At 44.6% G+C, this 144,179-nt stretch overlaps 1 protein-coding gene across 1 annotated transcript; it reads right to left on the bottom strand.

Moving 5' to 3' along the window:
* Window positions 1–50,184: 50,184 nt before the first annotated feature.
* On the bottom strand, window positions 50,185–137,154 carry LOC119164618 (adipokinetic hormone/corazonin-related peptide receptor variant I). The gene is made up of 4 exons (XM_075868495.1): window positions 136,606–137,154; window positions 59,599–59,803; window positions 51,887–52,182; window positions 50,185–50,583 (listed from the first exon to the last, which is right to left on the bottom strand). Exons 1-4 carry the CDS (start codon window positions 137,152–137,154, stop codon window positions 50,185–50,187), a joined length of 1,449 nt encoding a protein of 482 aa, XP_075724610.1.
* Window positions 137,155–144,179: the final 7,025 nt, after the last annotated feature.

Genomic DNA, 144,179 nt, shown 5'->3' with positions numbered 1-144,179 from the left:
TTGCACCAACGAAAGCGCCGCCTAGATGAGAAGTAGCAAAGCAATGTCAAGTGATTCTGAAATTACCGTGCAGAGGCCTCTGCTTCTCCAATTACCATCGCCTTGTGGTGGCGCTTCAACAAACTGCCGCGGCATAGTTTTGACACAAATTCTCCAGGCGGCGCTACATGTTCAAAGCAGGTTATTTGCACAATTATTGATTTACGCACTTGACCTCGCGAGAGTACGCCCATATTGTACGCTTACTCCACAATTAGCGCTCTCATAAGTTTTAACTCTTTGCAATAATGTTAAAATAGAAGTAGAATGCCAGCCAGGAGCGCAGGTAGACTTCTTTTTTTTGTGGGTGAGGGTTCAGTGAGCATTAGTGTATGTTCTTGTGGGCGAATATCAATTCATGATTACTGAATTAGACAAGGAGAGCAGAAAGGTGGGTCTTAAAATTAATCTGCAGAAAAGGAAAGTAATGTACAACGACTTCAGAAAAGAACAACGCTTCGAGATAGGTAGCAGTGCACTTGAAGCTGTAAAAGAGTACGCTTACATAGGACAGGTAGCAACCACGGATCCGACCCACAAGATTGAAGTAACTAGAAGAATAAGGATGTAATGGATCGAATTCAGCAAGCATTCTCGAGTCATGAATGGTTATCTGCCACTAACCCTCAAGAGAAGGGTCCATAACAGCGGCATCTTGCCAGTACTTACTTAGGGAGCAGAAGCATGGAGGCTTAAAAAACGGGTTCAGCCTGAATTGAAGACGACGCAGTGAGTGATGGAAAGGAAAGGATAGGTGTAACCTTAAGAGACAAGAATAAAGCAGAGTGGGCGAGGAAAAAAACTCCGAATAAAGGACTTCATAGTTCAAATCAAGAAGAAGAAGTTGACATTGGCCGGGCACGTACACGTAGGTAGATTAACCACTGGCCATTAAGGGTAACTGACTGGCATACTGGAGAAGGCAAATGCACGAAGGGGAGACAGAAAATTAGGTGGGCATGTGAGATGCGGAAGTTTGCGGTAATAACGGGGCAGCAGCAAGCACAGCACCGATTGGGCTGGCAGAACATGGAAGTGGCCTTTGTCCTACAATGGGCGTAGGCAGGCTGATGGTTATGATGATGTTAGTGTGCGCATTTTCATGTGTGAGTGGCGATATATAGCATGGAAAACACAAAGATGCCGTTGGGAGAGGAGTTAAGCCGCACAACTCCCCTCCCCCTATCAGTTATGACAGTAACATCCACCGACATGCTGAAGGACAGGACATTCATGCATTATGTCGTGAAGCCGGCTATCCTAAATTAAAAAAAATCCCAATTCGGAAGAATCATATATTTCACCATCTTTTATAATACAATAAGAAATCACGCCGTTGGCTTTAAAAAAGTGGTAATACATGTTAGACTTACTTTTTTTACTCGGTAGAATGAAGTCCTTTGACTCATGTGTACGGTGCGTGACATTCGTCTTTCAAAGGGTTTTACACACCACAGCCGGCTTGCAGTGTCTTCGTGTGTGTGGTTTGGTATGTGTACTTGTACACGCAAAACAAAATATTTCGACCCGGTTACATAAAAATATAAATAAATTAAATAATGTATTGTTGCGATTTTGTGTGATGATGCGACCAAAATCACAATATGGTTTACGAACTTATGAGGCATGTCGCAATGTGGTTCTTTAACCTCACATACATATGAGTTTTCGAGTTTTCTTTGCATTTTACCCTCACTGAAATGTGGCCGCTAGGTTCTGTAATCGAACCCGCACCTTCGAGCTTAGTGATGTGGCTCTCTACGTGTAATGCTACCTAGGCGAGTATAATCATACTTATTAGATATAAACATATTTTGGCAAATATATTATTTGTTGATATTTTACCCCAATTTAGTTATATGCTCACAGTATACCACATGGTGATATGGTGAACTCAGCGATTTTATGAAGGCAGGTTAAAAAGAGCTTTTAAACGATGCGAGCCGGGTATTCTGAAGACGCTGAACGCTAAAACTGCCCACAGATTACTCTATTTTCAATTTCACATTCAATAAAGTTCGGCAGATCTCACGCACTATGTAAATCAATGTCATGCGTAGCATACAGAGAGAAGGTGCCTGTGGTGTAATTTTTATGTTGAGTGAAGCTTGTGAAACAGCTCTAAATATACGTAAATATGGTATACGCACAGACATGTGTGTTTAACAGCCGCTTATGCTTTATATAGCCAGTTTCCTGCAGTTATGTAATGGTGCCAATAGCAGCATGAATATTACCAACACCGGAAGCAACGAGCAGAAATGTAGCGACTGTGCTTACGAGGATGGCATCGCTGTATAGTGAAGCGTAGACCACTTTATGTAGATGTCGCTAAACTACAGTTGTGCCACTGGACAACAGAGTTGATGTTTATGAAATTATATGGGCAGCACTGCGACACCAATTGACGTTTTACAATCATGCTTGTATGGGGCTTGACATCGTACGCAACGGAATTTTCCCGTTATTGATCGCATGACCAGATAGTCATAAATATAAATTCCTCTTACTCTCTCATACAAACTTTGGTCTGCCCCAAGTTAAAGGTGATCATGAAAGCACCCACACATAGGTACATGGATAGATAGATAGATAGCTAGATAGATAGATAGATAGATAGATAGATAGATAGATAGATAGATAGATAGATAGATAGATAGATAGATAGATAGATAGATAGATAGATAGATAGATAGATAGATTCACTCAAAATGCCTGTACGCAACAAAATGCATCGTCTCTAAAATTAAGGAATCTTCGCACTTGTGTTGCTAAGACTGAAGAAAGTGCAGAGCTGGCCAGCTGTTATTTTTCGCCTCCTGTTTTCTATTGCTTCACTCCTCGCTTTCTATGTTGCTTTCTTTTCCCTTTTTTGTATATATTTCTTTCTCTTTGTTACAACTTCGTGTTTGCTTCCTCTTTTCTTTTCTATTTTTGAACACGTTTTTTTTTACGTTAGGTGAAGCGACGACAGCATGGCCCAGGTCCTTAAAGTGCGTCGCACTTCATACCATCACCAATTTGCTCAAAGATTAAGACAAAGAAGCCTTTTTCTTGGCGTGGGCGCACGCTCAAAAGCTACAGATGGCTATTTTTTCTTTGCCAGCCTTACTGCAAGCTTCATGAGACAATAAGAGCATATGACACCGGGTCTCTAGAGTGCTCCGCTCTCAAGAAAATATATATTTTCGAAGACGACATGTAGGCGGTGAATTTCCCGCGACGTCGTCTCTATAGGCGCAAAAAACTCCACTGAAGTTCTTGCTAAACATCATCGAGAAAACATGGTGAAAGCTGCGGGCATGTTTAATGAAGACATGCATATGCGCTCCATCAATCGACAACTATAATGGCAGAGCCCACATTCTGATTCATATCGCTAAAATGAAAAAGAGACAAAAAGAAGAAAAACAGAACAAAAAAAAGCTTGCCTCGTGCAAGAACCACCATTGTTGTCGTCATTACTTGCGTGCCCCTTAAACAAGTATGAGACAAAGGAATATTGTATGCACCTAAGAAAAAAAATATTCGCGAGTCTCTGAACCGTATTCTTAACAAAATACAAAAATACAACTACCTCCTTAAGTGCCAAAATACAGCTTTAAAAATAGCTCCCAGGGTTCTTCTCCTTTTACCTAAATGACTGGAAGGCGGGAGCCATCTTCTTATGTTCTCAGTGAATGTATACTTGATACTCACCCTCTGAAATTTTTCTGATCCAAGCGTAATGTTTCCCTTCTTCCAGGATTGTAAACATAGCAAGCGATTATAATTAATATTAACATTTGGGTTTTAACGTCCTAAAACCACGACATCAATACGAATGACACCATGTTGTACGGCTCCAGAAATTTCGGCAATTTTGTGGTTCTTTCTCGTACACCTAAATTTATTCAACATACCGTGTGGTGAAGTGGCGCACTTTTTGCAGACACAAAGGGGACAAGAAGGACAAGGAACTTTCTCCCCTTTGTCCCAGTAAAAAATGCACTGCTTCACTAATGGTGTATTGATCAGCCACCATATTAACCTAGCTTTCAACCTTATCGACCTAAATCCAAGTAGGGGGCCTCAAACATTTTCGCCTCCATCGAAAATGCAGCCGCCACAGCCGGGATTTGATCCCGCGACCTTTGTGTTAGCAGTCGTGTGTCATAACCACTAGAACACATGAGTGGGGCGCATTGCAAGCGTTCTGCGCATAACTTCGGCCCACATCAAACCAAACGATGATGCCACGTGGCAATTCAATCATGTGACGTCAGATTATTTCATGCGGAAGCGATGTCATACTGGGGTCATGATGTCGCAAATTTGTGCCTATGTGGCGTCATGATGACGTCCATGAGAACATCACGCGACGATGTTTAGCACCACCCGTGTCGACACCGACACCACGGGATGCTGGTGGGAACCGACAGACACTTTTCGCCATTGACGGTGCACTTAAGGTTTTCGTATTACGAAAGTGAGCCTTTTGTTCGAACCAGTGCGTCGAACTGTTCCGTTAATTTTCTGCCATGGTGAAACTCGATCTAGTTGTTCGGTTGTGTTAACCTGCGTCCTCCACTCCTTGTTCTTCGCTTCTAAATTTTTACGTAGGAAAAAGAATGACCCATAGACTGGAGCCGAGGTTGCTTGCTCAATTACTCCTTTCTGGGACTGAAAAATAATCGGGTGCATTTGTACAGAGACAAGTGGCTCCCGAAGGCCCCATGCGGCTTCCTTGAGAGACTAAAAAAAAAGGCAGCATATCCACGGAGTGAATGATGGACAGTGGGGCGAAGAATTTGTCCGTCCATTCATGCGTCCGTCCATCCATGCGTCCGTCAGTGTGGCCGTCCATGCGTCCATCAGCCCATCCGTGCGTGCGTCTGTTCGTGCGTCCGTCCCTGCGTCCGTTCATGCGTCCATCCATGCATCTGTCTATGTGTCCGTTCGTCCATCTATTCAACACTCCAAGTACCACCATCTCGCATCTTATCATCATATATTCCCCATATAGAAGCACTGCCATCCAGCGGACATTCCAAGGACTAAACGAGAGGTGGCACACGCACACTTTCCTATGGCTTGCGCTTCGGGTCCACTTCCCACCTTTAACCACCTCGAGTTCATGGTATATACTAGTTCACTGTATTCATGACACTGCGGCCGAACGCTCCCTAAACCTTTCGAAAACCAAGAAGGTTACGCCCAGCGAGTATGACGTAGCAAATTTTCTCAGTCAGATAGTGCTCAATGTACATGCCAATGGCTGCTAATGGGAAATGAGAGGCGGAGAATTCGGCTTTTACTTTCTTACGGCTTGCGCTTCGTATGTACTTCCCATTTTTAACCGTCTAGAGTTCATTCATGGTATATGCAAGTTCATTGTATTCATGGCACTGCGGCTCAACGCTGGCTAAACCTTTCTAAAGCTAAGGAGGTTACACCCAGCGAGTATAACGTAGCAACCCTTTCTTGTCAGATAGTGCTCAATGTACATGCCAATGGCTGCTAATGGTGATCGCAGCCTGCGCGTTAACTAAAAGCCGAATGATCCTGTCTCTCATTCCCCATTAGCAGTCATTGACATGTACATTGAGCGCTATTTTTTATTGTTCAACAACGCACAGAAGAAGTCTCTCACCGGCACCACCTTGGAGGTCACCATCTTGGAGGTCCTTGAGCGCAGACGACATTGACCTCGTACTAACTGGTTGCAGTAAGGTCTGCTTCTAAGTCCTCGTTGGGAAGGTTAGCCTGTATCATCCTATGGATGTTGTTTAGGTGGGTGTTTTTTGCCACAATGATGGCGAGGACCTCCTGGAGCCTGTGAGCTGGGACCGCTGAGTCAGTCAGTAGGGCGTTGAGCATCGAGATGAACTTTGTGATAGCGGTTTAGTAGAAACAGTGCTGTATCCGTAGTTCGTCATGGTCCATTGGCGAAAGTTGATGGTCAGGCGACTGGGTGGCTTTCGGCACCATAACGAAGGGTGGAAAACGAAGAGGAGACCCGGACTTGAACGTGTGGCTGCATCGAAGGTGAACAGAACAGTTGCGTGAGCCAGCGCCCGTCACTGTTGCTCGTGCCCACCCCCTCCTTTTTTTCTTTATTTGCAACAGAATAAATGTCAGTGTGGCATACTGAGCAAAGGGTGTTGTCGTCAGATAAAGGGGAGCGTGACAAGGCGTCGGCTTGAGTATACTGGTATCCGTTGAGGTACAGCAGATCGATGTGTTAGTCTTGCCGGCGAAGTACCCAGCAGGCGAGATGGCCTGAGGGATCCTCCAGTGTCGAGAACCTGCACTACTTGTGCATGATGGTCGGTGATGACATCAGATGGGCGACCATGCAAGCAAGGTCGGTACTTTGTAAGCACACAGATAATGGCCAGGCGGTATTTATCTTTGATGGTGTTAATGCTATCCGCTCTAGTAGGCGTACGACTTACTTATGCCACGACATATTCGGAGAACCCTGCTTTGAGCTGCTCAAGGACAGTGCTGAGGCCTGCACGAATGGCATTCTTGTGTACCACTGTTAGGGCCGTACGGTCGTAGCGGCGAAGTATGGAAGGGAACGTCATCAGACGGGGGAACTTAGCGAATGTGTCGTTGCACTCAGACTACCATGAATTCAGGGGCTGTTGCTTCTAAGGAGATTCGTCAGTGATGATATGAAGGTGGCGAAGCTTCGAATGAACTGTCCAAAGTAAGAACACAGTCCTACGATATCACGCTCTTCCTTGACGGACGTATATGTTTGGAAATTTTGGCCATTTCCCGAAGCTTGCTTGCATCGCAAAAAAATTCCGCCCTTGAACATGATGTATCATAAGATAGTCAGCTGCCACGCTGCAAATCAGTGCCTCTTCAGATTTACTTGGAGGCCTGCGTTGCTCAAACGCATGAAAACATGCCGCAGATATTGGATATACATAGAGAAGCCATGAGGTAGACAAGGACGTGTATCATTTGTGCAGAACGTTATCCATTATGAAATCGAAAGTCACGAGTGCATTGCACAGTTCAAACAACATGACGTTGAACTCGTACAAGCCGTCTGGCGCGAAAAAAAGTGGTAGATCCCACGTACGGGGGGAAACGATGGTATGCGAAGCACTAATGAGAAAGGTTGATAGGTCACTTCAAATCACCACAACGTTATGAGGCGCATGAATGCAGTAGAAATAAATGCAAGCGGCATTGTTATACGCACTTAGGCGTCTGAATAAGATGCAAGTATGTTGTTTCTAGTAGCGTAACAATGGCACTACTAACGTTTGTGATACCTGCCCTAGCAGTGGTAGGCGTGTAAATCATGCCGTACATGACTTCAATGTCCTGATTATCATGTTTGCGCCTGGCGTTTGTGCTCGTCGTTAATTCACGTCACGCAATGCCAAGTTTGTTATATGTAAAGCTAGCAAAACGGCCGCGAGCACGCTATGAGCGTAGCATGTAGTGATGGTTTACATGACACGCATATCATGATTATCACGTTTGAACGTAGCATTCACTTCGTCGTCCATTGACGTCACGTAATACCAAACTTTGTATATGTGAAGCTAGCATAACGTCCACGACCGCATCATTAGCGTGGTATGTAGCCATCTTCTTACATGATACATATGTCAAGATTATCATGTTTGCACCAGTCATTCACCTTTGCCATTCATTCAGGTTACGTATTACCAAATTTGGTAAAGGTGAAGCAAGCCAGACGACTGCAGGCGCATCATGAGCGTATGGCGTGTAGTCATGACTTACATGACATGCATGTCAAAACTTCCATGTTAGGCCTTACGACTTATGTTCGCCATGCAGTCATGAGTCATACCGTGCTAGTTCTGCAATATGACATGTGAACAAAACCATCACCAGAGCAGCAAGGCTATGAGATGTAAATCATGACATTCATGACATACATGACATGAGATTCATGTTATGACCAGTAACTTACGCTCGTCATATAGTCATGTTATGCCATAAATGTTTTTGTATAGATCCGATTATCGAAACGGGTAGAAGAGCTAAAAGTCGCACGTGACTAGATAGATAGACTGATATGCTCAAAGTCACTGAAGTTCGCTGAGAAATTCTTCGAATTTAAAAAGTTTGTCTTTGTCCGAGCGTCACTCATCAGCTATGGGTGCTTGGCACTATATACCCAAAGCGCAAACCAATGGAAGAAAATATTGTTTATGTTTTTTTTTTGCAGGCTGTGAATTGCGTCGTCGATTTGCTACAGTGGATAGACATCTTTGCGAGTGATTTTTTGAGTCGTTGGTGGTAGTCCGCGCAGGACACTTTTTCTTCGCAACGAGAACAGCAGGAGGCGCTCATGGTCTGTCTGAGGGCCGAATAACACCACATCAATGAATATCGTCGACAAACCCATTAATTCCCTGTTGTTCTGCGAAAGATAAGTGATATAGACGTTGCTGGAGTTGTAGTTGGGCGCCAATGTCGATGCAACATTGGACGAGCTGCCGGGAGAAGGTTGCTTGAGATCGAAAGAAGAACGAAATTTTTTGAACAGGCACAGGAGACGTGAAGGCTGTAAAAGGACTGAAAGCTGGGCCTGTTGGTGACAGTACTTGAACATTTTGAAATTCAGCGCACGACTACGTGGACACAAGAGAGGAAGGGACAAACCGCAGTGCTGACTCGCAACGTTTTATTGGAAAACATGAACGAAAACCGGAACACTTCAACCTTCACGCTCATGTGACCACGCTAAACAAGACAATGGCAGGCCAGCTGACATCTTGAACAATGAAAAAGAGCCTGATACACCCCACGTGTACGCTACAACAACGTTAAAGATAATACATCGTGCTATCTAAGAACGTAACCTCCCTATCAGGTCGTGCTATAGAAGACACGCTAATGCATTGTCGCCCCCTTTTTGATATTATATGCTTCAATTATTTCTCGTGTGGTTTGATCTCTGTGTGTCGACAGAACATTAGCTTCAGGAAAAATAGGTGCACAATGGCAATACGCAACATGTTGGAACACATGTGAGTATACATTTCTTCATTGCAAAGAACACCTGTTTTCCAACAACGTAATGTTAATTCATCCAATTACGTGACCGATGTACACACGGCTACAGGAAAACGGCAAAAGATAAACGATAGCCTTCGTATACACAAACAAAAGTAGTTACGTGCCTGAGCCTGCAGTCTTCTTTAGATTGTCAGTTTCTCCTGTCATGGCAGTCGGTCATGTAGTCAGAGTGAATTAAAAATAACAAACTATCAAGCATGAACAAAGAAAGAAGCTGGGTAGGGGCGAAGCATGTAGTATATAGAAAGAAACTTTTTGATCATACAGACATTAGGGGTTTCACAAAACATAATTTCGGCGAGATGGTGCATAGCTAGCTGAAAATTTTAAGCACAAAAAAAAAAACAAGACATTCACAGAAAGAGGAGACAGCACGGGCGCTACTGTCATCTAACTGTATTCGATGCTCCGCCCACCAATAAATTCAGAAAAACACTCATGAGCACAAACGTCAAATGCATTGTAAAGCACGTTTTCCATTCACAAAATACTTTCAAGATACACAGTTTCTGTCTTGCGATGCTTCACCGATGTGTCACTGACGCATATACCTTTATCCCTGATATGATACGCTCCTAGCAACTCCCTTGCGATCTTATCCCTACTTTACTCACAATTTTATTTCGCCCAGTTTCGGCTCAAATGCCCCGTAACTAGCGCAATGCTTTGTCAACTAGTACTTGCTCTTTATAGCTCGTGAATGCTGCACCAGCTGGTCATTAATGCAATGATTCGTGTGGCAAATATACGCCTTGCCGCAGGTCAACCTAATTTCACAAAGAAATCTGGAGCAACAGTTAACCAACTCTCTACCATGTTGTTTCTGGCAACCACTTTTTTTTTCGCCCCCACGAAGAGCCCGCCAGCAAAACTAGGCAATATACCGGGTGTTCAAAATTAAGCTTTATGATTTTTTTAAAATTAGGCGCTCGAAGGCACGTGAGAACCACTTGTGCAAATAAGTTAAGCGGCCAGGGGGACAGAAAGTTAGATGATAATTATCGCTGTCAGCAGCCCAATTAACTAAAATTTAATAATTAACTTTTTACTGGCTGCGGTAAGTTGGCATGTTTATATTGAAAAAATGTAGGCAGTGGTGTTTGTACACAGTTTCAGTTGGAAGATTTTTTCTAGCACGCCTGTGTTCCGAGATATCCGGCTCCAAAGTTTAATTGTCTTTCGCACGATTACGCATGCAAGAGGGTGAGGGTCCGCGCAAAGCTCCTCCCTAAAGTGACGCATCTGTTGCGTGTGGTGTTTAGTGTGTGAAGAGGGTGGAAGCGTAGGCATAGGTGATAGCAATTACCCTTGCCCTCTTCGGCCGGCGAAATCAAAATGTGACAGCGCGGTGCGCCATGAGCCTTACGCATGATCCTGATGAACGCGATAACAGGAGACCATTTTTCGCGACGTTTTTTCGTGACTTTAGATCACACTGAGACATCTTCTTGTGAACGCGTTAGCAGGACCGTCCTGCACTAGGGTGCCTCCGGTTAGAGCACAGCGTCTCTGCATTGAAGGTCTACCAAGGAAATCCACGTGGAGTCCTTTCGAGCTAATATGGCTGCTTCTGGCGTGAGGTATTCTACCAAAGTAAAAGTAGACGTGGTGCTTGCAATGGCTGAAATGAATGGCAACGCTTCGTTAGCAATGGAGCTTTACGCGTCTCGCCACCCACACCGTCCCCTTCCAACAAGGCCCACTTTCACAAACCTGTTTCGACGCTTCTGCACAACAGGCTCTGTCCACCTTCCGAGACGGACCAGGAAGGCAATCGTCGATGAAGACTTTGAAATCGACGTTGTCGCGTGCGTAACCTCGATGCCAGAGCTCAGCATCCGACAGATTGCCGATCAGTGCGGTCGCAGCATCGGAACAGTCACAAATGTTTTAAGAAAGCACAAGTTCCATCCATATCACGTTTACCTTCATCAGGACCTAAATGAGGCGGACTTTGAAAGGCGAGTTGACTTCTGCAATTGGGGCCTCATCAAAACTGATCAAGAAAATGACTTTTTGCACAGAATAATTTGGACTGATGAAGCTCGGTTTTGCCGAAATGGAAGTGTTAATCTTCACAACGCCCATTATTGGGCACAAGAAAACCCACACTGGCTGAGGCAGCACAAGCATCAAGTTCGCTGGAGTGTGAATGTGTGGTGCGGCATACTCGGGGACAGGATCATCGGACCTCACTTTTTTGAGGACAACTTGAACGGAAAGATGTACACAGAAGAAATATTAGGTGTTGTCATTGATGATCTTGTCTGCAGTCTTTCCCTGAATGACCTGCGCCAAGTATGGTTTCAGCACGATGGAGCACCACCACATTTTTCTACCAGGGCGAAGAACTGGTTGGACAGACGTTTTCCACAACAGTGGATTGGGCGCGCAGGAGCGATGTTTTGGCCACCAAGATCACCTGACCTTTCTCCGCTCGACTTTTTCCTTTGGGGCTACGTTAAAGATCGAGTTTACGTAACAGAGCCCAGCGATGTTAATGACATGAAGGACAGGATAACATCTGCCTGTGCGAGTATTCCTGCAGAAGTACTGCGCCGAGTCATCGAGTCGACGCGACAGCGGTTCATGCTTTGCGTTGCTGCCGAAGGCAGGCATTTTGAACACTTTTTGGGGCATTGACGTCTTGAGAGGTGAAGAGTTTCGATGAGATTTGTGCATGACCGAAATATGCTTATGTAGCAGCAGGAAATATGCGTTAGCAAGGATAAAACTGTTTCAGTTATTATTGGTGGAGTTGTTGCTCTTGTTTCAATAAAAGTTACAGTACTCGGACATCAGCAGTCACGCTATTCGCGTAGCCCAGGCAACGACCACGCATGCTTCTCTAGTGATTATTACGCACGCGCACTGGCATCCAGATTCTCCGCTCGCACCATTATCTCGGCATGGTATCTGCCACTATCGTTAGAGGCTCTGCAGTTGCGTGTTACGACACTGGTTGCAAGCGTTCTTCGATTTTTGATTTCGACGGCCGAAGAGGGCAAGGGTAATTGCTATCACCTATGCCTACGCTTCCACCCTCTTCACACACTAAACACCACACGCAACAGATGCGTCACTTTAGGGAGGAGCTTTGCGCGGACCCTCACCCTCTTGCATGCGTAATCGTGCGAAAGACAATTAAACTTTGGAGCCGGATATCTCGGAACACAGGCGTGCTAGAAAAAATCTTCCAACTGAAACTGTGTACAAACACCACTGCCTACATTTTTTCAATATAAACATGCCAACTTACCGCAGCCAGTAAAAAGTTAATTATTAAATTTTAGTTAATTGGGCTGCTGACAGCGATAATTATCATCTAACTTTCTGTCCCCCTGGCCGCTTAACTTATTTGCACAAGTGGTTCTCACGTGCCTTCGAGCGCCTAATTTTAAAAAAATCATAAAGCTTAATTTTGAACACCCGGTATTTTGGAGTGCAGAACACAACCGACGACCTATGTCGGTTTGCCATCTTTTTCACATGCTGTGCAGCTTTATGTACGCGTGGCCCCGCAACAGACTTGAAAAAGTCTTTGTGTGGGTGGCTTACATTACTGGTCATAGGCTGTTTAGTTTTTTTTTTTTTTTTGCAGCAAGGCTTCAGCCACAGAAATAAATTCCTGTGCATGGAAAATGAGCTGACAACAACCCGTGCACTTGTTTGTTTAGGTTCGACTTCATTGAGTGTTGACGTGACTTCACTAACGTGGACCCCAAACAAAGCTAAGCTACCGCAAAGTCACACCAGTGCTTGAAACAAATTTTAAAGAAAGCCTACACCGGTGTCTTGTCAGGCAAATATTTGCGTCAACCTATGTGTATAGCATGGCAAAAGAGCAAAATAACGCTCATTTGACTGATTTGATTTGTGGGGTTTAACGTCCCAAAACCACCATTTCATTATGAGAGACGCCCTAGTGGAGGTCTCCGAAAATTTTGACCACCTGGGGTTCTTTAACGTGCACCCAAATCTGAGTACACGGGCCTACAGCATTTCCGCCTCCATCGGAAATGCAGCTGCCACAGCCGGGATTTGATCCGCGACCTGCGGGTCAGCAGCCGAGTACCTTAGCCACTAAACCACCGTAGCGGGGCGAAATCATTAGCAATCGCAATGAGGGTGTGGCATATTGCCAGTTGCCCTCTGCAACGTGTTCACCGTCATCATTCTTCATCGTCATCCGACACATTCAGCATCAACAAAGCGCACACAATACATTAGAGATTTGTCACGGCTTCATCACTTATCCACAGGAAGAAGAATGATGGCGTAGTGAGTGCGGTTATACTTCACAAAAATCATGATTTACGACGAATTGATACTGTGCGAAAACCAAAACATCAAATACTCTAGGTGTTGCCCCAGCACGAAGCTGCTTTAAGAAATTGCATTAGGTAGTGTCGCAATCATCAGTGAATATTTGCCCCAATGATACTTGTAAAATCCTGGACTGTCGGCTAATTTCTTCCTAAACAATTGAACACTCTGAAAGCCCAACTTTGTTATAGTGAGTAAAGAAACAGTGAAATAGCTCGGCTGAAAATGTGCTTTACTCAATTTTGTAATCCGGCTATAACGTATTTGGGTGCTGCGGTGTAATCAATGAATAAAAGATAAGGCAGTAAGGAAGGAGGTTGAACGCAGGATACTGTGAAAAAGGAGTGAGCAGAACTTTATCCACTATTTCTGTACGTCCCCGCCTCTATCCTATTTCTTCGGGATACGAAACCATTTTGACTGTTGTCTATCAGGACGAGAGTGCGGACTCTGGGTGAAGTGGCGCACTCGAAGACCTCTGTTCAATTGATTATGACTTTTCTTCAAACAACGCCATTCATTGGTGCCTTTTTGTTTGCGTGCGTGAGAACAGCACGCATTTAAATGACCCCGCGCAAAGAAAAGCATGGTTAGCTTGATTACCGTGCCTCTCGCCATGCACGTGATCGCCTGAGCAGCCATTCTGATGATGCGCCTTCCAGGCCTTTTCTCTCCGCTGAAAACCAGGACGCATGCGCATTATGACCTTGCAAGAGCACCGCGCTTTCAACAAAATGCCAGTTCGGCCCACCACTTTATCATCAATGGACTCGCGTATCAAATCTGCTATCAAAACGCTGGCCCATGGTCATGCAAGGTGTGTCTTGCGCGCAACATTCCTGCCAGCTACCACTGATTGAGAGTGGACGGAGACACCGCAGCCGGCGCCTACGATCTTCCATTCACCTTGGCAGACACCGTTGACAGCTATAGTATTCAAAACGCCGGCTTTCAAACCACCTTACTCTTCTGTGTGCATCTGTAGGCTCACTGGGTGTGCCACCAAACAGACGCCTGACCAGCTTCCTCTCACCATGCAGGTCAGTGAACCATGCAGCCCTCTTGTTGAGAAAATGAATAACAACTCTCCCAACTTGCTGCCAAGCCCACACTGTTTGTGATGATTGCTTGGGATTGTATTTTGGTTGCCCGCTTTTTTGCTGCTGGCTGGATATATTTTGACAAATCCTGGTACCCACATTACTGCCGTCTATAGGTGCAACTAAAAAAAGCTGTCGGCAGGGCAGTCGAAGTTACTTGTAGAACGTGATACACTTACAAACTCGGCTGAAAGAAACAACTAACACCCTTTGGTAACTACACAACAGACTACCTACTATAGTAAACACTTGTCAGCACCTTGAACCTATGCGACAAAGCTGTAGAGCGTGCAAGCCGACTCTGATCAAACCGTTCATCGGGTAAATATTCTAGAAAATAGAAAAGATGCAGGAAGCCACTTAAGGCGTGGTAACATCTTGTTTTCTGGCATACCAGATACTTGCCAATGAATCTCGCGTGATCTCGTGAAGCAATTATTCGCCACTGCTCCGAATATCTAAATTCCAATGTTAAAACGGGAGACATCGAATAAAGACGCAATAGCAGACAACGTCTGAAAGTTGAAGGAAACTGCTTTGAGCAGTGACGAAGGTTTTTTAAAGCAAACACAGGCTCCGCGCAAGCATATTATCACGTTTATGCAAAACAAATCAACACCTTTTACACTACGGTATAGTACCTGCCATATCGGTCCCAACTCCCACGCGATACTTCATTGACAAATCATACCAACAACTCAAGAAACTACAACTGCTACGTAACAACCGATGCCCAGGTAAACTTCCTACACGTAACCATAAACCACCCCTTTCTTTAACACCTACGAAGCCGACGACTTCAATGTAAGCAATAATGACACTATGATCTAGCTTTGTCGTCGACTTTTTATATGATTTTATATCACTCAATTATCCTTAAACGAGGCAACGTATGGTTAAGGCCATTTATCATGTCGTGATTGCAGTGAAAAAAAAATTATTCTGTTCGCTCCATTCGCAACCGTCGCTAATGGCGGTTTCTTTTCACATGCATGGTCTACAAAAGTTCTGCTATTTTAACTCTGCAGTTGAACATGTCTTGCCACCGTTCTTTGCGGCAGAAATTCGGAAGTTTTCAAATGTAATGTAATGACCTGCGCGTTATGATATTTTGAAGTTCTCATGAATGGAAACAAAGAACGCGCGCAGTGTTTCGCCATTTAGCAACACCTTCCAATATAAATTCATTTGAAAATGCTCAACAGTGGTCATTACCTAAACAAACAAGTCGGCAAAATTTCGATGGCTTCGCCAGTCAGGCCCTATTTTGATGGGTGCCGATCTAAAATCGCTCCGCCACTGCGATCAGAGCGAAAAATTTCAAACATGGTGGTAGCTCGTCGCAAACCGCTGCGGCAGTGAACTGCCCTTTATTTCAATGCGAGTAAATTCGCAGCTGGAAAATCGGTACTTTTTGTGCCATGTAAAACGAGCTTTACTCACCCATGCGTGACTTACTGTTTGCCTACTCGTCATAATTGACATCATAGGGATGAACTGATTTGGTTGCTTCTGGCAGAAAAGCCTTTAGCCCACCCTACAGCACTCTCGCCCCTCCTCTGCTTCCGGAGCCTTGTTCATCCCTAGCCTTACATGTGACGTTGGGACATTACGCGACTTTTCATGTGATGGCGTCCTCTTGTGGTTGTTGACGGAACCAAGTTATGTCACGTCAAATGTGCTGTAGCCAGTGTGTCACGTGATTTTAGGGCCGAAGTACTTTAGGACCGTGGCTTGTCCGTCCACGTCCGTGGTGTCTGTTGTCACAGGGAGAGGCGCGGATCTAATACATAAAACAAGTTTATTAATAGACTATAGAATATCTATCATATTTGAGACAGAACAGTATAATACACCTACAAGCCGAAACCCTTTGTACTAGTTGTAGGTAGACTTTAACCATGGCCTACGAGAAGGTGGGCGTGCGACGAGTTTCGGTCCGGCCGTCTCAATTGCCACGCTCCCCAGCAAAACCAATAAGAATCCCCTCGCACGCCTGGCTACCGCGAGAGGGTGCATTCACTGTGAATTAGTGCGGCAGTGGCGACTGCGGCAGTCAGCAGAGCGTAAGGGATTCCAACGTGCACATTTTTTTTTTCTTTTCCGCCTACGAGCAAGAACCATTGCCAGAATCTACTGGCTGCACTGAGGACAAGTATTTTTTTTTTGTTATTGCATTTACTTTACCCCAAACTACGAAGAAATGAATGACAACTATTAAATTTTCCTGATATTGATCATTATAAGTAGGTATCAATTCGTCTGTGGCCGTATTACCTTAGTTAGGGGCGAAGCTCATGAAAGTTTAGGCTCGTCTGCCTAGTTGTCTATCGTAGCCATCCCTAGTATGTGTGTGTATGTGAAGTGTTCACTACATGGCGCTCGCACCAAGATGTTTCGATAAAAAGACAAAGACACAGACGCTTCGCCCCCCTCATCATCATTCACTCCGGCGAAATGCAAATTTTTTTTATTACGGTCCGTTTTTTTATCGGTGCTTAACACCTCAATCTGAAATTTACGCGTAGATGCTTTCTAGCATTCCTCCTTTCTGAAGACACGCATGGGTGAAAACTGGACTAATTATCGTTGTTAAACCATTTTGCCTTGCCTATAATTGATTGATTTGTGGGGTTTAACGTCCCAAAACCACCATATGATTATGAGAGACGCCGTAATGGAGGGCTCCGGAAATTTCGACCACCTGGGGTTCTTAAACGTGCACCCAAATCTGAGCACACGGGCCTACAACATTTTCGCCTCCATCGAAAATGCAGTTGCCGCATCCGGGATTCGATCCCACGACGTGCCGGTCAGCGGCCGAGTACCTTAGCCACTAGATCACGACGACGGGGCCGTCCTGCTTATGTGACACTTTGTTTCACTATTTTATCGTGCACGTTTATCGTGCACGGATATTCATGAAGTAGTCAACCTGAGCGCAGTGACGCTCTAGATAAGTGAGTGCCATGATGATGTCACTGAAGTAAAGTGATAAGTATTTTGCCGGAATATTGTAGAAGGCTTCTATTATCGACCTACATCTACTGCCCACGTCTTTCAGAGTGAAAGTTCCTAAATTGTTATCGTCTCTTTTTTTGTGATCTGTTGTTTGTTTTGATAGCGCAATGGTAATATGACTGTCACGTCCGTTTACAGTACCCCCGACTGCATCCAAATCACAGGGCCGCACGAGCAGCAGAACGGCGCCTTTCTGGAAAAAAAAGTTTTTAAGTATTCATCGGGGTAGACTACCGAAGAAAAAGAAGTGCAAATTGGCACTGCTATGTAACACGCAGTGTTTCATACCAGGTATACCAAAGTCTGAAGAAGTATTACGTTCTTCTTGAATAAGCAAAATATTTCAATGTTCGTTCTTACAACGTCTAACGTATCCACTGAACACCGTAAAACTGACAGCAAAATGGGTGACCATAAGTGACCAAACGCGTCTGTAACCATGACCAGGCCGCGGTCACCGGAGAACCGGTGACGTTCAGTCTAAATGAATTCTAGACGTATTGCGACCGTTTGCACCCTGATTCAACGTTACAAGAATAAACAAATGAACCATCTCCCCAAATGGAACCCTGATGAAATGGGAAGCAGCCGGGGTGGAAAGGTGTCGACCCGGTTCAAACGGGCATCGACGTGGGTGCTAGAAGAACGGTTTGAAACGAAACTCAGTGTAGCGTTTACTCGAGTAAACGTTTGTTTAAAACGCCATGATATTGGAGACGGCTTAGGTTTTGTGTAAGCTTCATCGCAGATAAACAAGCCGAAACAGTGCTTCCACTCTACGTGTGGCTGAACGTTGCGGGTGGTGAAGAGGGTGAAGCGAAAGAGAAGTGTATTGCAAGCGGGTGGAGGAGCCGGCAGCTGTGGGTGCCACGGCGAACGTGCTGCGGGTGAGGGAGAGAGGGATGTTAGCACGCACCTGCGAAGGAAGCATGCGAAGAGAGCGTGACGTCAACGCGAGGCTGCGACGTGACCTACTTGGCACTGCTCCAGCACCTGTGGTGACGGGAACGCGTTGCGATGCGTCGTACGGACACACGTACGTTCGGCGTTACACACGTGCATCGAAGATCTGATTCGCATGGAATAACTCTGTCTGAAAGCTCTGCTTCAGAGGCGGACTGGGCGGCAGTCGCGAGAACTAGGGGCGCTGCATTCAGTCGCTCCCGGGGCACGCGTGTTGTGATCGGCGAAGGTGAGAGCAAGCGCTTACCGCGAATGGTGCGCTGTGTGTACACGTCACTTCACGGGCTGTTCTTACACGGCGTAGTTTTTGCATACGAAAACATGTTTGTCATGTATGAAGCGTACCGAGGATGAGCAGATTTATCTACAGTGAGGTACAGCAGGGCTTTTGCTGGTGTTTTGAGCCGTTTTTTCACTATAGGCAAGACGGCTCTGGTAAAAATGGTAGTTGCTGCCATAAAAACTGCGCTAAAAATGCTCATTCACGCAGAACCCCCAGTATTGTTTAGGTTAAACGCAACCCCCGCAGGGGCGCCTGCGCAAGTAGGCGTTTGGTGTGTAGCGACACCACGGACCCGAGCTAACAGGGGAGTTTCTACTCCCTCCCACGCCTAGCCGTGCGTGGCTTTGCCGTGTCCGGGGAAAAGGGGATCCTGGGGGTTGAGCCGACGCTGGGTGGTGGACCGTCAAGGCCCCCCGGCAGAGGCAACACACCCCTTTTGCCCCTGCTTCACGTAGACGGCACCCCTGGGCTGACCCACCCAGGGGAAATCGGCAGTCGCCTTTTCCTATCTCTCTCTCCCTACATCTTCGTCTTTATCTCTTACTATTTATCTGTCCTGTCTTCTACTCTCTTCCGTTTACTTCCAAACTTCCTGGCGGCTAGGGTTAACGCTGTGCAAATAGCCTACCTTGGTCTAGGCGCATTGGGTTATAGTAGCGTTGTACGGCTGGCGTCTGCAAGTTTTAACATCCACAAACTTGTAGCGTCCTTTTGTTGAGCTCCGTGGTGGGTGGCCGCCAACGCTTCCGAAGAAAATTAAACTGGAATGCATAGACCGTTTCCCTTACTAAGTGATCGTACCGCCTTAAAGCGTGTACGCACCGAAGACTTAAGCTTTTTCAACCGATCAAGTGAAAACTTCCCCCATTTTCATGTTATACATAGTGAGATAAGCAACAAGCAAGCCAGAACAGTATCCTCCTTTGTAGTAGCCATATGTCTCACAGAAACTCTTGGAGCCGGGTACAAAGTTACCAAAATGGCCAGCGGAGACCTCGTCCTTGAAGTTCGAGAAAACGAACAGTTTGAAAAGTTACAGAATCTTTTAACTTTTGGTGACACTCCCATCACTGTAACGCCACACAGATCTATGAACACAACCCGTGAAGTAGTGTTTGATGCTTATTTGCTCGGCTTGACCGAAGAGGAACTTCTGGAGGGGTGGAAGAGTCAGAATGTGACCAATGTTCAAAGGATCATCATTAGACGAGACAACAAGGTAACACCAACGAAACACCTAATACTCACGTTCGCTTCCAGTAATCTGCCAGAAAGTATTCAAACAGGGTACACGAAGACGTCAATCAGACCATACATACCTAACCCACGTCGTTGTTTTAAATGCCAGAGGTATGATCACGGCTCACAAAGCTGTCGTGGTCACCAAACTTGTGCACAATGTGGAATGTGAGGCCACGATTCTGACAATTGCGAAGAACCATCACACTGTGTGAACCGTGGCGGAAATCATGCCGCATACTCACGGTCTTGCTCATTCTGGAAAAAAGAAAAAGAAATCATCACATTGAAAATTAAAGAAAATATCACATTCAAGGAAGAAAGACGGAGAGTGTCGCCATTTTATGGCGCAACATATGCAGATGCGGCGCGTCAGGGGGCAACGCCGCACCAGCCCTCGCCACTCCTTCGGCCAGCGCAGAGCGAGCCGTCGGCTGTGGCGCCTGCCCCCAAGGCGGCAGTAGTTCAGTCTACTCCGCCTCCTAGCGAATTGAGGCCGGAGACTCCAGGGTCCTCTGGTCTCAAGGCCTCCCCTCACCAGGCGAGGCCTAAAATCCGAACCACCAGCTCGAATGTGCGGGCACCCAGTGCCTCTGAGGAGGCAATGGATACAACGGTACCCTTGGTACCAAAAGCGCGGCGCGGCTCCTTGGAGCGCGCCAAGAAAAATAAAAAACCAATAACGGGGCCGGACGACCGTCCTGCAACCTGAATTAACGAGCTCACTCCAACACAAGATACTCTTTGTACACACAGCAGCACCTCTCTTGTTTAAATATGCAGACAGAAATATTACAGTGGAACATCCGAGGCCTTCTTCGAAACCTCGATGACTTACAAGAACTCCTCCATGAACACAATCCAAGAGTGCTGTGTGTACAAGAGACACATTTAAAACGAACAAACACAAACTTTTTACGTAACTACGTAATCTTCCGAAAGGATAGAGATGATGCCATGCCACCATCCGGTGGTCTAGCGGTTATAGTTAGTCAAGGTATAGCATGCACACAATTACCCCTTAAAACTTCCCTCGAGGCGGTGGCTGTCCGAGCAGTTTCTCTAAACAAACTTGTCACTGTCTGCTCTTTGTACATACCTCCGCACCACCGTCTTGAAAAACTTCGATTCCAGTCTTTAATAGACGAACTACCTGAACCTTATCTGGCCCTTGGGGACCTGAACGCACATAATGATCTGTGGGGTGACTCTCGCTGTGATTCACGAGGTCGTCTCATTGAACGATTCCTCACTTCATCAGGTGCTTGTCTGTTGAATAGGAAAGAGGCAACATACTATAACCTTGCCAACAAAACTTACTCTTCCATAGACCTTAGTATCACTTCTCCTTCACTTGTACCATTACTTCAGTGGAAAGTCATAAATAACCCATACGAAAGTGACCATTTTCCTTTAGCTTTGAGTGCACCAATAATATATGAATGTCCTCCACATGTTCCCAAATGGCTGGTAAACAAAGCCGACTGGGAACAATTTCAAAAGCTTACTCACTTAAATTGGACTGACATATGCGGATTAGGCATAGATAAAGCTGTGCAGTACTTCACGGCCTTTCTTACTGACGCAGCAGCCAAGTGCATTCCACAAACATCTGGACTGCCCGGCAAAAGACACGTCCCGTGGTGGAACACTGAGTGTCAGAATGCGCGAAAGGAACAGAACAGGGCATGGAGGTTGCTGTGGAACTCGCCGACAGCAGAAAACCTTGAGAGCTTTAAGAAAATAAAATCTCGTTTCAGGAGAACGCGTCGGCAGGCCAGAAGAGAAAGCTGGCAGAAGTTTTTGTCAGAGATCAATCCATACACACTGGAGGCTAAAGTCTGGAACATGGTTCGTAGGGTAGCAGGAAGAAAAGTACACTTACTCCCACTCGTAAACACTCAGGGCGATACCTTGGAAGATCAGGCAAACTTCCTCAGTGCACTCTTTGAACGGGTATCTAGCGCGTCCCACTATACTGACACTTTCCAAAAATACAGAACAAGAATAGAAAAGCAGAAACTCGAACACAAATCCACTAGATACGAGGCATATAACCAAACCTTCAGTCTAGCTGAGCTCCGAACATCTCTAAACTCCTGCAGTACTTCTGCCCCAGGTTCTGACCATGTGGTGTATGAAATGTTAAAAACCTACCAGCAGAAACCCGAAAAACCTTACTTTGTTTGTACAATGCTATCTGGTTTTCTGGCACTATTCCTACCTCCTGGAAAGAGGCTATTATTATTCCCATTTTGAAAGAGGGCAAGGGCCCTTCTTTAGCTTCTAGTTATAGACCTATTGCACTTACAAGCTGCTTGTGAAGTCTTCGAAAAAATGATAAACTGCCGACTTGTACATATCCTTGAAACAAAGAATTTGCTCGACCCATTTCAGTGAGGGTTTCAAGAAAGTAGATTCACCACAGACCACCTTGTTCGTATCGAGGCACAGATCAGGACGCCTTCGTCCATAAACAATATTTTTTCTCTGTGTTCCTCGATATCGAAAAGGCTTATGATACAACATGGCGTTTTGGAATTCTAAGAGACCTGTCCCACCTTGGTGTGCGCGGAAGAATGTTTCACATAATCGAAAGTTACCTTTCAAACCGGACATACCGTGTCCGTGTGGGCAGTGTTCTCTCCCAAACATTTGTCCAGGAAAGAGGCGTGCCACAAGGTGGTGTACTTAGTTGCACACTTTTTATTATCAAAATGAATTCCTTGCACTTGTCCATCCCCCGCAATATGTTCTATTGTACATATGTCGACGACGTTCAGCTTGGCTTCAAGTCATGCAACTTGGCAATGTGTGAGCGGCAGGTTCAGCTGAGTTTAAACAAGGTCTCCAAATGGGCAGATGAAAACGGGTTTCGACTTAACCCACAAAAAAGCACGTGTGTCTTGTTCTCTCGAAAGAGAGGCATGCGCTCCAAACCTGACATTCGACTGAATGGGCAACGTCTGTCTGTCAAAGCCGAGCATAAATTCTTGGGCTTAATCTTGGACAACAAGTTGACCTTCGTACCGCACATCAAGCATTTAAAAACAAAATGTTTAAAAGCCATGAATGTTTTAAAAGTGTTGTCACGTACTACGTGGGGTAGTGACAGGCAATGTCTTATGAATTTGTATAGGAGCCTCATTCGCACACGCTTAGATTATGGGGCCGTTGTTTATCAGTCTGCGACTCAAAGTGCTTTGAAGATGCTGGACCCCGTGCGCCATTTGGGCATCCGCCTTTCTACGGGTGCTTTTCGCACCAGCCCCGTAGAAAGCCTTTACGTTGAGTCAAATGAGTGGTCGCTTCATCTGCAGAGAACTTACATGCCCTTTGTTTATTTTCTTAAGGTGAAAGCAGACAAGAAGCACCCCTCATACTCTACAATTATTAATTTGTTGAGCTACATTCTGTTTCAAAACAGGCCTTCGATGAGGCTGCCCTTCTCAGTTCGCCTGAAGGGTCTAGCTGAGGACCCCCGAGTGTCACTTGAACACAGCTTAATAGCTCCTGTAGCATACCCGCCACCGTGGCAGTGGCAGACTATAGATTGCGAGGTATCTTTCCTAGAAGTTACAAAACATGCGCCTATTGCCCATGTTCGAACATACTTCCAGGAATTCAACACAAATACACACGTCCTGTGTTCTTTAGAGATGCCTCTAAGTCCAACTCCTTTGTGTCCTACGCTGCTGTTGGTCCTTCCTTCTCAGATGCTGGCCCTCTACATCCAGGCACAAGTATCTTCACAGCGGAAGCTTATGCGATATTTGTGGCAGCTAATTACATCAAACAATTACAAATACAAAAAGCAGTAATTTATACAGACTCCCTCAGTGTGGTAACGGCTCTGCACAGTCTTAAAAAACAACAAAACCCTGTCCTCGTCTCACTTTACTCCATTTTATGCACACTCTGCACACTCAACCAACATGTTGTAGTGTGCTGGGTGCCAGAGCACCGTGAGATTCAAGGCAACGTGATGGCGGATCAGCTTGCTGCATCCGTCCACGAAATCAGTGCCACTACACCCATATCGATCCCGCCTCTTGATCTTAAGCCGTCTCTCAAACGAAAGCTCAGGGACAACTGGCAGAGCAAGTGGGATAGACACACACAAAACAAGCTACACGTTATCAAGCCACACCTTGGCCATTGACCACCAGTATCAAAATCACGTCTAACAGAGGTAACACTAACAAGACTCAGGATAGGACACACATACACGACACACACACATCTTTTTTCCGCTGGCGATCCACCAATGTGTGACAAATGTGGTGAGGCATTAACAGTTCTTCAAGTTTTAATCCAATGTAAACAATTAGACACTCTAAGAAGACAACACTTTCCATTACCCTACCGGCAACATTACCATTACACCCCGCAATGTTTGTCGGTAGGGAGCACTCTTTAGTCATAAATCATTGTTAGCATTTTTAAAAGATATTAATAATTTTCATATCATATACCCGGGAATCCCGTAGCACGACCTCTCCAGGGAGGTTTTTGCTGCGGTGGCTACAGAGGAAAGCACCTGCCTCACGGCCCTTGGACGCAAGGGTATGAACGAGTGAGGTACTAGTGCTAATGCGATACATGTCCACCATAGTTTTACATTATCACCAACTTTTGTCACCTATTCACTCCACACACACCTTTCACGGCATGGTCATGATTTTATTACTTGTATGTTTTTACCCACCTTACTGCGAGGAATTTTATGACCCTTATACAGCCGCTAATCACAATCATTACCCACATTCCTTGTCCCATGAACTGGCGCTCTTTGAGCATCAAATGGCCCTTTCGCCAAAAAAATACCATATATCATCATCAGGTTAAACGCAAAGCATACAGCTCGAACATAGGCAGGACATCAATTCACAGCCAACTTGCAATGAGCAACGCATACGGGTCAATTTATGCAGGCGTCCTTGTGCGTATCCACGTAAGCAGTTGACAAATGCGACACGAGAATGTCGACTGGAAGCACAATGAATGATTAAATTTGATAATAGTACTTGAAGAAAACCGCCGCGAGTATCAGTGCGGCAAACCACCACGGTACGCTGCAAAGCAGACTGTAGCGCCGCTTGGCCCACTCTCTTCCGCTGGAGGAGATACGGGGTTTTAAAACTGAGTTCATTTTAGTAACGTTGCCCTCATCCCTGTCACCTGTTTTTGCGGTGTGGCGGGAGGTAGCTGGAAAGGGGAACTGGGGAAGCCTCGTGTTTCAGTGCGAAACATTGTGCGCTGTGCGAGCGTGGCTTTCACGTCATATTTGATGGCGTCGGTGACCTGGCGAGGAGAAAGCATGACGTTTCCTGATGCTGAGGGCCGAATTCGGGTGGCCTGGCAAACGGATCTCTTGCAGAGGCGTCAATGACATAGTCACCATCATTGATAATAAACTTTTTCGAAAGCCTATAGCTAACATTGTTTCACTTGGAATTCATGGCACCTTATTTTTGTTGTAAAGTTGTATAAACAGGAATAACGTCATGTTACTTTGTTTCTTTTTAATATTTTTGCAAAGCATTTCCTTGCTACATTGAATGTACTGATATTTCTAGTCTGTTTTAGTGCACTGTTGTATAACGTTCTTGTTCTGTTATTTACTACCCAAATTTGTATAATTTTCCGTTCACCACTCCCCTCTTTAATGCCCTCGGGCCTTGAGGGTACAATAAATAAAAAAAAATCACGATTTGCGTGCCGCGAATTCACAGCAAAATAACAAGCTTGTTTCAGAATATATACACACCCGCATCGAGTTTGCTTCTCATACACCTTGACCACACATTTCCGCCTGACCGTGAGGTTGTATAAAGGAGCAAAACCATTTTTTTCTCGCCACATGCAAGCTGCGCAAACAGATTGGTAGCCTTTTTGATCCTCTGTTGGAGCACCGTGGTGCGGACAAAAGAGTGGGTCACTACTACTTCTGAAAACATGCTCTCTCTGTGCGATTGGGACTGCCATAGAGAAACACGCCTCGCGCCCACCATGTCGGAGGCCACGCTTCAACGTTCACGTTATGCAACTAAGGAGCTAGCTTTCTCTTACTGTCCACTCTCATAATATTTGCAAAGCCGTTGCTATATGTAGGCGAAACATATGTATATTTGAATAAAAAATGTTTGTAATAGATGGACACGAATCCGAATTGGAACAGGTCGATAAGAAACACTTACGAGCACAAAAGCTTTATACTAAACGGCCGCTTCAACTTAGAACAGCATGGACCTTTACGTCACTCAATTTACACTATTCCACTATATGGGGCAACGCTTGGGTGATGTATAGTTACTACCCCATATAATACCCTGACCTTGGCCCACTCGTCATGATTCCCTTCTTCGAGATTCGAGGATATTTTTCGTGATATCGGACATTAGCACCGAAGTTTTCAATTTATGGGTGCTATATTACAGTTATTGAAAGTAATACCCCACCCCCTTAGCAGTTGTGCTAGCCTTTTTTTTTACGCATTTGTGAGATCCCGATTTTTTCGAGGTCGAAATGTTGAGTAAGTTGGGCTGAGTAGAACACGACTGCGGAAGATATCGAGATGAAAAATGAGCGTGGGAGGGATTCTGTAATAGACTGTAATATCGCGCTGTTTGGGTGTGGGAGAGCGTCAATCAATAATGGCACGTTAAGCTTTGAAGTTTCCGCATAAGGACAGAATTCAAGGTCGTTATTATGAGCCTGCTGATTCGCAATGCGCTAATAAAACGCGTCACTGCACGTGGCTGTTTATACTTTTTATACAGTAAAGCCCTTCCTCTCTCACGATTACAAGCAAGCAGCTTCAACGCCCGCTTGTCTCTGTCAATGTTTTCCAGTCACAATGCCAGAACCACCACGCCATCTGCTCACAAGATCGCGAAAGAGGTGGAAACTCGCAATTATGTACCCCTGAATTTAAGCGCAAGAGTGGCAGTTAAAGTGGTTGGGGGATACGTATTAAAAAAATGGCAGCATATCCACGGAGTGAATGACGGAGAGTGGGGCGAAGCATTCGTACGTCCACTCGGTCTTGCTTCCATCCGTCCATACGTCCGTCTGTGTGACCGTTCATGCGTCCATCCGTCCGTCCGTGCGTGCGTCTGTTCGTGCGTCCGTCCCTGCTTTCGTGGAGGCATCCGCCCTTGCGTCCGTTCATGTGACCATCCATGCATCTGTCTGTGTGCCCGTTCGTCCATCTATTCAACACTCCAAGTACCACCATATCGCATCTTTTCATCATATATTCCCCATATAGAAGCGCCGCCATCCAGCGGACATTCCAAGGACTAAACGAGAGGTGGCACACGCACACTTTCTTACGACTTGCGTTTCGGGTCTACTTCCCACCTTTGACCACCTCGAGTTTATGGTATAAACTAGTTCACTGTAATCATGGCACTGCGGCCCAATGCTCGCTAAACCTTTCTAAAACCAAGGAGGTTACGCCCAGCGAGTAAAACGTAGCAACCTTTTCCTGTCAGATAGTGCTCAATGTACATGTTAATAGCTGCTAATGGGAAATGAGAGACAGGAGAATTCGGCTTTTACTTTCTGACGGCTTGCGCTTCGTATCTACTTCCCACCTTTAACCACCTCGAATTCATTCATGGTATATGCTAGTTCATTGTATTCATGGCACTGCGGCTCAACGCTCACTAAAACTTTCTAAAACTAAGGAGGTTACACTCAGCGAGTATATCGTAGCAACCCTTTCTTGTCAGATAGTGCTCAATGTACATATCAATGGCTGTTAATGGGGATCGCAGCGTGCGATGCTCCTGTCTCTTATTCCCCATTAGCAGGCATTGGCATGTACATTGAACATTAATTTTTATTGTTCAACAACGCACACAAGAAATCTCTCGCCGGCACCACCTTTTAAGGTCAAAATGTTATGGTTGTTTCATACTACAACGGCTACGAAGGACGAACGGGTGCCGCTATAAGGAGCTTCACTCCTAAAGAAATCACGTGATAGGGTCTCACGCAGAATGAAGTCCCTGACATTTCTCAAGCTGAGTGAATTACTACAGAAAGAGGCAAGCCGTTCATAAAGAGCGCTTACGCTGGATTCACACTACTGACAGAATTCTGTGGGTGAGCGTGATATGACTGAGCTTTGGCGGATTGCGCCGGCAGAAGTTTATCTAGCTGCTTCGTCTTCATGTGTTGCTTTGTCCCGCGGCACTGATCCGGGCAATCCTCGCCCGCTGCCTTTTGTGCCGTCGTATAAATCCAGCTTTACGGAACAAAGCTTTCCGTATTGGATTGCCTGGTTTAGATTGATAGCGTGGGAGAGCTGTGACATGGCTTCAATGGAGGCGGAAATGCTGTAGGCCTGTGTGCTCAGACTTGGGTGCACGTTAAAGAACCCCAGGTGGTCGAAATTTCCGGAGCCCTCCACTACGGCGTCTCTCATAATCATGTGGTGGTTTTGGGACGTTAAACCCCGCAATTCAATCAATCAATAACATTACCGTATGACGACCATAACTGACTAGTCATAACATGAAAATTATGACATGTATTTCATAGATGTCATGATTTATATTTCATGTTCTTGCTGCTCTTGCGGTGGTTTCATTCACATGATATGTTGCAAAACTGGTATATGGTATGACATGACTGCAGGGCGAACACAAGCGACACTCGACCATCAAAATCATGACATGCGTATCATGTAGCAACAAGACTGCAGCCTGACACACTCATGATGTGCTCGTGGCGTTTCGCTAGCTTTGCATTTACCAAATTTGGTATTACGGGACGTGAATGGATGGAAGGCGCCAATGCACTTCAACTTTAACTGGTGGGCGTGCACGCCGCCGTTTGTTTCATCGCGTCCCACAGGCGATGCCACTCCAGGCGCAGATATCCCTCTAGTAGAGATTAGTGGATCTGCCCACTGGCCTTCCTTGTGGATCTGCGTGTCATATACAAGCAGGCGCGCGCCGCGCTGTGTTGCTTTGACGTATGCGCGTTTGAGCGCAGATGGCGTCCCTCCGTCACGAAGAGAGGCAGACGCGGTGCTGTCTTAGTAACGCTGTCGGCGCAAAATGCATCATGTCACATTTCGCGCCGGTTGCCACTGGGCCGCACCGACAGACGCTGGTAGCGCCGGTCGCGCCTGGCATCACACTGTTCGCGTTTCGCGTGTCGCTAGCGTGGCGTCGCTGCGCCCAACCTGCGCGTGCACCAACGTTGCGTCGGAGTATATTGGCCGCTTCATGACGTGCTCACTGCCATTGCGTTAACTCCACATGTACCAAATTTAGTGTCACGGGAAGTGAGTAGACTACGATGCTAAACACGTCCAAACCGATAATCACAGTATGCGTTTCATGTTAAACATGACTGCATGCTACGCTCATAGCGTTCTCGCGGCCATTTCACTAGTTCCACATCTACCATGATATGTGACGTGAATGGACGATGAATGTAAATGACACACCCAAATATCTTAATATAAAATATGGATTTCATGTAAAATATGACTATATGCTACGCTCGTAGCATGCTCGCTGCCGTTTCACTAGCTCCATATATATCAGGTGACGTTAATAGATAACCAAGGTAAACGAAACGTCCAAACGTGATAATTATGACATGGAAGTAATGTATGGCATAATTTACCTCCGCCTCTTAACGTTGTGCTGATTTTAGAGTGACCTATCAATCACCCTTCCTGAATCGTGCTTCGCGTATCATTGATTCCCACTGTACATGGGATCTGCCAATTTTCTTTCTTTCTTTCTTTCTTTTTTTCTTTCTTTCTTTCTTTCTTTCTTTCCTTCTTTCTTTCATAACGAAGTGCACTCGATGACCGTGAAAGAGGGATCCGGGAGCAAGCCTGTTTTATAGCTCTTGGAGCGCCGCAGAGAAAGAAACAGCGTGCCACGAGCGCACCCGCTATCATCGTTCCCCTCTTCTACGTAAACGATCAGCGCTCGCGGCCAGCGCTCCGAGCACGCGAAAGTAAGCCCAAGGGACATCGAACGGTGAAGGCTCGACCATAGTATAAGGGGCTCCATTCCTAAAGAAAGCAGAGGTCAAATTATGCATTTTACAAGAGCGTCAGGGTTTAATGCAGCATTGTTTTGTTTACGTCTACCAACTACGCAATTATGTTGCCCCTAGAGTTCTTACATAGTAAAGCAGCAATTGATTTACATAATATAAAACAGTGCAGCAATACATAGTTGCATCGTATTTTCTAACAAACAAAAAAACGGACATCGTGAACACCACAGATTCTCTTCACCATCTATTCCCAAATGGAGTTCCTCTTTCTGCAGCGGAAATGTAACTCCAGCTAGAGTAGCTACGCAGCAACGAACAATATGTTCATCGCTTTTGTAGTCATTAGCATTAAACTTTTCGGTAATGGAATCATAGTTCAACTGGCTGTTGGTGTTGGTGCCAGCACTGTATTGATTTCTATATCTGCATGGTTTAACACACAGCGGGCAACGCTGTATGTATTGACTGAGTTTGCTGATTAACTTCGTCTGTTCAAGCTTCTCGGCTCATCCTTGAATAGAAGGCCGTCTCGAATAGAGCAGCTTGCGCATTGAACAGTCCTCGTCTCCAGCAGGGCCATAACGTTGTTTACGTAGGGTGTATTGTTCCTTTCACGCTGATCATATTCCATACCCACGACATTGATCGGGACAGTTTTATTGCCAGTATAAGTACCAACGCCCCTTGTCCATGGCACACATAACAGCAATGCTCGATTTATATTACGCTCACATCAGCGATTAAAGTCGTCATTATTCAGTGTGGAAGCCGGATAGGAGCATAGATCATCGTCCGCGTTACGGCAGTGCTCTGGGAGCTCGTGCAGAAAGGTCGGTTTAATGGAAAAGGCGCGTTCTTGAAACCGGGCGGAAGACTAGACATTCATAGCCCACCGAAAATACGCTCACGTAAAACTTTTCATTCTTGAAATATGTGATAGAGGGGTAGACATAAACAAGCGAGAAGCGCAGATACCTAAAATTTAATCCAACTCAACGTCAGGCGCTGTTGCTTTCTTTTGTTTGTTTCCTTGTACACATGTCACCGATGGAACAGCGGGTATTCGGAAGATTTACATCGAGAGTCGAAATATCTATGTGCACCAAAGAAATGGCTGCGAGGGGTAGAGTGCACAATAAAGATAGTTTTATGCATTCGCAGGGCTGACGCTTTTGTGTTGCACAACAGAATTTTTTTTCTACAGGTCTACTTTTATAGGCACGTTTTTTTTTGTGTGAAGAAAAAGTAGCAAAGTGTTTTGACATGTGGGAATATGCGCAGTGAGTAAAGTCGATACATCATATTTATCCTTTATACCCCTTAAAGTATTTGCCGATCACCCGTCTGACCTCAATGAAACTAAGCTTTTCTTCCTAATCCTCAACTGTTTACAGTTATTGCCCCATATTATGTACTGGCACAGCCAAGTGGTACAATGCAGAGTAAATGCATGCATCACGTTTTCTATTCGCAACACCACTGCTTTGGCTGAGCTGCACCGAACCTTCGCAATCGACCTGTGCACAATGCAGACATCAGTATTACGGCGAGTCTCTTCAATGAGAGCAATGTATCAACCGACACGCTTCACCAATTTCCACGCAGTTGACAGCTTCTCATCGGCAATAAAATGCCTTAAGCTGATGCATTTTTGATGATGCGACATATCTGTCAACGCCAAAACTTTGACAGAAAAATGCTGGAATCAGAACACTTTATTCCACTACCGCGATATTTCTCTTGAGTTGTTGGAAGTAGTAAAAATCTCGGAGCAAGCGCGTCGCTACGAACTAGTCCAGCTCTCGTCTATATTTTTTTATTTTTTGTAACTTTGCATAGTCTGTGTCCTGCCTGTCATTCTGTTGCCTCACTTGTTATTAAAAAATTCCGCCATATCCACGAAGTGAATGATGATGAGTGGGCGAAGCTCCGGAGGTAAACCTGGTAAACCATGAATCCTCTGTACATTTTGCCCACTCGATTTTATTACATCGCTCCCCCTAGCGTACGTCGCCGCACTAAATCGAACGATTGCCTTCAACCAATGACACGCGCCATATGTGACATCATTCCTACTTTATAAGATCTCGCGTCTTTCATCAACTACAAGTACCGCTTTCTAGTTTATAACATCTTGCATCTTTTCATCATCAGCTACAAGTACCAACGTCTAGTAAACACTACAAGAACTAAACGAGAGGTGGCTACATACAGGAGACGGTACCGCCATCTAGTGAACACTGCAAGAACTAAACTAGAGGTGGCTACATACAGGGGACGGTACCGCCATCTAGTGAACACTGCAAGAACTAAACTAGAGGTGGCTACATACAGGCTACAGGGGACGCACAGCCCACGCCCTAAGGAGCTTCGCCCCTAAAAAAAGGGGAATTTGCCGGGTTCCTTGTTTTTTTTCTTTGAACTATTGTCATTGGAGTTATTGTCCATCAGTTTTCACTCGTTATTGCAACTTAGTGGCTAAGAAGTTTGAACGCTAAGTTGAAGGACTGGTGTTCGATTTCCAGTGAGGTGGTTGCCTTTCTATAAAGTCGATATGCATGAACACCAGCGTAAGTGGATTTTAAATATCGGGTGTTATACGTTCCGAAACTACTATATTATTATGAGAGACGACGTAAGATAGAGCTGCGAAAATTTTCACCATCTGGAGCTTTTCACTGACGTCGCATTGTGCACATCCCTCTACTGTGCCCACTGACGCCACACTGTGCACACTGACGTCACACTGTGCACATCCCTCTACTGTGCACACTGACGTCACACTAACGTCACACTGTGCACACTGACGTCACACTGTGCACACTGACGTCACACTGTGCACATCCCTCTACTGTGCACACTGACGTCACACTAACGGCACACTGTGCCCACTGACGTCGCACTAACGTCACACTGTGCACACTGACGTCACACTGTGCACACTGATGTCACACTGTGCACATCCCTCTCACTGTGCACACTGACGTCACACTAACGGCACACTGTGCCCACTGACGTCGCACTAACGTCACACTGTGCACACTGACGTCACACTGTGCACACTGATGTCACACTATGCACATACCTCGCACTGTACACAGTGACGTCACACTAACGTCACACTGTGCACACTGACGTCACACTGTGCACATCCCTCGCACTGTGCACACTGACGTCGCATTGTGCACACTGACGTCACTTTGTACACACTGACGTCACACTGTGCACATCCCTCGCACTGTGCACACCACCTATTAAAAAATGCAACCACCACGGCTGGTATCGAATCCGTGAGTTTCGGGTCAACCCTCGAACACCATAACCACTATTCCATCGAAAGCGTACGTAGAAATTTTGGTGCCCATTAAATACTCGTCGTTTATCAAAACTAATTTGGTGTCTCCTCGCTACGGCATGCCTAATAGTCACATCGTGGTTTGTGGCATAGAGTTTCCCACAATACTTACTAGAGGGAACTCTGGCGCTAGTGTCTAAGGGAGTTGCACCACATGGCGCTTCAGCGAGCATGGGAATGATGGGTAGTACACACATTTGTCTAATATTCGTACTTCTGGCCTGCTTCTGGCTCCGTGTGTGTTCGTGTGGCTTGGAGCTGTTTTTTCACGAAAACATAAATTAGCGAATGCTCGCTGTTTGCGCTTCACAACCTTATTCTTTTAAGCTTACTTTTTTTAATCAAGTCCCTAAGTTTAAAAAGTTCATTCTTTCTTTCAAAACGAAACCGTAACCAGTAATAAACAAAGCCGCAAGTACGATTCGCCGCCCGCAAGTACGAAGACTAGGCAAATGTGTGTACTACCCATCATTCCCATGGTCGCTGAACGATCGCAGCGCCAGAGTGCCCTCTAGTTAATTTTGGAAAACTGTATGGTTTGTGGTAAATAAAAAGCCAGAAGGTGATGAAGTGTAAGTTACAAGACCTATATTGCTTGAGCGCACTTACATCTGATCTACTAAACTGTAACTTCTCGAAAATTGCACAAATATTTCCAACAAATGTGTAGCATATACGACATTTCTCCATAAAAAAGAAAATGACGCAAGATAGTGAATGCACGCCTACTACAGAAAATTTATGATTACTTACGGCGTAGCTGGTACCCAGCAGTGTGTTTGTAGCATCCCAAAGAGTGTTTAGGAAAGGCTCTGAAAGGCCACTCTTCTGGCTTTCGCTGTGACTGTGCTGCGCGTTCCGCGCAGGCCTGGCGTTTTTTATGCCTTCATGGTTGCCTATATACAACATGTTTCTTCAATTAAACTTTAACTTGCTGGACAGCGCTTGTGCCGTGTACGTTCTTGCGTTCTTAGTGCTTCTTTGGGCGCTGATATTGATGAGTACGTTCCAATTAGCCCAATTTGCTATTTTACCATGTCTCTCAGTCCTGCAGTGTCTGCCCCACCCCCACCCCCCCTCCTGAGCATGGCATCCTCTTCTCCTCACTCTCCTCTTCTACGCTCCTCCCTCTCTCACCTTGCAACGCCGACGCAGGCAGTGGCTGCTGGTTGGAGTCTTGATTGAAAAAAAAAACCGCTTGCTCGCACTGCAGAACCATTCATTGGTCACCCCTATATACAGGCACTGGATCTCGGCCTCTAAGGCAATGCCAGTGGGAGATTTCTCCTGTGCCTTGTTGAACAAAGAAAATTCGCTGTGCGTGAACTAAAAGCGAACTGCGGGTCTCAGTGTCCAGTAAGCGCCTTCTGCCTCCCATATTGCCAATTAGCAGCGATTGGCACGTTCTAATAGAAAAAACCAGTCCATCACTGCGTGCTTTGCGCCTTAGCAGGTTTATCTCCTGTGCAACACCACGGTGAGTGTCATCGTCCACGCCACCGGCAGTGTCAGTGTTAGCGCCAGCACACCACCTCCCTCTCAAGCGAACCATCTACCTGCTGCTTCGCATCCACACTCCCTTTAGCGGCAGATAGTGTTAATAGGTAAGTGTTTCATGCCGGAGTCTATCAGCACGTCAGCAATGTATTTTCGTCACGGAAATGACGTTGAAAAAATGTGTGGACTAAGAAAAAAAAAGATTGAGAGATGCCACGTACGTGTACATCGATGATATGCGAAGCACGTATTAGAGGGTTGATATGCCACATTAAAATGAGCCCACCGTCAAGAGGTGGGCGTAAATTATGCCTTACATGACTTTTATGTCATGATTAGCATGTTTGGATGCGTCATTTACCTTCGCCGTCTATCATGTCATGTAACGCCAAATTTAGTATCACGGGACGTCATTTGTGGAGCTGGAGAAATAGCCGCGAGCACGCTATAATTGTAGCATGTAGTAAAGTTTTACATGTAACGCATGTCATGATTATCATGTTTGGATGTGTCATTTACACTCGTCGTCTATTCACGTCATGTGATACCATATTTGGTATATGTGGAGCTAGCGAAACGACCACAGGTGCACTATGAGCATAGCATGTACTCATGTTTTACATGACACGCACATCAAGATTATCATGTTTCGACGTGTCATTCATTCACTTTCGTCTTCAATTAACTGCACGTGATAACGAATTTGGTATATGTGGAGCTAGCGAAACGACTGCAAGCGCGCTACGAGCGTCACATGTAGTCATGCTTGACACGACACGCATATCATGATTATCATGTGTGTACGTGCCATTTACCTTTGTCAACCATTCACTTCACCTGATACCGACTTTCGTATATGTGGAGCTAGCGAAATGGCCGCGAGCACGCTATGAACGTTGCATGTAATCGTGTTTCACATGACGCGCATATGAAAATTGTAATGTTTGGACGTGTCATTTACCTTCGTCGTTCATTCACGTCACGTAATACAGAATTTGGTATGTGTGAAGCTAGCGAGACAACCGTGAGCGCACCATGAGCTTGGCGTGTAGTCATGACCAGTCATAATATAAAAATCATGACATTCATGTCAGGATTTCCACGTTAAGGTCTGTCACTTATGTTCGCCATGCAGTAATGTCATACTATACCAGTTTTGTAAAACGCCATGTGAACAAAACCACCACAAGAGCAGCAAAACCATGAAATGTAAATAATGACATTCATGACATTAATGTCATGGTTTTCATAATATTACTAGTCAAATATGTTCTTCATACAGTCATGCAATGCCATACCAAGTTTGGTATCGATACCAACATCGAAACGGCCAGGAGGAGGAGGAATAAATGAGGAAGGACAGGGAGGTTAGCCAGTTCTAAGACCGGCTGGCTACCCTGTACTGGGGAAGGGGGTAATGGGGATAAAGGATGAGTGAAAAGAGACATTGTAAAAAAGGAGAGAGAAGGTCATCAGACGATCCACGATGCTGTTTACAGTTTGTCTCTAAGACCACTTGCCCGCAGAAGGCGCAACAACGCTCTCAATGCCTTGCGTGCAGAGGACGGTCTCGGCCAGTGTCCTAATACCCTTTCTTCCGACAATTGGCGATTGTCTATTCTATCTAAAGCTTTCGACAGTTCTTTTCTTGGCACGCTGAAGCGAGGACACTCGCAGAGAAGATGGGAGAAAGTCTCTGCGCAGCCACAGTTGTCACATGTCGGGCTGCTGGTCATTCCGATTCGAAACGAATAAGCATTCGTAAAGGCCACCCCAATCCACAGACGGCACAAAAGTGTCTCCTCTGCTCTGGTTATTCCTGATGGAAGACGAAGCTGTAGGTGTGGGTCCAAATTTTGAAGGCGGACGTTGGTGAATGCCGGTGAATTCCACTGAGCGAGTGTCAGTTCTCGTGCAAGTGATCGAAGCCTTGCAGCGGCGTCCGTTCTTGATAATGGTATAGCTACACAAGGGGCATCATCATGAGCAGTTCGGGCTGCTTCATCTGCACGGTCGTTTCCATCAATGCTGCAGTGGCCTGGTATCCATTGATACGCTATGTCATGTTGTTTCCCTATAGCCCGGTGATGAAGCAGTGGTATTTCAGCAATTAGCTGTTCGTTTGGTCCATGACGATATGGCGAGGCAATGCACTGGAGAGCTGCTTTGGAGTCGCAGAATATTGACCATGTCTGTTGCGGTTCTTCAACTAGGAACTCCAGAGCGGCACGAATGGCGGCGAGTTCTGCCGCCGTGGATGATGTCAGATGCGAGGTCCTGAACTTTATTGTAATGGATTTCTCCGGAATTACCACTGCGCCTGTTGAACTTGTTGAAGTGACCGACCCATCCGTGTAAATGTGAATGTGTCCACTGTGTTTCTCATGCAGAAACAGTAATGTTGTTTGATTTAGAGCCAAATTTGACAAATTTTTCTTCTTTTGCGTTTCGGGGATGGTTAACAGGGCTTCCAGTGGATGTAGACACAACAATGGTAACGACGGTGTCGCTGCGTGCGGGAAGTTAGTGGGAATCACCGTGCGATGTGGGGCAATAATAAGCAGAACGCAGAGCGTGGCCTGGAAGTTGGAAGGGAGGCGAGGTGATGCGATTGGATCCGGGTGGCATGTCTTATGTGCGTTCTTAAAGCATCGACACGAATGTAGGTTGTGATAGGGTGTTCATGAGCGATTGCGACAGTCGCTGCTGAGGATGCGCATCTCAGCAGCCCGAGGCATATTCTCAGTGCTTGAGCTTGTAATGACTTGAGGACGTGTACGTTTGTTATGCGGGCCTTGCCAAGCACAGGTAGGCTGTAGCGCATGAAGCCAAGAAAAATTGCAGCATACAGTTGAAGCATGGCTCGTACCGATGCACCCCATGATTTTCCCGCAAGAAACCTTAGGACGTGGGTGATCAAGGTCAGTTTCTTCTTTATGTAAGCGATATGAGGGCTCCAAGACAAATCACGATTTATTATTACTCCCGGGAAACGGTGAGTCTTTTGATAGCTGATTGTGTGTCCATTAATTGTGATGCGGTATGGTGTCATTGTCTTGCGCGTAAACACAACCAGTGAGCATTTCTCAGATGACAGCTCCAGTCCTCGTCCTTGAAGGTAGTTTGACGTCAGTGTAGCCGCTGTCTGAAGCCTGGCTCGTACGTGTAGACGCCTGACCCCTGATGCCCAGATGCAGATGTCGTCCGCTTATATCGACAGATGTACGGAGTGTGGCAGGACGTCAACGAGGACGATGAGTGCAAGGTTGAAAAGTATGGGGCTTAGAACCCCACCTTGAGGTACGCCGCAATAAGTATGATGTTGCCTTGTTGCGCCATCTTATGTCTGAACGAAGTAGGTTCTGTCCTTCAAATAGCTGTTGATCCATTGGTAAACGCGGGCTCCAAATCCAATGCTGCCCAAGGTGTCCAAGATAGTTTCATGTGGTACATTGTCGTATGCAGCCTTAATATCCAAGAAAAGTGCCGCTGATAATCTCTTTAGGCTTTTCTGCTGTTGTACAGACGTGACAAGATCAACAACATTGTCTACGGAAGACCATCCACGTCGAAAGCCGGTCAAAGCATCGGGGTATATATTGGTATGTTCCAAGTACCACTCCAGGCAAGTCAGCACCATTCTCTCCATCACCTTTCCAAAACAGCTGGAAAGTGCGATGGGGCGATAGGAGGCCATGTCCAGAGGCGATTTGCCTGGTTTGAGCAGGGGCACAAGGCGGCTGCACTTCCACGAAGGAGGAACCAAACCGTTGCTCCATGAGTCATTGTATACAGCTAGAAGGGCACGCCGAGCTGTTCGTCCTAGGTTAGCAAGGGCCATGTAAGTGACTCCATCGGGCCCAGGCGATGACGAGCGCTTGCATGCTGCCAATGCTGCCTGAAGCTTCTCTAAAGAAAACATATTGTCCATCCGAGTGTCTCTGGACACCGGCGCGTTTCGTAGGTTACTCAGGTTGATCACGGACCCCTTGTTTGCAACCCTGGCACAGAAGTCTTCCGCTACATCGATTTCACGCCGGCCTTGGCTTGGTGGAGAGCAAGGCATTTGAATGGACGATGCTGTTGTGGCAATGTTCGTAGGCCGCGGATCATTCTCCATATTTGCGAAAGAGGTTTGTGGGGATCAAGCGACTCGCATAGTGACTTCCATCGTAGCGACTGTAGTGCATTGATTCGACGTTGAATCTTCTTTCCTCAAGTCGTAAATGGATTTCGTGCGCCTATAACGTCTTTCGGTGCGATGACGAATTGCGCGAAGTCGCTCCAACTCCACCTCATATTTGCAGAAATCCGGCAAAGGTCCACAATTAAACGTTGCCTCTTGGATAGCGGCCTCCATTACACCTTCTAGGCTTTCAAGAAAACCTTCTTGGTTTCTCTCGCATTGCTTCTCTGTGGATGATCTGTACTTTGACCAGTCTATTCGTGAAGCGGGCGCGATTTGCGACTTGCTTAGCCCCTTGATCTTTATATAGGTTGGGATGTGGTCACTGCCATGCGTTTCATTGTCCGCAAACCACTGCACCTTGGTACTTAGGCTACTTGACACAAAAGTTAGGTCGAGACAGCTACTATATGTCAGGCCCCGTAAAAACGTGGGAGTGCCGTCATTTAAAATATATAGTGGGTGGTCAGATGCAAAGGAGGACACATTTCTTCCCCGACGGTCCATCTTCTGGCTCCCTTCAGGGGGTGATGAGCGTTAAAATCACCGGTAATTATCCATGGCCCAGGTGTCACTGATATAATGGCGCTTATTCTTGCTGGGTTGAAGCGGCCTGAAGGCGAAATATATACTGCCACTAGCGTGAAGTTCACGTTGTTCCAGGCACACGTATAGGTTGCTGTCGTCCGGTGTTACTGGATGCTCAATATACGTGAGTTCGCACCTGATGTAAACAATGACCTTACTGGTTTCGTTACGGGTTGCAGATCTGAAAGCCTCGTATTTAGAAAGTCGTATAGCATTGTGAATACGTGGTTCACAAATTACGATAATTGGAAACTGATTCTTGAAAACTTATGGTCGAAAATTCGAAATGCGGGGTTTAAGACTTCGGGAATTCCATTGGAAAATTGATGCCTCTTTCACTTGTTTACGGAAGGGTTGCAGAGAAAGAGCCATGGTGCTTCTCTAGATTCGATAGCACCGCATTTAAAGTGTCCGATATTTGAAGAGCGCTGTGGGCAGCCAAAGTCTGAATATTATTCAGGTGTATTCGAATAGTCTTCATGAGGGCCTTAATCACGTCTATTATTTCGTTATCTTGACTTTCATGACTTACTCACTCTGAAGTAGTTTTCAGCGGGCGATGCTGCGGCTCTACTGGCGGTGTCACTGACGGCCGCGCTGGCCACGCGTCAGGGTCAATGTTTCTTGCGTGTTTCTGAGGATGCTTGTTGTTGGCACTTGTTGATGCTTGTGGTGGTGAGTGCGTGTATGGGGTAGCGGTGTATCCCTGGCCTTGGCAGAGGATGCCCTAGGAGTTTTCCTATGGCGCGAACGCCGAAGTCGCACTTTGGCAGCAGCCTCCCTGTGGGTGGAACTGTCTCTGGCCATCTGCTTCAGCACTTGCATCTCCTTCTTCACATTTGGGCACTGCTTTGATGACGCCTCGTGAGGACCTTGGCAATCGCCGAGGACCTTGGCAATTGTTTTGCCTGGCAGATTTTTGTGTTGTTCGACTCCGAGCATCTGGAGCACACAGCAGAACTTGTGCAAACAGCACTCACATGTCCTATTTTACAGCACTTCCGACACTGAAGCGGTTTCGGCACGAACGGCCGTACTGTGTCTCGAAAATGACCAACTCTTACTTGAGTTGGGAGGCTGTCACCCTTGAAAACTAGTTTCACGCATCGTGAGTTCCCGAGACGGCGGGCTTGCAAGATTATAGTACCTTCCGTCACTGGTTTGATTAGAATGGGAAAATCAATATCATTGATAGAAGTGTCGACGTCGTAGATAACACCTGCCCTAGAGTCCTTGCCATCTGGTATGAAAGAACGTACGTTGATGTTTCCCAGCACATTCACCTTGGTCAATACGTCGAGAGCAGTACGTTGCGTAACGTCTATCGCCAGAACGTTCTTGCGGCCATTGATTCTCACGTCTGTTATTTGTCCCGGAGCGAGCGCCTCAAGTGACATAGACGTGACCTGGCGATCAAGTCGGTTCATGCTGTCAGCGGCATTCAGCAGGACAAACAAAATAGTGTGAACCGGTGGCTCTTGAATATTCGTGGTGGCCTTACTTTGGGAAGGAGATGTCGTAACCAGCCTCCTATTCGCCTTGTGTCTTGCCACGGGCACAAAGTCACTTTCATCGGAGCTCTCATCACTGGCCGTAGAGTATATCAGCGTGTCCTCACTGTCGACGTCACTTGGATCGCCCGAACGCTTTCTTAGAGTGGCCACAGACGACGTGGAACGTATGGGTCGAGGCCCTGGTGATTCTACGTCCATTTCCGCCGGCAGAAGAGCGGTGTCTTCCACAAGCACCAAAGAAAACGAGAAAAAATAACAGAGACTGAAACCAGCGTTCCACTCAGGAAAAACTTCGTCTTCCTTCCTATCGAAACGGCCAGGAGCGCTAAAAGTCGTAGGCGGCTAGATAGATAGATAGATAAATAGATAGATAGATAGATGGATAGATAGATAGATAGATAGACAGATAGATAGATAGATAGATAGATAGATAGATAGATAGATAGATAGATAGATAGATAGATAGATAGATAAATAGATAGATAGATAGATAGATAGATAGATAGATAGATAGATAGATAGATAGATAGATAGATAGATAGATAGATAGATAGATAGATAGATAGATAGATAGATAGATAGATAGATAGATACGCTCAAAGTCGCTGAAGTTCGCTAGGAAATGCATCGCATTTAAAAAGTTCTGTCAACGGGTGCCCTACCCATTGCCACTTGTTTCGCAACAGATGGCGGGCGCTCAATGCAGTTAGCCACTGCCACTTTTTTTTATTTATGTTTTCAGGCATTACGTACACCAAAAAAAGACGTATGGGTCACAACAATAAATAGTGTCAGTCCTATAGCACAGGCACGAATTTTATTATTCCTTGAGCGCTTTCAAGAGTTTCACGCTCGACAACCACTCAGGCACAGACTCCCGTGCTTGCTCACGTTCAACAAGTTTCGACATGCACTCTCGGAAGTGCATCCTTGCGGGTCTTGCATGTGGATCGTTGTGAAATCCTGCCATACGGGACCGCCATAAACTGTTGAGGCCGGACAACATTATCAAGTGAAACGGCAAATTATTCTGTCTATTGGGACAAATGTGATTCTATAAGGACACAACGGGAATTACTTCTTTATTGTCATCTGCAATGCATCCAAAAAATACACTCCCTCGATGCAACGTGAAAAAACGTGGTCAATAGTTCCTGGCTTATTACAAGTTCATGATGAAACAAGCGCAAAAATACACACACTTAGAGAAGACACAGAAAAGCGCTTACTAGCAACTGAAAATTTTATTTTGAAGCGAACACTTATAAATATATCACATGCATGTACGTCATTCCCGACTTCCCCTGTCATCATCAACATTGTGATATAACAAAATATGCACGCGCCCGCAACCGGAAACAAACATGTGTCAAGAACTAAGAAAAATATGTAAAAAAACAAAAAACCGAAAAACCAAAGAAACAAAAAAAACAAAAAACGTAACACAGAGAAAAACACTGGGATATGTGACGTCCAAAAAAGCAAATTCCGCATCTGTTCGTAGAACTGACGCTTGGCTGACGCAACTGTCCCCTCCTTTCCTTATTCTATACGCTTCCATTATTTCTCTCGTCGTCCGCTTGTTGTGCCTGTCAATCATTCGTGTGTCGGAAAATTTAGGTTGGCAGGTGCACTCCTTGCAGTGCATCGCTAATTGTGAGTAAGGGGCCCCCTTTAGTGAACTCTCATGTTCACGAAGGCGCACATTTATGCAGTGACCCGTCTGACCAACGTATTCCTTTCCACATGTGAAAGGAGTGACGTATACAACATCTTTTTTGCACTCAACGTACCTCCTGCCATGCTTTATGCTACATCTGTTCGATTCTCCAGTTCCTTTCTTGTTGACTAGCCTTTCTACTGCGGGGCGAATCTTTGATAATTTGATTTCAGCTGAAAAAACAACCCGCACGCCGTACCTTAATGTAACTTTTTTCAACCTATATGAAATATTGTGCAAATGCGAGATGACCACTGTCCGCTCTCTTTCACCCTCAACTTGTGTCCTCTCTTCGCTTGTGCTAATTATTGCATTTTTTACTTCCCGACGATTCTTCTCACATGCCAAAAGGATGCATTCATCCTGGTAACCAGCTCCCCTCAAGCGCTTGATCTGCGCGGAAACACTCTCATTCATTGAGTGTACGCACGATTTCATGAGGGCAGCTTTGGTGCAAGAAGTTGCAATCCCATTCTTTACTATCTTCGAATGAATGTATGTTTTTTGTTTCTTTAGTTTTTTATTTTTTGTTTTTTTTTACATTTTTTTCGTAGTTCTTGACACGTGTTTGTTTCCAGTTGTGGGCGCGTGCATATTTTGTTATATCACTTTGTTGGTGGTGACAGAGGAAGTCGGGGAAGACGTACATGCGTGTGATGTATTTATTAGTGTTCACTTCGAAATAAAATTTTCAGTTGCTAGTAAGCGCTTGTCTGTGTCCTAAGTGAGTGTGTGTATTTTTGCGCTTGTTTCATCATGAACCTTTACCAACACGCCCAACTGGCAGTCATGCTAAATGTTATTACAAGTGCCACAGACTGTGCCCACGGTATCGGGAGGAAAGCGCTTTTATTCAAAGGCCGGCGAGTAGCGAGGTGGGGCCAATGACCGCGCCTAAGTTACGGCCAGAAGTCCTTGAATCCTGGCGGTTTCCTCGGCAGCACTACATCAACCACTAAAATGGAGTCGTGTTTTCTTCCTTTTTTTTTGCTGTTTGCTGAAACCCAAGGCAATTTCGTCTTCAAATATATCCTTATTCGCAGTGGAGGTGTGCTTCCAGTCTGTCTTGTTATAGCAGCGAATTGAAGCGGCATGCCTTGGCTGTACTGTACGATTCAATTCCAAAAGTTGTATGAGAGGAGAAGGAAAGAAGTAGGATAAACTGGGAGGTTATGAAGAAACCACGGTATGTGCGGGGGTCAACTGTTGCATTGTTGAAGCTCTTACAAAGAAAATATTGATCTTACTTCAAATGAATGTATCTTTACAATGGGCAGCGAAAAAAACAAGGACACAAGAAGTACAACACAAGTGCATCCCGCGATGCGGGTGCGCCGTTATCAGCTACGTTGTCTCTTTCGGCGATCACACAAAGTAACTATTCCTTGTATCAGGATCATGACAATATTTTGTCTACCGAAGAAAAACGAGCCTTTAAACTTCCTTTTTTTTCGAGAGAGGGCCCGATTCATGTATAAAGGGAAGTAATGAGCGGCACTGAGGTCCATGAACCCAGCGGTGAAGGTTCGGTGATCAGCCAGGCTCGAAGCCTGTTGCATGGAGGTGACAACGACCGCTTAATGGCGAACCCGTACAATGCCCCTTCACTTTTTTTTTTGCCATGTCTGCCCTCGCCGTTCTTCAGTAGAAGTAAATAGTCAGCCAACTGTGGTGCATACCTGCATACCGTGGTATACGGACATGTGCCACGCGTGTCTGGAAGAAATTGTTTCACAATATACACGATAGGATATTTGCGCAAGTCGTGTCATCATCAGACAGTCATATTAGATGCGAAGCATCTCTTTGTGTACTAAAAGCACTCTTGGTATCTATCTATCTATCTATCTATCTATCTATCTATCTATCTATCTATCTATCTATCTATCTATCTATCTATCTATCTATCTATCTATCTATCTATCTATCTATCTATCTATCTATCTATCTATCTATCTATCTATCTATCTATCTATCTATCTATCTATCTATCTATCTATCTATCTATCTATCTATCTATCTATCTATCTATCTATCTATCTATCTATCTATCTATCTATCTATCTATCTATCTATCTATCTATCTATCTATCTAGCAGCGTCTAGGGCTACTATCTTAGCGAGCACCAGCGCTCCATATCAGCTCATCGCTAAGCGTCTGTTGTTGCTAATACTAAAGTTCTGATTACCATCGTTGCACAAATGCACACAACTGGCTATATAAACATGTGCAGCTGTTCAACATACGTCGGTGCGTGCAACATTTGCACACAGCTTTAGCGTCATTTCATAACTGTGCCCCTGAAAAATATTACGTGGCCCTGTTCTCTCCGCATGTTTCGCATAATGTCAATTCTAGTTGAGATCTGCCGAATTTATTGTTGATTCTTCTTGCCCTCTAATGCCAATTGCGCTTCCCAGCAAGTCCAGGGGGTGATCACGAGGGCACCCAGATGTGGGCGGCTTGATAGATACGTAAATAGCTACGAAGACAAAAATGCTCAAACAGTGTTTGTTTGCTAAACAACGCTTCGCACCTAATATTTGTAAAAGCCTGTTATCGGCGTTCCCAGTTTGATGAAAACTGCTAATTACCTGTGCCCGCATGTAACAGAATATGTTTTATGACGTGCGAAACAATTTTCTCGCGATATTGATGCAATCACCTGCGCATCGTGTTGGTCGTACACAAACGCGTTTGGACAAAACGTTTGGCGTGTGTCAAGTAAAAGAGACGACTACGAGATCAGCCATACGTGGCCGGTTGGATAAGTCGATGTATAAACTACCAAATTGCTTTCAGTTCGCTAAAAGCTGCTTCGCGTTATAGAGGAAAAAAATAAATTATTTAAGCCCCAAATTACAGCTGTACGAACTGCAGGGCATTGACGGACCTATGTTTGTATTTTGTTTACCAGTTATTTTTTGTTTTTCTTTCTGCTTATCAACTTTTGGTGATCTTTTGTGTTGTTTTTGTTAAGTTATGCGACATATTTTCAGCTTTTCTGCAAACTTTTTTGGTGATTACTGAATTTACTCTGTGATTTGTTCTACTGTTTTCTGTTTGCTTCCCCGAGTACGGCCTGTATAACACTCGGCACTGGCATTTCGCCCTAGCTTACCTTGGTCTCTAGGTTACCTGTACCTCGTCATTTTATTGATGCAGGCAACGGTTCTCTAAGAGCTCATTGATGCCTTCGCATGCGCTTTTTTCTCGCGCTGAACTTGATGATGATATGTGTGGTTTAACGTCTCAAAACCACCATATGATTATGAGAGACGACGTAGTGGATGACTCGGGAAATTCCGACCACCTGGGTTTATTAAATGTGCACTTAATTCTGAGCACTTGGGCCTACAGCATTTTCGCCTCCATCGAAAGTGCAGCCGCCGAAGCCATGATGCATTTCCGTGGCCTGCAGGTCAACAGCCGAGTACCTTAGCTATACTATACCACCGCGGTGGGGCTCAGGCTGAACTTGCTTAGGTGTCGCCAATGTGCAGTTGGAGTGCTTCTTGAAGTCACTAACCACCAGTTGGGTCTGCCAACTGGACTCTTTCAGAGGAGTAGGGCACTCTCAAGCACTTCACAATTTTTTTTCAATGCAGCTTTATTTCCGACATGCTACCTTTTCGATGAGCTGGACATGTACGCATACATATTTTTTGTCAAAAAAAGTTACAGGAATTGCGAGAAAATTCGCGTGGGACCTTAGTGGCATAATGGAAATATTCACACATGACGCAATGTTGAAAACTTACAAATGTTCAATATAGACGAAATGCTTAACTGCACAATGGTGTTGGAGAAATTTCCTTCTTTATTTTCTGTGCCCTTATTGACACACAAGCAAACCTGCCTCGCAGAGGCATGACGCCAATATGGGTTTTACATCTATGTACACTAATTACTAAGCTCATCCTACAAACAGCATGAAAAAGTCCTCTGTCGTTTAATCAGTGCATATTACAATGTCTACAACTAAATGGGAAGATTATTTTTTTCGGGGGAAGAAAACAATATCTGAAACATTTAAGCGCACTAGGCTCGCAAACAACACTAACTTGGGGAGAGCTTAAGGACCAGAATGATGAGGTCGAAGCTACGGCAATCATGCGTGTATTCAATAAATGTCAATTTTTGAGGATATCCCGCATAAATTTTGTCTACTGCTGTTTAGAATAAAAATAGAAGCATTCTTAATTATATTTATGAGCTTAGCAAAGTAACTAGAGCCAAATGCGGCGCCGTCGCATTGCGCATACACACATGCACTCAAATCGCACATGCATGATCGATCGATTGCGTGTGTGGAAGCGCGCGTGCATACAAGTGGGCCAGATTACGCTTTAATTTCATAGTTGAGATTGGTTACCAAGCAGACCAGCATGTCTGACATTATTCTAAGACAATAAGGTACTGAATTTATTACCTTCAAACATTTTTCAGGTGTATAGCCAGCGCGAATGCGAAAACAAGTTAGGACATATACAAATACACACCTATTTTGTATCAATAATGTTACGGCAAAAACTTCCGCTACTTCCCTTTATTTTTAGGTTTGATCAACCTACTTAAATTGACCAGTTTGATGCGAAAATTATAATCTACGCCACGAATCAAAACAGCTAAATTTGATGCAATTTTGCCCTAACTAGCGTCATTGTGGAAGGAATCACCTATTTAGCCTACATTCGATCGAAAACATTGGTTTAAATATAATTACTCTCATTTCAATAAAAGTGTAAAATTTGTTAGTAGCGTTTTAGTGATATACTTAAGCTAGGAAATGTTGGAAAAGTACAGAAGGGCACTACATTGAAATATTTTCGTATAACACGAGGAAGCGACACTTACCTTGGAAGTTCTACACCTAAATTCAATAGATAAGTGATCACGCGTTTGTTAGTTAAAACTAACCCATTAAACATCACATTTTTCCCAGCTTTGAGATTGGGTTTACAACTTTCCAACTCACACGAAATTATAGCTAGTACTGATTAACCAATGCGGGTTGTTTTCGCAAAAGTCCTCTTGCTTTGTTATCTTAGACTTTAAAAACTACCTAATACTAGTTACCTTGCCGTCGTTACTGACACAAAATATTTTTAAACAAAATCCTACGTCGTAATGTTTTTCTAAGTATGGTCGGCTTTTGAAGGTAATTCTGCTTTCATGGTAAACCAAGGCACTAATAACACCCTGAAACACGTTATCAGGTTTACTCATAACCATTTGCAATAATAAATAAAGACTTACCACCACTCTACGTGAATACGTATCACTATAGTTATCAAGAAACTCGCACAGGTTATTCTTCAACCAAGCATATTGGTGCATTTACCATTCCTCAGAGTGTGGTAGTCATGCCTAAACAAAGGTGTCTTGTGTGACATGAAATATTATAAAATATATATATTCTACGTAGAAAATTTGAGTGGCAGCAGTTAATGTGAATAAATACTTAGAGAGCCGATATTTGAGGTAAATATCAGAATATCTAGTTGTTGTAAACAATCTACTGATAAGTTCGAAAATGAAAAGATGCTCACGTGCAAAGCTGTCTTACATGACCATCATGCTTACAATTGAGGAAACCTTATACACATAGCTTGTACCACGACACCGTAGTATTTCGAGCCACAAAGCTCGTACTTCTGGAATCAACACTGTCTCTGCATTCTGTTTTCACTTGTGTAATGTGGTTGTCGAACTACTAGGCATTTGAAAACATACTCCGAAAAAACTTTTGTCGATTAAATTTGCGTTTGGTATTTCAATTTGTCTTACAAATGATTGTTTTTTTCCTTGTTTATCTCTATTTCTTGTAAGCACAGGAATATTTCACTCTGGTAAGGCTATTTGGCGCTGATGTGCAGCCCCACATATGTGCTTTACCATAGAAGAGCTTGCCTAAATGTGCAACTGAGCGAATTCACAAGTAATAACTAAATCATTATTATCGCACTCTGTTTTAGCGTAGATTCAGATGAGATTCGCCGTGAGAAAGGTTTACAAGCTTGTTTAGCCTGGTACCAGAGAAATCAGGCATAAAACCACTTTTCTGGCATAATTCTTCATCATAGTCACCCACAGCACGCAAAAAAAAAACGGCACCAAGTTTCTTGTAAAGATGCAGCGCTACCAATTTCTCCAAAGAATGACGAAGAATGGCATAGTGAATGCCTGCATACTACACAATGATTTATGGCGTAGTGGGTACCCTACCAGTGTGCTGGCAGCAGCCACCCAAAGAGTGTTAAATAAGTCTCAGAAAGGCCGCTCTTCCAGCTTTAGCTGTGGCAGTGCTGCGCGTTACGCGTAAGCCTGTCCTTTTCACGTGTATTTCATTAGCCCTAGCAAAAGTCGGCTCTGACGGCTTCACCTGGTGCTGAAGTTTAAAAAGCCATGGGGAGAGCTCAGGTACTGAAACCAATTGTGTGGATAAGTGTTACGATTCGTTTTGCAGAAGCTGGCTACATGAAGAGCCCCTAGAGTTTTTGGACATGCTTCATTGTTCAAGTAATTGCCCTACGACAGAAATGCACTCAAGAGACGAGAAATTCTTACTCAATAGGTTTGTCAGTTGGGTGTTTCAGATGAATAACGCTTATTTTGGTGCCTTCTATTTTCATCCTCCTCCCATGAGCACATCATAAATTACGCACATGTCTTTAGGCAGAGTGGGAACGCAAATTTCACAATACGTTGAACGTGTCTATCTTGTGCATTTGTTACAGACAACCTGTTCTCTTGAGCACGAATTTAATATTATCTGTAAAATTGCTACGAACCTTTAGAGCTATGTGCGATGTACACAAGCAAGCGGGGAGATATATAACTACACTGTAATAAGGCACGCCTCTGCATGTCTAGTGAATGCAGGGGGTTTTTCAGTTTCTGAGCATATGTCTAATTCGTTGACAAATAGAGATGTAAAAGATTTGGAGGAGACAGTGAACGTTGAGTGCACTTTATACACCCTTTCGTGATTCAGTGCTCAAAAACAAACATTTAAAACGAACTAACACCTAGCCATCAATGTACAGATTTTACATAATAAACAAGGTCAGTCAAAAGCAATACTCCGTTATTTTCTTACTCACCAGTTCACACCATATCTACAGCTACTGCATGACCCCCGAATGGTAAGCACAATTTAACGCATTCCGTCCTCTTTCTTTTTATCAGCGGTGATAAGGTTTCCCAACATATCAGTATAAAAATTGTTCGAGCAGATGACCACATAACTTTTCACAAGCTGCATGGATCGCTTCTGACTCTATTATTTTCAACACGAACACCATGACCGTGGCCGGTGTCACCATTTTGCAGCACGGTAACAGCACTCTTCCTGTGACCCTTGGCGGAGTAGCTCCTCACTTTCCACAAAACAGAACAGTCGCCAGTGTCCTTCGGGACCGAGGCGTAAGTGTAATTTGTAGCTGGCTGGCAGAGCTCCAGTTGGATTTCATTGCTGTTGGCAGGAGGGACACACACCAAGCAGCGCGGCTTGTGGTCATCGGGTGCTTCTGCTGGAACCACGTCAGGAATCGTCTTGCGGCACGCAACTTCGGACAGGGGAATACGCGTTGACGCATGGGCGTACGTTGAATAGTTGCCCCCCTGTACCTTGCGAATCCAGCAGCAGACCTGCACATTGTTGTGAAAAAAAAAGAGATGTTCACTGCGAGTTTTTCTGCAACAAAAGTCATTAAAGCTCCCGACTTTATGGTAAATATCACACCTTAGCCTAACTTTCACATATTCAAGCGTGTAGCTATGACTATATTTACTTTCATACAACGATTACCCTGGTGTTTTTGTTCATTCCCAGAGCGCTGCACACCTAAGCGCCTAACTGTCTGAGGCAGACCGAAGTTCATAGAGTTGTCCCCTATACGTTCCAGGTATGAATTCCAGCCTTGGTTTCTTCAGCCTTGGTATGAATTCAGTGAATATTCGATGTGCATGTCACGCGTGTTCCTGCCCGTAAATTGAAACATGAGCTGGTTTCACGTGAAGGACACGCTCAAGAAAAAAAAAGTTGCCAGGTGTTGTTCTCAGAATTGAAATTTCTGAGAACAGCTGTGCAGGCTGTGTCTATGACTATGTCGGGAAGAGCAGAAATTTCCGAGAAAAACTCAAAGACTGTACCTCAAAATGTCATAAAGAACGTCGTATCCAGCACCCTTGAGAAACATGTGGCTACTTGAAACCAAAGCATAGACTAGGCTAAAGCGACCAATCGTAAAAGAAAAAAAAAACTGGTGTTCACGTCAATATCTAGAATCATCTTTATACCTACTATGAAAAAAAAATGCTGAATAGGAATGATGACGATCACCTACCATCGCACGCCAGGTGTCTCAGCCCCGTACTAAAACAGACCTAGGAAAGCCTCAACGAGTCTTTCCTATGTGAACAAGGCTTCCATACGGAAACTGAAGGCATAGTTTATACTGTTTTAAACCATTTCATTTCGGTCACTTGGTTTCTACGTTCTGTTTTGCGTGTTGTCTCCTTTGAACGTTTTTTTCCTGCTTTTACCTGATCTGGTCGTGGCACGTCTGATTTTTGACACTTGCATTTAGGTTTCACTTCGATGGCTCGCACAGAAGAGTTGGACCATTGGCGACGCTGTTGTCTATTGGGAAGCAAGCACTGGCGTTCTAAACGCGACACAGATTTGGCTTATGTGTATCAGGCGTGCGACCTGTGTGATGCCAACACAGGATTTTAAACGAAGACATGGCCGTCCCTCCAATTGTTCTGCAGTTATAACGCTCTGTAAGTCATGGTATCACCATCATCGATCCATCATGGTGAGACCACGGTGTAACTGACTGTCCTTTCCTATGAACATACAGTATTGCTACCACTCTATGCTTGCGGACAGAGCTCTATAAGGCTAAGACAAGGAGGGGTGGTATTCAAAAAGGTGTGGTCCACTAACCAGTGCGAGGATGCGCTTGAAACTTTTGGTGTAGCTACCGTAGACGAGTGGATTCACGCACGAGTTGGACACGGCAAACATGAAGAGCGACGACTGTAGATATCCGTTGACGTGCTCGGCGCCGCTCGGGTCTATCTGGTACCACAGCACCATGGTCACGTACGGTGTCCAGCACAGGAAGAAGGCGAGCACGATGATGATGGTCAGCCTCAGCGTGCGGTTTCGTGCGCGGTGCATTTGTCGCATGTCCGACCGCCGCAACCTCAGCCGTCCACGCTTGCTCTCTTCCCCATTGCCTTTGTTTTCACCCTCTTCACCTGCATGCAGAGGAATGTTTCAAGATTTGGCATCCCAAAGTCAGACGACTTGACATAACGATTGTACAGGTTTCGCGTTCTCCATCCATACCTGTTTTATTACACACTAGACACCGTCCAGATAACGCGAGTAACTGATTATAAGTACCTTGGTGTTTATTTTCGAAGAACTCTTACTTAGACTAAACACGTTGAGTATGTTACAGCGAGATACTGCAGAATGTCAAACTTTGTAAAACAAAACTTTCTCTTAGTTCTTCCCAAAATGAGAGAATTACTTTATTTTTTGAACGTCAAATATACATAAGAGTGCGCCTGTGTGGCTGGGGACCAAAAAAGAAGACCCTAACTAATTAATATTCTTGAGCTGGTGCAAAACCACGCTTTTTTGTGTTAGTATAAGTTAAGCTGTCTATTCCTTCTTCAAACTAGGTCTTCGGGTGCTGCAGATACTTTAATGAATAAATGAGTGACTGAATAAACAAATAAATGAATAAATAAATAAATAAATTAATTAATTAATAAATAAACTTCAATATAGTTATGTGAGACGCCATAGTGGACGGCTCCCAAAACATTGGCCACCTGGGGTTCTTAACTTGCGTCTGAAATGAAGCACATGGACCTCTAGTATTTCACCTCCATCAAAATGTGGCTGCCACGGCTGGAATCTAATGCACTAAGCTACCTTTATGGACACGGAGAAGTTTCAAGACATTCCCGGAACGACTGCGCAAATGCACTGTGAACAGTTGCCCCTCGGGAGAGAGAACTTCTCTTAGCTTACACGTTAGTAGGTCGCCCTCTGAGTGTACTGTATCATAAGAAGCGGAAATACCTGTCAGTATAATTATAATAAACATGAATATTTTCTGTTCGTTGTGCTCATATGCACTAATGCGAATCTTACTTGTAGAACACGAATTGATACTTCTGTATATCTTTAAGGTGATGAGACAGAGAAGTAAAAGCGTGAAATCAAATTCGGGCGTTAAGTCTTTCACAGCACTGTGACGCCGGTGAGATACGCGAAGGAGACATTTTAATACTGCACATTGTCCTAGACACATACACTCTTACAGTGACAAGAGCTTTATTTAGTAGTCACGAGGAACATTGTGAAGAGAGCCCTAGGGCTCCTTGTCATGTCCATGGCTCCACCCAAGATGGAACCTGGAGGTGGTAACTCTCGGTGACTGCATGTACCCTCTAGACAGCGTGTAGTTTAAGAGTGATGACCTAACTTCGAAGAGCTTCGTGTCCCACTTCATCTGACTGTGCAGACAGGAGCCTACTTTGAAAGGGCACAGCCAGAGCATATGATCCAAAGAGCAGTACTCGTGCCCGCATTGAGAGTAGGACTGCGGAAAGTCAGGGTCAATACGATTAAGTGCTCTCGGGTTGGGGTACGTTCGCGTTCGCAATAACCTTCGGGAACGTGACCTATTGTGCCCTACTCAACTTGGGACTTGAGGGAGGAAAAGGTAGTCCTACTTGATCTATAATGCGAACTATTATAGAGGAATGTGAATAGCGGCTTTGTAGGGGCACAATCCAGGGGAAGAGCTGAGGCATCTCAATAGGTTTGGTGCATGCAATCTCACGCCAGACAATGAGCCCGCTCATTAGGGTTACACCGGGCCAGATTAACGACTTCATCGACGTGAGCCGGGAACCGACAAGTGTAATGTTCGCCCATCTTATTGGTCGTGTTTTTGTGGAAGAATTTATGAGAAATTCCCGTTGCTTGCCCTGATATTAGTCTGGCCTTAAAAAAAAAACTTGACCACCATACGTGAGGTGGAGTGAATAGTTGTGGGAACTCTGGCAACACTTATGGCCAAGCATCGCAATCTTTTCCACCTCCTGAGTGTTGTTCGTGCAAATGAATGCCGCACTCACTGGATTTCCAAGCCAGAAATTTCATTCCGGAATAGTTCGAGGATCACTTATCTGTTCTTCCAACACACAGCTGCTTTTTAGGCTTTTAGTATCTTTAAAAGAAAACGGGATGCAATACACACCTCTCGTGTATCAGAGTAGTGTTTATTACTTTATAGCAGAGAAACGATTCGAGAGTATGATTGGCGTACGTTACGTTTGCGATGAATCGTATTGCTTTCTTCTGTAGGAAAGGTTCTGCGCAGATTTGTTAGCGTAGTTGTTTTCTATTGCTTTTCACACATTGGAATGCGTTTTTATCTTTCATTCAACATATCTATTCTCAAGTTAGATAAGCCGAGCTGAAGTGTACTGCAGAAACAAGCGCTAAAAAGTACTCACGTCACCGGCTACAATACACGGACCATCGTAGATGTTTGACATTGGTGCGCCAATGTAAAAAGAGTATGGCGTTGTAATGAAATCTGCAAGTTCGACGCCATGTAATGGAATGAGCTAGTGTAAGACAAGAACAATTTATTATAGTGGTGTAAGGCGATCGCACTGTAGTTCCAATGGCGCAACCTTCATCAGAGCTAACAAGGCTACGTCACTCTTATGTTTCCCCTGATTCTACGAAAGCCATCATCGTCTCGATAGTTTTTGCCACCCACGCTTAATTTAGTTAAAGTCGGGAGAAGCTTCGTTTCCCGAACATTGACATCTAGCAGATGCACTGTTACTGAGAGCAGCCTGCCTGGATAGTTTTGTGCGTCTGTAGCAAACGAATGACCATCAGACGTATTGATAGAGCTCTGCAAACGCCAGAAAACCACCCGGTTCTTGTAACGCGTTGCACAGTATGGCCCCAACTACAACGAAATGACGTGGAAGCGAGAGAAAGATTAACAACGAATGGAAGCTAAAAGAAAGGAGAAGAAGTACGCAGCATTCTGAAGCCGGTGAGAGGCTAGGTAATCGGCACAGCTTAACTGACGAAATACTCTCTGGTCATCTATTGGACCCTTCTCGATATCTTCTCTTTTTCTTCCTATCAGCTTTACTTCCCTGTTACCCATTCCTAAAGGTGATGAGCCTTGCCCCCATGAGAGGAAGCAGACAATAGCGTCCTTCTATTTTCTTCTCCTTTCTCGAATCTTTCTCTTTCTTCTAAAAAAAAAAAGAGCGCAAGAAGAAGGTCAACATCCATGTTTTCCGACGAAATTCGGAAAGTCCGGATGTATTTAGACGAATTTAGCACCGGGCGAATACCATCGTTTTTCCCTCGACTAGAAAAAAGTAAAAGTGTCTTCTCGGAACTGAAATAAAGCTTCTTTGGGTGCTGATGTGAGATGATGTTATCTATTATTAACATTGTTATCTGTCTCCGCAACAAAAATAAAGAAGCAGTGATGTGGATATTGCATGTGCGAATAATAATAATAATAATAATAATAATAATAATAATAATAATAATAATAATAATAATAATAATAATAATAATAATAATAACGTTATTATTATCAATAATAATATTATTATTATTATGTTTATTATTATTATTATTATTATTATTATTATTATTATTATTATTATTATTATTATTATTATTATTATTATTATTATTATTATTATTATTATTATTATTATTATTCATTGATTTGATCAAGCTACCGCAGTGTCCGTCATCGTCTTTTCAATGCGTAAATTTCTTATTTGCGTCGTTCTCCGTCGCGTGTCATCTAAATTCATCAGGAAATGATAGAACGATACGTTGCCACATTTCCACCATCATACCACGCATTGCGGCACACTACAATCACCTCTGGACATCGCTTTTCTTTTATCGTTCGGGCTTGCACATGTCATTGCACAAAGAAGGGAACTATGCGGCCGCTTCTCAACGCGCGCCACCTGCTAACATATGTTCTTTCAAGGTTGACCCCGTTAGCACCTTTCCCAGGCGCGGTCGCCAGGGGCCAAGTGCTCCGTTGGAGTCGCAAATTCGACGCATTCGTCTCCAGCTTGCGATATAGCCCTTGCCTTGACGACAACCAGTCCAGTTGTAGCAGTAGATGCTAGCATCGCCATTATTTGGGTCAGGTGAAAGTCATAGCTGCATACGGCCCTTCTGTTTTCTCGTTCGTAACAGGATCTTGCCACCACCGCGACCGCCATTTCGATATCATGGTGATTGATTTCATAAGATGTCCCCTTGTAGATGGGTAAAATGATATTTCGTGACAGATGGCTGGTGGATACCAGTCTGCTGTTGACGTTTGACATTCGCCACACCATGCGCACGAAGAAGTGTTAATGGCATTAGGCCATAGACCCCTCGGTTGAAGGAAGCTTTCCGGTCAGTGGCTAAGGAGAGATTTGCAGTAGTGCGCTTTAAGATATATAAGATATAATAAGATATATATATATATATATATATATATATATATATATATATATATATATATATATGTGTGTGTGTGTGTGTGTGTGTGTGTGTGTGTGTGTGTGTGCGTGGCGGACGAGACATGGCGTCAGTCAGAACACCAGTCGACATTGGATATCACATCAGGCTATTGGCATGTCAAAATGAACCCAGAGGACATCTTAAAAACAGCTTTTGTCACGCCGAATGGCCATTATGAGTGGCTTGTTATGCCTTTCGGTTTGAGAAATGCTCCTGCTACATTCGAAAGAGCTGTGAAATCTGTTATCAGAAAACATAACTTAAAGAATGTCGTTAACTATTTCGATGATATTGTAGTCTTCTCCGACACATTTACTGAGAACCTACAGCACCTCCAAGCTCTATTGAATGCCCTAAAAATGGAGAGTATAAAACCTAAACAGAAAAAATGCCATTTTTCCCAAGATTCTATTGAATATCTGGGTCACAGAGTGTCGCACGGTACAGTGTCGCCTATACGAAGAAACTTAGAAGCTGTATTGCGATTTCCAAGACCGAAATCCCCGAAAGAGCTTCAGCGTGTTTCAGGCACCACCAACGTTTACCGCCAGTTTATACCGCACTTCAGTGACATAGTTTTCCCACTTTCGAAGCTGTTGAAGAAGGACACACCATGGGAATGGGGTTCCTCATGTGAACAAGCCTTCGAGAACGTGAAATACTGTCTGACCAAAGAACCCATTTTACGAATTTTTTCTTGCGAGAAACCATGAATTCTATATTGCGACGCATCTAACATAGGCGTAGGTTCAGTTCTGAAGCAAAGAGATCATGATGGTGAAGAACACCCCGTTGCCTATCACTCGCGTAAGCTACTCACGCATGAATTAAATTATCCCATTACTGAGCTCGAATGCCTCGCTATAATTGACGCTGTTGACAAGTGGCACTGCTACCTGCATGGACGATCATTCACTGTTGTCACCGATCATGCTGCTTTACAATGGCTCAGAAACATAAAAAACCCACATGGCCAGCTCTTTCGATGGTCTTTGAAGCTGTCGATGTATGACGTTCACACTCGACACCAAAAAGGCAGCGAAAACATCGAGGCGGACGCATTTTCGCGAAGCCCTATGGTTCAACTCCTTTCATTACCAGAACTTCAAACTTACCAGGATGACCGCCCTCGCTGCAAGTACACAACGGAAAACGGGGTCACTATCGTGACACGTAAAGGAATTCGCAAAGTGTACGTTCCTCTCAAGCTTCGACTGGGCCTTCTGCAGAAAGCACATTGTCAGTTCGGACACGTCGGAGTAAAGAAAACTCTGGGCTGGTTGTCATCATTATACTATTGGCCGGAAATCATCACAGACGTTTCATCCTACGTCCGCCACTGTGACATATGTCAGCGTTGCAAGAAGCCGAAAACCAAGAGATTCTTATCTCTCGAGTCACTACCACCTGCAGAACAGCCCTTTGATATTTTACAATGGACACTATAGGTGGCTTTTCAGGATATGGCTCGACAAAGAAGTTTATTCACTAGGCAATCGACCACGCTACGCGGTATGTCTGGGCGTTTCCCCACAAGAACGAAACTTGTGACGCATACATTTCGTGCATCACCGCCATCTTTGCAGCAGGAAAACCCAAGAAGTTCCTATCTGATCATGGACCAGCTTTGACAGCTGGAAAATTCAAACAGTTTCTAAAACGCGATGGGGTCCACCAATTGTTCACATCCCTCCAACACCCGCAATGTAAAGGCATGAACGAACGTACAAATCAGACTATTGTAACCCGGCTAAAGTGCAAAATGAATGAGCAGCCACAGAAGTCTTGGGTCAAACATCTTTCGGATGTTGTCGATGAATACAACAGAACCCCACATGAAGTAACACGATATCCACCATCGTGCCTAATGTATGAAATTCCTTCATACGACACAATTTGAGACGCACCAATGGAGAGTGTGCAAGAAGCAAGGAAAAGTGCAATCAAGAACACGCTTGCCTATCATGGGAAGAACAAGATAATTTACGACAAAAAATTCCTACCACAAGATCTCCAACCTGGTGAATTGGTCCTCTACAAAACACCCTGGCACCCGAACAAACGAAAGCTCAGTTCAGTCATGGAAGGACCTTACACAATTCTTCGCAGAGTCTCTCCTGTGAACTATGAGATCGACCGATGCGCAGCTCCGTTAAGCAGAACTACTGACATTGCGCACGTCAACAAACTGCGTCGCTACTATTGTCCCAATAAGTTGACGCTCTCTCAGCGGGAAAGGGAAACGTGTGACGCTACACAGGTGAATGTGGGGAAGGAAGATGAGGAAGACGAAGGGTCAGAATAAACTGGTGTTCTGACTGCCGCCATGTCTCGTCCGTTACACACACACACACACACACACACAATATATATATATATATATATATATATATATATATATATATATATATTGTTTGTGGCATTCTTGTCTGTTAATAGGGCACTTAGGATTTGTGCTGTTTTCACAATGTACGTTTACGTAACTGATCATTCCTCTTGTCTTGGTTATGTTATGTTATAGTTTTGTAACATCACCGAGTATACACGGACGTGTAATTGTCGATTAGGTTGTCTTGACTGTTGTTATTGGTAATAAATAATTCATGATGCATGACTTCAGCACTTCGTACAAGCGTATAAATTATTCTTTTTTTTAAGCTTCATAGTTTACGGTGTTCCTCAAATTGTACTCTCTATGTCAAATGAAACCCCAACAGCAGCGAGCCTTCGCTATAGTATAGTGCGCGCCTTCCACTTATTACCATTGAGAGGCACGCATATATGCGCCGAGCTGTCTAACAGGATGCGTGCTCCTGTCGGTGGTGATAACTGCATGGACGGTGTGCGCTATACCATCGCGAAGGCTTGGCGCTTTTTGGTTTCATCTGACGCATATAGTATGCACATTGGATGCGCTGCAGATTGCTTATGCTCCGATATCTCGGACTCATTAAGGTCTATGCTCGACTTTTCTAAGCCCCACATAGGGAGAATAGGCGGTGCCTTGTTTGTGCGCCAGCATCGTGTGAATAAAGAAAGCAACTTGCCTTGCCCCTCCTTGGATTGGCGCTGGATTTCCCAGAAGATGCGGGTGTAGCAAAGCACTATCACGGCTAGCGGCACGATGTAGAGCACCAGCAGGCAGAGCAGGTTGTACGCCTTCTCGTGTGCGGGCGAAGGGAAAGAGGCGAACGTGACGCACTGGTAGAAGCCTGGTTTCGCCGGATGCTCCATCACGTGGAAGATGAATGCCTGCAGAGCAACGCGGGTTACCATAAGCCAGACGTATACTCATCCAAGAAAATGTGAGAGATTGTGAGAGGTCCGGCCCGCCCGTTTGGCGTGGTGTCGTCTATCACGTCCTATAACGTCGCTATCACCGTTTTACCCACAAGCTCACCGTACAGTATTAGAGGCTTCTGATAGAAGCTGATATATTGTTGCTGGCCCCGTTAGACGTAGTGAGCAACAAGAGACGAAATGGGTTCATCGTTTGGCCAAAGTTAGGTGACTTGCCCACGGTTGCATGCCTTGGATGATCTTAAATAAACGCCAATTACAGATAAGAACCCGCAACAGTGGTAGTTATTCATAACAGATACGAGATGACATTTCATTGTAAATGGTGGCAAGGAGCTATATCGATTAGTCTGCAGAACACAGAATGGTGGTATAACTTTCCAGAGCAGAGTTTACACTGAACCTAAATCTAAAGGCTCAACAAAGAAGAGGAAGAGGAAGAAAAAATTAAGTTAAGGGAGGTTAGCTGATTTTCATACCGGTTAGCTACCTTGTCATGAAGATGCAGAATATAGATCTTGAAAGGAGTAAAGAAAAAGTTATCAATATCAATATATAGAGCACAGGAAAAGGTACAATATTTTTAAAAAGTAGTTTTTTTTTTGTTTACAATGATAAGGTCTTCCTTTACTATAATCAGTGCCTCACACATTTTGCAGCGTTTTGACTGATTCAAAGGACGAGACTTCTGACATCAAAAACAAGCAGCCAAACCTCCTTTTCACAAACCATGCACACCTGAGTTCCCGGCTTCCAGTGAATGTTTTTAAAATTGAAACTGCTAGTTTTGGTAGTTTTCATAGTTTTGTAGCTTTGAAAAAAGTATTTTAGCCACTTAAAGGCACATCGAGAAGTTTTACCGTACTCGAGTGTCATTGACCGAGTCTACCGAGTGACATCGACCGAGTAGACTAGCCTTATTTGTGAAATGCCAATATAGACGCTGTTCTGTGGATTTATTTCAGTTTAGTTGCACTTTTGTTCATGTCGTCGCGGCAAAGAATACCCACACGTTGACAAGTCAAAGAAAATGTTCAATTGAAAATTGACATGCTTCGGCTACTAACCGGAACGACACCGGGAAACTCGTGAAATCACATTATCGAATAAAATTGTTCGCATTCTGCACCATCAAAAGGACAAAATGTTACCTTTAGTGACAATGGCTACGTATTTATTCATATAGAGCTTGTACAAAACGTGTTTTCGAGTAAGTGTGTCGGTACAAATTGCGGAGGAACCATCGCAATCGTCAAGAACACAGGCGATTGTCTTTCTTGGAACACAAGCCCTCAGGACTGTCACCGCTCAAACTGTCATACGAAACCCGTGTGTTTATACCTGGTCAGGGCATATTCTAAGTACGAAGCAGCTTATTTTCGGAGCTTGTTCTTTGTCCATATTCATAACTCTGCTATTATTTGGAGCGCCCACTAGAAGGCTCTACGGTAGTGCGCTCGTGCTACTCCAGCGCGTGCTCTGAAAACGCTGCACCGCTAGCGGCACTGCGCTCCTCTTTATAGGAAAATAGCTTACTTCACTCTCTTAATATTAATATTTGGTGTTTGATGTCCCAATACTACAATATGATTGAGACGCCGTAGCGGAGAGCTCCGGAAACTTCGACCATCTGCGTCCTTTCAACGTAAACACAAATCTAACCAGTATTTTCTCCTCCATCGAAAGTGCAGCCGCCATAGCTACGTCTCTCTCTCTTACACACACAGCGTATTTGTATGAGGGAAAACAAGAGCATAAATGCAGCGGAGGCGGAGGCATCATCATCATCAGCCTGACTGCGCCCACTGCATGGCAAAGGCCTCTCCCATGATGCGCCAATACCAGATCTTGTGCTTTCTGCTGCCACGTTACACCTGCTAAATTTTAAATCTCATTGGCTTGCCTGTTTTTCTGTCTCCCTTTCGCGCGTTTTCCTTCACTGGGAACCCACTCAGTTACCCTACCCACAATGACCAGCGGTCATCCTGCCTACGTGCTACGTCTCCGGCCCATATACTTAAGCCCTGCTTGTCCCCAGACTCCCTCTGCTCTCTTCTTATCTCTCAATGTTACACCTAGCACTTTCCTTTCCATTACTCGCTGCGTCATCTTCAATTTAAGCTGAACCCTCTTTGTAAGCCTTCAGGTTTCTGCTCCGTAGGTAAATACCGGCAGCACCTCCTAGAAAAAGTATGCCTGGAACGTCGCTCTATTTTCAGTTGGGAGCTTCCTTCAAGCACGCAATCTTGGAGGGAACGCCTCCTGGCGCGTGTTGCGACCGTCCGCCGTGTGCAAACGCTCGCCTCCGTACCGCTCAGTCAACTGACATTGCCGCACCACTTTGTCACGTGACATCACAGCTGCTCGGAGGCAACTGTGAGAACAATGCTGTGTTCGCAGGGGACGGCTGCCAGAGGCGCCCGGTTTCGTACCAGAGGGGGAGGGTGAAACTAGAACGTAAGACAGCACGTTCGCGGCTCACGTTCCTGGCCTAATTTTTTAGGAGACATTGGTACCGGCAAAATGCAGCTGTTATGTACCTTCCTCTTGAGGATTAGTGGCAGGTTACCATTCATGATGGTGGAGGCGAGGGCTCACAAAGCGGATGGGCACGCATTCAATAACGTCTAGGGTTATGAATAAAAACAGCCCTTCTTTACAGAGCTTAAAGTCGATTCGTGGCTGCTTCGTATATAACGCACGGTTTCTTCTACGGGAAGATGTGAGCAATTTTCGTCTTCAAGTTTTTCTCTTTACCTACTTTGCCCTGAGGTCATGTTCATATTGATGGCATACTTTTGTGACATATAAGCAGTGAACTTTTGAGTGAACTCTGGCATCAAACATTTTCCGGTTAAAAGGTTAAAGAACGACAGACTGCACATCAAGCTCGTTCAACGTTTTCAGAACCAATTCGTTCGGCACGCTCACACGATGCTTCGCTTGCTGCCATTCCTACGACAGGGGAGAGTGTCAGGTCATTATTTAGCATTTCATCTTTGTTGCGTAAGGCAGGGAGCGTAGCTTAATCCCGTGGTAGACTGATGGAGAGGCCGAGCGGCAGGAGAGCGCGCTGTGAGGTTACAAGAGACTGGAAAAGGGCCGAGATTTGGTGAGACTTACTGGAAACTAATCTCCCGCGTTTACTGCAGGTGGTCTTATGAAGGGGGAAGAAGGGGGATCGGTCAGTGAGCAAGGGTCACCTTACCGGCATGGTTTTGCCGGGTTAGTGGGAGCAAACAGGCATTGAGGAGGCCTAGCTTCGCCCAGAGACATGTATGGAAACCTTTACCGCGCTAGTGTTCTTTCACGCCACCAGGTGCGTGGAAGAACACAACTACTTTGATTCACACAACTACGTTGATTATTGGGAACCTTTCACGCACACAACTACTTTGATTCTTGGGAACCTTTCAGAGAAATACTGTGAGTGCACCATTATAATGTATGCGGGGGAGCATTGATGAATCGTTGAATGTAAAACTGTATTCAGGTCCTGAGGGGGGAGCATGAAACAATTTTTCTAGGTTTCTACAGTTACTGACAAAATTGCTCCTTTTTTGAATAGCACAATAATGAACTGCAGCTTTATTTCAATCGCTTCATTTGTTTTTTTTTATTTTTTCATTTCTATACCCAATAACAATAGTTGTGGACAATCGACACACCGGCTCCAGTTAGCTACTACAATCCCGGCCAAATTTTATCGACACGAAGAATACAAAGATCATGTCAAACTTTACACGGATGGCTCGACAACTGTTGGAGGATCTGCAGGAGCTGTGATCTTCCCAGCAAGAGCCGAAACCATCCAGTTCAGAACGTCACACAAGACGACATCGACAGCCGTGGAGCTCGCGGCACTCCGCAGCGCACTCCGCAGGATTGACCAAGAGACACCACAAAAATGGAGCATTTTTACTGATTCGAAACCAGCTCTCCAATGTCTACAAAATGCTCTACGTCGTGGACCTCAAGACCAATTGGCGCTCGAAATACGACAACTGTACCGTCACCTAAAAGACGAAGGACATGACATATCTTTTCAGTGGTTACCAGGCCATTGCGGCATCATCGGTAACGAACATGCCGACAATGCAGCTAAGAATGCACACGAAAATGGAGTGATGGAACCTATTCCACTATCAAGAAGCGACGCAGCAGCAAAGATTTATACGCTTGCGCAGGATGTCGCAAGGTCTATGCGGAATACGCCCGGTTTTCTCCACACCCGTCTTCACCGCCTGGACCCATACCTACGACTTACTATTCCATCTGGCCTACCCCGATCCGAGACGACCCTTCTCTGCCGTATGTGGCTTGGGGTGTCTTTCACGAACGCTTTTACCTGCCGCATCGGAATGAGAGACAGCGCTACATGCGACCATTGCGACAATGACGAAACAATTGAACATATTTTATGTCAGTGCCCCCAGTACAGCTCTCAGCGACAGTCCCTCTCAGCAGTGTTTGCTCGCCTCGACGACCAGCCATTTTCTGAACAGTCAATCTTGGAATGTCGGAAAGATCGAGCTTCACGCCAGAAAGCAACGAAGGCGCTGATGAAGTTTCTGCGAGCGACCCGCCTCGTTGAACGATTGTGACACTACTGTGTGCGAGTGTGTGTGTGTGTGTTTGTGCTTCTCTTCCTCCCTTTCCCCCTTTTTTTTTTGTCTCCCCTTACCCCTTCCCCAGTGCAGGGTAGCAAACCGGATATGTTTTCTGGTTAACCTCCCTGCCTTTCCGCATTAAATTTTCTCTCTCTCTCTCTAAACTCACTTTTTATTTTAACACAATGGCGTTAAAGGGCTCGCCTCGCGTAAGTTACGCTTTCGGCATAGTTGATTGTGAGTAAAAAGTCAGCGTTGCCTCTGAAAAAAGAAAATATTTACAATAAATATATGATTCCATTTCATGCACGCTTTCCACCAAAGAGACAGGTCATTGTATGAAACTCTTGCGGAAAAAAAACGTTATGTGAAGGCTAAGTAGTTGGAGGAGTCTCTCCAACTCGTGTTATATTGCGCGGTAGAAGCGTAGCATTGCGCCAGGCGTCATAACCTATGAATTGAGTTAATGAAAATGGGTGTTTTAGAGGCGGCCCGCTCATTACAAGGCGCTGAACATATTTAATTCTCTTCAACAGCAAAAACATCAACATGACGACAAGTTGCCTTTATGTTCGCATGTCGCCCCGCTGCGGTGGTCTAGTGGCTAAGGTACTCGGCTGCTGACCCGCAGGGCGTGGGTTCAAATCCCGGCTGCGGCGGCTGCATTTCCGATGGAGGCGGAAATCTTGTAGACCTGTGTGCTCAGATTTGGGTGCACGTTAAAGAACCCCAGGGTGTCTAAATTTCCGGAGCCCTCCACTACGGCGTCTCTCATAATCATATAGTGGCTTCGGGACGTTAAGCCCCACATATCAATCATTATGTTCGCATGTTGCCTTACGGACGCGTACAGGCCCCTTCGCTGATTCGCAAAAAAGCATTATGGTGTATTGTGTACCATTATCGATTACCATTATTATGTAATGCTACTCGCACTAAGAATTCTAGGATAGTTTCAAGTGACCAATGTGAAGCGCAGGGACGTTCATTCGCTTGCAGCACAGTTGAGGCATTCACCGAGAGCTGAAAATAGGCTGGCAATTATGAAAGCAATTAGCACGAGGCCAATAACACTTTCGCGGTCTACTTTGAAGGTGAAGCTAAAGCTTGCTTCAAGCATTCTTTTTTATTTTTACTTGATGCGCGAATTCTCCATGTAAACACAGATATAGGTAAACAAAAAAGCGATGGCCACTTCCAGTTCCTGAGGTTCGCTTAGAAGCGACATTTGTAAGCTCTTATTAGAAAAACATATAAACCTAACAGCCAGAAATACAGCAAAAGCTGGACCACTAAGACAAAAACTTATTGCTATATAAAAAAATATCGTCTCCCTCTGTGCTAGGTCTTAATGGGCATGTAGACTGAAAGGGCAAGAATATCTTTCTATAAAAAAGCGAAAGTGAATAGTGAAGAAAGAAAAAGAGAAAAGTAAGGAAAGTCAGGGAGGTTAATCAAACGCACGTCCAGTTCACTACTCTTCAGTGGGGAACAGGCCTGAAAGGAGGAAATGAGAGATGGAATAAAAGGGAGAGATCGCAAGAATCTCGTGCACTTTATGCGAAAGACATCAACGAGGCATGCAGGTGATGGCAATTCTTATTAAAAAGCACAACACTGCCTACAAGGGGAGAGAAAAAAATGCAGTAAGAGCAAGCAGGGCAGCCCAGTTTTCTCAGCACTTTATACTAGATTGCAACTTCTTCTGGGGAATTCAGCGCCGCTCTTCCATAACTGAATTACACTGATTGGAAGCGCATTTTCTGGGTAGAGTAACATGGAAATTCGGGAACAAAGCTACTAACGACCACCATGCTGGTGTATTTGTGAAGCCCGAAAAGTGTTTTTGTTGCTCAATTGACTGTTACGCGGGAATGTCGGAGTCTTCGAATGGCGCAAACCGAATCAGGAGCCGTTAGAATCAAACAAGGCAAACGGTTCTAATTCGTTCCTCGGGGCGTGCTTTGTGGTTTCTGGCCCTCCATTCAGATCGATCAAGGAAACATATCAGCCGCCACAGTTTTCTGCCGTCTCGTGCCGAGCGTACTTCGGAGGACGTGGTGAGCGGCCTATCTTCCTTGGCTGTTGCTATCGCGCAATTTCGCCAATTCAATAATGGACAAACCTTTCGCTGTTTTAGTAGATGACTGCTTGGCATGGCGATATGCTGCGATTCCTGCTCCTTGAAACATCACTAATGCACTATTTTCCGAAACATCACATTTATTGTAACACCACCGTGACAGCAGCGCGCACTGACAGCAAGAAAAAAAGTTTTGTGATTCGACAATCTGAAGCTTTCCTGCTTTTCGGTTGTTTAAGAATGTTTTGGTATTGAAGGCCAAGTCTCTCTCTCTCTCTCTCTCTCTCTATATATATATATATATATATATATATATATAGTCACGCAGTTTATTTACGTACAGACCTACTGGAAGGCCGAGGAACGCCAACAGGCCGAAAATACAAAACAAACGCAAGCTCGGGTCGCGCGCGTGCACCAACGCTGTGGCTTGCGGTTTCATGCTGCTTCGTCGTCGTTCGCATAGTTCTCTACAATATATATATATAAATATATATATATATATATATATATCAAGAAGAAGAGGATAGGAAAAAACGAAAACTTTTTACTTTTCCTACGTTTCAGCCGGAGACCGGCCTTCATCAGGAAAAAAAACCCGAATATATATATATATATTATATATATATATATATATATATATATATATATATATATATATATATATATGTATGTATGTATGTATTGCTACGGGGTACCACAAATGAACATTGTAGAAAAGAGGACGATATTTAGGGCGAGCTCGTGCAGACCGGGTTCCATACTGTATGCCTGCCTGTTTTACCAAAAGTAAAGGTATTTTTCAGACGCCTTCTGCCCGTAACATTTTGGTGGAGAGTGCGTGTCTTCCCACAGTCAACACCACGACGATTATACGCAGCGGACGTTCCTTGGCTGCCTGTGCGATGCCTGATCACGACGAACACGAGGATTCTTCGGAGACTACCCCAACCGTGCATCGTCCAACCACGCAGCAACCAACAGCACCGCATCCAGCTGCTACTGACCGCACCGTCCTCCTGACTCAACCGCGTGACCCAGGCACCTTTTCGGGCAGTGAGACTACTGACTCGGAGGAATGGCTTCAGCTGTACGAAAGGGTGAGCGCTCTTTACAACTGGGATACGTCGCTCAAGTTGGCCCATATTATTTTCTACCTTGATGGTACAGCTAAAGTTTGGTTTTACAACCACAAGGAAGATATCACGAGTTCGGACATCTGTAAGCAGAAACTCATCGATCTCTTCAGCAAGCCCATCGGGCGTCGTCGTGCTGCGCAGAAAGAGCTAGCGTGCCGACTCCAGTCCTGCACCGAGTAGTACGTCACGTAAATACAACATGCGCTCGCCCTCTGCCAGAAGGTTGATGACAAGACGCCAGAATCTGAAAAGGTCGCGCACATCCTCAAAGGAATCGCCGATGACGCCTTCGATCTTCTCGTATTTCGAAACTCATCGACCGTAGACGACGTTATTAATGAATGCCGACGCTTCGAAGACTCGAAAAGTCGCCATATCGCTCCACATTTTTCGCGTCTTCCCAACACGGCTGCAACATCTACCTGCGAGGACGCCCGTTTGCCACCAGCCCCTGCTGCTTCCGACAATATCGTGCGAATCATGCGCCACGAAATCAAGGCAGCATCTCCCCTGTCTGACCAGGTCCAGGCCCCTGACGACTCTTGCGCCACGATTTCTTTGATCAAGAGTGTCGTACGCCAAGAACTGGCCAATGCCGGACTTCAGACGCTATGCCCCGTCAACCGACCTCACTACCGACTGCCCAGTACACCTAATATGTCCCGCGGACCCAACAACCACCCACGTTACCGGAACTCGGCAGAATGGCGAACTTCCGATGAGAGGCCGATCTGCTTCAACTGTGGACGAGTCGGCCATATTTCACGTCATTGCCGCACTTTCTGGGGTTGGCAGCCATAGTCGCATTATGCCAACACCCGACGCCCACCTGCTGGCTCTCGGATGCCGATCTACACAGCAGATGATGCTTTGCCATCCAGGCCCGCCCAACCAAGCCGCTGCCTGTCGCCCTCTGAACGCATGTCCCGCTCAACTAACTGGCGTCGCTCCCCCTCACACTCCTACCACCAGTCCTCGGAAAACTGACGGGCGCAGCTCCTAGAGGTGAGCCTGCTTAGACGACCCCACCCCCAATTCCTCTACACACGGTACCCGGACACAACAACTTGATTAAAGTAAATGTTGATGGTACTTCTGTGGCAGCACTCATTGACACCAGTGCTCACATATCAGTCATGAACTCCAGCCTTCGTGCTCGACTCAAGAAAGTGCTCACTCCTGCTCCGATCACTCTTGTCCGAGTAGCTGATGGTGCAACACCAGTGGTCACCGGGATATGGGCCGCCCGTGTCACTGTTGCTGGACGTCATACCACTGTTCTGTTTTACGTACTGGACCACTGCCCACATGACATCATTTTGGGACTCGATTTTCTGTCGGAGCATTCCGTCCTAATTGACTGTTCTGCTGGTGTTGTTCAGCTCGTCCTACCGCACGCCGCGGACCCTCCTGATCCTGTGCCGCCAAAGCTATGCTCTGCCGACTTTGTTCGCCTATCTTGTCGAGCTGTGACGTATATCGACGTCTCTTCTAATCCACTTGGGGCTGACGGCGATTATGTCATTTCACCTAATCCTACAGTACTCTGTTCGCTCAATGTTGCATTCCACCACACCATCATCACAATGAAGAACAACGTGGCATGTCTCCCTATTATGAACTTTGCACTTTCCTCTGAAGTGCTGCCACGAGGAATATCTCTTGCAACCCTTGCCCTGGCCAGTGATACCACATATCGGCCTTAACAGAGGATACACCGTCATCTGCAAGTATTCCGTCGCGCAGTACACTAGACTGCATAACTGGAATGATTGCCTCTGATCTCCCGGCCGAGCATGTGTCTGCGCTTCGTGGCCTTCTTGCGTCGTATCAAGACGTCTTTGATCTCTGCGATCAACCCCTAGGTCAAACGACCGTCGTAAAGCATCGGATCAACACCGGTGATGCAAATCCGGTACACCAGCGACCCTATCGGGTTTCCTCCACCGAGCGCCACGTGATCCAGCAAGAAGTCGACAAGATGCTTGCCCGAGACATCAATGAACCTTCTTCAAGTCCTTGGGCTTCGCCCGTTGTGCTTGTGAGAAAGAAGCATAACAGCTGGCACTTCTGTGTCGACTACAGAAATCTTAACAAGGTTACAAAAAAAGACGTGTATCCTCTTCCGCGGATAGATGACGCTCTTGACTGCCTTAGCGGAGCAGATTATTTCTCTTCCATCGACCTTCGTTCCGGGTACTGGCAGATATCAGTTGATGATCTGGACCGTGATAAGACGGCATTTATAACTCCCGACGGGCTCTATCAGTTCAAAGTAATGCCGTTCAGGTCATGCGATGCCCCGGCTACATTCGAACGAATGATGGACGCTCTTCTTCACGGTTTCAAGTGGTCAATCTGCTTATGCTACCTTGATGACGTCATTGTTTTTTCGCCAACTTTCGAAACTCAGCTCGAGCGTCACTCAACAATTCTTTCGGTTTTCCGCAAAGCAGCGCTCCAACTACACTCGTCGAAATGTCACTTCGGCCGCCGGCAGCTCACTGTCCTTGGACACCTTGTCAATTCTTCTGGTGTTCGTCCCACTCCTTAGTAAATCCGCGCCGCCAAAGATTTCCCTGTGCCGACCTCTGCGAACGACGTTAGAAGCTTTGTGGGCCTTTGTTGTTACTTTCGTAGATTTCTGCGGAATTTCGCTGACGTCGCACGCCCGCCCACGGAACTACTAAAGAAAAATGTGACTTTTGTGTGGGGACCTGAACAAACCAGAGCATTCGTTGAACTGACGAGTAGAAGCACGACGCCACCGATATTCAGCCATTTCGATATATGCGCTCCAACAGAAGTGCGTACCGACGCCAGCGGCCACGGAATCGGAGCCGTTTTGGCACAACGACAGCATGGCTGCGAGCGCGTTATTGCATACGCTAGCCGTCTTTAATCGCCAGCAGAGCGAAATTACTCCATCACAGAACGCGAATGCCTCGCACTCGTCTGGGCAGTGGCTAAATTTCGGCCGTATTTGTATCGGCGCCGTTCACGGTTGTCACTGATCACCACGCCTTATGCTGGTTGTCGTCCTTAAAAGATCCTAGTGGACGTCTCGGCTGGTGGGCTCTACGGCTACAGGAATATTCCTACACGATTGTCTACAAATCAGGTCGCCACCATGAGGATGCTGATTGCTTGTCGCGTCATCCAGTAGACCCAGCAGACCATTCTGAGAGCAATGAGTCTACTTGCGTTTTGGCACTTTCCGCGTTTAGCCACATCGGAGATCAGCTACGCCGTGATCCTCACCTCAGATATATAATCCTTCGGCTTAGTGGTCCCAAAACTCCTCCGTCTCTCCGTATGTTCCTGCACCAAGATGGCGTCTTATATCGCTACAGCATGCATCCTGACGGATCTGAGCTCCTGTTGGTCATACCACAACATATGCGTCAGACTGTCCTTGCACAGTTGCATGATATTCCGACAGCTGGTCACCTGGGAGTTTCAAGAACTTATGACCGCGTTCGACGTCGCTTCTTTTGGCCCGGTATTTACCGATCCGTGTGCCGTTACGTCGCCTCATGCAAATCCTGTCAACACCGCAAAATCCAGCAACCCTTCCAGCGGGACGCCTTCAGCCCATTCAGATTCCATCCGAACCATTTTATAGGGTAGGTGTTGACTTACTTGGACCCTTTATCCCTTTATCGGCCAGCGAAAACAAGTGGATAGCAGTCGCCACGGATTACACCACACGGTATGCCATCACGCAGGCCCTTCCTACCAGTTGTGCGACCGACGTCGCTGGCTTTCTTCTAGAAGACGTCATATTATACCATGGCGCTCCTCAGCAACTGCTTACCGATCGGGGTCGCTACTTTTTATCACAAGTTATCCAAGACATATTACACTCTTGCGCTACAAAGCACAAGTTCACAACAGCGTATCATCCTCAAACCAACGGGCTAGCGAAGCGGCTAAATAGAACCATCACGGGCATGCTCGCCATGTGCGTTTCTTCCGACCATCGTGACTGGGACTCCACCCTTCCATTTGTAACATTTGCCTATAATACGTCTCGGTATGACACTGCAGGTTTCTCGCCATTTTTCCTCCTGTACGGACGAGAACCTACGTTGCCTTTCGACACGCTCCTTCCTGCAGTTAGCCACACGTCAGAATATGCGCGCGATGTGATCTCTAGAGCTCTAGAGGCACGTGAGATTGCTCGCCGGCGTCTGAGCGATTCGCAGGAACGACAACGACAGGTCTACAACGCGTGCCATCGTGATGTCCACTTCAGTCAAGGTGACACAGTCCTTTTCTGGACGCCGTCGCGGCGAGTTGGCCTGTGTGAAAAGCTGACTTCACCGTACTCGGGTCCGTATCGTGTGGTGCGCTAAGTCACCGACGTGACATAAGAAATTAAACCTCTTAACGCCACCAGCGCGCGATCGTGTTCTGACGCTGTTCACGTCACTCGGCTGAAGCGATATTACTCGGACCAACCAAGCACCGAGACGGTGCCTTCGCCGCCGGAGGTGATGCTACGGGATGCCACAAATGAACATTGTAGAAAAGAGGACGATGTTTAGGGCAAGCTCGTGCAGACCAGGCTCCATACTGCATGCCTGCCTGTTTTACCAAAAGTAAAGGTATTTTTCAGACGCCTTGTCCCCATAACAATATATATATATATATATATATATATATATATATATACGGGATTTCATTATCATACCACCATACTTTTGGGAAATTAAACCGATGCATCCCTAATGGTTATACCTTTAGGCCATCAGGCTTATGTTGCTGCAAGTCTCACAAGAAAACTCATTCATAATACAATCTTCATATTATCAATATACACAGCCCTTTAGTCAACATACATGCTGCAGATGACAGGGGTTCATTTTATATTCTTAGTTTTTTTCTTTCTTCCAGCATTTCGATTCTCGAAGCAGCACATTTCACGCAGCATGTCCAAATAATGTAGTCTTTAGCGGTATTTACAATCCAACTTGATTAGCATATTTCAAGTTTAAGGAGAGCGTCAAGTTTGGTTTGTTGGTTCAGTATAGAAAAGAGAACAGTGCACACATTTAAGAGGAAGAAGCGGGACAAATACCGAAGTAGGACGCAGCGTAGCGTTTGTTTTGTGTGTGCGTGCCTCTCTTCGTTCCCCGCTGGTAGCTACGCTGTTCCTTCAGTGTATTCTGAGAGTTTCTGGAAAACGTACCTATTTTTTCTATTAAGTTCCGGCTAATTTCTACCATTTCGAATTCATTTTTCTTCAGAAGCAAACAAACGTAGCTGTTATTTTTTTCTTTTTACTCCCGTAGAGTCCCCGCATGTTTGCAATAGTCGATTTCTACACTGACGCTTTTCACTGGCCGCGCACAGGATTTCGCAGTCGGTGCTTGTTTTAGGGATGAAGCTCTCTACGGCGTGGGTCGGCCGTCACCTGTATGTATGTATGTATGTATGTATGTATGTATGTATGTATGTATGTATGTATGTATGTATGTATGTATGTATGTATGTATGTATGTATGTATGTATGTATGTATGTATGTATGTATGTATGTATGTATGTATGTATGTATGTATGTATGTATGTATGTATGTATGTATGTATGTATGTATGTATGTATGTATGTATGTATGTATGTATGTATGTATGTATGTATGTATGTATGTATGTATGTATGTATGTATGTATGTATGTATGTATGTATGTATGTATGTATGTATGTATGTATGTATGTATGTATGTATGTATGTATGTGGTAACCACCTCACAGCATATCCACGAAGAGAATGATGATGAGTGGGGCGAAGCTTCGGAGTGTTTTATCACAAACCGTAAATCATCTGCTGGCAGAGTCTGTCTGTCGTCTGTTTGAAGCACGGACGGATGAACGGATGATCACACGGATGGATGCATGGACGGACAGGCGCATGGACGGACGAACGCACGGAAGTATGCGTGGATGAACGCCACGGATGCACGGTCGGGTGGACAGACGGACGCACGGACGGACGGATGCACGAATTGACGGATGTACACACAGACGGACGGACGCACGGAAGTGCGGACGGACTGATGGACACTTCACCCTACTCATCATCATTCAATCCGGTATGGTGTGATTTTTTTTTCACTCCCTCAATTTTTTTCAACAGTCGTGCGCTCTAGTATACGCTATCATAAATGACACTCAACTCGCCCGAGCATCTGATTTGTTCGCCTGGTTAGCCAAGTCTCTAAATATACTTTAGTGCTCCCATGTGCTTCTGACTTCAGTATGGTCATGCGAACACAACTTCACAAGCTAAACGGTAAAAAACTCAGCAAGCACTATTGACAGACGCACACTGCTACTCTTGTTCCATATCAGCATAGAAAGAAATAACTTTAGTTCTGTTTTTGGTGCATCCGTTTTAGTGCACAAGTGCGTGTCGAATGCGTCAAAATTTATATCGAAGTACGCTTTCACATTCTAGATCAAATCATTTTCGATGAACGACCCAACGAATATTGTGCGAGGGGGGAGCATGTTGAGATCTTTCGAGCAGACAATGTTTGTAAAAAGTGCGCACCCACTCTTTAAAAACATTTTGATTTAAAAAGAACAAATATGTGTACACTGCTGACAGACTGAAATCCCGCATGGAAAGTTTTAGTTCAGCGGTTAATACGCAACACTGCACTAGATAACTGCGTTATGTTGGTTAGAATCTGAGGAATAATTCAGGAATGTTTTCTTTCTTTAGTGCGTTTTTTTTTTGCTAAGCCGGCTTCATAATATTAATACAAATGGTGCATCATGAGTGTATAAAGTATTATCTTGCGAAAACTTTTAGCGCAGGACACTCCAGTGAATACCAGCATTGGCCGCTATGAAGTATATATACAAAGTATAATTAGGAATAAAAAACGTGCTCATAATTTCTTTGTTTCATCCCCGAAGAAGAAGCGGTGGCTGTTACGCTCTGAAAACAACTGCTCTATCTGCTGAAATTCAAATACAAGTAATATTATGAGTTAAAGCAGTCAAAAATAAAATTCAATATATCCCGCTTTCTGTCTGAAGCTCTCATAAACAAACAATAGAGAACACTTTATATCATACTAAACTGAATGATTAGTCTTTTTTAAGAAGCGATCCTTTACTTGCGTTGTGTAGATGCGGGTAAGGCTGAGCAAAAAGCGAAACAATTCAAACCATGCCCGCATGCGTACAAAAGACAGCAGATTCATAGAAGTATATGTGCCAATACCATCACGAAATCTAATCAAAGCATCACACACACCAAAAAAAAATAAAGGATAATAGGACAACTTAATCCATGTTTGCACAATATTTATGATTACGAAGGTACAAAGTAGGAGTAAATAAAAATAGGGGCCGATAATCAATCTTTAAAGTAGATGATTTCATCCACTGGCGAATCGAAAGCGCCAGTAAAATAAAAAATACTGAACAATACCATTCGAAATGAAGCACCTAAGAGCTGCGCTGCAAAATAAATGACTATGATTGATGACTGAAAGTCGACGTGCTAGAAAAACTACCTTTGTTCTGTGATAACTGATCAACAACTAGTCTTTTAGTAAGCCAAACACATATTCGAACGCTTTGCGACATTAACATTGGAGCTGTTCTCAGTCAAATTTTTTCCGTCAACCTAATGGCATAGCGCTAATCACGTGACATCACAATGTGGCGAGAAAGAGGCTTCGTAGAAATAGGAGAGCTGCACAGTGCCGAGAGTGGCTAGGGTGAAGTTTGACGGGTGAACCAATAAGAGACCCACCATGAAAAGGGAGAGTGGGGCCTTGCAGAAAAAGTTAACCAATTTGAGGGCAGGGCGTGAATAGCGCTGAGTGTTGTGCTCAGCAGAATAAACCACCCATTTCGCGTGAAGTACACTAGTGAGTATCTCCGCGTAGTATAAGGAGGGAGGGGGGGGGGGGGACTTGGTTCGTGTTGCCAAATTCAGGTTCCAACGGCGGCCTGTCTGGCCTCAGGCATTCTTAGCACTTTCTGCTACGTCGCAGATCTAACGACCGCCATTACCAGTAGCTTCACAGCTACTGGGACTGAGGGCCGAGTGTTAATTGGAGCATCCCTGTAAAAAGTATGAGAGGAATTGACCTGATACTGCATCATGGTGGCCTATCCTTTTCTGGTGAGGGAGTGCGTTACCGGCGGTAGTCATCAGTGAGGCCACAACCGAGGCCTCTTTAATCAAATTCCATCGTCGCGTGAACAACTTTTTTAATCCAAGGGGGAATCGCGCGGCAGCGGGATTCGAACCAGGGACCTCTTGCACGCGAGCCTGATACTCTCTCCATGCAATCGCTACTGACAAGCCGCGATGGCGCAGTGGTTTGAGTGCCAGCCTAACCATTGCGGTACAGGCCTACGCACCTACATCAATCTTTGATGATAAATTAGTTGAAATCTTATATGAAGACATTGAATTGGTAATTAGTTGGATAAAAACGCAGTATAACATACTGATGGGCTATTTAAATGCCAAGGTAGGGAAGAGACAGGCTGGAGACCAGGCAGTCGGGGGCTATGGCATCGGTATTAAAAATGTCAGAAGGTAGTTATTAGTAGAATTCACCGAACATAATAATTTACGGATTCTGAATAACTCCTTCCGAAAACGAGTGAACCATAAATAGGCGTAGAGGAGTCGTAATGGCGAAAATAAGAACAAAATATATTTTATAATGTGTGCCTACTCGAGCATCCTGGAGGAAGTGGAAGTGATTGGCAAGGTGTGATGCAGTGACCATAGAATAGTAAAGTCTCGAATTCGTATAGACTCAAAGGAACGACAGAAACTGGTACGCAAAAAGGCAGACAATGAGCTAGCACTGAAAAGAAAGTACAGGAGTTAAATGTCTTGCTTCATAACAGATATATAAACACGGGTCTTATCGAGGATACCATTGATGCAATGAATGGTAATCTGACGAGTATTATTGTGGAGTTTGCAGTGGAAGTTGAAGGAACGGTAGTTAGAGAGGACATTATCAAGCTCTCCCAGGAAACAAGTAACCTAATTAAGAAATGCCAATGCATGAAAGCCTCAAGGACAACAGAAAAAAAAAGAACTGGCAGAGTTTTCGAAGTTCAGTAGTAAGCGTAAAGAATCCGATGTAAGAAGCTATAACTTGGAGAGAATCGAACGTGCTCCAAAGAACGAAGGGAGCGTCAAGGAGGTGAAAAAGTATTTAGTTAGTTAGTTATCCAGTTAGTTAGTTAGTTAGTTAGTTAGTTAGTTAGTTAGTTAGTTAGTTAGTTAGTTAGTTACATTGGGTTTTATGGCGCAAAAGCAACAATGGCTATGATGCGCCAGACACTAGGTAGTAGTAGTAGTATTTTTATTTACAGTAAGCCAGATACAGAGCTCACTGCAGGGGCAAAGGGCTAAAGGCGAACAGCCTGACAAAGGCCCTTGTCCCTCCGCAGTCCGTGACAGTGCAAGCTTAAACAATATATATATTCAATACATTAGTTTCAAGCAACCTGAAATTGTAAACACAAAATTCAAACATAAATAGCATAAAAAGTTTACATAACACATTTCAAAAATTAGAGGTCACTCTCGTTATAATTCACAACTAAACAATATCAATGAAACAACTCAAAAACAGACATAAGATGCATGTGGATACAATGAATTCCGCGGTATACACTCGTATAATTGACATATAAGTTTATGAACAATTTAAGCATTTGTAGAGGCATGAGACTCCAATACGTAGTTTCGATAGTGTAGACCGGTGGTTATGAATAAGTTCTTTATTTGTTTCTTGAAAGTCGCACTACTAGCCCTAAGGTGAAAAGGAAACTGGGGATATGCAAAAAAAAAACGACAGGACTGCGTGGTAGGCGCAGCACAGACACAGCGAAAGCAAGAAGAGCAGCCTTTCAGAGCCTTTTCAGAACACTCATTGTGTAAATACTGCAAGCACATTTGCTTAGTACCCACTAGGGCATTAATTTAAAGTTTTGGGTAGTAGGCTGGCATTCGGTATGCTATTTTTCGTCGTTTTTCTGAGAAGCGTGGTATCCGCTAAACACTTGCTAGGAATTTTGTGCCATTCGTTCATGCAGTGCACGTGGCTGACGACGATGAGGAATTATGGCTGAAGTGGGTATGCGCCACAGTTAATAGAGAAATAAGAACAAGCTTTTGTAATGGGTTGGAGCATCGGACGTCCCACTCGTTACGCAAATCGCGTTGTGCGATGACTGGTTGTTCTTTCGCTGTTGTAAAACGCTTTATAAGTCGTATTAACGCACTTGCTTTCCCGACATCAAGCCTGCCTAAGGCAAGTTTGACACCAAGTCACAAGCACCGGAGTAGCTCAGTGGTAAAATACTGGGCTGGCACCCAGCAGACGCGGGTTCAAGCCCCACTGTGCCATTGGTGCTAGGTTGTGCCTGCCTAAGGCAAGTGTGAGAACAAATTACGAAAACCGGCGTAACTCAGTGATAGAATATTGGGCTGGCACCCAGCGTACCCAGGTTGGTTACGGACACCGGCGGCAGCGGCGGCGGTGGTGGCAGCGGACAACATGCAACTGCGTGTAACCCGAGTTGTGATCCCATAGCAGCTTTCGCTGTAAAACGAGATGTATGCTCTACGGGACAAGGAAGGCAAATTAACTACCAATATATGCAGTATATTTAAAGTAACGAACGAGTTTAAAAGGGATTCGTACAATAGCAGTGACAGTCACGACCATAATGTAAGAACTATAGCAGTAACCCCGATCACACTCCCTCAGTAATGACTGAAGTCGGGAAAGCCTTTGAGGGAATGCAGAGAGGCGAAGCTGCTGGATCACCAGGTACCATCTTATCTACTGAAAGATGGAGAACAGATAGTGCGAGAAAAACTGGCCACCTTGTTTACGAAGTGTCCCCTGACGGGGAGAGTATCATAATCTTGGAAGAATCTTAACATCATCTTAATCTATAAAGGAAGAGGATGACAAGGTTTCAAGAAATATAACCTGATCAGCTTGCTCTCCACCATATGCAAACTATTAAAAAGCCAATTGTTTTAACAGAATGAGGACACCATTAAATTCAATCAACCAAAGGATCAAGCAGGATTTTGCGCAATCGACCACATTCATACTACAAACAGGTGAGATAGAGAATCACTGAGGATACACCTAGCCACTATGCATAGCCTTAATATATTACGAGAGGCATTTTGTTCGGTAGAGATCAAGGGCGTAGCTTGGCTGCACACCGAGCACGTGCCCCACCCCATCTTCCTGAATTTTGTTTTCGCCAGGGCATAGAGAGCAAAAAAGGGGCCATTTTTAAGAGGTGCGCCTCTTAAAAAAAATGGTGCCCCCCCCCCCCCCCCCGAAAAAAATGTCTAGCTACGCGCATGGTAGACAAATCAGTAGTCATCCAGACCCTGCGTCATCAGGACGTCCATGAAGCATATGTAAACACCCTGAAAGAATTCTAAAGGGGATCAATCAACTACCACCATAGTGCTCCATAAAGACAGCAACAGGATATCAATAAAGAAGGGGGTAAGACAAGAGGATATGATCGCCCCAATGCTGTTTACGGCGTGCTTACTGGATGTTTCAGAGGCCTAAAATGGCAAAAGCAAAGGATACGAGTTAACGGAGACTACCTTTGTAATTTGCGTTTCGCCGATGACATGCATTGCTATGTAACTCAGAGGACGAATTTCAATTCATGAATACTGAAATATTCAAGAATAGCAGAAAGGCACGTCTCTAAATTATTCTGCAGAAAACTACAGTAATGTACAACAACCTCAAGAGACAGGACTTCAAGATAAGTAGCACTGCACTTGAAGTTGTAAGAGAGAACTTCTACTTAGCACAGGTAGTAACCGCGGAGCCAAATCACGAAATGGAGGTAACTAGAAGTGGGTGCGCTTTCGGCCAGCATTCCAAAATTATCAATAGTAGATTGCCTCTATTCATCCGCAGGAACGTATATAGGAGGGACATCTTACCGATATACATACCTACAGAGCAGAAACCTGGAGGATTACAAAGACAGTTCCACTTAAGTTAAGGACGACACATAAGCAATAAAAAGAAAAATGAAAGGTGTAACCCTGAAAGACAAAAAGAGAGCAGAATGTATCAAGGAACTAACGGGTGTTAAGAACATCACAGTCGAGGTCAAGAAGAACGAATGGCGATAGGCAGAAAACGTAGCGCGAAGGCAAGAAACCGCTGGTCATTAGGCATCACAGACTAGATTGCAAGAGAAGGCAAGCAGGTGACGGGGAAACAGAAAGTTATGGGGGCAGATGAGATCAGGAAGTTTGCGGCTATAATGTGGTAGCCGACTGCTGCTTAAGAAGAAGCCGCCCGACGCGGGAACAGCATGTTGTCGCCAAGCCAACTGCGATGTTCATGCAAAACAGGCTGCAGCTAAGCTCCTACAATAGGAAGACTTAAAAAAAAAATCGAAGTACGTTAGTCTGATGAAGGAATGGCATCAGCTTGGCTGTTTCAAGAGGTGTGGTGAAGTAGAGCTGTCTCAATTTTTCTCTCTAAGCGAAATGTCCTTCAACGTCTATTATTCCCACAACTAAACAGGTAAAACTAACTAACCTCGGTATTAGCAACATTAGCACTTTATTTTAATCCATACCCAACGATAAAACTTTCATCTAACTAACCTCGGTATTAGCAACATTAGCACTTTAATTTAATCCATACCCAACGATAAAACTTTCCGTTCATATACCTGTCTAGTAAAAAAATCATCCCTAGAGAAAAATGAAACAAAGTAATTTTTTGTAATGATGAATTTTCAGCCCGTGCATTCACGCTCCAAACAACAGAATCGACTGAGAAAGTCGATTCTGTTGAATTAATGTTTTGTGAAAAAACGCGCTTTTGTCAATGCTCTTTTCAGAGTTATGTAAACGAAATGTCAGTTTTACTTTTTTTCCAGTCAACAACGGGCCAACTTGTCCAATCCTAAGTACGACTTTTATTTATATGGCAGCTAAACTGATGGGTCGACAATAGAAGAGCACGCCCGAGTATTTTCGTTTAATAGCCATAAAACAGCCAGCAAGAGAACTTTTGTTGCAGAATAGCAGATATTTGATTAATCATATAGAAACTGTGATTCAAGAAACAATTTTATTTCCGGAACTCGACAACTATAGTTAAAAACACCTTTTCTATAACACTGGTTTCCTGGACTTGGACCGCAGTTAATTTATTGACGCTGGCTTGTTGTGACACAAAAGAAAAATATAGCAAAAACTGGTCAAATGAAAAAGATAATTATAGTTGCGAAAGCCTCGCTATTGTCTCTTCTGTGCTGAACTTTTCGCGGAATCCTTCGTTTTTCGACACAATCCATCAATTAGCCCCAAAACGTGTCTTCCTGTGACAGATGTTTTTTTTCTTTTCGACGTTCTATCGGCTTTGAGCTGGAGCGCACCATCTCGTGTGGGTGTTACCAAGTACTGCAGCAAGGTAGCTTGATAATAATCTATGTAGGCGTCCTTGCAGTGCTAGGGAAAAACAGAAAATGGAAGCAAATCTAAACTTCCCTTGTTTTTCCTTCTGAAGGAAAGCTTCTTTCGTATTTTTCAGCCCATACTCGATTATCTCGCACAATCAGGCTGTGCGAGACAAAAAGTAAATCAAGGCAAACTGTGACGTCTCTGATATAAGCAAGCAAATACGAACATGTAACTGTCTCGTCGCATTAATTCTTTCATCGACTTTATGCCGTCGTGATGATGCATTCATTCTCGCATCGTGTCGTCCTGCAGGCGTCTTCCCTCAGCAGTCGTGGCAGCAAAGTCACATCACCGCCGAAGCAGTTTTATTGTGGCGGCAGTCACATGAACAGTCTCGGTGGTTTCCTACCATCACCGTCGACGTCATTATCCATGTAAACCCTAAATTATTAACACCATTTCTAGTATTGTGTGCTTTAAACAAAAGCGCTCACAATTCATGCGGCTGAAACGGAGATGAAATGAGCCAGCCGTCTCCTTCGCCCGTACGGAGTATCGTTATCCCGCGTGTGAGGCTTGCCGTCGACTGCTTATCAAGCAAGAACAAAACGCTTCGCCTGTATATTGTAGAGTGAAACAACCTTATTTAAGAAGGAAGAAGAGGAAGAAAGTTTAAGCGGAAAGACAAGGAGGTTAGCCAGTTCTTAGACCGGCTGGCTACCCTGTGCTGGGGAAAGGGGTGAGGGGAATGAAAGATGTTAAAAAGAAATAACATTATTTAAAAGGAAGTTCAGAGGATTGGAGCTGCTCGCTCGTCGATGGTGACTGTATTAACGTCTCCCATGTCGTTTCTGGGGACTTGAAGCCGGCAGAAGCTCTCTGGGTGGGGAAAGACTCTCGCATTCTCAGAGGATGTGACTGCTTTGCTATGGCATTTTCATCAAACTTTCTGCACACTGAATCGAACTTTTCGCCTTTGAAGATAGCTTTGCAGTTAGGTGGTTAGGGTGTTAGTTTTATTTCAGCGCATAACAGTGGCCTGCGCTCTCATAAGTTTGCTGTGAGGTATGGGGCACAATCTTCTGTAATTTGTGTACATAATAGTGAAGTCGCTGTACTAGGTAACTGTCTTTCCTGTCGGTGGGCCCGGTTTGAAGCAAAGCGTGTTCCGGTTTCCTGACCCGCGGGCCACTTCAAACGCCTTCTCGTTAACCGGGTTTTCCGAGTGAGCGGGGACCAACCAAATCAGAAGATTGGATAGGCTTCAGCGCAATTTATACGAAGACCGTAGGAGACACACAGAACAAAGACGAGCGTCTGTGTTTTGTGTGTCTTCTATAGTCTTCGCCTAATTGCGCTGAAGCCTATGCAATCATGTACCTACTCGCCCAAGTCAAAGTGCTTTTATAACACATAAGAAGCTTGAAAAAAATTAGGGAGGGTGGCGGAGGTGAGGCTGTTCTGTTAGAAGGTAGTGGTTGCCCGCTAGTGCACTGTCTCAACAGCACTGGTTCCAAACACTACTGCTGGCCCAGACCGTGCATAACTCTATTCGTCCCACACTTATTATGACTATGAGTCAAAACTCTTGTCGCATTTCCAAATGGTGCTGGCATTAGTTTATCACCTGCTTGGATTAATACCTTTTATGCAGCTAAGCTATATAATCATGACGAGTCTCTGACATTTTTTTTTCGTGAAAATACTTCTAGTGGACACAAGGACACAATGTCTTCAAACATACCAGGAGAATGAAAATATTATACATCATAATGAGAATTAAGATCTTAGTAAATCTAGTAATCAGTATATATATATATATATATATATATATATATATATATATATATATATATATATATATATATATATATATATATATATATAGAAAGACATTCTTTCAACGTTAGCTTCATTTTGTTCAAGCTTCCTACACCCCGATTTCTATTTCTTCGCTGTCCCGGGCCTCACAAGGCTAAATTAATTGACTATGGCATGTTAGCAGGAATGAGTTTGCGACCCTTGCTTTATGGAGGCATCAGAAGAAAGCTTGTACACTTGCTGCTCTTACTTTGAATTTAGACGACTAAGAGCATGAAGACCACTTCGTTCTCTAAAAGAATGGTACGTAATTGCTTAAACTAGTGTTTCGCTGGCTTACGTGAGATCAGTTTCAGAAGCGTTAGCGGTAAGCCTTAACTTTGTACAACATTAGAGCTTGTTGCTGCCGCATTTGTTGCTTCCCCTTTAGGTGAAACTGTCATCCTTTCTGTTTCTCTGCTTCTCAACGATTTAGTCTCTTGTGTGCCCAAGATGCGCTTAAATGCGTCAAAGAATAGCCTTCCATTGAAACGCAACGACATTGTACGGCAGGGCCGTAACTCGGGGGGAGTTGAGCTGGTTTTGACACCCCAAGTTTTTGTGATGCTTTGATTTTTCGGGTGATACTAAGACGTTAAGAAACGTTCCCATCAGCTGTCAGTTGCCACAGATAGCCGTTCTACACAAAAACACTTGTTAGTAATTGCAGAAGCTGGATTAGTGTTATTACTATCATCGAGCACACTTGGCAGGTTAGTGTCAGCTTTGTATTTGTTTCTCAGTTCCACTATCACTCATCGCGGAACAGTTTGCAAACTAATACGGTTACTGAAATGAACAAGGAGCATTTTTTTCTTGAAAGCAATTGCAAATGAAGGTACATAATGAAAATATTGGGAACGCAAACTAACAGGACACGAGAGAGAACACTAACAGGCGCTTCTTTGTCTCTTCTCTTGTGTCCCAGTTCTTTTGCGCTCCCGATACCTTAATTATGAATATACAGCAAATATCCCACTTATTAACTCTTCCCAAATGGAGGTAGCTGGGCAATCGAAAATAGTTCACTCAAATGAATAGTTTATAGGCTGTGTTCGCTAGTCTTTCAGAGCTGTTTATTTTTCTTTTTTTATCTGTCGCTGTCTTTTCACATATGATGAATTTACCAGTCTACCATTCCAAGAAACTATTTGAAGTATCAAAAGAAACGAAGAAAGTATGACGTTCTCTTGTGCACCAATTGCGAATATTACAATTTAGTCAGGTTTATTGTACTTGGCCGTTTTTTTTAAATCTTTGTAACGGATTTGCGTTGGTACCACGTCTTATTGATTATCTAGCAGAATAATGGGCCCCAGTTTATATGCATTTTTGTCGTGTAATTTTTGGTCGTGCTTGAATAATTGAAGCGAGCGCAGACCGTCACTTTTCAAACTCAGTAGTTGTAGATTTGCTTTAATAAAGAAAGGATAGGTGAAAAACTACATCCTTTATAAGCATTCTTTACCAATGTGCAGTATAAATCGAAACAGCGTTAATCCGTGCTTTTAATTGGACACACCGGTAACACGCTGGCAAAACAAAATTCCAGCTTCATTATTCATTAAAAGCTTCCAAGGCCAGTTCTTGTGGAAAATCCTCGATTTAAACGACAATAAGAGTTTCATAATACGCGAACTAGAATTATACATGTAAGAGGGGCTGATCACCAGCGCATGTAATGGAGAGTGGCATAACTGGAAACATCCATCCAACCTGGAGGAACGCATGTTACCGACGCATGCATTGTATGACGTTCCCAAGTTATCTTCGCTCGGATGTTCGCGTTATGCCCTCGGTTGTACGGGCAGCCCGAAGCCTGAAACATCGGTTTTGGTTTTAGAGAGGAAGCTACCATTTTTAAATGCGAAGCGTTTCTTAGCGAACTTAGCGAGCTTAGCGAACCTTAGCGAACTTAGCGATCTTAGCGAACTTAGCGAACCGAGCCTATTTTAAGTTGGGTAGTGGGCTTATACATTCATCGAAGTGGCACTGCATGAGAATGGTGCTGCCGCAATTAATGAGCCACGGGTTAACGTTCACTGTGATTCCTGAAGGAAACACGAAAAAGTAGCAGCAAGCTGTAGCTGCGTGCTACTTCCACCATTTCCCTGCGCCTTCCTAATCATGGCGACATTCACCTCGGCTCGGCGCTTAAATGAATCGATGTACCACGCATTGTTGCCTCCTGATGTCGATGGCATGTGACAGCTGTGGATCATTAGTACAGGGATTTACCCCACCGCCTATACTGTATATCTGGTGTGCAAGAGCACCTTTGTGTATACAAGTTAGGCAGCATTTAATAGCTCGTATAGCCAGGGAACTCGGGGAATCTTACGCGGCTTGCGCAAGTACTTTTGGGTTGCAGTTAGCGCGTGCATTTTATATTGAATGCCATGATAATACTAATTACTATAGCCTTGCATCTAAAGAACACGAAATCAATATGTGAGACGCCGTAGTGTAAGACTTTAGTAATTTGGACTATCTGAGGCCCTTCAACGAGCACCAAATTCTAATCACACGCGCTTTTATTTCCCCCAACGAAATGCGGCCGGTGTGGCCGGGGTTCGATTCCGGGACGTTAGGGCCAGAAGTTGAGCACAATTACATCAGACTGCCACGTAGAATTATGACTTTTATGACACTAAAGGCACTTTTAGGGCGTACGCTACCATCCTACGTACGCAGCACGATATGTTGCGCATTCTGCAAGCGAAACAATCAACACAACTTTTAATTTATCGTATAGGCCGTACTGGATAGCTTTTCGTTCAGCTAGACCTATGTCGTATGGATGAGAAAACGCATTTCGAGGTCTTATTAGTGACATCGTGTGGTAGCGGCGGTAATAAAGGCCAGTGATATCCAAGTCAAACCAAATTGTTGGATCAACGGTTTTGCGTTCTGTTACATCACTGCCATCTCACAATCTGACTGTGGCTTATTCTAGATCTCCCGAGAGTGTCACGAAGCTCGCACTACGTATCGTTACGTTAGCGTTCGTTGTTTTGTTTTCTTTTTTGCGTATGCAAATATTTGGGTGGAAGAAGTACGTCACGTACTGTGCATGCGCCTGACATGAACGAGCGCTGAATTTGCTACAGATGGTTACGCTATACGTGGCCTTTGCCTGCGTAACGCCAAGCGAAGACAGCATACGACAGCTTGGGCTCCTAACGTAATTTGAAATATGAAGCTCAGGAAAGCATAAGAGGTGTTCATCACAAAAGGAGTTTGGGCGTGCAAACACGAACATAAGAGACGAGGACAAAACAAAAGCATACATTCAACTGCAGCCTCTCAGTTGATTACAGTTGATCAAGTTGATTTGATTTGATTTATTTTACATTGCCCAGAGCAGAAATCAAAGCGAAAATTCACTGAATGTCCAATGGCATAAAAACAAGGGGATGCAGAAACACATCTAATGTCTGATGTTGTGAAGGAGGAGCGAGTTGACGGACTGGCTGGCTACATTGTGCTTTTCATAATTACAATGCTTCAATTAATAATACAACTATCGTCCTCTATGTTCTTTCCCATTTCGTAACATTGACGCTTCGCTCACGTTCTTGAACCTATTGATAAACTGCGTATTTTTCTAGTCGATGCTACCATATGTTAACCACATGACATCTGTTGGGGCTCCTCATTCTAATTAACAAATCGCTCCACTTATCTGTGACGCTTCGCCAAGTCAGCGCCACACAAAGCCTGAAGAGAGAAAGCTAAGCCTCACGACCGTCACGCCTGCCTAAAGGCATGAAAGTGACACCTCGCTGACAAACTTTCTGCCTGAACCCTTCAGGAAAACATCGCCACTAATAAATATTCAACCTCGCCCACAGCGAGCAGGCTTTCATCACAGCATATTCTCGAGAGAAATGCCATACAATGCCTCTATGCCAGCGGACAGTAAATGGAGACAAAGTATCGCGCATCCAAGGTTATTAATCACAGGTGCTAGTCTAACTATCTTAGTACGCAATTTTTTTGGCAGTATACGCCTAGGCTACAGCTGTTTTTCATATCATTATACACGTATGTGTTTATCAAAAGAAAGCGTCTGGGCTATAAGGTTTCTTGATCGCATAATGAAGGGTGGTTGGTGTGAATAGTATGTATTAGTATACGCACGAACATCGCATGCGAGCGCGGAAATTCCAGCTGAGTATGCTATAGCAATGTCATTAGTATAGTGGTGGTCGTGTTGGGTTAGGCTGTAACTCTGAATAGGCTCCTCGTTACCACTATGCAGAGTGTTAGTTTTGCACGAAGTGTGTTCGTCCATAAACTGTCAATACAGTTCACAGATTCTTTTTTCTTCTTTTTCTCCGCCTAACAGTGCGGGTCTTTACGGCTGCCTCGAACGCGTTGTATTGTTTAGGAAGCAACTGGCTTATCAGTCGCTTGCAGAAGCGTATTAACAAGAACCATGGGTGTTGATCTTTTTGGCATATAGTGCTACAACACACAAAATAATACTGCTAATAAAGCAACGTCTGTCGGGTCCCACGTTTACTGTTCTGGATGTCGTATGTGCTTTAACCTATGCATATCGGTGGTTTCCATACTCGCTTTTGGTTCGTGCTTTGCGTTTATAGACACTGTTTCCGAGCGCTAGCGGGACTACTGACGGGCTCTAATGCTAACAGGGTTTACAGCCATGGCCATCTCAGTTAAATAGTTGTTACAAGGCTCGGCTACTGACCCGCAAGATGCGTGCTTTGTACCGTCTGCGGCGAGCACATTTAGATGGAAGCAAAATGATAGACGCTCGTGTCCTTGCATTTATATGATTGTTAAAGAACTTCTGGTTGTCAACATTTTTGGAGCCCTCCGCTGCAGTGTGCATGTCGTGGTTCGGGTGCGTAAAATGCCCTAAAGAGTTACTGTTTACATCAACCAGCGCTGCCGAAACATCAAAATATGTCGTAATTGCTACGCGTATGTTCTCCATGAAAAATACAAAGGTACTCGCGAATGTGTGCACCAAGAAAGGCAGAGATATTACAGTTGGCACGGTAGGTTTTCTCTTTATGACAAAAAATATTTGTTCGCATTGCTGAGAAGTGCAATAACATCCCTTCAACTAAACGTTGTTGATAGTTTTTTTTCTGGGAACAACAAATTAACGGGTGGTCTTTATTTGATTGATTGATTGATTGATTGATTGCTTTATTTTATTCGTCACAGTACAGCTTAACAGGAGGTGGAGGGAAAAGCCGTAAAAACAGCTTGAGGGATCCTTCACCCCTTTTGTGAACAATGGCAGCAGCTGAAAGGCATCGCAACATTATCACAATAACATTTACCTCGCACAAGGCATCACAATATGGTATACTTTTTTCCCTAAAACTGTCACATTGTTCTGCGTAAAGATGATGTCGTAAAAGAAAAACTAAAAACGTGGTTTACACATAGCTTACACAAGAAAGAGACCTGATGCAATCTTCTGCGCCTAAAGAAATCACTGCATAGTTTACACAACAAAAAGAGCCGCAAATTCGGTGACACTTAAATGAAACACATCTATACTTTTGTTAATATAATTATTGTGAATTCTCGGAAGAGTACATCAAAGCATCTGAAAACCATAATTAGCGCGGAAGAAAGAAACGTTCCACATTTCTGTATTCCTTGTTTCATACGCCTTTTCCTTTAAGGAAATATTCGCTATCTCCATAAACAAAGAGTTTGGGTGTTTCCAGCTAAGACGGCACTCTCGTAGCAGTCTCCATTCATATAGGTCATTCACTTTGATTTTCTTCTATTTTTTTAAACAGTGGGTCGCTAGGTGCTAGAAATACAGCGTTGTCTATCAGCCTTATTATTTTTTCTGTATTTTCAATACTTTTGTTAAGTCTGTTTGTGTAGTTGTTCCCCAAACCGAATAGCAATAGTTATGATAAGAGCTAAATAGCGATTTGTATATCAATAACTTCACCGAGTTGGGGATTATGTGTCGGGGATGAGGTAAATTTGGGATTTTAGGTGCGAAGCAGCTTACGGCGGGAGCTGTGCGTGTCCGTTACTCTCTCGTCTTTCCCAACGGCTTTGCCCCTACACATTGTTCCCTTTAGCGGGAGATGTTGTAACTGTTTTTAAAGTGTCCTAATTAATATATACGAACAAGTGTTATACACTTGTTCGTATATATTGATTATATAACAAGTACATAACACTTGCGAACAAGTGTATAAGAAATATATACACTTGTTCGCAACATTAGCCCATTAGCCCAAGCAGGAACTCTTTCTGTATTCCGGAGCTCGCGGTGCATGACTGCATGCTCGTCTGTTTACTCAGATATCACAGGCGCGGAGCTGGAGCTGGCGTTGGTATTTTGTTTTCTGGGATCTCTGTTCAACGTGCAGCTTTTGTTTTTTTCACGCGATAAAATTTATTGTCAACGCCGTCATAAAGTGCGTCAGGTTTCAAAAACATCTGCTATTTACGTGCGCGGTGAAAGCTTGCGTTTCGTTTCCCATGGTGTCGAGCCTCTCAGCCGTTGAACAGTTGTTGCAAGCGAAAAGACTGCCAGGCCATGACGTGATCACCCTTGGGGAACCTTTATTACGAAGCCTCTCAGGGTATTTAAAGGAGCGCACGCTTTGATCGAAGTGCGAGGTCATAAATCCTGCCGGGCACCCTGCTTGCCGATAATGACCCTATCGACCATAATTCACGAGCCCTTTTACGCGAAGCCGTCGGCCGGGTGCATTTTGGTTTGTGCACTTCGTTGGTTAGTCATCTATGGCATATCGCACAGCGCGCAGAAGCCAATCTCATAGTTTCATTAGGGAAACTATCATTGTCGTTTATTTTTTCCCGAGCAGCATATACAATTAGTACAAACGAAATGGTTTATGACTAACAGGGCACATCATTCTTGGGCATCGTCATGCAGCGTCGATATTTAACATCTGTTCACTGCACCCGCCACGTTGGTATAGTGCTTATGTTTGATTGCTGATCCGAAGGCCACCAGATTGATTTGCTTTTTGATGCAAATTGAGCCGCATTTTGATGTAAGTGAAAAACGTGAGGGCTGTGTGCTTAAACTTGGGACCATGTTAAAGAACACCGGATGGTCGACACATCCAGAGCACTTCGCTACAGCGTCTTTCATAGAGCATGGTTATTGGTTTTAAAATCCACTATAATAATATTATTATTAGCATTCAACCATACACGCAAGCCATTATCAACATGTGAATTTCGAAAGCGCTTTTGAGGACCTTCACGAAAATAATAAAATATGCGATTTAAAAAAGCATGTAGAGCATCAGGCATCATGCATGTAAAGGTTTAGACGCGCTCGTATCGCAGCACGTACGAAGTTTCCCTGTTGAGGCTGTAATATGCACTAGCGTGGCTGTCCAAGCTCGGTTGAAGACATTATTCAGAAGTGAGATTCTAATCACACTGAGAGAAAGTTGAGATGTCTTTATGGCACGCGAAGAAATGTGAAGTCATCTTCAACGCAAAAACATAATTTTATTAAGGAAGTGCTCGTCGAATACAATGGACACGTACGATGTTAGAAAGTTTTGTAACCAGAGTTTCCTGGGGAGATAATGCAAAATACGTTAAACACTATCATATAGCCTAAATAAGCTCCAAATTGGGCTTAGATAGCAGCGTCTCTCGTTCGTTTCTTGCGGAAGTCCCTCCAAAAAGGCGCACTTGCTTGCCGTTCACGAACATTTCATTGCATTTTTAAAGAAGCACGTTCCCTATAGGCTCTCGTACGGAAAGTAAACAAGCCCGTCTATAATCTTACCCTTTCTGGTTTCAGGCATGTGAGGGAATACAAGGTTGAGTGGCCATTCGGTAGTGCCTCTGGAGGTCAAACTAAACAGCTGCCTCTTCTCTGCGGGTATCAAAGCATACCTTGGCTAGGACATGCTACCATCGGTTTCATTCCTATAGAAGAAGGTAAATTTAAGTACGCCCCAAAACAACTATAAGACATTAGACAGCGTGGAAAAATTCATAGGTATTTCAATGATGTTGAATACGTAAGAGATTGGGAAAAATTGTTAGATCCCACATTCTGTGGGAATCGGTGATATATAAAGCACAAATCATCATAATCATCATCATCAGCAGCCGCCTGACTACGTCCACTGTAGGACAAAGGCCTCTCACATGTTCCGCCAGTCAACTCGGTCCTATGCTTGCTGATGTCAATTTATACCCACGAACTTCTTAATCTCATCTCCCCACCCAACTTTTTGTCTCCCCCTAACACACTTGCCTTCTCTAGGAGTCCAGTTAGTTACCCTTAATGACCAGTGGTTATCCTGTCTACGTGCTACATTCTCGGCCCATGTCCATTTTCTCTTCTTGATTTCAACATATGATATCCTTAACTCCAGTTTGTTCCCTAATCCACACTGCTCTCTTCTTGTCTCTTAAGGTTACACCTACTATTTTCCTTTCCGTTGCTCACTGCGTCGTCCTCAATTTCAGCTGAACGCTCGGGGGTTCATGGGTTCAAACCCCGGCTGTGGCGGCTGCATTTCCAATGGAGGCGGAATTGTTGTAGGCCCGTGTGCTCGAATTTGGGTGCACGTTAAAGAACCCCAGGTGGTCGAAATTTCCGGAGCCCTCCTCTACGGCGTCTCTCATAATCATATGGTGGTTTTGGGACGTTAAACCCCACATATCAATCAATCATCAGTAGACATAGTCATTTACAACTTCCAATGCACTATTACCTATCTCGTAAAACACAGATAGGTAATAGTGCATTTCAAGTTGTAAAATGCTCCCCAGTGCTATTTACCGCGTGCTTACAGGAGGTTTTCAGAAGCCTAGAAAGGGAACAGTTAGGTATAAGAGTTAATGGAGAGTACCTTAGTAACCTGCGCTTTGCTGATGACATTGCATTGCTGAGTAACCTGGAGACGTACAAAGAGGTTCAGCTTAAGTTGAGGACGACACAGCGAGCAATGGAAAGAAAAATGGTAGGTGTAACCTTAAGAGACAAGAAGAGAGCAGAGTGGATTAGGGAACAAACGCGGGTTAAGGATATCATAGCTGAAATCAAGAAGAGGAAATTGACATGGGCCGGGCATGTAGCGCGTAGACAGGATAACCGCTGGTCATCAAGGGTAACTGACTGGATTCCCACAGAAGGGAAGCGGGTTAGGGGGAGACAGAAGGTTAGGTGGGCAGATGAGATTAAGAAGTTTGCGTATATAAATTGGCAGTAGCAAGCACAGAACCGGGTTAACTGGCGGAAAATGGGAGAGGCCTTTGTCCTGCAGTGGACGTAGTCAGGCTGGTGATGATCATGATGATGATGATTGCCTATCTCGAAGCGCTGCTCCTTTCCAAGGTTGTTTTACATTACTTTCGTTTTCTGCAGATTAATTTTAAGACCCACCTATCTGCTCTCCTTGTCTAACTCTGTAATGATGAGCTGCAATTCGTCGCCAGAGTTACTCAGAAATTCAACGTCATTGGCGAAGCGTAGGTTACTAAGGTATTCTCCATTAACTCTTATCCCTAACTGTTCCCATTCTAGGCTTCTGAAAACCTCCTGTAAGCATGCGGTAAATAGCATCGGGGAGATTGTGTCCCCCTGTCTTACACCCTTCTTGATTGTTATTCTGTTGCTTTCATTATGAAGCACTATGGTAGCAGTTGATCCTCTGTAGATATCTTCCAGGATGTTTATATATACTTCGTCTAGGCCCTGATTATGCAGTGTCTGCATGGCAGCTGATATTTCTACTGAATGATATTTCTACTCAAGTCTAGGCGAATTCGAGACCGTACCATTCTATGGTCACTGCATCGTACCTTGCCAAGCACTTCGACATCCTGCACGATGCCTGGGGGTGCACTCATTGTAAAGTTTATTTCGTTCTCATTTTCGCGATTAGGGCTCCTCCGTGTGCACTTGCAGTTTCCTCGTTTTCGGAAGAAAGTATTCAAAATCCGTAAATTATTGCAGGCACTATAAGTGCTTCTATCATTTTACAAGCTTAACTAGTTTGTTCATTCTACAGCGCACAGGTTTAATCACTGCATGAGTGCCCGAGGCGTCACCTCAGGCACCCAACAGAGGAAGAGTCTGTTCTCGCACAACATTTATTGTGCACCCTTGAAGAGAACGCACAAAACACTAGACAAAAACCAAAATTAAGTAACCACGCACCGCTCAACCACGAAGACAAAGTCCTAATCGAAAAGCTGCTTCAGTAGAGTGGAGCGATGAAGCACTAACACTGGTCTCACCAAGGCTCATGGTGGTTGACAGACCTTGTACAAGATCCCCTGGATCAATGGGCGAAATAGCATCTCAGATAAAGAAACAAAGACATGTTATTAAAGATTTTTAAACCAAGCATGTGGGTGGGATTCCTAATTCAAGCTCGCTATGATGATCTCGATGACCACTCGTGGCCGCTGAACCAAGGCATCCCAAAGCTGCTGGTTTAAACGGAGGCGCCGTTGCCGTATAGCCGTGTCGTGGCGAACACCATTCGCAATGTTCATAGACTGTCGCACCACATAGCAGAATTTGGGAGCGTCCTCTCGAGGAGGAGAACAAGGCAGACAATTCCTTGTTCGGCTGCGCTAGTCTCAGTGCTAACGCGTTAGCAAAAAACGAACATCAATCACTTTGTACGTTTCGTGCATCATTCAATATACCGGACCGTACGTGACGCGACAAATCTGTTTCGTTCTTCCGAGACGCGATGGTGTCGTGAAAATGCGTGGCAAACCGCGCGTGTGAATATAACTCGCAGAGTACGCATATCAGCTTCACAAGATTTTCTGCAGCCACGTTGGATAGTTATTTGTCATCGTCTTACCTTTGCAATTGAAACTCCCCTATAGTTTGACGTGCGTATAGCAGTCGTTGGTGCTTTTTTAGTGCATGAATCCCATAGCATTCATTGCACGATGAAAGTAGCGCAGGTTCGCGACTTACTTTTCTAGACCTTAGCCAGCGCTGCGCCGCTTGATATTTACGTTCTTTGATCGATTGCAGCACACTGCAAGCGATTCGCTTCTTACCTGGTGTCTGAGCAAATTGTTCATTATCATCATCATCATCAGCCTGACTTAGTCCACTGCAGGACAAAAGCCTCTCCGATGTTCCGCCAGTTAACCCGGTCCTGTGCTTGCTGCTGCCGATTATTACTCACAAACTTCTTAATCTCATCTGCCCACCTAACCTTCTGTCTCCCCCTAGCCCGCTTCCCTTCTCTGGGAATCAAGTTAGTTACCCTTAATGACCAGCGGTTATCCTGTCTACGAACAACATGCCCAGCCCATGTCCATTTCCTCTTCTTTTTTTCAACTATGATATCCTTAACCCGCGTTTGTTCCCTAATCCACTCTGCTCTCTTCTTGTCTCTTAAGGTTACACCTACCATTTTTCTTTCAATTGCTCGCTGCGTCACCCTCAATTTAAGCTGAACCCTCTTTGTAAGTCTCCAGGTTTCTGCTCCGTAGCTAAGTACCGGCAAGATACAGCTGTTATATACCTTCCTCTTGAGGGATAGTGGCAAGCTACCTGTCATAATTTGAAAGTGCTTGCCGAATGTGTTCCACCCAATTCTTATTCTTCTAGTTACTTCAATCTCGTAATTCGGCTCTGCGGTTATTACCTGCCCTAAGTAGACATAGTCTTTTACAACTTGAATTGCACTATTACCTATATCGAAGCGCTGCTCTTTTCCGAGGTTGTTGTACATTACTTTCGTTTTCTGCAGATTAATTTTAAGACCCACCTTTCTGCTCTCCTTGTCTAAATCCGTACATGAGGTGCAATTCGTACCCTTAGTTACTCAGCAATGCAAAGTCATCAGCGAAGCGCATGTTACTAAGGTACTCTCCATTAACTCTTATCCCGAACTGTTCCCGTTCTAGGCTTCTGAAAACCTCCTGTAAGCACGCGGTAAATAGTCTTGGGGAGATTGTGTCCCCCTGCCATACACCCTTCTTGATTGGTATTCTGTTACTTTATTTATGAAGCACTATAGTAGCAGTAGATCCCTGTAGATGTCTTCCAGAATGTTTATATGTACTTCATCTACGCCTTGATTCCGCAGTGTCTGCATGACGGCTGATATTTCTACTGAATCAAACGCCTTCTCGTAATCTATGAAGGCTATGTATAGTGGTTGGTTATATTCTGAGCATTTCTCTATTACCTGATTGATAGTATGAATGTGGTAAATTGTTGAGTAGCCTATTCGAAATCCTGCTTGTTCCTTTGATTGATTGAATTCGAATGTTTTCTTTACTCTGTCAGCAATTACCTTTGTAAATAGCTTGTATACTACAAAGAGCAAGCTGATCGGCCTATAATGCTTCAAGTCCTTGTCAACTCCTTTCTTATGTATTAAGATCATGTTAGCGTTCTTCCAAGACTCTGGTACTCTTCCCTTCAGGAGACACCTCGTAAACAGGGTGGCTAGTTTTTATAACACAATCTGTCCTCCATCTTTCAGCAGATCTGATGTTACCTGATCCTCACCAGCAGCTATGCTTCTTTGCATGCTCTCCAAAGCTTTTCTGACTTCTTCTATCATTACTGGTGGGGTGTCATCGGGGTTACTGCTAGTTCTTATAGTATTAACGTCGTGGTTTTCTCGGCTACTGTACAGATCTCTGTAAAACTCCTCCGCTATTTTACCTATCCTATCCATATTGGTAGTTATTTTGCCTTCTTTGTCCCTTAGTGCATACATCCGACTTTTGCCTATCCCAAGTTTCCGCTTCACTGCTATGGCGCCTCTTCTGTTTTTCAGAGCGTGTTCAATTCTCTCCATGTTATACCTTCTTACATCGCATACCTTACGCTTAATAATCAACTTAGAAAGCTCTGCCAGTTCTGTTGTGTCTGTTGTACTTGAGACTTTCATGATTTGACGCTTCTTAATTAGATTCTTCGTTTCCGGGAAAAGCTTGCCAGTGTCCTGTCTAACTACCCTGCCTCCAACTTCCACTGCACACTGCGTAATGATACTGGTCAGATAATCATTCATTGCATCTACGCTAAGGTTGGTTTCCTCACTAAGAGCCGAGCACCTGTTCTGAAGCGACACTCTGAATTCTTGTACTTTCCCTCTCAGTGCTAGCTCATTTATTGGCTTCTTGCGTATCAGTTTCTGTCGTTCCTTCTTCAAGTCTAGGCGAATTCGCCTAGGGCAAATTGTTATCCGCGACCAAATAAATGTGCTGAGTGACACCGTGTTGGTGTTGTGTGTAGCGAGTGACGCATCTTTGGTGCAATTGAAGTCGTCCGGCGGAGCGTTCCTCAGATTACTTTCACCAATGGTGTTCAAATAAAGCGTCTTTACGTCAAGAGTTTTTACTGAACGTCAAAATCACCGAGAGTGATATCGAAAACAAAAATGATCAGCTTCTAACTCACGAGCAGCGAGTGGTTTCTTACGTGACCTCGTGCGTTAATGTTTTTTTCACCCTCGTAAGTCACTTTCATTGTGCTTATTCTATAATATCCTTCCGCGAGCTCAAAATAAAAGCATAGCTTTTCTTGTGCATTGCATGTAGCCCAATTAAAGTGGATATTACGAAGCCCCGCATGCCGTCAACATGCCCGAGCTCGACCAGCGAAGTGAAATGGTTAGAACAATGGTGGCGAAAACGTATTTATTTATTTGTTTACATGAAATTTTCTGCGGAGAAGCTCCGAGTAGTCGTAGATGCTTGGCTTGCGGTGGGGGGGGGGGGGGGGGCTTAGTTTAGGGCTCAGCTTGCAGCAGCCACTCTGCGGGCCCGGTTGATCATACTCGACTGATCTTCCACGTTCTCGCTGGCCAGCAGCTCCTCCCATCGCTCCGCTGTAGGATTTTGTACTGGTTGTAAGGCTGTAATGGCCTGACACTACCACGTGACGTGGTACAGAGTGGCTTTACCTGAGCACCACGGGCAGAGAGGAGAATATGCCGAGGGGTGCATTTTACTCAGGATGTGCAAATTTGGAAACGTGCCTGTTTGAATTTGCCTCCAGCTGATCGATTCCTCTTTATTTAGTGTTCGGTGTGGTAGCGAATAAGCTACGGTTAGAATAATGAAATGTGCAGTTACAACAGTCCATGCCTCTCTGCTAACTTCTCCTGAACTTCACCGGTACCATTCAAACGATGTCGTGGTTGGACGAATTTTCAGAATTTCGACGTGGCGGAAAGCGTGCGCGTGTATTCGTTCCAATGTCCGCCACAGTGGTCTAGTGGCTAAGGTACTCGTCTGCTTAGCCGACGAGTACCTTAGCCGATTCTCGTTACCTTAGTACCTTAGACGTACTCGTCTGCTTAGCCGATTTGAACCCGCAGGTCGCGGGTTCGAATCCCAGCTGCGGCGGCTGCATTTCCGATGGAGGCGGAAATGTGTTAAACCCGTGTGCTCAGATTTGGGTGCGCGTTAAAGAACCCCAGGTGGTCTTAATCTCCGGAGCCCTCCACTACGGCGTCTCTCATAATCATATTGTGGTTTTGGGACGTTAAACACGAGAAATAAAATCAATCCAAGCTTATGCAACCTGCAACAACCGAGTGCAGTGAATGGCGCACTCTTAGTCTGGTCATGGCTGTGACACAAGTGCTACTTAATGCGAAGTTAAATGCTTGTGTTCTATTGAAGAAGCAGCTCCATGGTGTTTACAGCGCAAGACATGACTACGGCGTAATGTGTTTGCAAACCATTTCGCTGCGTTAAACACTTAGTTCCATGCAGCCGCGACGGCACGCTACGCGCTATGGCCCACTACTGCGGCGAATCTGTCAGGCAGGCTTGGCACAAATGATCTTGGACTACCGTTCTGGTCATACGTCAATACGAGTTTGCGCAGTTTCCTGTAGCACACGCTGAATTACGCAAGGTGTCTGATGCATGGTCGATCAGCTGACTCCACTACTCTTCTCACTGCGGCGAAAATTGAGGTAGTGAACATTTAGCAGTTCCTATTTTTTGGGAAAGTACTTTGGTTTTATACTCACTCATTCGACGATCAGGAGTTCATTCAGTGGAAGCGGTGCGGGGCATACGTCCGTGCATTCTATCTTTTCCTATGCGAGTGCACGGGTTGATCATTGTCCCGCCGTCATCTTGCATTGCAGGGTGCGTAGTCCGTGGGCATTGCGAATAGGGAACCGAAGCTAAAGTTTTTGCAGTGACAACAACGCCGCGCCTGGCTCTGGCGGCAAGCTCCGAAAAATTTGAGGATAGGTGCTGGAGAAGGCGCAGGCGAGTCGGTGTGTTTCGCCGAAACTGGAGCGTGCGAGACACGCGCAGGAAACTTTCTACAGTCGGTGCGGGCATCTTCGGCACCGTGCAGATAGCTTGGACCGCTTAAACGAGGCGCTCGCTGTGCGAAGTTGCCTTTGCGTGATGGAAGAAGCGGTCCCACGGAAGCGGCAGCGAGGTCCGAAGCATTGTTGTGTTGTGGGCTGCCACAATAATGCAGACAACACCACGGGGCACTCTCCACATGCAAAGCTGTATGATTTTTCCAGCAAGTGAAATCCGGCGAACACATCCGCGTTCGCAAAATATTGAGCAAAAATGCAACGAGAGCTGGAAAAAAACGAAGTGAACACTTCAACTTGATTTGCTTGGGTAAAGCTCAGCTTGCTGCTTCGCGGCGAAGTGAGCGGATCATGCTCCCGCGGCACGGAAGACATGACTCCAATACTTCTCGGACATTTTAATGCCATGACCATATAACTTTAGCTTTTATTTATTTTTAGAATGCTGCAAACGTTTGCACATGTCAGCACATGACTTTTACTGCTAGATACCACATCAAAACAACAATTATATCGTTTTCATCACCATCAACGCCGCACATCGATAGAGTATGCGGCTTCATGTCAGCAGAAAGAGATTTACCTCGAGTCGTATACGTCGTATGCGATATTGTCACGGAGGACCCGAGAAATGCATTTCGCAGTGACTCGGGCGTCCTGGTATCCCGCCATCTGCTCAACATCATAAACTTGACTAACGAGCTTTACTCCATTTGTTAGATTCGCTTCTAGGAAGTGCTTGTTCAGTTCAGAGAACATTAAGAAGCCTGCAGCTGGTACATAGTGAGGTGACTCAAACGCACCGCGTGTTCTCTGCACGAGCACGCAAGCGAGGTACAGCGCATTGGTGGGAAGGGAAAATGCTCGGTATATATCCCTGATTTCTACTATTCTACCAGAGATGGCGCTGCCTGTCCAGAATCGCAGAGCCACCATGCGTTGATTTGGCTTTCTATCGAGCTCGCGCCCGAAGCCTGGCAGTTCAATGTATCCATGCACACAGGACGACTCGCAACAATATCTCCATAGAGACACCCGGCAATGATCAGCTAGTACGTGGCAGGTTGCTCCAGGTTCAGGCGGTCACAACGGCTCAGGTCTGGAACCCTGACAGCCGAGTAACGTGGCCAATCGCCTTAGCTGCTTTTTCCATCTCCTTCTCGTCACAGTTGCGCCTCACGGTTTTTTTTTTTTTTACTTCTCGCATAGCATGGCCTTTAACTATTCGAGGCTTCTGGCATCATTCTCGCTTCATCTCTTGATTTGTGTGGCTTTTCTTGGTAGGTACTTGTTCTTCTTTACTTTTTCGCGCCCTTAATAGTTTTGCTGTCGTTTTCTTTCTCTGCATCTTGCTATAGCGCGTACTTTAAAAGCCCTGCGGACTTCACTCAAAACAAGAACTAACTGATACAGTGGATGAGCGCTTGGTAACAAATCACTAATGTAGCACGAGATTTTTAGGTAACGAATCGGTGTCTTTAATGCCAAACAAACGTGATGCTGCTTTCTGTAACACTGATATATACGCGTAATGGTGTCTCGGCTGCTGTATCTGTTTCCGTAGATAAAGAACGCCCATGTTAAAATACGACTAATCTCTTGTGATGGTTAATGTCCACACTCCTAATAAAATTTGAGGACAAGATACTCATAGAATGACGCGTGCCTTATTACACAATATATCTAGACGCGAAGCCAGCCCTCCAAAAAGACGAGGGATATTACGGTGTTCAGTTACGCTGCACATACCTCGGTCTTTCTCTTGCTCTCTTTATACCTTACATGGCATTCGATTTCGCCAACCACACTTCGCAATAGTCACCAATGTCATTGTTTCCCTTTTGCAAGTTATAATTCTTCGTTATCTGCACTTCTACTTCAAGGTTAGGGAAACGAGCAACAACGTATGTGCAGCCGATACTCTCGTTTCCCTAATGTTATTCCGTTGTCTCATCTTCCGCTCTGCACACTCCCTTCTGGTACGAACCCATAGCCTTGACTCGGGGCTGTTTCGCTTACACACACTGCTTTGAATAACAACAGCTATCATGCCGTGCCGCAGCATTGTGAAAGACCTTCAGTGTAGCGCTTGTGCAGAGCTAACATGTAATAATGAAGCCGTTGAGAACGGAAGACCAAATCCCCGAGTAATAAAAGGCGTTGTTCGGGAAATGCGCGCACGCCATCGAAGGCGTTCGTTCTCCATTGCTGGTGGCAGAATGGAGATCTCACCAGACGACGCCCCATTTAACGCACCCTCGCGTCTTTTACGCCATCGACCATGTCGAGTGAACAACAGACTTATTGCCAGCCAGCGTCCGACGTCATTACTGGACTTTCAGTTCATGACCGTGGAGAAGCCCATTCGCTAAAGGAAATCAAACTCGTCATCTTCAAGCCTTGACTTAGTACTAGGCACGTGATTAACCATAACTATACATTCGCTTAGGTTCCTTAAGATTGTAATCAAACATCTGAAGGACATTGCTCCCTTGCGGGGTGTCTCGCATGTCTTCAGTGCAGGATTCTGCATTCTTTAGCCTAAACAAATGGTCGCTATTAGCGTTGTAGTGTGGAGCTGGGCATGGACTAAAGAAGAAACGTCGTTAGCGATGGTTTCATGTTTGTATAGCTCAACTGCGAGGAACGAAGTTTCACAAGTTCGAAGATATAGGACCGTCAGCAGTAATATCTGTACGTAAACAATGGACTTTTTTCTAGAGTTGACATACTTGACGCGGAAAGAAACACTCAGGCACAGCAATTTCGAGCGATATCTGCGACACATTCATTCGCATACTTGACCAGGCTTGCTTCGCCGTGTGAGTAGACGTGAGTTCTTCGGCCACTGATTGGTTTAGGCGAGTACAATTGTGTGGGGTACGTTATCTTCACATGTTTACCATCAATCTGCTTTTGGGTAGCTTTTGTGTCACAATATTACAGAGAACCCAAAAGGAAGCTAACACTGCAGGATAATTATCAACACTCTCCAAGAAGCAAGGATTACCATTGAAAACCGAATATCAAAATAAAGTTGATCTGCATTTAGAGTAAAGTAATAAAGTAACGAAATAAAGTAACAGATCCGCATTTTACAGCGATGCAGTGCGTGACTACGCCTCACCGCGGTCGTCTAGAGTTTATGCACTCGAATGCTAAACCGGAGGTTGCGGGATCGAATTCCGGCTGCAGCACCTGCATTTTCGATGGACGCGTAAATGTTTTAGGCCGTTTACTTGGATTTAGGTGCACATCAAAGAGCCCCAGGGTGTCGAAAAATCTGGAGCCCTCCACTACGGCGTCTCTCATAATCATAGCGTTATTTTGGGACGTTACATCCCTGATAATTTTGTTACTACTATTTGTATAAGGCTTGTGCAAAAACATGTTTGCCACGGAAATTGGCGATCACCACAACACTCAACTGGTCGGATAAAATTGTGGAAGAGAACAGACGATTCGCAAACACCAATTAATATAGACCACGTAATGCAAAGCTTTCGCATCTTGCCCGACATGGGACCGCATGCCGCGAAATGGAGAACGTGGCAAAAAGACTTGTGCCGCTAAGGGCTTTTCAAGGTCGAGCTCAAACCCCGTGCACCTGTGGCAAGGCAGACAAAACGACGCCTCTCGCCCCAAGGAGACACATGCTGCTAGAATAGAAAACGTCGCATCGCCGAAGCGGTCTAAAGGCTAAATTACTCGGCTGCCGACCCACAGGTCACGGGATCAAATCCCGGCTGTGGCGGCTGCGTTTCCGATGGAGGCGAAAGTGCTGTAGGCCCATGTGCTCAGATTTTGGTACACGCTAAAGAACCCTGGGTGGTCAGAATTTCCGCAGCCCTTCACTACGGGGTCTCTCGTGATTATGTGGTGGTACTGTAACCTTAAACCACACAAGAATCTAGAAAACGTTCATGGAACATATACGTTCGGGAGTGCAGGCATGACTTTTTTTTCAAGATGGTTGCCTCAGATGCATCATCGAATGGAAATAATTGACCAACAGCAGTGACCATCCCAAGGCGTCGGTGACGTGTGACGCAAGAAATTTTAATTACATGATAACGTCACCTCAGGATATCATCATGACTTTCCTAAATGCATGTCTGGACTAGTTGTCACTCCATTGAAACTGCTATAGCGCGAATTTTAGGGGTGATAAATGTTCAGCCCAGGAGCCGAGAAACGAGGCGGACTGCTGGCAAGCAGAAACAAAAAAAAACTTTATTCGCTCTCTCCAAATCCCATAAATACACTCGGTGCACAGCAGTGCCTCCTTATGGCGACATGCTGCAAGGATCACTGGCAGTGCCCTCTACATCCCTCCTTTTCACATTTTATGGGGCAGGTCCTCAGAAGTTCAAACGTCGGGGCGGCCTCACTATACGGCCACTGCGAGTCCGCGTCACAGTTTCCCGTGGCGTTACTTCTGGTTGCATGGGTTCTTGCGGAGCTTCAGGTTGCAAGTTCTCGGGAAGGGCTGGCGGAGAAGCTGCTATAGTTGTGCAAACCCGTTTCTGTCGAAAGAGGCACCAGGTGTCGACGATTACGCTGCAGAATGCCTCTAGGAGTCTGAACAAGGTATGACCATGGACGCTGGGCCTGTGAAAGCACTTCCCCACTGCAGCACATGTCGGTGACCCACACACAGTCACCAGGACTTAGAGGGGTCCACTCGCTTGATTCCCGACGGAGATTGTAGTTCTTTGTTGCTGCGCCCAGTAACTCGTATCGTTTTCCCTGAAAACCGTATGACATGGTAATGACGGCACTAGTTGTTCCGGTAGTCGTGGGAGACGTGTTTGCAATTTCCTTCCCATCAAGGCTTTGACCGGAGAAATGCCGTTTGGACTGGGTGTGTCACGGTATGTCAGCAAAGCCAGGTAAGGGTGAGGACTTTTGGAGAGCAAGTCTTTTACCATGCACACCATGCGCTCCGCCTCTCCGTTGCTCTGGGGATACCCTGGACTGCTGGTCTCATGACGGAAGCCATATGACTGTGCAAACTCTGCAAGCTCACCTGACATGAATTGTGGTCCGTTGTCGGTCCAGACCACGTCTGGTACGCCAAAGCGGGCGATACAGCTCTTGATTGCCGAAATAACGGCTGGTGCGGTGGTGGACCCAACGGAGACTACTTCGGGATCCTAGAAAAATAATCAACAATCAGGACGTAACGGCGCCCTTTCAATTGAAACAGATCGATGCCCAGGTGCTGCCATGACCTGTCAGGTGTAACCGTTGGCAACATAGGCTCGGATCGCTGAAGTCTAGTCTCGGTGCATGCAGCACACTGCGACAGTATGTGTTCCACGTGAATGTTACAGTTGGGCCACCAAACAGCTTCCCTGGCCAGTTCTTGGCTACGGCGCACTCCCTGATGCCCTTCGTGTAATTGGGTGAGAATATCCTGGCGCAAGGCTGAAGGCATCACAAGTCGTCGGTCAAGCAGAAAGATGCCGTCATACACGCTCAGTCTGTCCCTCTCCTTCCAAAACGGAGTGGCCTGCAGAGGCACCTTTGTTTTGTCATGCCATTCTTACGTGCTATAGGTCATGACCGCAGAGCAAACACCTTCTTGAGCTTGATGCTTGCACTCATCATCCAGGAGTCTTGCTACCGGAGGCGGAAATTGCAGAAACACTTCGCTGATGAACAGCTTCACAGTCTTTACTATGGGGGTAGCCGGCACTTCAGAGGGCACTCGTGACAAAGTGTCTGCTGTAGTTAAGTACTTCCCAGGCACATATTTCACCACTTACTGATAGCGCATCAGTTTTATCCGCATCCGTTGTATGCGAGGTGGCACGAGCTCTAGGTCTTCGTTACCCAAAAATGTAACCAAAGGAAGACGGTCTGTCTCTATTTCAAAGGTAAGTCACCAAAGAAACTGATCGTATCGTGAAACAGCCCAAGTGACTGCGAGACATTCCTTCTCTGTCTGGCTATAGCGCACTTCTGTGGAAGTGAGCGCTCTTGAAGCGTACGCAACAGCCCGTCGATTACCTTCGGGCTGGTCCTGTAGGAATACCGCTCCCAGGCCGTAGGAACTGGCATCCACGGATACTACTGTGTGGTAGCAGGAATCGTATTTTGCCATGCACATGTCGGAGCTCAGCAGCAATCTCAGTCGTGAGAAGACAGCTTCTTAACTGGGACCCCAAATCCAGGTGATGTTCTTGTTCAAAAGGGAACGAATGGGCTCTGTGACATCGGATTAATGAGGTATGAAGCGTGCGACGTGGTTGGCCATAAGTAACCGCCATACTCCACTGACGTCGGTCGGGGGCGGCAGGCCCTTGACAGCCTTAACCTTGTCAGGGTCTGGTGCAATGCCGTCTTCTCCAACCACTACACCCAGGAACTTCCCTGAAGTGACCCGAAACGCGCACTTCTTTTCGTTGAGGGTGACACCCTCTTCTTCTGAGTGAGACAGAACGGCATTCAGGCACTCGTGGTGCTCCTGTCAATCTTTGCCGAAGATTAGAATGTCGTCAATCATGTTCATGACTCCAGGCAAGCGCTCAAGGATTCTTGACATTAACTGTTGAAAGTACTCAGAGGCCGTTGCAATACCAAATGGAGTCTTTTGTAACAATACCGACCGAACGGAGTGATAAAAGCTGTCAGTTCTTGTCTGTCTACACTCAGCTTCATCTGATGAAAGCTAGACAGCGCATCTAACTTGGAGAACACCCTTGCTCCACCCAACTGGCCAAGAATCTGCTCCACCATTGGCAATTTGAAGCATTCCCTTTCAATTACTGCATTAAGCTTCGTCAGGTCAACAAAAATCCTGTAGTCGACAGATGACTTGGGCACGACCTCGAATCGGGAGCACCACTCCATTGGCGTCTCTACCTTTCAAATGACATCCTGAGACTCCAATTTATCCAGCTCTCTCTTGACAATGTCGCTTAAAGGAACTGGAGTCCGCCATGGGGCACTCAAGTAAAATGGACGAGCGCCGGGTTTGAGGCGTATCCGGTATTCAGCTTGTAAAAACTTTCAGAGTTCCTGGAAAATTTTTGCTTTAGGGTAATGTACGCGTTCGGCAGAATCCATGAACTGAACGACCCCAAGGGCTTCAATTGCAGGCAGCCCAAGTAGATGTGTACGCTGACGGTCAACCATATACAACGTCTGCACTGTGGCTCTGTCGTGCCCCTGTAAAGTTGCTTTGAATGTACCGAGAACGTGAAGAGTCTGTTCACTAGGGCCTAAGACTTCCCCTTCGAAGGAATCTAGCACCCGCAATTGACCTGGGAAAGACGGCGAGACCACAGACACTTCTGCGCCAGAGTCTAGTCTATCTTAAACTCGGCCGGGTGCCCGTTAACAATTATTCTCGTGCACCTTGCTCGGCGTGAATCCGCGTTGTGAAGTTCGATAAATCCGAGCAGGTCGTTTCTGTTCTTCATAAAAACTTTGACAAAATGTCCTACCTTTCTGCAATACTGGCACACTGATTTTCGGGCCGGCCAGTCTTTGCAGAGGTGTCGCCGAATTGATGTTCAGTGTTTCAGCAAGGGCGTTATCCACAGTCAAACTTTGGCGGGATAACCGCTCTTTCTCTGCGTCCTCATGAATGCGGGTTTCGCACAGCGCATCTTTGACGGTAAGTTTTGTGCAGCGGCATAATTGATCAGACAGCCTCTCGTCACTTATGCCCACGAAAAATCTGTCGTGAACAAGACGGTCCTCGAGAAGCGAGCTGTTGTAGCTGCAGCGCTTTCCCAGGTTACGTAACGTCGTGAAAAAGTCATCCACAGACTCACCTGGCTGCTGAATGCGGCGGGGAAAATGACTACTTTTGTATATCTCATTCACAGGGTGAACGAAGTGCGAATCCAATTTTTATTTGACAGATGTGAACGGAAGATTCTCAGGTGCCGATTCCCCAAAGGACGAAAGAATGGATCTGGCTTGCAGTCCTACACAGTAAAGAAGTGTTCGTACCTGGGCCTCGTCGCTGGCATTGTGCCGGCCATGAATGCGTAGTCTTGGAACGTTGCAATCCACGTGGGCCATTCTCCGGGATTAGAAAAAATGAAGTTTGCTGGAGGACGCAGGTCAGATATGCCTGCGTGAACGTTGTTCACTTTGGCTTCGGCAGGGGCCGATAGCGCGTCGTTAGGCATGTCGGATTAACGGTGTGATCCCACTTCTGACACCATGTTCAGCCCGGGAGCCAAAAAAAGAGGCGGACTGCTGACAAGCGGAAACAAAAAAAAAAACTTTATTCCCTTTCCCCAAATTGCATATATACCCTCGGTGGACAGCAGCACCTCCTTGTGGCCACATGCTGCTAGGAACACTGGCAGCGCCCTCTACATCATGACGTTATAGATACCAATAATTTGTGACGTCATTGCAATGTCACGAATTCTGGCGTGACGTCATGTGACGTACGGCCACACGATGCCATTGTAGCGACCTTTTTTGGGTGGCAAATAAATCCGGAGAGCGCGCGACCTCAAGTGAAGTAAATAGAGACTGCTTGGAAGTGGCCCTGAAACCATACATATCATGATTTTCATGTTATGACTAGTCAAGTATGTCCTTCATACAGTCATATAATCCACACCAAGTTTGGTATCGATACCATTATTAAAACGGCCATGTGAACTAAAAGACATAAGCAGCTAGATAGATAGATAGATAGATAGATAGATGCAAAATAGGAAAATTCGATTGATCCCTAATAACTCTTGGATCGACGCGATGCGAAGCATGCGAAGAGAAGGTGACCGTGTTGTAATTTTTGTGTTTGAGCAACACGTTACGCAATCACGCATAATATCTTGGGCACGGTGGCACTTCAGGCATGCGGACGTCTGATAACCCGTTCGTCTTCCTTGTGTAGTTTTTCCTCGGCCTGCTTCTCAGCTCCGGTGGGTGCAGCTTGCGATCCGGGGAGAGCACTACGGCGCAGGCCCACACTCTGGCGTACTACCATGCGCCAACAATCCCGTCCTGCACGTCAACGGAGATGTCGCCTCATCATTCGCCGTTAGCCATCCTGATTCTGACTGCGCATGATCAGCACCCAGGACCACCCACCAGCTCACCTACAAAAGCTCGTGCAGCGCACTCGACGCTTCTTGGGCATGGTGGCACTTCAGGCATGCGGACGTCTGATAACCCGTTCGTCTTCCTTGTGCAGGTGAGGAAGAAATACGGAAAATGTATACGCTCTGACGATCCTTTTTGTTGTGCTACCGTGCCCACGGTTTTCTTGTATGTCATGTTGTGTTAGGATGTTTTTGCGAAAATTACTACTCTTAGGGGGAGACATCGAGACTAACCCGGGACCTGCGCAAGATCAAATCGCAAGCGCACTAAAAAAAATCACCGCGGATATTAAGTTTATCAAGGAAAAGCGTCTTGTCGATATTGATAAAAAGCTAGACGCTTTATCAAGACTCGAAGAGAAGGTTAGTCTCTGTCAGGATGAGCTTGTCAGCATGAAACGTGCATATGAATTGCTGGAAAGGAAGGTCGACGACCTAGAAAACAGAAGTAGGCGATCAAACTTAATTGTTTATGGCCTACCTGAAGTCGACGGAGAGAGGAGTGAAATTCTTGACCAAGCAGTGAATAAGACTATTATTCAGGACACCCTCGGCCTTGAACGAGTTTCTATCGAACGAATACACCGCCTAGGACGAGCGGAACGGAACAAAAATAGACCCGTCATTTTCAAGTTGCTAGATTTTAGGCAGAAATCATCGATACTTAAAAGCGGATACAAACTGAAAAACACTAGCTTCTCAATCGGAGAAGACTTTTCGCCTAGAATCCGAGACATCAGGCAAAAGCTATGGAACAGCGCCAAAGGAAATCGAGAAAAGAAGGAGAAGGTGTCGTAAGTGTTTGACAAATTGTTCATTAATAACTAAGCCTTTACCTGGGATGAAGAAAAGAACGACAAGGTTCTCGCCCAAAAAAAAGGACGAGGTGCGATCAAGACCGCAAACTCGGCAAGCTCGTCTACACGCAAAATCGAAGCCTTGACTATATTGAACGTTAACGCAAGAAGTGTTCTAAACAAAATAGATGCTCTCGAAAATCTTCTACTAGAATACAATCCTGATATAGTAGGTGTCACTGAAACATGGCTTTCTTCCGAGATATACGATAGTAAAGTTGTTCCTCCAAATTATTACGTTATCCGTAAGGATAGACCTTCTCGTGGCGGGGGCGTCGCTCTACTCATAAAGAAATGCCATTCATATGTATCGCTTCCAGCTGTAACAGATGCTGAGGCAATTTTTTGCCGGATTCTTTGCGATAGCACTTCTATATTCGTTGGATGCGTTTATCGAGGTCCCTCATCCGGACACGAATGCATAACTGCAGTTCATGACTTCACGCAGCATCATGTTCGCAACTCTCGTGTCCTGCTTATGGGAGATTTTAATCTCCCAGACATTGACTGGATTACGCTAAACAACACATCATCTGCCTCGGACGCTCTTATAAACATAATGTTGAACTTTAGCCTTCAGCAAATCGTGTTATTTCCAACCCGCTTACAGAACACTGCCGAGAGCATATTAGATCTGATACTGATTAGTCAGCACTTCCCGGAAGACCGTGTTCGCACTGACGTAGTTGACGGCATATCAGACCATCACATAGTGATATGCTTGCTGCCGCTTGACTCCAGTATTGCATGTGAGCAGCGTGGATCAACTGTAATTGATTTCAAAAAAGCTCACGATAGCAGCGTATTAACCCATCTCGCACATGAGTTCGAAAACTTTTTGCAGCTATCTTTTGACGCATCCAGTGATACTAATCTACTTTGGCTAAGTTTCAAATCTACTGTTATGTACTGTGTCACTAACTTCATGCCAAAGAAACACAAGAAAGCTCCAGGGAATAATCCTTGGATAACACGTGAGGTTATCCAGGCCAAGCGTAGGTTAAAAAGGTTGCGTGTGGCTGCGAAAAACCTTAAGTGTAAATCATCCATTCAACAGAAGCTGCAGTGTGTAAAATCAGAGTTTAAGCAAAAAAACAAAACTGCCAGACAATATTATTTTAGTGTTACACTTCCAAGCTTTATTAAAAGCAATCCAAGCAAATTTTGGAGATATCTTCGCGCTAGCAATAATACACAGTCGCACACGGATTCAGGGGAAAGAACGGAAAAAGCTAACGAATACAACATTTTTTTTCCAATCAGTGTTCACGACTGATAATGGTGCCACTCCTCCAGTATTATCACTCGATTCGCCAAGCATCGATCACCTAGAAGTCACAGATACAGGAATACTGAACTTGCTTCTTAACTTAGATCCTAAAAAATCGAGTGGTCCAGATGATATTCCTAACGAGTTCCTTAAGAGGTACGCGGAATGGTGTAGCAAGTTTCTTGGGTTAATCTTTCGAAAGTCGCTTACTTCATCCCAGCTGCCAGATCACTGGAAGATTGCAAAAATAATACCTATTCATAAATCAGGAGAACAGTCATTGGTTTGAAATTACCGGCCGATATCCCTCACTAGCATTTTATGTAAGCTACTAGAGCATATCATCCTCAAACACATAACTGTTTTTCTCGAGAAAATAAAATTTTTGTCTCCTAGTCAACACGGATTTCGTAGTGGCCTGTCCACTGTTACGCAGCTAACGGAGGTAGTTCATGATCTAGTTTCTACCATAAATATTCGTGGCCAAAGAGACATAATTTTACTTGATTTCTCTAAGGCTTTCGATTGTGTATGTTACAGAAAGTTACTAATTAAACTGAAAAGTGCGATAGAAGAGGATTATTGTTTTCTTGGATAGAAATTTCCTAACAAATCGCTCACAGTTCGTGCAGTATGAAGGTCATATATCAAACATAGTCCCCGTAACTTCTGGGGTCCCTCAAGGTTCCGTCTTAGGACCACTATTATTTTTTATTTTTATAAATGACCTCACGTCAAACATCAACTGTAATATCAAACTGTTTGCAGATGACTGCATTATTTATAAGGAGGTAACCAGCTACACAGACCACATTAATCTCAATGAATGTCTAACCAAGCTGGCAGATTGGTGCGCTACGTGGCAAATGTCCATCAATGTGAAAAAATCCGCAGCTATAACGGTAACACGTAAGCAGAATCCATCGCAATTCATCTACATGATTCATGGTTCACCACTGACTAATGTTGTGCAGCATAAGTACTTAGGCATTACATTAACGTCTGACCTGAGATGGGATACACACATAGCTAACGTCACTGCGGCCGCACTGCGTAAACTTTTCTACCTAAAAAGACGACTTAGAATTGCACCAGCGCCCACAAAACTCTTGGCTTATACCATGTTCATAAGACCAGTATTAGAATATGCCAACGTAGTTTGGTTTCCTTATACGCTAAGTGGTATTAGTAAATTAGAGGCAGCACAACGCAAAGCCATACGGTTTGTACACAACAAGTTCAAACGTACAGATTCTCCCACTAACCTTCTGGCTTCTTCTGGCATTGAAAAACTAGCTACTAGGGCAAAAGAAGCACGCCTGAGGTTCTTGTACCAGTTGTTACATGGCCATTACAAGGTAGATGTGTCTAAGTACGTCACATTTTCACAGTCACGCCCTACTCGTCATAAGCACAAATACAGTCTGCAAGAATATTCCTCAAACAGTGACGTCTTTGGAAAATCGTTTTTCCCACTAACAATACGCGAATAGAATAAACTGAATGCAAATGCTACTAATGCCGACACACTATCCACATTCACCGCAGTGTTAGAAAACCATGCGTAATCTACAGTAGTGCTTCAATGCTTCACATACCTTTGCTATTTTCCTCTTTTCTTTTTTGCACGGCGCACTGTAACAGGCCAGAAGGTACTGGGTGAGGCTTATGTATGTCCGTTGGAATGTTATTGTTTGTTCTTCATGAATGTATACTACCTGCTCTGTAATGACTCCAACATTGGAGTCGACAGTATTGCAAATAAATAAATAAATAAATATGTGCAAAAATGTACGCACAGACATATGTTGAACAGTCGCACATGTTTTATGTAACCAGTTGTTTGCACTTGCGCAACAATGCCAACAGTAACATGAGCATTAGCAATACAAGGTGTAAGCTGATATGTAATGTTTGGGCTAGTAAGCGTGGCAGCCCTGGGCACTGCTACATAAAATAACTTCTGTGGGTGGCCCGTGCCTACAACTGACGCTAACCCGTTCAAACGGCTGTATCATACTAGTACATATGTAATGTTCGTAAAATTGGTTAACCAGCATTGCAACCACATTTGACGTTTCACCAACATTGCACCTGATAAGAGCATTTTTTAAAGAATCGAAAAAACGTGGCGTGGCTCTGTGGTAGAATGCTTGAATTCCCGCAGAACGCTTGGGTTTGATTCCTCCTGGCACCCTCATGTCCGTCAGATCAGCGCTGCCGATGTCTTTGTTTCTTACAGCTCCCGCATTTAAATTGCCAATGGCTGTTGTCACAGTTTCTGGATACATAAATCAACTGTAAATCAACTGTGGCCCACACCCGCGTACCAGTGGCACCTACCCGCCCGCGGGTATGTGCCACTGTCTGGCTAAAAGTGTTTGACGACGTACGTGACAGCATTGTGATATCACAAGAGTGGGGAAGGTGACAGCAGCACCAGCACAATGCTTAATCGCTGTCTGTTCCTTGTGCAGTTTTGCGCTGGCCTGGCAGCTCCCTTGGTAGCCACATCTTCGACGGTTTTTGATGTTTCACTGGTTGCTGATCGACACGCGCAAGTTTTGGTTTGCGTGCGCGCCGGCTGCCCTGTCCTTCTCTCGGAGCAAAGCCATGGTTCGTTTGTCAGCATGCTGGCAACCTTCTTCGATGATATCATTCTTGACAGCGTACTTCTGAAAACGCCCACCGATGTGACGTCGGTGGTCAAGGATATAAAAGCGCCACCGCAACTGCATCGCTTCAGTGGGCAAGGTGACAGCAGCACTAGCACAATGCTTAATGTCTGTTCCTTGTGCAGGTACGTTACCTAAGCAATGCCTATTGCCTTCGTTCTGACGATCGATTTTTGCTGCTGGTACCTTGCCCCCCCATTTGCTCATTTATGCTTACTTCATCAAATGCTGATATTGTACATGGCCTGTGTAGTCTCTTACTAAGCGGCGATGTGGAGTTAAGCCCGGGACCTCCGCAAAGGCTAACTCGGGCTAATTTGGCTAACTCAGGCCTTACATCGCGCACAGGTTCTCCTACTCGAACGGATTCTAATAATCCATCAAGTTCTGATGCCGACAATGAATGGTCTGTTTCAGAAATGTTTTCTCAAATTCTATCTGGCCAGAAGAAAATAGAACAAGATGTCGCGGAATCGCGTAACTCTGTCAACTCCCGGTTTGAGGCTAACTCAGGCCTTACATCGCGCACAGGTTCTCCTACTCGAACGGATTCTAATAATCCATCAAGTTCTGATGCCGACAATGAATGGTCTGTTTCAGAAATGTTTTCTCAAATTCTATCTGGCCAGAAGAAAATAGAACAAGATGTCGCGGAATCGCGTAACTCTGTCAACTCCCGGTTTGAGGCTAACTCAGGCCTTACATCGCGCACAGGTTCTCCTACTCGAACGGATTCTAATAATCCATCAAGTTCTGATGCCGACAATGAATGGTCTGTTTCAGAAATGTTTTCTCAAATTCTATCTGGCCAGAAGAAAATAGAACAAGATGTCGCGGAATCGCGTAACTCTGTCAACTCCCGGTTTGAGGCTATCGAAACGCGCTTAACTGTTCTAGAGAAGACTCCACCTTCTCACAATGCTGCATTCTACGACGAACTGCGTTGCCAAATTGAAAAGCTGTCTTCTACAGTCAACAAGCTTTCTTCTCGAAATGATGATTTAGAAAATCGCTTGCGCAGAAACAACATTACCATATACGGTCTGGAGGAATTGGAAGATGAAAATAGCGGTTCTTTAAAGGCCAGTCTGTTGAAGTTTTTTTCAGACATACTTAAAGTTGAATTTCCGCAGATCGAACAATTCCACAGGATCGGTAGATACTTTGGTAGTAAAAACCTCGCCCGGTCATTCTTAGACTTCTTGACTTCCGCGAAAAGATTAAGGTGCTGAAGAATGGCTTTAAGCTGAAAGGTTCTAACATGCGTAAAACGGAGGACTTCTCTGAACACATACGGATTATTTGCCAAAAACTATGGGACGCCACTGCCTCCTTTAGGAATGACGGTTTCACTGTGAAATTAAGGTACGATCATGTATATATAGATAATGCGCGGTATGACTGGAATTGTATTTCCAACTCATTAGTAAAATCCACCAAACAGTCTTCTAAACGCCCCACTCTTACGAAATGACCGAATCAAGATAAGGTGTGTATTCCCAATATAAATTCCTTAAGTCTCACTAATAAATTTCCTGAATTTGTACACTTGCTTACTACCTATTGTCCTCACATTATTGGCGTCACGAAAATCTGGCTTCATGGGGACATATATCATTCTGAAATTACTTCACCGGGGTTCAATGTTTTTTGTACTGATTGATTGCATGGCCAAGGTGGCGGCGTTGCCATCTTCCTGAGGTCTGATTTAAGTTTTTCTGTATTAAAGTCACCTGCAGATATTGAAACCGTCTGGTGCAAGGTTCATATCGCGAACTCTCCTATAATTGTCGGTGTATTTTATCGTCCCCCAGGTTCATCACCAGATCAGTTTACAGTACTCAGTAGTTTTATACAACAAAAAGGCTTTTCTTCAGGTAACCTAATTTGCATGGAAGACTTTAATGTGCCTGGAATTTCATGGCCATCGCTCTCCACTTTGGGCACCGATTCATTAATTTGTAGAAAGGTGATTAATTTTTCACTAAACTTAGGTCTTAAACAAGTTGTCAGTGATGCCACAAGGGACAATGCTATACTAGACTGCGTTTTTCTCAGTGCTCTACTGTATACAAGGGGGTTTACAGCTCAGGTCGTTAATGGTATTTCTGATCATAAAGGTGTACTAATCTCTCTTAATTGCACAGTTTCGAAATGCCGCTATGAATATACAACTTTTCGCGATTATAGCCTGGCTGACGATGTGTCTATAATTGACACCTTAAGCAGCGAGTTTGACATTTTTAAAAAAACCTAGCTATACTGGTGATGTCAACAGTTTGGTGTCTTTATTTTGAAAAGAAATTCGGGGATGATGAAGCATGTTAAGTCCACGTATAGCTCGCCCCATCACTTGTGCAGTGCACACGCTAAATTCGAAAGGGACCTTTTGAGTCAATTTTGCATTCAGTTCAAGGGTGTGTGGTCGGTTATGGTTCGAGATATTGCGCTAAGTAGATTTCTCACTAATCCACCTTAACAGAGGGGAACGGTTTCTAAATTTACATATGAATTATTTTTCGCTAGCGGCTTGTAGGATAAGCGAGATGAACAGTGAAAATGCCTCAGATGGGCTGGACAACATTTCTATAGGTGGACTTATCTTTATCAAAAACACCTTGTCATCCTTTGCGTGTTAGTTTTAAGGACGTTAGTATTGACGTCGTATCCGGCGGTGGCTGGTGTCACTGTTGATAATTGCCGTTCGAAAAGAAAAAAAGCTAGTGCAAAAAAACTACTTCAGAGTTGTTTCTTTTTTTTTTTTCAGACGGTGATTATCAACAGGGACACGCGCCACCACAGGAGATGGCAAAGGTATGTCCTTCAATAGAAAAGTTAGCCAGCGTGTCTGAGGTACTTCCACTATTCGTCCTCCTTATTCCAAAACGGGGTTACATCTGTCGCTTCCGGTGTTGATTTCTCTAGCGGCTAGTTGTTTCCCCCAAAAGTCTCATATTTTTAAAAGCATTGATTAGTAGACTTCTCGAATTTCTACCTCCTCCCATGACTCCTGGATGGCCAAATGAGGTACTTGTATATTTCTTGAGCCTTTTATTTGTATGTAAAGATAAGAATAAAACTTTAGCAAGTTTTAAATAAATAGGTTACAGTAATAATAAGTCACACGATAGCAGAAGTGATGTACAAGCGCTTTGTGAAGGCCCACGATAGTTTAAGTCGAGCATAGTTTAACGATCGTTTTATGTGCTAGTTGCCAGCCACTGAAATTTTGAACTTAAATGACGTTGTCATGTGACCACTTTCACTCGGAATCGATATTTTCGATACTAGTTAAACTGAATAAACTGCTACTGTTTTTTTTTAAATTCCTCGCTTTGACGAAATCAATAACTTCTTTGATGTCCTGCGCCAACAATTCGCCCTTCCCGCTCATTCACATCACGTGCAGCTGCCTTTAACGGGTAGCAAGTTACGAGAATAAACCATATCTTACTAAACGCGATAGAGCTCCTTCTTCCGTGTTTGCCACCGCAACGTTTCCCTGGACTGTTATTGACAGCCACATAAAAGGGTGCTCTGGACGTTAGATATTGTTTAAAAAATTTACTATACCAAAGTGAGGCAGCGCTGAGATGAAGTGAGCCACTGACTTGTACATGCTTTGTATTTATCATTTCAATGCCTTCGTTTTGAACGACCACACTCCAGGTCTTTTGGCACAAGAGAAAAAAAAAAGGCTTTGCTGAAGCGATTCAGTTACTTCCAGCTGCGCAGGTTCTATAGCAATCAGTGCAGGGTGCTCAGAACAAAGCGTTTTTTTATGCGAAGCATTTCTTCTTCGCCTACTGAAAGCACGTTTGGAGTCTCTCTCTCTCTCTCTCTCAATATATATATATATATATGTATATATATATATATATATATATATATATATATATATATATATATATATATATATATATATGTGTGTGCGTGCGTGCGTGTGTGTGTGTGTGTGTGTGTGTGTTTGTGTGTGTGACGCTCTGATGAATGGGAGACGTGGCCTGGCTCATACGCCATGTTTATTCCATTCTCCTTCTTCCTTTTCTACCTCTACCAACCATCACTTCATACGTCACACGATTCCCCCTCCCCCCGAAAGAAATCGTGGATTACGAACAATAAAAAAAAAACAAGGAGAGGTTAAAAAGTCCCAAATGTCAAAGTTCACAATTGGTTCTATGCTCCAGGGAAGTTCCGTAAACTTTCATAGATTTCAGGGGAGAGTGCAGCAGTTCGGTTAACGCAGGAGTTCTGGTGGGCGAGGCTGTTGGTTGCGTCCTGGATAACACAAAAATTCTTTGGACGTGGAGATAAGAGTAATCACAGCTGGCATTTTTGTGAAGAACGAACGCGGTTCGAACATCTTGCAGAATCGACAGTTCCGATATTGTAGGCATCCAATTCCTCGTCGTGGGTGATACACAGGCCGTGCAAGCAGCTTGCGTGAGCGTTTATCGAGGTTGATTGGCCGCTGCCTGTGTTCCTGCCGGGTACAAAGGGTGCTTTTGTGGCTTTTGGAGATTTTTCTATAGCTATGTCGCAGATGTTTTAATCGAAGTCGCATTTTCAATCTCTGGTGGAGAATTTATCCGCAACGATGGGCCTTTTCGCAATGTTTTTTGGGCCTTAAGAGTGGTTTCGATGAAGTTTTCTTTCGTCGCTGACAATGTTGAAGTATACGTTGACGTTGTAGTTTCTTGATTTCGTCGAGTTACGTGTGGTGTGACATTGATCATGGTGTGCCAGATTCTTAGCAAGCCCTCCGCAGGCTTCTACAACGCCAACCAATGCAGCTGTTTCTGGCGTAAGACAATGTGGGAGGTTTCGTACACTTGAATCTTCTGTATTTATAAACCGCTCATTGTTGGTGGTTGCCTGAATAGTACTTGTGTCATCAGAAGTCGCACCTGCGCTTTTGTTTTCAGTGTTGGCAGTGAGGTTGTATGCTGGATTGCCGTCGCGTCGATCTTGTGATTGATGAACACTAGACGCTTCTGCAGAAGACTTTTCTTCACAAGATGCTGATTGTGAATGCTTCTGTCTTTGTGGAACTGCTAAGCTGAATACTAAGTCAGTTTGCAAAGTACGCATGTGCCTCGAAGTACGGAATTCATCTTGGTCATCAATAGTGGATTGCATTCTTTTATGCAGCGGAGAGTTAGGCACTGGCGATATTTGCTCGGATGAGGAGCCAGGTGGAAGGCTGGGAAAACGACCACGTGGTCTTTCCGTGAGCATTCGGCTAACTTCACCTGACTTGAATTGTAAATTCATGCTCTGTGCTCGAATGCTTGAAGTCTGCTTATGACTGCGATGACTGAGTTCGAATGCATTGAGAGTGTGTGTTCGAATCGAATCTTCATTATAGTCTTGAAACTAGATGATCATTTCTTCTTTTATCTTTTGCCGAAACTCGTCGTTGTCGAATATGTGGGTGAGGTAAAATATAAAAGCCTCACCAGTGACGTACATAGTCGCTGAACTTCGTAACCATCTCCCGTTCCGACCAACATGCAGCGGTAGCGTGGAGCTTGTACAGGTCGAACCAGTCCTGTACAGGTCCATCATCCGCTGCTCCGGCGTACTTGGAGATGGGAAGGTCAGTCGATGGTTCTGTCATGATGCGGGAAACTGCATGCGCCTGAGATCACCTCTTCTGTGGCGGATATTCAGTTGAGGCGTACTGCCGGCGGCTTCGTGAATGATGTGAGGTTGATGAGCGGTGGCCAGGTCTTCATCCTGTCGACTCGTGTGACGCTATGATGAATGGGAGACGTGGCCTGGCTCATACAAGACAAGACAAGACAAGACAAGATTCTTGACGATGTGGCGCATACCCACGCCGGGGGATTGGCCAAGAACCGGATAGTTTTCTTGAATTTCTTCTTAAATGACAGGATAAAATTAATCCATTTAGGAGAAATAAAAGAAATATGCAACAACACGAATTTGATGGTTGAATTGTAAATAATCTGTAGTGTAATACAATGAAGCGTCGTATTTAATTTAATATGATTTCGGAAATTTCGAAATCTACCTATCAATGATTTCAACACTTATACCTCTTTGAACTTTGGACGAACTCCTGCAATGCGTCAACCATCTTCCCGTCGCTGTGGCCTAGACACAAAGCCCCGAAAGTAAGCACATTTTAAGCATATAAATCTATTCCGATAACGTGGCAAACGGCACCTAAAGTGTTTTTACGTAAGGCAAAGAATCTATTACAATAAATTAGAAAATGTTCAGTTGACTCACTTGCTCTACAAACAGGACATTGAGTGGAGGCTGCCAAACCAGCTCTGTGTAAATAAAAATTCAGCCATGGAATTTGACAGCGCAGTCTAGTGATTGCGACTTCCGTTCCTCGCGTTTGACATATTTTCTTATTCCAATGGTATAACAAGTGCTTGAATTCTGGTGTGGCTGTTAGTGAAGGTGTAGAAAATTCCTCCAACAGTAGTTTCCTTCTTAATCTAGCGTCTATCAAGAATTTCGATGCCAGTAACACTTTAATAACAGGCCCATTTAGAAATGACTTGGCCAACGCATCTACCACTTCATTCATATAAATGCCCTTATTTCCAGGAACCCAGACCAGTTTGATCAGATTCAGATGCGAGAGAACTAATGCTTTGAAAGCACTCTGAGCATGCGAGTTATCATCTGCAGTAAGGGAGGCACATACTGATAGTGAATCTGCTAAAATTATGGCGGTTCTTACTGAAGCAGTTAATTTACGGAGAGCTAGAATTATCGCTAGCAATTCTGCTTCAAATATGGGCACAAAATCGGGAAGGCGAAGCAAAAAGGACCAGTATTAGGCAGGAAAAAAAATACCAATTCCACAATTTTCTTCCCTTTGTGACGCATCAGTTGCTATGACTGCTTGTATTGGCATATGTGCCTGGTAATCTCTTAATAAAGCTTTTAAAAACTGAGCGGCATCAATTTTGAAGTTTTCGGAAATATATAATCAAACTGTAAATTAATAGCATTGTTAATGGTACTGGTTAAAGGAACAGCATCAATTTGAACATCTAAATTGTCTAGAAAGCGCTATATAACCAGAATTTCGGGTATACGAAATCTCGGCCAGTATTGTCCAAAAAACAAGTCAGGGTGGTCAATAAAAAAATTGCCCGCAGCTTCCCTCGGGGGAACACTGAGGAGGATGCGGAGCATATAATTGGTTAACGGGGTGTTAAAGTGCGACTTACTTGGGTCGATGGCTAAATTGGTTAACGTGGTTGTGAAATTGGGTGTTAAATTGCGACTTACTTGGGTCGCTGGCTAAATTAGTTAACGTGGTTGTAGGAGGGGTGTTAAATGAGTGAACACGTACGACACGTATCCCGTTTTCGAAAGTCTGGGTCCTCTTGTCGACGCTTACGTTTCAAAGCGGCCGAATCCGGTGCTGCTGCTCGACGCTGACGTCTCTCAGCGGCTTCACGTTCTCTAAGTTGAGCATCTTCCGCTCGACGCCGACGTTTACGTTTGGCGTCGCGAGCTCTTCTCCGCGCTGCCTTGTCTTCGGACGACGACTTGGTTGCGGTTCCGCCAACACCTTGGCCGGCGCTGGTCGAAGGGACGTCGATCATTGTGACCTCGGACGTCGACGCGCCGTACAAACCAACCGACGAGCGGCAACTGAGCGAGCGAGCACCGACCTTGAGTATATATACAGCGTGACGGCGCATGCACTGTCAGCTGTCGAATGTTCGAGAAGGGGGAGAAGCGCAACGGTGCATGCGCGCGCGTCAGCTGCCGATGTTCTCGAAGCGCGACGGCGCATGCGCGCGCGTCAGCTGCCGATGTTCTCGAAGCGTGACGGCGCATGCGCGCTACATTATACACCTAGCGAATGTTCGTGAAGAGGAGAAGCACGCGCAGTGTGTAGAAGAGGAAGGGATGCACAGATGGTGGAAGAAGGAGGAGGAAGCTTGCGGACGGCGCCGCACTACAAGCCTCGAGTATTAGATGCTCCGCATCTAAAACTGTTTCTAAGCGCCTTACCGGCGATTCATAGAGCCTAAGAAATGCCTGTGTAGCTAACAATTTAAAACGGGTCGCAAGTGAGGGTAGCCTAGCTTCAAGATACGAGATTTTGATTGAAACAAACTTGGGGTGACCTAAGCATATATAGTCTCAAGGCTGTCTCTCTATGTCTACCAGAGAATGTATCTTGTAGGCAGGTGCCCCCGCGTATAACACACACCTAAACTCAAGCACCGGGCTAATATACATACAATACACTGAGATAAGAGTATTTATCCGCATACCTAAGCGACTATTACTAATTTTGCTTAATATTCCCATCGCACGGCCTCCCTTTGCTGCAATGTATTCAATGTGTGTCTTGCAAGACATTGATTGGTCATAGATCACCCCCAGATATTTCACATTGACTACTTGAGGGATAGGATCCAGGTGATAGGAGAGCGAAATGTGAAAAGGGTCTTTGAGTGGAAATGTTAAAACAGAACATTTTTGGACAATGAAATACAGATGTAAGCTATCAAGCCACATTTCTACGGCCGATAGGTATGTGCGTAATATTTTAAGTAGCCTATGAATGTCCTCTGCTGCTGAAAAGAATGCGATGTCGTCCGCATATACATAAGTGTGGACGTCCTGGTGCCGAGGTACAGAGCTCATCAAGATATTGAACAACACCGGGGAAAGGACGGCCCCTTGCGGGACACCTCTTGTTTGCACATATTTAGAAGACAAGATGCCGTTTTTGTAACAATGAAACGTTCTATTGCACAAAAATTCTGCTATTCATGACTGTATATAGTTTGGGAAGATAAGGTTGTGACGCTGGTTGATTAACACTATATGCTCAACGCTGTCGTACGCTTTTGCTATATCGAGAGTGACGAGCGCAGCATATTTTCCTTCCCGCTTAGCTAATCTTATGCGACTTCAAGGTCTATATGGGCCTGCCATATGGAGCATCCGGATCTGAAGCCAATTTGGGATGGATTCAGAACTTCTTTCTCATTGATGAAATTTGTTATTCGAACGTTCAGGATTCTCTCAATTACTTTTACAAAGTTTGAGGCTAACGCAATGGGCCTAATGTTATCCAAAACGCATTCTTTACCCGGAGCTTTCAGTATCGGTGTTACCTTTGCTATTTTCCACTCCATTGGGAGCCATGCCGTATTTAAAGAATAGTTGATTTTGTCCAATAGGTATTCTTGGCACTCTTTATGCATCATTTTCAACATGAACTAGGTAACACTGTCAAGGCCCGGAGCCGCTGATGGCAAGTTAGCTAACACTTGCGACAATTCATGCCTGAAAACGTCTGTGAAGTCCTCGTCCTTTAGCGCCTGTGGAGGAGGTGGTGCTAGTTGGCTGGAAAAACGTTGCTCCAATCCCTTACCAATCACTTCTAATAAAGCTTTTGTTTCTTCAGCCGCCACAATGATAGAGTCTGCATTTATTGATTGCGGAATCATTTGCTTTCTACGTAGGAATCTAAATAATGCTTTTTTATTCTTTGATTTAGAAAGATGATCGAACTTCCGCCTTTCGTAATCTTTTTTTTTTTTTTGACTAGGCAACTGTACGTTTAAAAACACCTGCAACGAACTCGTAGTCTTTCCAATTCTGAGGGCACTGATTGTACAAAAGCTTTTTCCATGCTGCCTTTCTGCGTCTATAGTCCCTCGAGCAATCGTAATTCCACCAAGGAGAATTTGCGTTATGCTTCGCTGACGACACCACAAATTCAGATTTCTCATGGAAATTCTTTAATAAAGAATATAAGCTCCGAGCCTTTGGCATCGAGCTATTATCTGACAACGAAGACAGTGAAGAAAGGAAGGAATCCCTAAATGTTGAGTAGTTAATATGGGTACGAGTAATAGAGATTGATGAGGCTATCTGAACTTCTATTTCGAAAGTTATCGGTAAGTGGTCGCTGTTTGTTGCGCAATCAACGACTGACCAAGATGAAATATTATTGTTGGAGCTTGTAAAAGGTAAATCAAGCGCTGAAGAAGTATGACTGCATACGTATGTTGGGCTTCCCGAATTCTGACATGAAAAATGATTATCTTCGGCCCAATGCCACAACCGGCTGCCACATGTATCAGTTTTTACACCCCATGCGACATGGTGGAAGTTGAAGTCACCTGCTAGTAAAACGTTTCCTCCACACGTGGTTATTAAGGTATCTAATGGCCGAGTGTCATGTAGGCCTGAAGGAAGGAAAGCATTCACTACTGACAAAACCTGCCCGCTCTGGAGAGTTAAGCCTACAACTAATATTTTGTATGCTGGAGAGAGGAACTTTAACATCAGTTTGGCTTTGTGACAAAGTTTGTTCGAAATGATTGTCACTATTTCGCCACCTCTCGTAGGGTGGTCTAGTCTGAAGAAACGGTAATATTTAAATTGAATATTATCAGGAGCTAATCAAGATTCTTGAAGTAAGAATAAATGGGGATTTAGTTTATCACACAAAAATGTAAATCAATAAGAGCAGCGAATAGAGAACGAAAATTCCACTGCAGAACTCTCACAGACGCTATTTTGGTGTAAGAATTGTTGCGGAGATAACGTTCTCCAAAATACTTTCTCTTAGTACTTTACTAGACAGAGTCTTTTGGGGATTTGACGGAAGGGAACTTGAAACGTCATGGTTCAACGGGGACCGGCTGCGTTTCTGTTCACGAGCATGAAGCTCGACATCAGTAGACACACTTAGGTCTAAAACTTGATCTTGTTCAACGTTTGTTTTGCACTCTGAGGAGCCCTGGATGTTATCCGCGTTATTCAGCTCATCATTACATACTGCAGTAGCATCACTGGTAGTCTGTATATTATTATGCTCAGGATTAGCCAAAGCAGTGGGAATCACAACAGTTTAGTAATTTGATTACTGAAAACTTGTGCTATGCACTATGCATTCGGAGATCCTTGCTACCAATTGGTCCATAACTGTAGCCATGACTGCATGGCTCATACGCCATGTCTATTCCATTCTCTTTCTTCCTTCTCTACCTCTACCAACCATCACTTCATATATATATATATATATATATATATATATATATATATATATATATATATATATATATATATATATATATATATATATATATAATATATATATATATATATATATATATATATATATATATATATATATATATATATATGGTGGGGTGATATTCAATGGATCCGGTGGAAAATGCAGTATAAAAAGAGGTCGACAAACGTGCGAAAAAACACTAGTTTTACTAACGTTTCGGCAGGTGGGCCTGCCTTCGTCGGAGTGAATCAATTCACTCCGACGAAGAGCAATTCACTCCGACGAAGGCAGGCCCACCTGCCGAAACGTTAGTAAAACTAGTGTTTTTTCGCACGTTTGTCGACCTCTTTTTATACTGTATATATATATATATATATATATATATATATATATATATATATATATATATATATATATATATATATATATATATATATATATATATATATATATATAGAGTATGGGCGGGTAAAATAGTTTGACGCACACGACTAGCTATAAGCATACGTCGTCAAACACTTTCCACCACACAGTGGCACACACCAGCGGTGGAATATGTGCCACTTATACACAAATATGTGTCACAGCTGGTGCGCAATTCATATTTAGGCAGGAACGGCGAGAACACGCATGAATAATTTTAACGCGTGAGCATTAAGAAAAAGCTATCACTATCTGCGTTGATGCGGCAATAATAAAAAAAACGTTCAGGATTCCAGAAGGAGTCGAACCCAAGCATTCTGTGTGACAACCAAATATTTTACCACAGAGCCACGCCAGGTTTTTTTTCTTTAATGAATGACATTATCACCAGTAAAGTACACATAACATACTTCATCAGAAGTCAGGCAAACACACACAACCAGGTCTCGCAACTGCTTTTGCAATAGACCGTAATGTTCGTGATGAACCAAATAGGGAGGCTGCGATGGCTATCTGATTTTGTAAACATACCACATGTTCTCCTATAATACGGCCGTCACATCGGCTTAAGATGAACTGTAGTTAAGCGCAATTCAGAGCACGTAGGAGTGCGCAAGATTCTTTTTCAAAGTTGATCAAGTTTCAGCGCTGAGCGTTCCCGCCCTTGTTAGTCGAGTCCGATAGAAAACGAGCTCCTCAATGGTGCAGGCTAAAAATGAAAAAAGAAGCTTTCGATGATCAGGAAAGATCAGAGAGAGGAGGGGCGCCTTCCTGTGCCCCTCGTGCGCACTCCATGTTAGTGCAGTATTCGTCGCTTCTTTTAGGGGCGAAACTTCTTAGGGTCTAGGACAGTCCATTCCTCCAGCGTAGCCACCACATCCACAAACAGACCGACGCTTCGCCCCTTCCATCATCACTGACTCCGCGGATATGCTGTTCGAGAGCCGTGCTCCACATGTACAGATCGAGAGCCGTGCTCCACATGTCCGAGGAGCTGTGACATCACACGGCGCACGGCTGACGCGCTGGAGAAGGGTCCGTAATAAGAAAAAAAACCTAGTACTAAGGACACAGTGGGTCTCGAACCCGGGTTCGATGCGTGCCAGCCCAGTAATCTACCACTGAGCCATGCCGGTGCTTGGGACTTGTTCGCAAACTTTCCTTACGCAGGCTTGATTTCTAGAAAGAAATCGCGTTAATATGAGTAATAAAACGTTTCAGAACAGGAAATGAACAGCGAGGCGTTGCACAATACAAATAGCGCAGTGAGTGGGCCTACTAATCATCCAATCAATTACAAAAGCTTCTTCTTGGTCATCTACTGTGGCTATAGGCGTATCAGCCGAGGCGGGGGGACGGGGCAAGGGGGCGCGTGCCCTCTCACTCAGAAAAGTACCCCCCGTTTGACAGTGGTCACGCTTAGCTGCACGCTGGGGAAACCAACAAATAGGGCCGATTCTAAGCCTGGAAGTAAGACTTGAAAGAAATACCCTCCCGGAAAAAGTTACCGTAAAAGTACTAGGTATGGGGCGGCAATCTAATCAGAGATGTCTCCACACACTCAAGATACTCAAAACAGCGCTACAGCAGATGTCACGTATGATCTCACGTGTAACATCCAACCGTAAGGGCATGAGAGAGCAGCACACCCTCCGACTGGTCGAAAGTCTCATCATCAACCGCATACTACATACTCACAGCTGTATCATAGTATGAGCATGGAAGGGAAAGAAAAAAAGTCACAGCTTTGCTGGAAAGGCGAAGCAATGAACGCGATAGGAACAAATTGAAAGGCCACGCACAAAATGGAAAGCAGATGAAAACATGCCCCGCATTCTTCACGCACAAGTGACGCACAAAACGTACTCGCAGGTACGGATGCACGCGGTACGGATGCACGCGAATAAGCGTCTCATTTGTTAATTTGCTGTGTTTGAAAAGCGCGCGCTTTACGCAAAGACTGCAATGATTGCAGTGACCTTTGTGCACCCGGTAAGTACAGCAGAATCGTTCCAGGTAAGAACTTAAGCCCAGCCAAGGCGTATGACTTTCCCCTACTCACCACCGCGAGATAAGGGCGTGTGAGGGAGCGTCGCTCACCTTCTCTAAGCCGGGCAAAGTACGCGTAGGAGATTAGAGCGGGCGCCACCACGCGATATGGCGACGCACGCTCATTGCACCATCTTGCTGGTAATACTGAAAACACAATCCCCCCCCCCTACCCGATATGCTCGTGAGCAGCGGTAAGTGGTAGATATAAATAGCTTGCCGTTTAAACGGTGAAGGATGTGCCCTGGTTGACTATGTGGTTAACGCCTTGCTTTCACGATGCAAAGGTCCCGCGTTCGATTCCGTGCGCCGGAGATTTGAAGACGATTTTTCTTGGGGATCTTCGACGCAAAAATTGTGTCTGTCTGTCTGCACAATTGTCTGTTTGTGCACGCTTAGCGGTTTCGGGTACTCTGAACGGACAAGCCGCTACTCCAAACGGCCGACCCCATCCGCAGCGCCCATCAATGCTGCTCAAGATTTATCGTTCATACTTGTGCAATTGTAAATAAAAAAAGCAATTATTGCGCATATCTAAGGCACCATAAAAACACGTATATGATCTGTACGTGCGTTTTCTACCAGAAAAAGCATACACAAGTAATTCTATGGACTGTAGCGCTTATCACGCTCCGCTGACGATCCAACGCTTGCACGAAAAGGCGAGTGTTTTCAACGCTTTGCTAAGACGACACGGTGGTGGCACCTACCTGTCGCCTTGCGTTATATACCTTATTGCCTCTGAGACGGGCACGCACGCCCATTTCAGAGCCACGTGCTACGTTTTCCAATAAAATTGCCAGATAGCGCTCATGTCTCCCGTGTGACGTCAGTTGATGCGCTCCTTCGCCTCCACTGCATGCTCGAGGCACTCTAACGCAGCACTTCCAGAATACCATTCACCGATTTCTTGCGCAGAACATCAAATAAATGCTTTGCTCAATCTCTCCACACGCAAAGCTATCGTCTTTCGACGACATTTGCAGATAACATGCAGATACGGGGCCAATTTTTTTCCGGATATGTTTTCTTTCTTGCGTTTTCATATTTGTAGATACATATACGGTGCATGACAATGACACCGATGCCAACAGGCAAAATCTAGCTTAGGGTGTCCATATAATTGTTATCGGAATAAAAGCAAACCAAATCAAATCAAATATTAAGAATGGCCTAGAAAACAGCCGCTTTTCCGAAATTTCGAAGTGGCTTTAGAGTATTCGTAGGAAGGGCCTGAATTCGCCCATTTGACTCGACCGGCTATTACCATCAGTTGAAAAGTTCATTGTGTTAATTTCTATAAGTACTGCCGTAAATAATGTGTGTGCCCATTTAAACATACCTCCTGCCACAGAAAGGAAACGTCACAAGTAGCACGCAGATACCTCTTTTCTGTAATTTTTAAGGAATAATGGACATATTTCTTGAAACACACTGTACAAGTAGGCACAGTTAATGGAATCAGCGACAAGCCTACTTGAATGATACGTGCTCCGGCTATTCCAAAAAGTTTTGAAATTTTTATAGCAACTTAATACACTGATTAATGTGCATGCTCTAGTTTTATTCTTTGCACTTGTCGCATCAACATTCCGGATGACAGTTTTTTTTAAAGCTCTCGCGTTTAAATTGCCCAAGTTTGTGGTCGCCGTTCCTTGGTAGATACAAAATTCAAGGCTCATACTGCAGCCCGTGTTATACAGGTCTGCGACACACACGACTGAAGGAAAGTTTCATGACGTACACGACACGATTTTCCCGTTAGTTATGTCGCAACTGGACACTTATCGTCGTCATGCCTTCGTGCCTCCTATGCCTATTTTGGACTATACTAAGGTAATGCGGCAACTACGAGATCACCAAGACGTATAGAGAACCAGATAGGTAGAAAAGTATATAAAGATGCTCAAGGTACCTTTGGTTCCCTAGGAATAGGTTCGCATTTAAAAACTCGGCATTAAAACATTTCGTAGTATGACAAAATATATAGTGTTAAGGAGGCTGCTATCTAGATATTTGTATTTATGTGGAAAGTGTTGAGGTAGTGTATAAATACGTCGCGAGTAATACTACTACATGCATAACACGCATATATGTGTTGTTGCAGTGCATGCTGATTAAAAGGGAGTGTCTCTTTTTTTGCACTTTTGAACAAATTATCTGTGTATGAAGAGTTGCATTAAAGTGTGAGCGACAAAACGTCGGTTAAGGGAAGTTCTCTTGATATATATATATATATATATATATATATATATATATATATATATATATATATATATATATATATATATAAGTGTGTGTGTGTGTGTGTGTGTGTGTGTGTGTGTGTGTCACGACCGACGAGTGAAATAAACTTGACACCCCACCCCACCCCTCGTGTAAGAGTTGGTACGCCACTGACTGCGGCGCATACCCACTGCAGGCATAATTCCTCCTCGTGGTGAGCCGGCGTATGATTGGCACAAAATTTCTTGCAAGTATTTTGCAGTATTTCATCAGAACTTCCCAGTTCTTAGCCAATCTCCTGGCGTGGGTGTGTGCCATGGTTTGCAAACCCTCTTTCCCTCCCTCCCTCCCTCCTTCCCTCCCTCCCTCCCTTTCTTCCTTCCTTCCTTCCTTCCTTGCAAGTGTTTAGCGCATACAACGCTTCTCAAAAGAACGACGAAAAATAGAAAAGCGTATGCTGGTCTGCTACCCAGAATTAATTATTATTAATGCTGTAGCAACAGTGCTTGCAGCAGTTATCCTTTCGCACAAGCCTGGGTGGTTCTCTAGGCTTGCACAACTCTTTCTCTTTTTTTTACACCATGATACTTGGCCGACTCCTTTAATTTGTGCATGCGAGATAGGGCAGTGCACGAAGTGGAAATGGGGCGTAATTTACACCGCCGGAGCACTGCAGATAGCTTCCGCTGGTCACTTCGGTTTGTGCTCGTCAGTTTTAGCACTGCTTTTTTTGTTATCCGCCACGCCTCTTTTGTTTCATTCAATGCCAGTGAAACGCACGCTCTTCAACGGGAGCCGTTGGTCCGCCTTAAATCAGAGACGGTAGTCATGATGCGATGCCACATGAGGGGAAGGGCTGCTTGCATCACAAGTGCTTCTGAGGGCTTTCTCACGGAGACGTGTGTCGATCTCCAATATCATACGTCTGTCAGATTTGCTCCTTCATGCTGCTTCTTTGTGGCTGGAAGCAATGCCAACACCTCCTCACAGCACGATTGTGAGGTGGCGGTGGCATGGGGGTGAACAGCTCGGCTGGGCGCATCTGGTTCACATTTATAAAATAGAGGAGGCGCTGTCATGGCATAGCCGAACTGAGACGCTGCTAGTTTTATTAGGTTGATTCCTGCACCTAGAAACGCAAACCCTCTCATATTCTTGATTTTCATTGTCAGATGTACTATCCGCATCAAATGGAACCCGAACAGTGGCTAGCCTTCACGACGGCATAGCGTAAAACGTCCGCACATCACCATGGACAGGTACGCATACATGCGCAGAGCTTCCGAACAGGATGCGCGCGCCTGTAAATGGTGATAACTGAACGGTGCTCACTATACCATCGCGAAGGCTTGCCGATGTTTGGGTTTCTTTTGACGCGGATAGTACAAGTGGAAGTTATAGAAGCACCGGCACCCCGACTACTAGTTTACTGTTCCATCATATCGGCCACACGAGGAGCAGCTATGTAATATAATATTTTAAAGACGATAGTCTTTCTTGGGGACCTTCGACGGAAAAAAATTTGGTCTGTCTGTCTGTCTGTCTGTCTGTCTGTCTGTCTGTCTGTCTGTCTGTCTGTCTGTCTGTCTGTCTGTCTGTCTGTCTGTCTGTCTGTCTGTCTGTACATTTGTCTGTTTGTCCGCCCTAACGATACCTCAAACGACACCAAACGACCAACCCCATCCGCAGCGCCCACCCGACTGCTCAAGGTTTTTTTATACCTCAATGCTAGTTAGAAGTTTGCCTTCTAAACGCACATAGACAACCAGCAGGCATCGCATGCTCTCTCTAAGTCCATGCTGCGCCGATGTGCTAAGCTGAGTGATTAACAGGCGGCGCCGTCTATCACGGCCTACATCGCTTGTGGTTTTACTTGTACGCCCTTCATTGGCGACACTGTGGCATGGCGTACGACACGATGACGCCCAGCTTATTAGTGTTGCTAGCGTTACGAAGCAGCAAACTTCGTGAAAACCCGAGGAGGCATGAAATTTCCGACTGCTTAGCTGATGCTTCTTCACAGTTTTGCGCAGATGCGAGTGAAGCATGAAATGAAAGGGACGTACGCCCCGGCAGGCCGTGGCAGTCACTAAATAAAAAGAAATTATAACTCGAAAACACCAGCTCCTTCATTAAGCTTTCAGTTGTAAATGCGTTTTGTTATTCTTTCGTGTGTAGCCAAGCATCTATTTTCGCTCCGACCTTCTGAACATGAGAAACTTGGCCCTGTTTTGAAGGTTAATTCATGTGAAGCTCCTAAAATGCTCATTTATCTATTTCAATACTTTACTGACGCACTTACCTTCAGCTACATAAACAAAAATATTAGGTGTGTTGCCGTTGTAAAAGTTATAAATTTTTCTAGAAGTCGCTAAAACTGGCACTAAATTGGTGCAATGCCTCACGGCAAAGCAGAATTAGAAACAGCAGACGCCGTCACTGGGATGTAACGAGGAAACGTGCTTGTTTTGTTTTTTCGTTCAAGTAGGAGTCTTACATAATATTGCATGTACCTTAAGGAATCATTTTTCTCGAAATAGATTTCGACTGCCTAAGCGATCATTCAAGTTGTCGTGAGTGAGTGTAACACTTATCTGTACAAACGCAGGTTAGTAAGAAAATTAGGAAGTTCATTTATTATAAATTTTATATTGTATTAAGCGATGATGAACGCAGGGTCGGGATGCTTTAACTGAGACGTTTCAACTTAAAAGGGTTTCCTCACTACGCCCTTAAATGTGCTAAACAGTGCAGTCTCCTGAAATACAAATACATAAATCAAATGCGGAACCGCATATATATATATATATATATATATATATTTGAACACCAACCAAAAAGAGAGATCACTTTTGAAGAAGGGTCGCCCAGAAGCAACTGAAGGGGGCCGCTATCAGTCTAACAAAACAGAGAGATACGCTGTAACGCTTTACTATCGCATCAGGAGCGAAACCAGAACGTAGAGTTTCAAGCTATGTTTACTGCGACTCCCCGCTGACGATCTGTAATTGGAAGCCCAGTTACGGCGCCACGTCATTAGAGTCGTTCACGTTAACGATGTGTTAGTGCGCGGCATCGCTCACTGGTGCGCTTTCTGCAGTGTGAGGATTTGTCGTTAGCGAGCGAACCCTTTATAGCTTTGCGACGCGAGGCACGATTGCGCAAGATTTCGTTTGGTCTTCGGTTGCGCTCAAGCTCGGACTTAACTGCCCAGTTTGTTCCTTCCTGGCTTTGCAATCGATAGCTTTACTTCTTCCGACGCGTTGCAAGGCGACACGAAACGCAACCGTTACTCGCCGAGCTAGTTTTACTCGGAATTATGCTCACGCCTGAAGTAGTTGTCCCAAGTTTGAACAGTTCTGTTGCTATCATACATCCGTCCAGGATATTACCGATATACGGTTGTAAAAGTGGTCTGTTTCGAGGGGTGTAGGTGAGGTCACCTGACCCGCGCGAAGGCGTAAAACTGCGCATGATTTACTGCGCGTACACTCCAACCAAACAAGATACTATAGAACTGGAGAGCTTTAATTCATAGATGTCAAGATGAGCACATCATTTATTTGCACCACAAATACCTACACTATGAATGTAGCATTAGTCTTATAGATGTGTTATCTCTGTTGGTTGGCAGTGCAGTTAATGACAAATAACAAAATACCTCCGCTCTATGAAAAATGACGTTAGAAAAGAAAACGAATAGTTATACACGTTTTCGATAACGCCAATTCTTGAAAGCTGTTATTTTTTTTGTTGTTGTTGTTGCTTTCAAGCGAGACATTACCAGCCGAAATTATGTGGGGCTGAATTTATTTATGGTTATTGACTCAGCGTATCGCTAATGCCGCTGGCTAATATCATCGAATTTTCAAACTTGCCTCATAGGGTGTGCTGCTGTGTACAAAAATTGTATGCTAGAATCATGAAAAAGCGTTGTTTTTCCGTACTACTAGGGCAACAATATAAAAAAGAAAGAGAGAAACAAAACGTGAGAAGCGCAGAACGGAGGTAGTGCATCCTGCAGTGTGACCTTCAAACAAAACACGTGGAGCTCTTCACATCATGTGAGAACACAGAAGTATGCAGTGCCAGCAAATGACTATCTCAGTTAGCTTTATGTCGTAATATAATGAAATATTCACCTCGAAAAGGAACATCTGAAAGAGCAAAATAAAAATACTATGCTCTTTTTTAACGACTTATTGACATGACAGCGTCTTTACATGACATGGCATTCTTATTTAGTTTTATGTCATAATGTTATAAATTAGTCATCTCAGAAAGCATATCTAAAGGAGAGAAATAAAAATACTAAGCTCGTTATTTAAGGGCCTATTAACATGACAGCGTTTATAGCAAGGTGCTCTAACTGCTAACGGGAGATCGAGATCTCTCATTGTTATTGACGTAGTATGATTCGGAGCAGCAAAGTGCGTGCACGTTGTGCCAGAACACCGCATAAAAAATGGCAGTTACGCATGGTCACCGCAAGCACACGATGAAAGAAAACAAAAAAAGAGAGTTCGTATTGTGGCGCACATTGAACCGGGGCTTATATATTGAATAAACTCACGTTCGTAGGCTTAACTAAGTGCTCAAATTAGTATTGCTTTTGACATTGCGAAGGTGAATTCTTCGAACTCCTTTGGGACTCTTCTTGTCAGTGATCATGCAGAAAAAAGTTGTATAGAACAAAACTGAATGGATTCTAAAAAGAATATTCACTCACAACACCTTAGATCACTGTTGACGACAGCGACGGGGGAACGTTAAGTCTAAGGGGAAAAAACTAAAATTAGCAACTAGCATTACTTCAATAAATCTTTTTAATGAAAGCAAATAAGAAAAAAAACGACAGGCTTGCACTGAATGCGCAGCACTGTCACAGCGAAAGCTGCAACAGAAGCCTTCAAATGACTTTTTATCACTTTTTGGGCAGAGTCTGCAAGAACACGTGCAGGGTGCCCACTACGCCAATAATCATAGTGTAGTAGGCAGGCATTCACTATGCCATTCTTCGTCGTTCTCCAGAGTAGTAGTACAAAGCTTTATTATGTATATAATCCAGGCAGGCTAGAACTCCAGGGCCCCGAGGAATATACAGGGTGAGGAGTTAAGTCTGTCCAACAGGGTGGTGCCCCTATTCAGAGAAGCATGGTACTTGCTGCCCACTGGCCAGGTACTTTGCGGTATTTTTCGGTGCTGTAGCTGACGACGATGAAGAGTCATGCCAGATATCTTTCTTCGATGTGCGCTGTTTGTGGAGTGCCAGAAAGTATGAATCGTTTATTTTTGACATGAAGGCGTTTCGCTACAGCTCGTAGATCCAAGTTAGAAAATACTTTACGAGCTATGGGACTAAGTTTATCCATGACCGTGATTCTGTCTTTTGGAGCCTCTATTTCTTAGTTTGCCAGTGCGAACGTTTTCGTGGTTTGGCGGAATAATCTGACCGAGACCAAAAGACTAACCAACTAATCTATATTATTAACGTTCTGTGTTGATGCATATGCATAACTTTTCCTTGTTATTACTTTATTTAGGTAATGTTTCCTACCTAGTTATTATCTATTACTCATAAAAAGGATTTATTGTCGGTTAATTTCCATGAACATCACAATTTCGTTTTAAAATGTGTTACATTTGCATTTTATACTGCCGTGCCGCATCACCAGGACACGTTCGATGGAAAGCATTCAGGGGTGAACTCGCATTCTATTTTTCGTAGGATAGCGCTTAGAATCAATACTTTGCGAACCATTTAAAAAGTCTGGAATGGCTCAACTATACGTTGCAATTGATCGCGTGCCTTATTTTCCGCATATATCCTTCTTAGATTTAGCAAAGTATGGTGTGCTAGAGCACTTGAAGCGAAATCATACATCGATGAACGAGCAAGCTTCCTTTGATCGTGTTCCTAATCCCTTAGGCATTGTCCGCTTTACCCAATCTCTATGTCTCCAGATGACAAACTTTTTATTATAAAAAATATTTAGGATCTTGCTTATGCAAAAGAAAGCTGCTTTGCTTATTTTTGCAGAATGTGCTTTCACTCAAGCACGCTTTGGTGTTTTGTTGTATAGCAAGGCTTCGGGTGAAAAACACGCATTCAGACCAAACTATCACGCTAGAAACAAACTTAAAAATTTATTTAATCGTTAAACAGCACATAATATGAATATAAACGACTGGTCATTGTCACTGAGCAATCGTAACAAAACGTTAGTTGAAATCGCGCAGAGGATATAAAGATCCTCGTAGATCTACCACTATGATCGCCATTCTTGAAATTCTTTCTGGAAGTGCGAAAATATAAAAAGCTTTGAAAAATGCTGCAGTTGATAACGTTGCACAAGGACGCACCGAAAGTGGGTCCTTTGCCATTCTAGGTCTTTTCCTAGCCATAAAATGTTGACGCAACAATACCGACCTGTTTTTAACCAGATGCGCGCGTAAGGACGCATCTTGAGCCTGGGAAGACATTTTGTTTGAGAAAGAAAAGCTCGCTGATCCCATTCGTTGCTTGCCTCGTTTGCGCAATGCACCATATTTTGATTTTCTTGAGCCGAGATATGTGCTGGGAAACGAGATGCGAGAGCTATCTGATTTCAGAATACGGCAGTTAAGCGATGAATAAGAGTGTCGCGCCTTTTTAGACGCCGTGTGCTCAGCGCTGTAGTCCCGCAGCCTTTTTAGCGTGAATAAGAAACGTGGGAAAAGTGAGGGAATGACACTTCCCGAACGTAGATAAAATAGTTTTTTCCTTATTCATTGATATGGGGGTATAACGTCCCAAAACCACCATATCAATATGAGGGATGCCGTAGTGCAGGGCTCCAAAAATTTCGACCACCTGGGGATCTTCAACGTGCACCCAAATATGAGCACACGGGCCTACAACATATCCGCCTCCATCGGAAATGCAGCCGCCGCAGCCAGGATTCGATCCCGCGACCTGCGGGTCAGCAGCCGAGTACCTCGGCCACTACACCACCACGGCGAGGCTTGTTATTTTCTTTTTTTAGAACCATATTGTACTTATCGATGAGCGCTTTTTCCTATAGCCACAACGGACTTACATCAATGTGTGCTTCTTCACAGTACGTGAACCCAGAAACTCTAGAATTGCGGTTACACCAAAGAGACTGAGAATTACACATTTTAGTCATTGTAAATACTTACAAATATGTACGAAATGCATATTAGATGGTTTAGTCGGCCCAAAGTGTTAATCTCATTCAAGTTAAAAAAATATTCACGCCTAATGAACGTGTTAAAATATTTTTTCTCGTATATACCATCCATTAGTAAAGCGCATTTCCTGGAAGTGGCACTATAGAGTGCTACTTTATCGCTGTTCATGCAGGCCCATGCTTCCCAAGTGCTCCCTGTGCCGTCTGTTTATTTCCAGTTAGTCTATGCTGTTGAATTCCAAAAATAAAAGCGCACTTCCTGTTCGTTGTCGGCGCGAACAATGTCAACGCCGGCTTTAATGTACATTCTTGTTATTTTGTTTTCGTGTCTTTATTACTACTCGCCCTACATTGTCATTACTTTGTCTTGGGAAATCTACATTTCCGGTCAACATTTTGACCTCAGTTGGCCTCCTATGCAGTTCTTCCAATTCCATTGTTTCTGTGTTTCAAGTGCTTATATAGATTGCTGAATATTTTTATTTATTCAAACCACTCCCGTTGATGAAGGGTAAAACAAGCAGGCAGCATGAAATAAATAAATGAATAAATATTTAAATAAATTAATAAAAACCTTTTTCCTTCATTTCTGTCAACCATGGCACAAAAAAAACGCATGCGCACCATTGAAGCCGTTGATTTTGCATGTAATCCAACTGACTCAGCCAGAAGCTTACCTGCCTGCCGTTTAAGTTGCTTGAGACATTTCGCTTTCCGAACAAGTGGTCCACGATAGTTCAACCTCTTGGCGTTCTTTAACATCACCTACATCCAATCATGAGGGCGTATAGTATGTGAAGTAACATTTTTGGTTGGGGAAAGTTTTAAAACCATGATATGATTAGAGACGCTGTAGTGGAGAGCTCTGAATTCTTAAAACATTTAGAGTTCTTGCTCTGAAATGTAAGTGGACGGGCCTCAAGCATATTTGCCTCCATAGAATATGCGGCCACTGCATGCAAGATTCGATCCCACGACCTGTGCCTAAGCAGTAAAGCCCATAATCACTTTACCACAGCAACGACTGATATCTTCGGAAGATAACGAGGCTAGGCATGTTTACTTCGTGTGTACTGGTGACTCATCAATGCATGCGCACCTGCTCAAATAGCAATAACGTATTTGCTGGCGTGCTTTCGAATTCAAAATGAGTGATATGGGCAAGTTGTATTTCTTTCTTTTGCTTTATTTACGCTTTCGTAGTTATGTTAAAACGCCTATTTATCGACCATGCACTTTAGTAAACGCTTACTTACATATTGTAGCGTAGTGTTGCCACCAGGATGAAAATCTCTTAAAATAAGTCGGAAGCCATCACTTAATTTCTCTGCCTCTGTGGCCAGCGTCATCGAATTAAAAATACGTTTTTTTTATCACATGCATGAAAGCGCAAATAGAGAACAAGTGTGTAAGATGCACGCTTGTCACACTGACGTCACTCACCTGTGGTACGCTACAAAGCAGGCTTGCGTACCAGGCGAAAGTGAGCATTATCCTGCCTCGTCGATGGCCACTATGCACTTTGAGCGGGTGGAGCACAGCGTAATAGCGGTCCACGCTGATGCACACCAGAACCATTGACGATAGGTACGGGCCGAAAGCACGGAGCATCTGCATCAGTTTGCACATGACGTTGCCCGCCGCCCACTGAACCGTGAGCCTCCAGACCACTTCCAAGGGAATCATCACAAACGTCACTATCAGGTCCGCGATGGCCAGGTGCAGAATCATGAGTTTGATGCGCGACTTCCGGTGCCGTTTGTTCAGCAAACTGACGAACACCGGTACGTTGCCAGCCCCGGCTATAACGAACAGGATGCAGTAAATTATAACCTGCACTAGGGACTGTGTGGTGAACGTCAGTTCTTCACCAACGGCTAGCGATATTGCAGAACCATTCTCGCCCAAGAGGGATTCGCTGTTTTGTAATGTAGTATTAGGCAACATCACCTCCTCTTCTCTCGAAAGGTCGAGTTCAATTCCGGACTCCATTTTGAAGTGACTTCGCAGGTAAATATTATTTCTGTTTTTTCCCTCACTCATTAACTTCTCGCCTAATCGACTTTCTCATTGCTGAGTGGCATAATACAACTGCGTATTTTGTCCCGTTCAGGAAGCAGGAGTTGATCTAAATGCGGCGCTTATTGAAAAGACACCTCGACAACACCGCGTCGTAAGCACAAGTTCGCATTGTCATTGGTATATTCGAAACCACAGTACCACAAGACGTTTTGCCCACCTTCCTACAGCGGCCAAACCAGTCAGAACGACAACGTGCGAAATTAATTATATCGCTTTTTTGTTCCACCTCATGTTGGTTAAAGAGCATTCAGAAGGATGAAACGTCCGTACATGAGGCGTTTCATAGAAACCACCTCTGCATTATGCCTTCAAAGTGATGCACTCACAATTCAATTTCCCAGCCATCGGCCATACCATGCTGAATGCGCCGGTTCTCGTCCGAATTCATTTTCCCAGCTGGAGTAAGCAACTATGCAATGTCACCGATGCGCGCACAAAAAAAATGATTTAAGTGTACGGTACCATTCAGTCACTCGGGATATAACGCGACACACGCCCGCGCAATTTAGATAGCAACAAGTCCCGCACGGAGAATGGCGAGTCTACGTCGAAGAGCTCAAGTGCCTGGACCCGCGCCTCGGGTCCCGCGGCTCGTGATCAACACAGTGGGCTCTCTCTTGCAACTGGTCTGTAGGGTCCCGGTAGAGAACGCGTGGGCTTTTGCAAGCGTCATCGATCGCGACACGTGCGCGCGCGTAGGTGGCGGCCAATGGCGGAATAGCGCGCGTCTTTCGAACGCCCCAAGGGAACACATCAAAACGATGAACAATCGGTGAAGCGCCAAGAACTCTTGGTGCACCTTTAAGTTAGGTCTTGTAAGTTCGTTCTAATAAGATCAAAGGCCCAAATGATTGTCTTTCAAGCGAAGCTTGCGTTGACTGACCGGTGTATAGCTGGTGATGGTGGTGTTCCAAAAAAATGGCAGCATATCCACGGAGTGAATGATGGGTAGTGTGGCGAAGCATCCGTCCGTCCATTCGTTCTTGCTTTTGTCCACCCATGCGTGCGTCTGCGTGCCCGCCCGTGCGTCCATCCACCCATCCGTGCGCGCATCTGTTCGTGCGTCCGTCCCTGCTTTCGTCCATGCATCCACTCCTGCGTCCGTCCACGCATTCATCCGTCCGTGCAGCCATCCGTGCGTCCGTCCATGCATCTGTCTGTGTGTCCGTTCGTCCACCTATTCAACACTCCAAGTACCACCATCTCGCATCTTTTCATTATATATTCCTCATATAGAAGCACCGCCATCCAGGGGACATTCCAAGGACTGAAAGAGAGGAGGCACACGCACACTTTCTTACGGCTTGCCCTTCGTGCCTACTTCCCACCTTTAACCACATCGAGTTCATGGTATATACTAGTTCACTGTATTCATGGCGCTGCGGCCCAACGCTCGCTAAACCTTTCTAAAACTTAGGAGGTTACGCCCAGCTAGTATAACGTAGCAACCCTTTCTTTTCTCCTGTGCGTTGTTGAACAATAAATAATTCGCAGCGTGCGCAATAACTAAAAGCCGTATTCTACTATCTCTCATTCTCCCTATGCAACCATTGGCATGTACATTGAGCACTATCTTTTATTGTTCAACAACGCACAGAAGAAATCTCTCACCGGCACCACCTTGAAGGTCAAAATGTTATACTTGTTACACCCTACTACAACGGCTACAAGGGACGAACGGGTGTCACTATAAGAAGCTTCGTGCTCATTTTTAAGATGTATACACTGTCTTTACTTGTTTTCGATGTTTCGTTTGTGTACGTACAAGTTAAGTGTACAATAACTTCCCTTTTTCGCCCCTAAAAACAGCTCGATTGAACCATGGTTGTGCAATTTAGTTTTCCTGCTTGTGTTTCCCCGACCACACCGGATTTTTTTTTATCTCTTGACTTCAGCTCCGGAGGTTCGATCCTTATAGATATTTTCAGTAGAATTTACCCATAGCCTGTGTCACTTGTTCTTTCATATGTTGTTTTAAACCACAAGCGAAAACATGGTCAGCTTCGAACACTGATGCACCTCTTAACAGCAGTCACGATGTCTCATACTGCTTATAAGTGTTAGTGTAAACGCTGATGCAATCAAACCAAACCTTGCAGCATACTCATTGAACTGCGCAAATTAGTGTGGCCTGCTGGCACACGGTGCAATTGCTATCGCAATTGAGGTCCACTGAGTACATGTATTTCGATCGCAATCGGCCCCTTTGTAAAAGCTGCAGAATAAAGGAAATCGCCAAACAATTTCATATCAATGTGGCCCGATGACAATCGAAAGAGCACCGTTTGGCAATTGTGGAAAACTTGCTCTTTCATTTACCTTTCTCTCTCTTTTTCTATTGCGCAATAAGGAGCATCAAAAAATATTAAAATCTCGCCCCAGAAAAAAAAACATTTATGCTTATGTCAAGCTGTAACTATCTACAGCTCTGAATGAGGCACCCGCGTACGTGGCTCTCGTGCGTTTGCCTTCAATCCTATAAGACAGGTTGTGGCTGCATGTAGCTCTAAGCATGCTTGGTTGTTCCCCACATGGCAAATGATCCGCTCGTATTGTGCTTTACAGATTTATATGTGCTAAACAGGTATTCGAATTGGCACATGCTTCTCGTGGCAACCGCGGCCCGTTTTTAAGATGCAAATCTACAATGAATAAAGATGGCCTTCCATACGTTTCATGATTTTTCATACGTGTCTTCCACAAGCTGTGCATACCTATGAGGTAAAACATATCATATGACTTTTCATCCAGTTATGTTGGCAGAAGATAATGTATATAATCTAAAAAATTCCAACGCTTTTCTTCAGTGCTCGCTGAAAAACGTCGAAGAAGATAAAAGCATCTTTGCAGCTAAGAAAACAACGCTTTATTATTTGCAGCATATCACATAGGCTTATTAGACCCAGTGAGAATTAACATCGCAAATTGCAACACATTTGATAGTACTTTTAAAAAAATTAGCAGTCCACATTTGACAGCAACAATTGGCTGTGTTTGCCCAGTGGGAACATAGTTGAAGAATATGAATGCATTTTACCGCTGACACACACACACACAAAAGGGAAGCACAGCCGTTGCTATGTTTGCTTCATTAAATTATTTCTTGTTGGCGGAATGAGAGAACTCTGCAGGACAATGCGTCAACATTGTCCGTCAATACTTTAAAAAGATACCCGTCGCTTGATGGAATAAAAAGCAGCACCTAACTGACTATAGCACTCATCAACTCCCAATTTCGATAATTTATACCTGGAATAGAATACTTTGTCCCAAGGCATAAGAAAAATCAGTGTCTTAAAAGATACACAAAACGTGCTCGGAGACTCAATTTGCGCTGTACATTTTCCTTTCCTGCTTTTTTTCACACCCGGATAAATGTATGAAGCTATATATACTTAATTTATTTCTATATCTCTTTATACCTACGTACGTAACTAACATTCTAAAAACACCCCACACGTTTTTTGTGTGAGACAGAACTCTAGAAGAGACTTCAAATAGCCTTTGCTTTATCACAACATTCCCCCTGATTATGGAAACATTCTATCTTCTCTATTTATTCCCCTCCCTTTTTCTGACACTGAGTAACAGGTCAGAAAATCCACCGAGGCTGACGTCAAAGTATTTCTGTCAGAATAAACCCCCCTCTCTAGAACAAGCATAATGAAAGCTTGCAATTCGAAAATTTGTGCACAACGCTCAAGCACACGACCCCTGTTTAGATATTTTTGATGAACGGGTGATCTAGAGAAACTTGACGCATTGTTGATCTCCTTTACATCACTTTCGAAGGCATCCTGAAGTTCGTGTCTCATCCTGTCCGCATACCAGCCTATCACATCGCATTGATCGAATGGAGAGCCCCGCCGTGGTGGTCTAGTGGCTAAGGTACTCGGCTGCTGACCCGCAGGTCGCGGGATCGAATCCCAGCTGCATTTTCGGTGGAGGCGGAAATGTTGTAGGCCCGTGTGCTCAGATTTGCGTGTACTTTAAAGAACCCCGTATGGTTGAAATTTCCGGAGCCCTCCAATACGGCGCCTCTGATAATCATATGGTGGTTTTGGAACGTTAAACCGGACATATCAGTCAATGATCGAATGAAGGATGGCGTGCTCAATATACAGCCGGCGCGGCAAGAGTGATCCCGAAAGAATTTCAAATGTGGCATGTGTGTTCACACAGCCTACCATTGAGGCATCATCCTGTCTGTCCTACAACGTCTGTTCTACATAAGACGACGGATCTAATAAACCACCTCACCTGGGCACAAACAACAACTTTGCGTGCTTTTTCGTGCATGTTTTTCGCAGAATATCACTGCAAATCACTTTTCAACCCAGGCTTCTTAAGTTGATTGAGGACAAACAACAAGATCCACGCCAGATTGCTTATACTTTTATAACATGATAGCCCTAAAGAATTCATTTCGTTGAAATCCTGGAGTCGGCATAGCCGTGGTTGGTTGTGAGGAAAAAAACGTTTTTGTCCGGGACTGAAAGATTGAGAAAGATGCAATTAAAGTAAATAATAAACATTTAAGAGTCTGAGTGAGGATCAAACCCGGCCCGTTTGCGTGGGAAGCAGGAGTCCTATGCTGCACCTCCATGCGTCTGCTTGGAAAGTAGTGAGAATAATGTCCATACTTTACAAACACCCGCGTTCTGTATGTCCTGTATACAAGCTTCACAATACAACATGCACTATCGCAGTAATATTGCATGGTACAAGTGATCGGGCATCAGAACATCTGATTGCCTTCACGACTTCGTGGCTCAAAGACAGCTACTCATTACAAAAGGCCTACACGTTACTGCGCATACTCCCTCAACTCCACCTAGTGGGTGCACAGCAAGTGGGAAAACATTTCACGCGCATAATTTCTTGTGGTTCAAAAGACTGCTGCCTATTAAATGAAATGCAGCCTTATGTGAAAGATTCAATGATACAAGCCACATTCGACTTTATTGAATACATCGTAGTAATCCACAATTTTAACTTCTCGGGTAACGTCATACAGTGAAAAGATTGCACTATGGAATGCGCACGAACAAGATATTGCTACCGCGTTCAACTTTTGAAGGCAAAGCTTAAGAATCCCTCAATTTTCTTCAGCCTTAACTTGTTTCTTGACACCGTAGTAATACTTCATATAACTTATCTACTCAGTGTGACCTCTGTTTTTCTACACTGTATAATGCATTGAGAGTATAGATAAATTTTCGTCTTAAACATTCGTTTTATTAACCCTCATGAAAGCTGGTCGCTGTCGGGAATATGATAACGCAATGGAACATTTATCTCATGAGCGAGTAAATTTTATTTGTTCTAATACCACACTTCCGAAGATCTTTTGAGCCGTTTGATCAAATTGAACTTGAGGCCCTAAACACGTGATAGTGAAATAGCAGATACAGGGGTAAACTTTATGCTCGCCCCCATTTGCCCCACAGGTAAAGAAATACACAGCGTTAGTAACGTTTCATGAAGCGAATAAAAGACTCTCTCAACGCCCTCATCGGGAAAATAAACGACCTTACCAGGAGTGTTGCTGTTGACCTTACTGCTATAAAAGTGCCATATCGGCCTTTTGTGAATAAAATCGATGCTTAGACCATAATTAGCTTTCTCTTTTCAGATTTCCCGAACAGATTAAAGCTTTCGCTAGTTAACGTTTGCTGAATGTAACTACTACGCCCCTTCTTGCGTATCAGATATTTGCTTCTAAATCGCGGGTTGATAACACTTTGATTTTACATATTTGATTTTTGCAAAAAGCTAAGGAACACTTGTTTAGTGAAGTGTTTGTCTTGTCGCTGCTCTCCTTTCTATCTTTCTCTCTCTCTCTCTACGTGTGTTCCTGTGTGGGCAAAATAAAACTAGGTTTACTCAAATCATATATAAAAACAAAAATTATATCATGAGGGCAGTTTATATTGGAAAGTAGCGTGTTCGACTTATGACACATCCATATTTTCTGAAGTCATGAAAGTTGCACGTACCTATGCGGACTTTCGTCGTCGAATATTAAGAATGAAAGCGAAGCTGGCGGCATTTCTTGCACAGAAAACGTGAACTATGTTTTACATTGAACCGCGACGATACCCATCACGAGGAAGTGACGAAATTTGAATCAAGGTGCACCGGAGAAAGTTGGGATCGAGAAACTCGGCAAGCCTTCTGAAATGAACGAGTAGACAGCTCCTTCTTTTCTTTCTTAAACCGTGAACAGGCGCGAAAAGCAATATCAACTTTTCGCAAGAAGCACCAAAGGGGCTATCACCGAGTTTTATGAATCCCAGACAAAGAAGAAGTTTGCAGAGTGCTCTTTTTATAAGCAAAGCTCGAAAGAAGCAGATAAGCACGAAACACTACGATGAAAGGTACGGCAATACGCTGGCGCGAATAGTGTGGCTTGTCGCTTTTCACGAAAAGATACGACTGCCACGTGCCTCCATTCCATGGTTGTTTCGGGACGTTAAACCCCACACATCAATCGAATCAAGGAGAGAGTGGTACTTTCGGTCCATTTCCTGCCGTTTTCAAATCTTTTTCTACTTGATTTTTAAATTCTGTGATAACAACTAACCAAAGATGTAATAGGAACGACCCTTATAGAAAACAATTCTTGCTCGCTGAGACTTCCCAGTAAAAGATAGACATCAAAAAGACTCTGTAAATTGAAGACACGTTCATGACGGGATTGCGGGTAGTATAGAAGAAATGACATTACTCACTTTTTTATTTTAATATTTCATGATGGTGTTGCACTACATGCGCAGTACGAGACTGTCTGCTATGCGCTCACGTGTTTTCTTTCAGATAAATAAAGGCTTTACATACAGCAGTACAACAAATAAGCCAAACTGAGATGTTATGCCAGAACTCAGAAGTACACGTAAGAAGTAACTGACTTCATATCGACTTATACGATATGA

Source organism: Rhipicephalus microplus, chromosome 1, assembly GCF_043290135.1.
Source record: "Rhipicephalus microplus isolate Deutch F79 chromosome 1, USDA_Rmic, whole genome shotgun sequence".
In the NCBI taxonomy this organism is placed as follows: Eukaryota; Metazoa; Arthropoda; class Arachnida; order Ixodida; family Ixodidae; genus Rhipicephalus; species Rhipicephalus microplus.
Note: the sequence above shows the minus strand (reverse complement) of the source record. Positions and strands in the feature narration are given on the sequence as shown.

Excerpts from the sequence above, each read along its gene's own strand:
- LOC119164618 (XM_075868495.1), bottom strand. The coding sequence starts at position 137,154 with ATGGAGTCCGGAATTGAACTCGACCTTTCGAGAGAAGAGGAGGTGATG. Across the intron at positions 59,804-136,605 it reads TGCTTTGTAGCGTACCACAG|GCATTCATCTTCCACGTGAT; the intron begins GTGAGTGACGTC and ends GTTGCTCTGCAG. Across the intron at positions 52,183-59,598 it reads CCAATCCAAGGAGGGGCAAG|GCAATGGGGAAGAGAGCAAG; the intron begins GCAAGTTGCTTT and ends GTGAAAACAAAG.